Source organism: Syngnathus typhle, linkage group LG2, assembly GCF_033458585.1.
Source record: "Syngnathus typhle isolate RoL2023-S1 ecotype Sweden linkage group LG2, RoL_Styp_1.0, whole genome shotgun sequence".
NCBI classification, from domain to species: domain Eukaryota; kingdom Metazoa; phylum Chordata; class Actinopteri; order Syngnathiformes; family Syngnathidae; genus Syngnathus; species Syngnathus typhle.
This window is the reverse complement of record NC_083739.1, coordinates 23,246,106-23,366,966: the sequence shown is the minus strand read 5'-3', so window position 1 is coordinate 23,366,966 and position 120,861 is coordinate 23,246,106. Positions and strand designations below refer to the sequence as shown.

Here is a 120,861-nt window from a genome sequence, read left to right as displayed (position 1 = left end):
GGTCGCGCAACCGCAGCGCGCCGGGCGCTCACTGTCGCATTGCTTAAAGAGCGCCTTTGTGTTTTAGTCTTAACACCAAAGGAACAAGGCAAAGTGTTGTGAAATAAAATATTACCTGTAATACACATTTTGTTATTTGCTGATTGAAACTGCTAATTAAACTGTAAATTGAAACTAATAGGAAGAAAACAACTCTCGCTCTTTATATAGCTGACGTGTCTTGCGCATCCGTTCTGTGCATTTTATTTCACAACACTTTGCCTTGTTCCTTTCTTCTCTGCTGTTCACTTAAAACACGCTCCATGCGACCGCAATGCTCTCGTATCAGACAAGGCTTGCTCGATCACCTGCTCGTTTGCTGTCTCACAATGTACCCTACACAAATCCGAAACATTTGTTGCGGCTCCGAGTCACGACGAGGGGCAAGTTTTGGTTTCCAAGGGTGTTTTTATTCCTCTTCAACGTCTCTCCCATACAGAGCCGCCTCTTTCCCGTGCGCGGTGGTGCGTTTACGGGCAGTCGGAGAAATCAACGCCAACAAAAAAAATTACATCCAGCCTAGTTAAGACCATACCAAAGACTATAAAAATGGGACCCATTGCCTGCCTGCGTGTGTGACGATCATTGGGACTTAAAAAAAAAAAAAAAAAAAATTTTAAAAAAATTCATAAAAATTGGGTGCGTATTATACATGGGTACAAGCTTTTTTCCAGCATCAGCATGCCATTTTTAGGGGTGCGTACTATACATGGGGGCGCACTATACACGGAAAAAAACGGTAATAACTATATTCATTATTTTCTTAGTATGCATTATTGATTAGTTTGGGGTACCAGTCTTGTTCTGGTAAAACCATTTCTTTGTGAATTAAAAATGACAAGTTATTTTGTAATCTTGTCTCATGGCAATAGATATCTGCATGGATTATGAGCAGGGCTATGGACTCGGTCTGATTTTTGCACCGAGTCCGAGTCCGGCCTCTTGACCTCCGAGTCCGGCTGTCCATTTTTTCTGTTAATTCATGTGACTGCTTAGTCTTTATTCAAGGCTAATTTAGATCAAAATCTAAATAATTACAACAGTTTTGTGATGGCTTTGTCTTTATTAAACATATAAACGAATACAATTGTCAGGTCTAAATACCATCAGACATTTATTTACAAACTGGAAACAAAGAGGAGAAGACAACCAGTATTCTTTTGCTCGCGAGGAGAATTAGGTAGAGGGCCCAGTTCACAGTCCTCCACCAATTCTGACCTGCCCTACCGTCATCTCCTCTTTTTATATTGGGTTGCCCTGGTTACAAGAGGCGTTGCTACACTAAAGGGAGGGGAGAGTGTGACTGTAGCAACGCTGTTCAGCTAGCTAATAATGTTGTGTGGTGCGAGGCCGCATGGCCTTGGCCGATCCGTGACCCCAGGAATGCAGAGTCTGTTCTTAGATGGTTGGCAACCTCGTTCCCCGCTGCAATCTCCAAACCTGGATGCCGTGTCTCTGTAAAACAATGCTCTAGACTTTCTTGCTACATTTCATACAATAATAATAATGAGTAAATAATCAGATACCTCTCGTGCATACACTCCAACAAACGTTAAGTAGATGTGAGATAACTTGCATGAAGTCTACTTAAACAAACATTGAGTAAATATGGGATAACTAAAAACTGTCTCGGACAAAATCAATTAACAGAGAAAGGACTTCTCTTGAACTAACAAAGAACAAAGAACAAAGATGTTCTGTTCCTATAGTGAGGGCCTCTCACAGATAAGACAAGGAAGGGAGTATGAGGACTCCCCAAGGCTAGCTGGCACATATGTTGACTTGAGCGAAGATATGTGACCTCCGGTTTCAGGCCGACCAGCGCTTCAGCAAAACTAATTATTCTAACATTTCCCTCCTGTTTATCACATATTTGCTTAAATCCTCACATCACCGTAAACAACCACTTCTCTCGATTTTCAGTTGTCGGATCACATTTATGAAAACAAATATGTTTACACTCAAAGGATAAACGTCGCGTCGTCATCATTCAGAATCGCATGGATCGGGGAAAAAGTCCTCTAGCGTCTGTGTACAAATCCCGTCATCAACATCATTATCATCACCATCGTCATCATCTTGTCGCTCAGACATTAGACAGATCCGAGCCATCTTGTCCTCCATGGGCGATATTGCTGTAGTGATGAGACGGTTAAACAGAGCACGCAGGAAAGGAACACAACAACATCCACACAAGGTGAGTATAGCAGCAAATACTGCAACTGATATCAAAATTGAGGACACAAGGGCTTTATACTTCCCAAAAACATCCATCCATTTGTCCCACACTGATGTGTCCACACCAGAGTGCTCTTTCATTCTCGCATTGAGGGATGCAATAGCCCTCGTCAGGCTCCCATCAGGGGCGGTGTTGTTGGGGATGAAGGTGCAGCATTGTTCTCCGAACATTGCGCAGACCCCTCCTTTCTCAGACAACAACATATCAAGAGCAATACGGTTCTGGAATGCCATTAGGGAGGTTGTGGCTAGCTGTTCATGCAATGCCTCAAGCCCCGCTTGTGTCCAATTGCCCAATTTTTGCACATTGTAGTGGATGTAATTTATTCTGTCTACGTTCTTGTTCACCGTACACCACCAGTAAATGGAGGACTCCCATCCTGCCGCAATTTGGTCTACTAATTTGTATTCACTATAGGAACCCCTCTGGGCACTCCAATTGCATCTATGTAAGTTGGATCACTGTCGCCTTTCCAATTTAAAGATCTTTTGGTTCTACCGACTTTAACCCATCCCACCGGCAACACACTTTGTGCTCTATCCACAAGATCCATGGCAGTCACAGGATATATGGAGGTGGGCAAAATTAGGGTGACTAAAGCACAATTACCCGTTCGATTTCTTGGCAGACGATCAAAGATAGTACTATCGCCGCACCACCACCATATATCACTTCGTGACACAGGAACAAAGGATGCACCGGTGTCAATTTTTTCGCCGCACCAGTCATCTGACAGGTTTCCCAGCTTTTTTCCCGATCCAATCATGTTAATACATGTAAAATTTCCCTTGGCCACATTCTTTGAAAACAATGGCTTCTTTTTCTCAACAGTTGTCATAGGGAACACTTTATCCCATATTTCACAATCTGGGCTAGGGTTTGTAGTAGACATGACAGATTTCACACAATCTTTGGTCAATGGTGACGGTACAACATAAAGCAACGGTCGGGGGCCCATACAAACAACGCATTCCGTTTTTGCTGCCTGTGCAGCTTGTTTTACTAATAATAACCAATTGTTAGTTTTGCCAGTTACACCCGTAGTAACTTGAAACCAATTATCCACATTCATTCTTGACATATTTACTGCCACTACAGAAGGTACCTGTGGTAAAGCAATTTGAGCAGCAGTTCTCTGATCAGGTAAACTTTGATGGTGTATCTTTTGTGATTGTTTTTTATCAACCAATTTTATCTTTATCAGGCCCAAGGGGTATTTTCCTGATACATCCATGCCCAACACCAAATAAAAATCATTAATCGAGGACTCCCCCTTACAACCTGGTAATTGCAAAACAGAGGATCCCAGGTTCCCCGCTGTTCGAAATGAGTATGGGTTACTTTCAAGATTTGATATAGTCAATAAAATCGGATTGTACTGCCCTTCTTTCACTGGCAGCACTTGCCCTCTTGTCAAAGTAATTCCGTTCTTTAAAATCTTTTCCCATGATACAGTGTGAGTGGAAACGTGCCCCTTAGACCCAGTGTTCCACAGCACATTTGCCCACTCACTCCACGGTACTGCATCTACAGCAGTCGTTGTTAAAGTACACATATAAACATCATACTTCTTCCATGGCAGTCCAGATCCGCTACAGCGGATCACGCTGCAAAGGTCAAATTGATAGGTTACCGTGGTCCCCTTTTGGTGCAATATTTCTACACTACTGCCAGAAACTTTCACACATTTGTCTGTAGTTTGTCCTGCCGACTCAGTGTTTGGCTTGATAACAAGTCCGACATGTCTTTTAGGTCGGTACAATGCAGTATCAGTTTCAGAGGTGGTATGGTTGAATTGCTCACCCATCTCTCCCTCACTCATCATGACTGTGCGTGCTCCCACTGGTTTCCACAAATACCAAATTGCTAAAAATATCACAATGGCAACTATGGTAGCCACAAAGCATGCCACAGCCTCATTGATCCACCTCCTTGGCATCGGCATTTCACTGAGAGGTAAGGTCCCCTTAATCAGACTTTTGCTCACTTTTTCGGTCAGGCGTTACCTCAAAGGAAATGACCCTCTTACAATGTGTTAGGTGTATCCAAGTTGACCTCTCAGCTATTTTGAGCGCAGTTGGAGTGGTCAACAATACTTGGTACGGTCCTTCCCACTTGGGAGAATGCCAGTGTTTCTTTTTGATGCTCTTAATGAGAACCCAATCTCCTGGTTCCACTAATTCCAGTTCCTGTTGAGGGACAGAAACATCCTCATTAGTGGTCTGTGTTTTTTGTCTCTCAAACATTTTTCTCATATAATCTGCCAAATTTGAGTCCTCATCAGTTTCCCATTCGTTTTTAAAATATGGTAATCTATATTGTCGCCCGAACAATTTTTCATATGGGGTCAATCCCACAGTGCTTGTAATATCTATGTACAGTTTGACCAGGTCTAAACATTTTGTCCATGGTCTTCCAGTTTCTTCCATGCACTTTTTTAATCTGTTTTTTATTGTCCCGTTAACTCTTTCCACGACCCCAGCGCTTTGCGGGTGATAGGAACAATGATTTTTTAATTCTATGTGGAATATTGTACTTATTTTCTTTATCACTTGATTTACAAAGTGTGCCCCATTATCGCTATAAATTCTTTCTGGAATCCCGTATCTCGGTATTATTTCTCTACATAACGTTTTTGCCACTGTTATAGAATCCGGTGTTTTGGTTGGAGCCAATTCAATCCATTTTGAGAATGCATCTATTATGACCAGGCAATATTTTTTCCCTTCATCTCGGTTCAGTTCAATATAATCCATATGTATTGCTTGAAACGGATATTGTGGCTGGGGAAATTTTCCTCGCCTTGGTCTAAGATTGCCCTGTGGATTATGTTTAGCGCATGCGCTTTCTTTGTGGCGCCGTTGTGTGGCAGCCTGTGTCTTTTGTATACCCACTCTGTGGTATGAATACTGCTGGGGCCTGAATTTCCCCACCCCTGGGGATCAATAAATATTCAATCAATCACTCAAGCTCTACAAAAGTTTTTTGAATATGAATTAAATCCGTATGTTGTATAAACCTGGTTGACCTGGCCTACCATTCCCCCTGTTGATACATGCGTTGCGTCATGTGTCAATATTGCTGCCCATTTGAATAGATCCTTTGGCAAGACAGGTCTGCCTTCTGGTCATTTATAGATGTCATTCTCTATCTTTGCCCCTTTTTTTATCCAAAATTGAACTTCATTCTTTGGACTTTGCTGTTGCATATCTTTTAAAACGGTGTCAGTGATTTGATCTGTCTGTTGTGTGTATAAACGTGTCTGTGTCTTTTCTGCAGCAGCCTTTGCGGCCTTGTCTGCAAACTCATTTCCTCTTGACACCTCATCAGTCCCGTGTGTGTGTGCTGCACACTTGCATACCGCTACTTTCTGTGGTAATTGGACTGCTTCCAAAAGTTCTTTTAGTAACTTGCCGTGGGTCACCTTTTTGCCCGTAGAGGTTACCATTCCTCTATTTCTCCAATATTGTGCAAACACATGAACAGTAGCAAATGCATATTGACTATCTGTATAAATTGTTGCTACTTTATCTTTCATTAACTTACATGCTTCAGTTAAGGCGACCAATTCGGCCGCTTGCGCAGAGCAATTAGACGGTAAAGCTTCTGCTTTTAACACCTTATCTTTGGATACGACTGCATACCCAGTTAGCGTTTTTCCCTGTTCATTTTTTCTCGATGACCCATCTACATACAGTATTTCCCCCATTGCTAAAGATGTGTCCTGTAAATCTGTTCTACACTTGGCAGTTCTTTCGGCTAATTCTTGACAATCATGTTTTTCCCCATCCTCCTCACTTGGAATCAATGTGGCTGGATTTAATATTGTGCACCTTTCCAGGGTCAAATGTGGTTGCGACAGCAGGGTTGCCATCCATGACAAGTGCCTTGCTGGTGATAGGAATGTCATGTTGGTCTGTAACAGTAGGGCTGACACTGCGTGCGGTACCTTAAAGGTTAATGGATGAAACAGCACAATTCCTGCACTCGCTTCCACTGCCATGGATGCTGCAATTACTGCTCTTACACAATGTGGCAATGCACATGCTACATTGTCTAATTTAGCTGAGAAGTAAGCTATCGGTTGGTATTTATCTCCTGATTTCTGCATTAACAGTGACGTCATGAAATGACCCTTACAATCTACGGTTTGGATGAAATGTTTAGCATAATTTGGTAATGCTAAGGCTGAACTTGACACTAATGCTTGTTTTATCACACAGAATGCCTCATCCGCCTCTTTTGACCACTTGATTGGTGATGACATTTTTACATCTTCCTCATACATTAATCTCTGCAATGGTGCTGTAATTTCTGCATAATTTGGAATCCAATTTCTACAGTAATTTGTTAATCCTAAAAATGACATAATTTGCTTTTTTGTTATTGGTTTTGGCGCCTGCAGTATGGCCATTTTTCTGTCTGAAACAATAGTTCTTCCTCCTGCACTCAGGTTATGCCCCAAATATTTCACTTCTGACCTACATAACTGTAACTTGCTTTTGTTTACTTTGTGTCCTTCTTTTGCCAAATGCCTGAGCAATTCTATGGTATCTGTTTGACAACTTTCCTCATCGGGTGAGGCTAACAACACGTCATCTACATACAACAAAATCTGTCTTCCTCCCGTAGGTTGAAACGTGGACATGCTTGCATTCATGGCCTGCGAATAAATAGTAGGACTTTCGCAGTACCCCTGTGGTAATCTGGTGTGTGTATATCTCTGTCCTTCATATGTAAAGGCAAACCAAAATTGACTTCCTTTATCAATTGGTACAGAAAAGAATGCATTGCTAATGTCCACAACGGTGAAATACTTAGCGTCAGGCCTTAATGAGTTCAACAGCGTATGTGGGTCTGGTACGCATGGGGCTCTTTGGATGACAGCGTTATTTACTGCCTGCAAATCTTGCACCATCCTCCATCCTGTGGAAGGTGGCGCCTTTTTCACAGGAAAAATTGGAGTGTTGCAGGGCGAATCATTACATTTTACTATCACCCCTGCTTGGATCAACTCCTGTATTACAGGTTTTATGCCTTCCATTGCATCCGTTTTCAACGGGTACTGTCTAACACACGGCCTATATTCTGTTCTGGGTCTGACTATTACTGGCAAAACTCCTTTTATTAATCCAACATCAGTTGGTCCTTGGGACCACAACTGTGGAGGAATTTCTGTCAAGAATTCCTCTTCTTCTTGTGTTAAAAATACGGATCACATTTCTTCATCAGATCTCATGTGGACTTCCCCTTTAAAATGGGTGGTCCAATTTAGCGCTTTCCGTGTCATTCCGGTACGCTCACTTTTCCACGTGTTTATTGACGTTGCAACCCAATCTGTGACATTCTCTCCCTCTTCTACAAATTTCCTCATGTCTTTCCATTCCATATGCTTGCTTCGGAATAATGATACATGCAACGGATATCTCATCCGGTTTATTTTTTGGTCAACTCCTTTTGGTAATTTTATTGTTGCTGCCGCCATACTTTCAGTATCTGAGTACAGATATGTGATTGTGGCTCCAATTGGTGATACCTTCATAAGAGTGTCATAGTACAATTTGTCAGGTCCTGGAATGTTTTTGTACCAGGTGGTGACATGCAAGCCATCAGATTGCATTTTTTCTTCCGGTTTAGTCAGAGACATTTCTCCTTCATGGAGTAGTGCTTCTGCCACTCTCATCGGCTGTGTGTTTGGTACACTCAAAGCATAATAATAAAATGGTTGTCCCGTACCTTGGAGAACCATTGCATTGTTGTTCAACAATTCATTTCTTCTCTTCACCACTAACTTCCCACTCAAATCAGTTATTAATGCCAATTTCAATTGCGTCAAGCCATCTCTTCCCAACAAATTTACTGGACAATCAGGATACAGCAAAACTGGTAGTTTACATGTCTCTCCCTCAGGGTCTCTTATCCAAACTGGCTCAGACTCTTTGACTCGAGTCATTAGCCCATTTGCGGCCTTGACTCCCACCATGTTCCCTGATAAGTGCGAGCCTGGTATTGCTTCCCTACAGACTGATTTACATGCTCCTGAGTCACATAAGAAAATGATTGGCTTCCCATTTACCAGCAATTTTATCTGCGGCCCCTTTGTGTCTAAGGAAAAGATCTCCTGTATATTTAGGCTAATCTCCATTTCATCTTGGCAGTCAGATTCCCACTTTGTTACGTGGGGATCTGATTTATTCTGATCTTGGTCTAGTCATAACTGTTTTTGTTCATTTGTGCAGTCACGTGCCATGTGACCTTTTTCTCCGCAATTCCATCATTCTATTTGGCTGAGTTGTCCAAATCCTTTCCCGCGGCCCTTGGAGCCTCCTCTAATTTATCCTCCTCGTCCTCTTTTGCTTTTCCACCCTCTGCCCGTATTTTGGTAAAAAGTGTCACTATCCTGATCTATCAAAAAAGTGTCTTTTGTTGCCTTTACTTGTTTTTGTTTGTCTTTCACTACTTTTTTGGCATGGAGGGCATGATTTATGTATTCCTCCAAAGTTCCAGTGTTCATTCCAATATAATGTTTCGTCACCCAGCTATGTATTGCTGACTTGGACCCTGTGTGGATGGCATTTTTTAATTGTTGCTGATAAGCACCTTGAGGTGCATTATCGTTTACTAATCCACTGTGTATTTTAAACACTTTTGTCATGCGCACCCGGTATTCATCAAAAGTTTCATTATCATTTTGCTTTGTTCTCCCTATCTCTGTATAATTTGCTCTCATTCTATATCTGTTGCGTACCCGATTAATCAGCCCTTCCACTTGATTAATTAATTCTGGGCTGTTATAGGGCAAGGGTTGATCCTGGGCATTGATGGGTGCCCAGTCCCCTCTGACTAGGTGCCAGTCTGGACCCAAAGCAGTCATCCAAATTTGTTGGACTTCAGTCCCATTCAGATTGTAAGATCTCCTCAAGTCTTCCATACCTGCACAGAATTGTTCAACGTCCTCTTTACAAGGAACCACCCCTTCTAATGCTCTCCTTACATCCTCCATTGTCCACGTCCTGTAGACCATTACCACCCTGGGGTGAATATGTTCATTACCTGGATCATAATTTGGGTTGGCCACTTGTATCATTGGATACAATGGCATGTTTTGAGTTAATTCAGAATCTTCAACACTAGTTTCTTCAACTAATGGGGCTGAAGGCATAGCTTTGTTTTTAGGCGACAATGGATAATCTGCTCCCATTTTCTTTGACCAATTCATTTCTAGTGGGCTTTTCTGCCTAGTGGCCCTGTCTGTCGTCCCATAGGGAGGAGGTGATTCCTCATTTTTATGTATGTCATGTAATTGCGGATACAATTTCTCTATGATCTTTTGTTCTGAATTTGTAGCCTGTGTTTCCTCCTCCCGCTCTTGCACTTCTCTTAGTTCTCCCCCCTCCTCTTCAGCCCTCTGTGTTATCTATCGTTCTTGCCTGCCTGCTGCTAGGCCCCGTCTCATCATCTTCCTGCCTGCAATACAGCGCTTTCTGAGTTTTCTTTTTTTCTCCTTTCTCTCTCTCTCCTGCTACTTTCAACCAAAACACTACATCCTCATCCCCCTCCTTCTTCATCTTTTTGGGGTTTCTTTTTGTCTTTTCTTTTATGGCACCTCTAAGTTCGGTCAATTTGGTTGTTTTAAGTTGACCCTCAAATTTATATTTTTTAACCCATTTATCAAGATTTTTAAGTCGGTCAGGATCCTGCCTTTCAATTATTTTCCAATCCTTACATTTAAGTGCATCTCGGATCTTATTTTTCAAGTTCAAGTTCAAGAGTTCAAGAGTTTTTTTATTCGCCATGTTTGAGCGTGCCAAACAAGGAATTTGACTTCGGTAGAAACACACCCTCTGTTCAACATTTAGGTGACTAACAACATTCAGGACATGTGAATAATGCAAAAACAGTGTAGACAAATTCAAGAAGGTGTGAGGAGCAGGATGTTATTGCACAGTAATGTCTCTGAGACTCTATGAGTGGTGTGAGTTCATCAGAGCAACAGCCTGGGGGAAGAAGCTGTCTCTGTGTCTGCTGGTTTTGGCGTACCGAGCTCTATAACGCCGTCCGGAGGGGAGTAGTTCAAACAGACTGCAACCCGGGTGAGAAGGGTCTGTAGAGATGTTCCTTGCCCGATTCCTGGTCCTGGACAGGTACAAGTCTTGGATAGATGGGAGGTTGATTCCAATGATCTTTTCTGCAGTTCTGATTGTCCGTTGTAGTCTGTGCTTGTCTTGTTTGGAGGCCGATCCAAACCAGACAGTGATGGAGGTGCAGAGGACAGACTGGATGATGGCAGTGTAGAAGGTCTTCAGAAGCTCTCGCGGCAGGTTGAACTTCTTGAGCTGTCTCAGGAAGTTTTGGTCTGCAAGTTCCCCATTTTAATCAATTTGGTCCCAACTGTAAAACCATAGGGGTTTCTAAAGTCGGGTGTTCCCAGTGGGATAACGAAAAGATCCTGTGGTGATTCTCACTTCTACCAGCGTTCTGGTGGAGAATCCTCGCCCCACTATTTGAGAAGCACTGCTTTAGACGGACATCTCCGTTTTGTAACTTTTCTTGGACACCTCTGTCCTTTTATTTCAATGGACCTCTCCGTTTTGGTACCTTTAGAACGGACCTCTCCGTTCTGTCCTAGGACTTTTATAGGGCACGACGAGCCCTCGGCCGCACCACTCTTTTTTAAAAAAAAAACTAACTCACCCTCTGGTTCTCTTCACCTCTGCACCTCGGATTGCCTTCAACCTTTAGATGCCAGCTGACGAGCAGACAGCCAGCCTTTGAAAAGGATTCTAGGACCCCACCTAGGGAGGTCCTGCCGCGCGCGGTCTTTCTGGATCTCTGCTGACGCCCGCTGGAATCGTCAGGTGTATTGGCATCCGGCTCAAAGGACCAATAAAATGTCAGGTCTAAATACCATCAGACATTTATTTACAAACTGGAAACAAAGAGGAGAAGACAACCAGTATTCTTTTGCTCGCGAGGAGAATTAGGTAGAGGGCCCAGTTCACAGTCCTCCACCAATTCTGACCTGCCCTACCGTCATCTCCTCTTTTTATATTGGGTTGCCCTGGTTACAAGAGGCGTTGCTACACTAAAGGGAGGGGAGAGTGTGACTGTAGCAATGCTGTTCAGCTAGCTAATAATGTTGTGTTGTGCGAGGCCGCATGGCCTTGGCCGATCCGTGACCCCAGGAATGCAGAGTCTGTTCTTAGATGGTTGGCAACCTCGTTCCCGACTGCAATCTCCAAACCTGGATGCCGTGTCTCTGTAAAACAATGCTCTAGACTTTCTTGCTACATTTCATACAATAATAATAATGAGTAAATTATCAGATACCTCTCGTGCATACACTCCAACAAACGTTAAGTAGATGTGAGATAACTTGCATGAAGTCTACTTAAACAAACATTGAGTAAATATGGGATAACTAAAAACTGTCTCGGACAAAAGCAATTAACAGAGAAAGGACTTCTCTTGAACTAACAAAGAACAAAGAACAAAGATGTTCTGTTCCTATAGTGAGGGCCTCTCACAGGTAAGACAAGGAAGGGAGTATGAGGACTCCCCAAGGCTAGCTGGCACATATGTTGACTTGAGCAAAGATATGTGACTAGGGGTGTAAATCGCGGGTTTTGTCACGATACGATATAATATCGATACAAAGAACTACGATACGATATTTGCCGATATCTTAAAGCCTGCTGCGATTCATTCACGATATATCGCGATATAGTGCTCTACGATCGATTTTTTTTTAAAATAAAAAATATAGAACAATATCCTGATTTATAACGATTCATACGCAAAATCAACAAGGTACTGCAAACTCTTTATTTAGGAAATTACAAGAGTATTGCAGTATACAAAGTGCTTATTTTAACACTGAACTTTGATGTGTTTTTTCTTTAAATGTGCGGCGAGATTTGTGCTCCCTGAATATTTGATCACCGCATGGCAGGATTTACAAACTGCACGTGTCTTGTCCGTTGAGCCATCTTTTCTTTGGAATCCAAAGTGCTTCCAAACGAATGACTTGAAGCCTAAAGGGGAGCAAATTTCCTCGTCTTTTTGGACACTAGCCATAGCACCAGCCCAGGAGCAGCGTACTAGTTGTCGACTCCCCTTTCACGTGCCTGCTCTGCTCACAACACAACAACGCCGGGCGCACTGCTCCCGGAAAAAGGAAGCAAGCAACAATGAACTGGATTTCAAAATAATGTCGCGTCTAATGTCCGAGGTCAAACACGGCGATATAAATCGATGTTTACGTTTAGCATCGATGCCAATAAATCGTAGAGCATTATATCGATTAATCGATGTGTATCGATGTATCGTTACACCCCTACATGTGACCTCCGGTTTCAGGCCGACCAGCGCTTCAGCAAAACTAATTATTCTAACAACAATAAACAGATACTTTCAAGTTTCAATTCAACGACTTGAGTTTGTTCTTAGGAACAAAATCGCCTCAACCAAGTCAGCCTTCATCGCGCCGCGCTGATCAGACATGATAAACTTGAGCCCGGAAAACAGGCGCTCTACACTGACTTGGCTGATTGGCATTGCTGTTAGTGTCCGAGTCGCTGCCTTGAGGCCGGACGGATAACGATCAGCTGTAACAAATGGGCTCTCTTTCATTCGACCAAGTGCCAACATTGCCCCAATCTCTTCATCTATGTCGGTTGGCGAGGTGGCGGCCGACAAACGCCGGCGGCACTCAATGCTGTCAAGTTCTTTTTCAAACTCATCCTCCTCCGTCGATGTGGGGCCATCAACCTCGGCCTCCATCGACGGACCCTCCAGGGGCTGGTGGGTACGAGACCGGATTCGCCTCACAACAGCACGAAGGCCATTCTTGGCGCGCTCCATCTGCTCTTCGCTGAGGAGAATGCGGTAACGCACATCGACGAAGACGGCTGCCAGAAAAAAATCATTGTCGAAGAGCTTGTCCTCTCGTTGCTCCATTGAATTGGCGATTGGTGAAGCCAGAGGGGGCTGCTTGCGCAACGCTGCCTTCAAGGCCGACCACTCCTTGAGAAAGCTGCCGGGGGTGATTGAGGCCGACTTGAGCTTGGCCGTGACATCGTATGGCATCTTGAGGATCGTGGCCAAGGTCTCAAGCTTCTTCCATTCTGATTGTTAAGGAGAAGTTCCGGAGAAGCCGCCGCCAAGTCCTGGACATGCTCTCGTAGATGAAGGTACATAATGTAAACATTAGCCTAAGTGCAACTCAACGTGGCCGCATTGATCGTAAGCAGGGCTGTGGACAGTATTCCTACGCGCATTCTCAGCAGCATGATGAAAATAAAATTGAACGTATTTTTTTTATTGTCGGACTCGGTCAAAATCAGCACCGAATCAGAGTCCGGCAAAAATGTCTGAGTCCCCGAGTCCGAGTCCACAGCCCTAATTATGAGGATACTCCGGTGTCCTCCCACATCCCAAAAACATGCTTGGTAGGCCGATTGAGCACTCCAAATTGCCCCGAGGTGTGAGTGCGAGTGCAAATGGTTGTTTGTCTCTGTGTGCCCTGTGATTGGCTGGCAACCGGTTCAGGGTGTCTCCCGCCTACTGCCCGATGACGACTGGGATAGGCTCCAGCACACCCGCGACCCCCGTGGGGACTAAGCGGTTCAGAGAATGGATGGATGATGAATGTTTGAGATAAACATCAATATTGATATCTTTATTTTACATTGAGTAAACTAATTAGTAAACTTAACAGAATGAACCTACAATAACAACAACTAAAAACAATAAGTAAATAACACTAAATAAAATCAAACAAAGGAGAGGCTACATGGAAACACCAAGTACTAATAGTCACATTGACTAGCTGTACTACTGGTGACTATTAGTGTCAGTATTACTGTCAGAGGTCAGGATTGTACATTGCAGAGAGAAGGATCCCTTCTTACAATAACAACAACTAAAAACTAAGTAAATAACACTAAATAAAATCAAACAAAGGAGAGGCTACATGGAAACACCAAGTACTAATAGTCACATTGACTAGCTGTACTACTGGTGACTATTAGTGTCAGTATTACTGTCAGAGGTCAGGATTGTACATTGCAGAGAGAAGGATCCCTTTGTCTCTGATCTCGCTCATGAGCAAATCCATCTTCTTTTTCCTCAAAACTGAAAATGAAGGGAGCCTGGATTTCTTCCTCACCACCTTCATCGTCATCTTGGGTCAAGAACAATGTCTTGTAATGTTTGGGAGCCAGTGACCAACTCTGGGGGAGATTTTCCAGTACAGTCAAACCTCTACATATGAATTTAATTCGTTCCAGGACCTACTTTTTATGTTGAAATAGTCATATGTTGGATCAAATATTTCCATAAGAATACACTGTAAAATTCACTTTCCCTGATGGTCCAGTGGTTATGATGCGGAGCTTTCACTGCCGCGGCCTGGGTTTGATTCCCGGTCAGGGAACCATATGCAGCCTTAGGGGGACATATGTCAGTGTCTCCCCCTGTGCCTGTCCCAAGCCTGGGTAAATGCAGAGGGTTGCGTCAGGAAGGGCATCCGGCGTAAAAACTGTGCCAAACACTTCTCATGCAAATCATCCGGACAAAAATGATTAAAACTCTTACTGTAGTTATTTGTAAGAAAGAAACTTCTCTTTGTTAAACAAATGCTTGGGCCTGAAAACAGGTTTTGTTGTTTGGTTTCAATATTATACATGTATAATAATGGTAAAAAAAAAAGGTTTGTACTCCGTGGATTTTGCCTATCACGGGTTCTTTTCGGAACGTAACCCCAGCGAAAAATGAGGGATTACTTTATTACAATTATAACAACGATGTAGGAAGGAACTCCGGCTGAAGATCCGGAAGGGGAAGGAGAACTACGGGAGAGGAGGCTGGAGAAGCAAATGGGGCTTAACAACGGCAGAAACGTCTGGAGGGGTCTGTAATCCATCGCGGGCCATGGTAAAGGGGTTGATCGGAAACCAGCTGATGGGGACAAGGACTGCTCAGGGACTGTGCGGACCAGCTGAGTGGCGTGGTCATGTACCTGTTCAACCTGAACCTGAGCCTGAACAAAGTTCCAGCCCTGTGGAAGACCTCCTGCGTGGTCCCCGTATCAAAGGTGCCACGCCCCAAGGAGCCTAACCACTTCAGGCCTATTGCCTTGACTTCCCACCTGATGAAGACTATGGAGAAGATCATCCTGGGTCACCTGCGTTCCCTGGTGGGAGTGCAGCTGGACCCCCTGCAGTTTGCTTACAGGCCTGGTGTTGGGGTGGACGATGCAGTGATTTATTTGCTGCACAGAACACTGCTTCACCTGGAGGACATCGGGAGCACTGGAAAGATCATGTTCTTCGATTTCTCCAGCGCTTTTAACACCATCCGGCCATCACTGCTCAGGGTGAAGATGGAGAAGGCGGGTGTGGACCAGCGCCTGGCTGCATGGACGACAGACTTCCTCACCGACAGGCCGCAGTATGTGAGGTTACATCGCTGTGAGTCTGATGTGGTGCACTGCAGCACAGGTGTCCCCCAGGGTACAGTGCTCTCTCCTTTCCTTTTCACCCTGTACACTTCGAACTTTAGACTTAGACTTAGACAGACTTTATTGTCATTTTGTAAACACTCGGTGCCCACAAAACGAGATTTCGTTGCATACGGCTCTCAACAATGAAATGATATTTCGGCTGAATAAATAGTGACATTTCTATATAAATATGAAAAAAGATAAGTATGAGTGCAGCAGTGATAAAGTATGTAAACAGTGCAAGAAACAAAAACAGTATTCACAAAGTGCGCAGAGGAATGCTAAGTTGACTGTTCAACAGTCTGACGACAGTAGGGAAAAAACTGTTGCAGAACCTGGTGGACCTGCAGCGGATGCTGCGAAACCTCTTCCCAGAGAGTAGCAGGGAGAACAGACCTTGGTGGGGGTGTGATGGGTCACTGATAATATTACGGGCTCGGGACACGCAGGAGGGAAGAGGAGCCTCCTCTCTGCTGTCCTCACCACTCTCCTTACGCTCTTCCAATCGGAGGCGCTGCAACCCCCACACCACACCGAGAAACTCTCGGAAAGTCAGAATGCTCTCTATGGTGCTTCAGTAGAACGTCCTCATGATGGGTGGGGGCAGGTGGGCTCTTCTCATCCTCCGCAGGAAGTACAAGCGCTTCTGTGCCCTCTTGACCAGTGTTGTGGTGTTCCCAGTCCAGGTGAAGTCGTCTGTGATGTGGACCCCCAGGAATTTAGGGCTGCTGACCACCTCCACAGCTGAGCTGTTGATGATCAGTGGAGCGTGGTGAGGCTGGTTCTTCCTGAAGTCGACAATGATCTCCTTCGTCTTCTCCACATTCAGGATCAGGCCATTGTCTCTGCACCAGCCCACCAACTGCTCCACCTCCTCTCTGTAGTCCAGGTCGTCGTCACTGATGAGGCCCACCACCGTTGTGTCGTCTGCAAACTTCACGATGTGATTGGTAGTGAACCTGTGGACGCAGTCGTCTGTCATCAGGGTGAACAGCAGGGGGCTCAGGACGCAGCCCTGAGGGGAGCCTGTGCTGAGGGTGATGACATCTGAGGTGTTCTGTCCAACCCGGACTGACTGAGGTCTGTTGGTGAGGAAGTCTAGCAGCCAGTTCCGAAGGGGGGTGCTGAAGCCCAGGCGTTCCAGTTTACCCAGCAGATGCTGTGGAATGATGGTGTCAAACGCTGAACTGAAGTCCAGGAACAGCAACCGCACGTGGGTGTTCCTCTCCTCCGTGAGCCAGGCTCAGGTGAAGAACGGAGGAGATGCCAACCTCCGTAGAGCGGTTCTTCCGGTAGGCAATCTGGAACGGGTCGAATGTTGGGGGGAGTCTGGAGACGATGTTTTCTTTGAGCAGCCTTTCGAAGCACTTCATCATGATGGGAGTCAGTGCCACAGGTCTGTAGTCATTAAATTAGGTGATTTGAGGTTTCTTCGGCACCGGAATGATGGGGGCAGCCTTGAAGCATACAAGCACTGTGGCTTAGCCCAGCGAGATGTTAAAAATGTCTGTGATGACACCAGCCAGCTGACCTGCACATTCCTTGCACACCCGCCCAGGTATGTTATCAGGGCCTGGGGCCTTACGTGGGTTGACTCTTCTCAGAGTCTCCAACACGTCGGCTGAGTCAAGGCAGAGTGCCTTCTCTTCCTGATGGGGAACCGATTTAACTGCCGTAGTGCTGTTTAGTGCCTCAAACCGCCCAAAGAAGTTATTTAGACCATTCAGGAAGTCAGCATCAACCTCACCCACCGGGGAGGAGGATAAGTTGTAGTCAGTGATCGCCCGTATGCCTTGCCACATGCTCCTGGTGTTATTGGCGTCGTGGAAAAAATCCTGAATTTTTCGACTGTGGCTTCGCTTCGCTAACCTGATGGCACGGTTCAAGTTGGCTCTCGCTGTCCTCAGTGCCTCCTTGTCGCCAGACTTGAAGGCTGCGTCCCGTGCTCGCAGCGCATGACATACCTCCTCAGTCATCCAGGGTCGCTGCTTGGCTCGGGTGGTGCTGACGTCCTCGGTGCATTTGTTAATGTAGGCTGACACAGTCATGGCGTACTCATCAATGGCGATCTGATTGTCATATGTCGCAGCTGATCTGAACATGTCCCAGTCAGAGCACTCAAAGCAGTCCTGGAGCGCCTTACCCACGATACCGCACGCTGCCACATCCAGAAGTTCTCAGACGACACCGCCATTGTTGGATATGTTTCGGAGGAGAACGATCTGGAATACAGGACGGTCATCAAGGACTTTGTCAGCTGGTGTGAGCTCAGCCAGCTTCAGCTGAACACCAGCAAGCAGAACGAGTTGATTGTGCGCTTCGGGAGGACAGCACCCCACGTCACTCCGGTTAACATCCAGGGATCTGACATTGAGGAAGTAGAGAACTACAAATTCCTGGGTGTTCGCCCTAACAACAAACTGGAGTAGACTGATCACACCAACGCCATGTATAAGAAGGACCAGAGTCGCCTCCACCTGCTGCGGAGACTGAGGTCCTTCGGTATGTGCAGGGCTCTTCTATGACTCTGTGGTGGCCTCAGCCATCCTCTAAGCTGTGGTCTGCTGGGGTGGGGGCAGTACGGACCAGGACAGGGGGAGACTGAATAAGATGGTCAGGAGAGCGAGCTCTGTCGTGGGCTGTCCCCTGCACTCCATTGAGGTTGTGGGTGAGAGGAGGACTTGATTAAGATGAAATACATTATGGACTACACCTCTCACCCCCTCCATAACATTGTGCGGTCCTTGAGCAGCTCCTTTAGCAGCAGACTATTACACCCACGGTGTAGGAAGGAACGATTCTGCAGGTCCTTCCTTCCCTCTGCTGTCAGACTCTACAACATGCGTGGCACCTGATAGAATTGTGTTTCGTCTCTCCTAGCGGCACTTGTCTTTCTGTTTATCCTTTTTGAAATTTGTCACTTGTTTTTCTTGCACTCGTATGCGCTGCTGTGACAAGTAAATTTCCCCGCTGTGTGATGAATAAAGTTCTATCATCATCACATAGGACATTTCACATTTTCCTGATAAAAAAAATATATATAAACTGAGGTTGAAATGAAAATGGACCATCATCACCTTTGTATCCATTGAACTTGACTCACTCTGGGTGTGAATTCCCATGATATATTTTTGTATTTATTTACTTATGAGTTCCCTCAACACAATACCTGTTCTACCTAAACAAATCAATTGGATGCATTGAATTATGCATCTTTTACATACTTTTTGTGTGTTGATTTTCAGTCATTGTATTTACTATTTTTTTTTTATTTCTGGCATTCCGAGAAAAATAAAACAAATATGCCATCAGACTCTAGATATTTATTCAAGTGCTTTACAAGGCACCAACATCTTTAAAGCCATTGCTTACACAAGTCACACATTCACTATAGCCATCAATAGTGAAGGTTAAGCTGCAATGCATCTGGCAAATTGACAACTTTAGAAAGATAACGCAAGAGCTTGAGTTCACCATGTTTAATTCAGCACACCAGTTGGGAATCAGTAAAGTTACGAATCAAGCCCATCAAGTTTTCCATCCTTAAACATCAAATTGCCGTAATTCAACATGGAAAATGCCAGCCAAGTAAAGTCATGACATGATTTAACACATGGTATGTGCCGGAGATACAAGGTTTGGAATGTGTTGGGTTCCTTCTCAGCTCCAATTTGATCAACCTGGACTTTGGACTGGTTGACATTTTGTAAACGTTTTTTTGATAAACAATTCACTCAAAAACAGTGTTTAGCAAAGCAATATCTCACATATACAGTAATCGAATGTGAAGAGGAACAAGTAAGTTTCCATCAGCAAGTAGTAACCAGATCACACAATAGGTTCTGCTAACTATGCAATAAGAGTTAACTGAAACCTGCCTGACAAGTTGGGTAAAAAGATGAACAAACGTGATAACATCAAGCCAAAGTGTGCAGTCTTCTTCAGTTGGCAAATCTCTGGCGCACAGCATTGGCAATATTCTTTGCACTGATGTTATAGATGTCCAAAAGCTCTTGGGGCTTCCCGCTGCGAGGGACACCAGTGACTGCCAGACGGGTCACCACAATGCCCGGCTCATCGCCCACTGCTGACAACACTGCTTCTCCGAGACCACCTGTGCAAAAGTGTAGACTGTCAAAGACCCAAACAACACTCATGCAGACAATAGAAGGCAACACGCACTACTCACCCTCCTTGTAGTGGTCCTCTACTGTGATGATGTGTCCTCCTGTGGCTTTTGCATTTGCCAGAATTGTGTCCGCATCCAAAGGCTTGATAGTGAATGGATCAATCACACGAATGCTTTTCCCTAATCAAGAATTAAAAATCAATCCAGAGCTTTTTGTTTTTATATAAATTAACTTTGGCAACTGCAATCCCATTTACACAAAGAACCACAAGGGGGCAGTGCAGGATTACCTTCACTTTCTAGCATGTCAGCAGCAGACAGAGCCTCATGCAAAGTGACTCCAGCTCCAATCACAGTCACCAGATCATTGTCTGACTTGCGTACAACCTGGTGAGGATTACATTTCATTACTCAGTAACTCAGCACACACATTATGCCACATAAGGATAACTACTCACCTTGGCTTCACCGAGCTTAAAAGGCTCAGATGCAGAGTAGATGACAGGAGTATCAGGCCTGCTGGTACGGATGAAACACATACCCTGAAGGAAATAAATTAAATGTTAAAAGAAAAGTTGGCAATGCATTGCTAAATAAAATATTGAACAACCTTTGTGTTAGCTGCCAACTCCACAGCTCTCTCGGTGGCCACCGCATCACTGGGGTAAAACACTGTGCAGGTTGGGATGGCACGGAACATTGCCAGGTCCTCGAGTGCCATCTGAGAAGGACCATCCTCACCTAGGGTTATAGACACATCAGGACATTGTTTAGTGCCCGGTCAAGAAAGAAGAAAAAAAAAATATATCTCACCAATAGAGACGCCACAGTGGGAGCCGACAAAGTTGACATTGGACTGAGAGATGGCGCCCATCCTGATCTGGTCATAGGCTCTGGACAGGAAGGCAGCAAATGTGCTGACAAAAACCACAGCGCGGTCTCGAGCAGCGCAGCCAATGGCTACTCCCACCTGCAGCAGCAAACAAAGAAAATACAAGTTGAGGTCATATTGTTCAGTGTTCATCGCAGGGAACTTTTAATCTCTTTTACCATGTTCTGCTCAGCAATGAAACATTCAATGAAGCGGTCAGGGAAAGCTTTCTGGAAGGTTATTGAAAATGTGGAGTTTTTGGTGTCCCCATCGAGGGCCACCACTCTCTTGCTGGATCGACCCAGTTTAACCAGCGCATTGCCGTACGCACGTCTTGTTGCCATCTAACAAAGAAGGTCAAACAAATTAATGATCTAATAAATACAGAAAAGTCATCTTCGAATGACAAGCACTGAAATAAAGTTGAGACAAGTGTGAATGAACTAAAACTGTACCTTTTCGCCAGCCTTGTATGTTGGCGGTTCAGACAGGTAGATTGTGCTTAGGTCTGCGGGTGAGACGTCAGCTTTGGGAAGCTCAGGACACAAGGTCTTCTTGGGGTTTTGTATTTGCCCATTTAGATTATTCAAAAGTCCATCCACCATGTCCTTTGGAATGGGCTTTCCATGCCAGTTCAATTCATCCTCGATACCTTGCAAAAAAGGTATAAACAAAGCATTGAAAAAAATATATACTAAGTGGAAGGCAAAATAATGAATGTGCACGCTATGAAACCCCCTGCCTACCTTTGAGGCCTTTTCCCTTGTATGTCTTGGCAACAATGCAAGTGGGCCTGTCCCGAGTCTGCTGAGCGTCCGCGAACGCGCGACAAAGCGCTTCCACATCGTGCCCATCCACAACAATGGCATTCCACCTACAAAGAAAACGGAGAAAAACAAAAAGAGAAACATGGAGGAAAAAAAATTAAAATCAAAGCCTTAAATATGCCACAGCCCAGGTAAACAAAACTTACTACAAAAAGGCAACCTGAAGATTATGATATTCAATCCAAGAATCTAATGCTCTTACATTACATACATCCCCCACCGCCTGTTGTCTTCTGGGTTAGAGCAACGCTGGCGTCAGACCTGTTGACTGCCGCTTCTGTCCCGGACCGTGTCCGTTACTTGTTTTTCGTTTTCCCGTTTTAAGTGCACCCGTCTCTTATTTTTCTCGTGTTGTCTTCCGTCCACCTCGCATCCCCGCAGCTCTGCTCTCACCTATCTGTTTCATCTCCCTCGGACTACCAGCTACGTTAGCCAGCTAGCCAACAGCCAACTGGCCAAAACCACCACCAGACCCTCCTGCCTCCCGACTCGGAGCCTGTGGCCGCCTGCTGTGGACTCGACGGTAGCTCTGGCCCGGCTCTCTAGCCTTCCGTGCGGCGTCCTCGGGGGACGGTCTCCACTCCCTGCGGGCTCGCCAACCGTAGCTCTGCTGTGTGCCGCCATGCTGCGTTGGGGCCTGCCGTTCGAGCGGGTGCAGTCGAGGTCGACCGGCATCACCACCTGGTCCACTGCTGCTTCCACACGAGGCTGGGATCCTTCGCCGTCGCCGCTACATCTGGACCGGCACTTCCCCGATGGCTCACCCATGTCCTCTTTTTGGACTACCAACCCCCCGTCACCCCCACCTCCCGTACTGGCAACCTCAACAACCTCCACTCCCGCCCCTCCTGCTCCTCCATCCATCTCCTTCGCACTGCTGACCGATGTCCTGGTAACTATAACCTATTGTTTCTCCCCCCCCGCACCCTTTTTATTCCCTGTAAAGCGTCTTTGGGACATTGAAAAGCGCTATATAAATTGAATGAATTATTATTATTATTATTATAGTAGTTTAAATTCTATTTTGAGACTTTAGCGGCAACTAACCCAAAAGCTTCGCAGCGCTTTCGATAGATGTCCATTTCATGCTGAAGAGGCGCGGGATCGCTCTGACCCAGCCGGTTGACATCCATGATAGCCACCAGGTTGTCCAGCTTGTAGTAGGCGGCAAAGGCCATGGCCTCCCACACTGAGCCCTCTGAGCACTCTCCATCACCCATCATGCAGTACACGCGGTAACTTAAAAAAAAAAATTCGGAGAGTTAGCAATATACAAGCACACCATTAAAAAAATAATTATAATTTACACCTATTCACCTGGCCATGTCAAACATCTTTCCAGTGTATGCCATGCCACAGGCAGCGCTGAGACCCTGCCCTAGCGATCCCGTTGCCACGTCAACAAAGGGCAGTTTCTGGTTAAATTTAAACAATACACACAATGCACGTCTTTGTCACGTTCAATGAGCTCAAAATGAAATGATGTGCAAGGCAAGAGGCGCTTACTGGTGTGGGGTGCCCCTCCAGGTCGCTGTCAATCTTGCGCAGGTTGAGAAGGTCCGACTCCTTCACAAAGCCGGCCTCAGCCCAGGCAGCGTACAGGATTGGCGCGGCATGACCCTTAAGAAAGGAAGCGGGAGTTCTGTATGGCACTTCTAACACGCAACATGTAATGAATGCTCAGCGCTCAAAGATGTGCGCATAAAAACCTTGGAGAGAACAAAGCGGTCATTGCAAGGGTTGCCGGGGTCGTCGGTTTTGTAGCGCATGGTGTGGAAGAAGAGCACAGACATGAGCTCAGCGGCACTGCAACATGACGTGGGGTGGCTGAGGAGGAAGATAAAATGTGACAATCAATACACTTGTAAAAATGCAGCACAAAACATGCAAACTTTACAGATCATTAAAATGGTTCTGTTTAATCTGAACGTGTTAGATCACAGTTTTGATTTGCATTGTTTCACACGTGATAGAACATTCTTTGAAGTTTTGTGAGAACATCACCACCAAGTCAGAGCATTGTTACATTTTCCGTTTCCACTTTAGACTTTAAAAAGATGACCACATGCAAACTTGAGAAACTGTTAGATGCTGAAACAGTGGTCAAAGTATTGTAAGAATATTTTGAAATCCTCTGTACTCAACAGCATCTCAGCTTCCCTATGTGGCTTGCATTTCAAACGGCATCATTTCAACCAAACTTGCAACATGCCAAATTATCGGCCGTTATGGTTCGGCTCCTCCTTTACTACAGAATTCAAATTTACCCACTCTGGTTTTGCCAAGCGGTGACCTGGTGGGAAATAAGTGAAATTAAAAGACAGGAACATGATTTCAAAATTGTGGTCCACACTAAGCAAAAAAGCGCTAGAAATCAAGCACATGAAGTATTGTGCTTGACAAGGAAATACTGAATTGCCGACAAAACCTGTTTGAGGTGACTTCCAAGAAGGAAGTGTCACGGTTTGCATAGAGCAGCACTGCTTGTTGCATACACAAAGTAATGACGCACTACTAGTCAATCGCACTGCATACACTTACACAATTCGAACATCTCTGCCATTACAACCATTCAGATCTGTGTGAGTGCAAACTACAAACTACTCTGTCTACGACATTAATTGCTTTTACAGCATGAGATAATCAGGCACAAGTATTTTTGCTAAGTAACATTGTTATGCGCAATTAACTTCTGTATTCAGCAAAAAAAAGTCAAAGCACTGCCTTCCAGTTCAGATGTATATATTCCAATTTTGGGCAGAAAACAAAAAGACTATAAATGGGGCGATTTAATTAAAATACATGCACACGATGGTTAGAGTAAATAAAGACGAAAACAAATATTGGTCATTTGGCCGATGTCTGAATGGGCATATTCAGCCGGCCTCAGACATTTTTCGTTGAAAATTATGCGCAAAACTTGAATTGATCCGCGATAAATTTGTTATCATTATGTCATCAACCTGCACTCACGCTCGTTAACACCAAGTCCAATGTTGTCCGGGTTTGGTCACGTGACCGCAACACATGACGCTGATTGCTCGAAGATTCACTCCGGATTGTACTGACCCGAAAACGAAAATGCTAACCGCCTGGCATGCAGCTGTGGTTTTGAGACACCACGTGGTGTATCAGGAGATAGAAATACATTTAAAGAAACTTTGCCATACAAAAAAGAAAACTACTGCAATCCATTATAGTGCGTCATCACCGCCTGGGTCATTGTGGCGTAACGTAACTAACCGATAACACGGCCACTCAGAAGGATTGAACGCATGGCTAATGACCGTTTTTAATTTTTTTTTTTACACATTCTACTGAAATGCAACACGTGCTGCAAGGCCCACAAGGAGCCACGTGATCTTAAGCATGACAATGGCCGGCGATCAACTCGTACGTAGCGTCAAAATAGCTCAAAAAGCCTGTTTGATAAGTTTACCCGGAGTTGGAGGCACATGTCGCTTTGATGGAGTGAATTCGCAGCTTGTTGGCGACGTCCTTCAGCTCCTGCATAGTTGCTTTGTCGGGCATGGTTGGGTTTGTCTTCCTTGTGAGCGTCGGAGTTGCTTAATGAAATGTGTTACTGGTATTCAGTAATTTAACGCTTCGACTTCCCGGTGTCGTTGGTTCGGTGCTGACCCACGCCGAAAGCGTCCGTTCAAGAGGAGGACAGGGGTGTCGGAAGTGAGGGGATTTAACTGCACTCAAACCCCGCCCACCAAACGTCATCACTCAATAAGCGGAAGTAACTTCTGTAAACCATAAAGACACCAGAAATAGAAAAGTGGTAATACAAGTACTCACACGATGTACTTAGTGCACAAGTATAGATATTTAGGTGGGAAGAAAATGTTTTATTGTTTTTTTTTTTGGTTACTTAATTTTGGGGTCATTTCTCCGTAAGTTGCCTTTTAACGGACCAGAGGTCACTAACCTAAAAAAAAAAGTTTCTTGGCTACTGATTAATGAGAAATACTATTAGATTCTGAAATTAATAATACATCACCAAAAATAACCTTTAGTTATCATTAATTGTTTATATTTGCATGTAAGACTCTTATGTTAAATATTTCATATAATAAAGATTAATAATGAAACAAAAGAAATCAAGGTGCAACACTATGTTCCTGAACATCTCTTTCAAATGATCACTTAAACATGTATAGCCTAGGAAATCCCAATGTCCCTTCAACTGATGCTCTAATTTGATGACAGGCAAACAAGCTACGTTATTCCCAAAGGCATTGTGTTTGTGACCCCTTCCAACACAAACTGCACATTCTTCCTCTCTCAGAGAACCGGTTAAGTTGCATATGGTCAAATTACAAGTACAACTGCACCCACTTCCTTTAAGATGGAATTGGAAAATGAGCAACAACTCAATGATGAGGTATGCAAATGTAGTAACAACATTCATATTTTCCAGTCATCAGGAACACTCGAATGTCCATCTGTGTGTATGACCACTACTATGATACTACTGCATTGTCCCTTTAAAAATGCGGCTGGATAGCTGCCAACAGGGAAATGGTCCAAAAAATTGCTGAGTCATCATTACACAGAGACGTATAAATAAGTAACAATGAAGATTAACCCTTACAATTACTGCAGGATTCAAAGCATTTCTACATATACATCTATCCCCAACTAGTATTTTCCAGGAAGTGGAGCAACTATTACAAATGTTTGATTTAGGCTGTTTCCTCTTTGAGTTCCTGAAATGACACAACACATACCGTGAACAAACTTTCCCTGAAGATGCAATAGAGGAAGAAAGAGATTTATTTTAAATACCTTAATTGTCTTCCACGCCTCAGCCCTCTCCTCCAGGGAGACAGGCTCTTTATCAAGGCGCTCTAGTTTTGGAATGAGAGTTAGGACATATGGCCGGTAATCTGTGGTCCCGTCCAGCGGATTCTCTGAGAGAACCACCACTCGCAGGGTTGCAGACACCTGGCCAAGAGCCAGTAGACAGGTCTCATCAAGGAAGTCGTTGCTTCTGCGGGAGAGAGTGATAACCCGGCACAATGCTTTCTTTCACTTCTTCGTTTTGTAGCTTAACTGCATACCTGACGTTGAGATATTGGAGACATTTCATGTTGGCGCTGAGTCCATCTAGATTAGCAAGTTTGTTGTTGCGGAGATGGAGAGTGGTGAGGTTCTCTAACGTCTCTATACCCTCAAGAGTTGTAATAAGATTGTGGGCCTGGAATGCAGAGAAAACTCGATTACAAAAGCAAGGACTGTGTTTTCTAGACAAGCATTACAAACAGACTTTTTATTTTTTTACCAGATATAATCGCCGCAAATTGGGAAGGTTGATCCCACTAGTTGTAGTCAAGCGGTTTCCTCTCAGCTCCAAAGTAGCCAGTTTCGAAAAAAGGCAACTCTCAAGGCCATTTAATCGCTCAATACGATTCCCTGCAAGAAAGGGAAAGGACACACTTGACTCGCAGAAAATACTCAGCTCGTGTTTTGTCACTTAATCAGATGAAACCACCAGGCCAACCTGAAAGATTGAGACTTTCCAAAGCTAGTCCAACAAGACCTTGCACCTCAGTAAGCCGGTTTGCTGCCATACTCAGCCACTGCAGGTAGGCCAGTTGAGAAAAGGTTTCTCCTTGGAAGCATGTTACGTAATTCCTGTCAATCTAAGAAATAGTCCAGTTTGAGCTTCAGTTTGAGTAGAAGCATTAGAGTGGATGTTAGAATCGCATCTTTTCTTCTTGAGAAGAAAAAGATCTTGCCTTGAGCCAAAGAAGCTGAGTGAGGGATGATAGAGGTGAAAGGTCGGAAATACGGTTGTTGGACACATCCATGAAGCGAAGGTGAACATAATCGCTGATTGCAGCGATGTCGCTTAGTCTTCTACATGGAGTACAAGCAAAGAAGTGGAGGTTTAAAGCACAGAAATGGAAGTTGAGGACTGAAGAAATTTACTATTGTTGGGAATTTTGCCTTCTTACTTGTCCTTCAAGATGACTTTAATAAATGCGTGTCTCAATCCATTCCCTGTTCGGCACAGCAAAGACAGACCTGGGACTATAATATCGTGATCCAAAGGGCGAATCTGGTGATAAAACAAAGGAAACTTATGCTATACAGATTTCAGGGAGAAAGAGGGTACATGCTGAACAATTGTTTTGACAATTTGTAGGTTAGTCATGGGATTATATGCATGCAGTCAACAAAGACATTCTGAGAGGGCCCTTGATTAATTTTTGAGGAGGAAAGAAACTGATTAAACATTCAATATACATACAAATGCTAAAATAAAATATGGGGGGTGGGGGGTGGGGGTTCTGTACATTCCTATGCACTGAAAATGTATTATCGTGATTATTGAGGGTGTATTTTGGCCATTATTAAAAGAGCATTTTAGTTCATACATCTGGTTTGGAAGAGTGCGCTCCCAAACTACCGTATTGTCCGCCCTATAAGGCGCACCTAAAAACCTAAATTTTTATCAAAAGTCAACAGTGCGCCTTATAGCCCGGTGCGCCTTATATATGGATCAAGTGATGAATTTGTTGATCCATACTGGTTGTACACAGTGCTCTGCCAAAATGTTTTAGTACGTTTTAGTACGACTAGTAAATTACAAGGTCGCATCGCTTCCCAGCATTACGGTAACTGTAGTCCGGGGGCGTCACCGAATAGCTGTTGTACCCGCGAGGCTACTTCATTTCAAAATAGGCTGCTCCGTTAATGTTTCGAGTAAATCTACGGATCGATATGGAAGGGAAACATAGGTAAGTAGTACCAATGCGTTAGATCGAACTTTAGTCAGTTCTGATCATTTTATAGGAGATCGTTTGAGAGACGCGATTGTTTGTTTACACTTTGCTGAGGCTCATGGGAGATTGCGAGCTGAGGCTCTTAGGAAATTGCGGATGGCTAATGCTATAACGATAGCTGCTATACGCGCGAGGCTATTTCATGTCAAAATAGGCTGCTCTGTTCATGTTTCGAGTAATTCTACGGATCGATATGGAAGGGAAACATAGGTAAGTAGTACCAATGCGTTAGATCGAACTTTAGTCAGTTCTGATCATTTTATAGGAGCTCGTTTGAGAGACGCGATTGTTTACACTTTGCTGACGCTCATGGGAGATTGCGAGCTGAGGCTCATAGGAAATTGCGGATGGCTAATGCTATAACGATAGCTGCTATACGCGCGAGGCTATTTCATGTCAAAATAGGCCGCTCTGTTCATGTTTCGAGTAAATCTACGGATCGATATGGAAGGGAAACATAGGTAAGTTGTACCAATGCGTTAGATCGAACTTTAGTCAGTTCTGATCATTTTATAGGAGCTCGTTTGAGAGACGCGATTGTTTGTTTACACTTTGCTGAGGCTCATGAGAGATTGCCAGCTGAGGGTCATTGTTTTTTGCGGATGGCTAATGCTATAACGATAGCTGCTATACGCGCGAGGCTATTTCATGTCAAAATAGGCTGCTCTGTTCATGTTTCGAGTAATTCTACGGATTGATATGGAAGGGAATCGTAGGTAAGTAGTACCAATGCGTTAGATCGAACTTTGGTCAGTTCTGATCATTTTATAGGAGCTCGTTTGAGAGACGCGATTGTTTGTTTACACTTTGCTGAGGCTCATGGGAGATTGCAAGCTGAGGGTCATTGGTTTTTGCGGATGGCTAATGCTATAACGATAGCTGCTATACGCGCGAGGCTATTTCATGTCAAAATAGGCTGCTCTGTTCATGTTTCGAGTAATTCTACGGATTGATATGGAAGGGAATCATAGGTAAGTAGTACCAATGCGTTAGATCGAACTTTGGTCAGTTCTGATCATTTTATAGGCACTCGTTTGAGAGACGCGATTGTTTACACTTTGCTGAGGCTCATGGGAGATTGCGAGCTGAGGCTCTTAGGAAATTGCGGATGGCTAATGCTATAACGATAGCTGCTATACGCGCGAGGCTATTTCATGTCAAAATAGGCTGCTCTGTTAATGTTTCGAGTAATTCTACGGATCGATATGGAAGGGAAACATAGGTAAGTAGTACCAATATTTAGATCGAACTTTAGTCAGTTCTGATCATTTTATAGGAGCTCGTTTGAGAGACGCGATTGTTTACACTTTGCTGAGGCTCATGGGAGATTGCGAGCTGAGGCTCATAGGAAATCGCGGATGGCTAATGCTATAACGATAGCTGCTATACGCGCGAGGCTATTTCATGTCAAAATAGGCCGCGCTGTTAATGTTTCGAGTAAATCTACGGATCGATATGGAAGGGAAACATAGGTAAGTAGTACCAATGCGTTAGATTGAACTTTAGTCAGTTCCAATCATTTTATAGGAGATTGTTTGAGAAACGCGATTGTTTACAGAGGGCTCGTTGGTTATTGGCTAGTGGGTGCAGACCGCAACCTTAGTCTACCTCAGTTTGTTGCAGTAAAGCTTCTATTTTATGCGCCTTATAGGCCGGTGCGCCTTATATATGGACAAAGTTTTAAAATGGGCCGTTCATTGAAGGTGCGCCTTATACCCCGGTGCGCCTTATAGGGCGGAAAATACGGTAATTAGGGTGACCAGATTTGGGTTTCTGAAAGAGTGGACACCTTTTTTGGGAGGGGGCGAGGTCATTTTTAGGGGGCGGGGTCTTTTTTTGTTTGGAGGGGGTGTCATATGTTGCATTTATTAGCCCGTCACAGAAAGACCTGGAACTTTGTGGCAATTCTATTGACAATGTACTGTACATGTATTATGTTTGAGGCAGTCCAACAAAATCCCGGACGATTTTTGAAATTCCCCCCGGACGTCTTTTTAGGGCTCAAAAGTAGGACATGTCCGGGAAAAAGAGGAAGAAAGAGGACGTCTGGTCCCTACCTTAATAAAAAACTATAGCTATTGGGATTCTTTTTATTAAGCCAGGTGGAGTGACTGGTGAAAAAAAAGAAAACGAAAAAGTCGCCTATACGAACTCCAACGGACATGCGCATACACAGCAACATATGCTGATCGTTTCGCAAACTACATTTATTCTCCAATATAAATAGCCAATTAAAACTTATGATAGTAATGGTCACCTTGCGATTAGATTTTGGTTGTAGTTGGTTGATTTAAAATCTCAAGCAGTCGGTGGGATTATAACCGCTTTTACCTCTACAGCTTCTTCGTCCTCGTCTTGATTTTCTTCCGTGTTGTCCACATCCGACGACCCCGAGTCCTCGTCCATTAGGGTAATTCATGGGTAATATTGTCACAGCTCTAAAGGAAACGCTAACTCTTATAAATTAAATAATTGTCCGTTAAGGTCCCGTTTCAAAGATGGGACTCCCAGTGTTGTCCGTTGCCACGGAAACCGACGCCGCCGGTATATGCAAAGTGTGTGTAACGTAAGCGTAGGTATGTTTTCTGTCAACTTCACAGTATACAATAAGGAACGGCTTCACCTTTGGTGTGTGTGTGTGTGACGTTGAATGGCTAGCAGCAGTGTATAGTACATACTGTTTCAATACAACATCACTCCAAAGAATCTACATTTTTGGTGGTGTGACAACAGTCCCATTTTGTGTAAATACTTTAGCTCATACTTTCTTTAAAAAAAAAAAAAAAAAAACTGGTACTTTGTTTCTATTCCTGGATTTAGCCTTGAAGATAGGGCATAAACACCACAATAATTTGTTGACGTGGGTGTTCTATTAATTATGCAAGAAACTTGTAGGGACAGATTTACAAATATTTTTTTTTAGGTTCAGATTCCTCATAAACAACACTCACACACAAAAAGTAAATATATAGTCCTGTACAATAATTCATCCTAACAGACACTAAAAAGACAAACTTCTTGAGAAACAACTATGAATAACAGTTTGGATTCAGACGTGTACAATAACACTTAATCCTCTCAGTGGTAAAAATAATGTACACGCAATTAGTATTGGACAGCGTAATATTAGCAGTCATTCACTGAATGACAAAGCGTAAAGCATTAAAGGGTAAGTCAAGTCAAACATTTCCTTTCCAACACATTATTTATGCACCCACACAAGCATTCTGATTTATATTTTGTTTGTGTAATATAATTAAGCAGAAAAATCCAGAGTTTGATGAGCCAGGGGGGGGGGGGGGGGATTTCTTAAACGCTATCAACTGATAATGACATCACAGAGCCAGAGGGCGAAGCTTGTGAACGTCACACAACCAAACCCAGTAAACAGGCGAGTCCTAACAGCTCTTCGGCACTCTGAAGTCATTTTCAGTCGATAGCAAGTGACAAAATTGCCACATGAGGTTTATAAAGTGTTGCATCTTAATTCATATTACATAAACATCACATTAATCAGTCTACCATTTAGACTAGTGTAGATGCATAGAACATGTTAATTGTTAAAAAAAAATGCTGTCCCCTTTAAATTAAGCAACAAAAAAAAGGAAATCCATAGTGCATAGAATGTTATTAGAAAATGTCATCAAATGCAAATGAGAGCAAGCTTGTTTGTCAAGCAAGCAGGACTTGGCATCATCAGGAAGAGAGCGACAGAAAAAATATGCTATGTGCAATGTGTATCCTGTCATTAACTGCTTTGGGAAGATAGTAAATGGTGAAAACATTGTATGCACAGATGCTAGTACTAATGAAGTGCAAAGTGTCCCCCCTTGTTCCACCAGGGCCAAGTCGCCGTTGCAGTGTCGCAGCTCACTCACTCACTCCACTTGCATATTGCGCAACAAAAGACCTTTTTTCACACCTCCTTGGAGCATTCTGGCACCGAGGCTAGAGCCTGTGATCCCAGCACTGAAGAAAGGGGCAGAGTCAAAAGATAGACAAAAAGGTGACCGTATGATAAAACAGTCACACAAAATGTATGTATATGCCTGTAGTAATTCAATGAATATGAGGGTGAAAGCAGAAAAATAGTAAACAGCATTACTCAATAATTGTGATTCTGACTAAAAAAAACAAAAAAAAAAACCAACGCATGTTATGGCCTTTTGTGGAATTTTTTGCATAGGAATTTTGCTGTGGTATAACATGGCAAACATCCAAACAATGATTGAAAGAAAAATGTGGAAACGGCCTGCTTACATGGCACTTAACTTCCTCTTCTTGGAAGCGGGAGTTTGGAGGCCATCAGTTTGTCTCTGTAATAATGATAATAATATGTAATATTTACTACAGTTTCAATACTATGTTACTTTGTGAGAGATACTGGTGGTGGTACTATTATGCTAACCTCTTTTCCTGCAGCTTCCTGCATTCTTCTTTGCTCGAGATTTTGCTAAAGGGAAACAGGATAAAAAAATGCAAGTTTAAAAAAAAAATGCAATGATACAATATAAACATCTTTACCTTTTTTAGGAGCCCTAACTATATGCAGTGGTGCCTGGAGTAATGAGTTATATTTGTATCATGACCACCCTGGCAACTCAAAACATTAAACTTTCTTTTTTGGCAAGTCAAAGCAAAATAAAACGATCGGCTGATATCTCTTGTACCTTGAAAACTCGTGAGTCGAGTCACACATACGGCATGTGATGCAATTGGACTATCAGTTTTAGTGACAGTCTGCAAACCTTATGAAGTTCCGAGAGCTGCTGGTGGCGAATTAGGGCTTCTTTGCTGGGAAATTGTCTCCTACACAGCAGACAGGCCAGTTTCACCCAGTCGGTCATCCTCCCGTCCTTCTCATCTTTGTCGCCATCTTCTTCGCCGCTGTCACTTTCCCCACTGTAGGCTGGAACAAGACCCGGGTGCTGTAGAGGGGGTGACTAGATTGGGGGTGGGAGACTGGGTCATGCACTGAGAAGAAAAAAAAATCTGCGACAAAAGTTGACTTCGTAAACGACGAAGGGAACACACAACGTACTTCAGTTTGTCTGAGCTGGTCCAGAAACATTTGATGCCGTTCTGAAAGCGCCCCCTGTGGGACAAAGGAAAACATTTAATGGGATAGATGCAAGCAAAAAAAAAAAAAAAGATCCCAAACTACTTTCTTCATGAGTTATACTGAGAAACCATCCTTATTTTTTAAGCTTGGCTCAGTCTGAGTTATTTGTAAGCATGCAACACCTTTTTCTCTAGGACAGCATAACCTGCATCAGCGCTGGCTGATTCTCTGCGATCTGTGGAACCGGCTGCGGGGGAGGCAGCACGCACGTTCTCCTTGTGTCGGTTGAGAGACTTGGCCCAGCGCTCCATATCTTTGGCTATCTATTAAGGCAGGCCCAACAGGGGAATACATTTAGCTGTATGCAGTCAAGCTCGTCGTCCTCTTAACGCAAGTGATGAATCATGTGTGTTAATTAGTTATTAATACATTAATTATGCACAAAACAGTCAGTCATGCCATTAATTTATTTTTGTGTGCAAATGTACCTGCTGAGCAGTTTTACTCTTGGGTTTATCTTTTTTTTCCTTGCTGCCAGGATTAGCAAGCACCAAGTCTGCAGGGCCTGCGCGATCATCAGCGGGAGCTGCTTCTTCCTTTGACTGTCCAGAAGCTGCAGGAATGTACATGCGCTTCTCGCCCTCCCAGTACATGAACTGCTGTGTGAGATGGTTGTAATAATACTGCAAAAAGAGTCAAGGATGGTAATCAATGGGTCACAAGTAATTTACTAAATATCCATCTCTGTTATATTATCATATGTCACGTCGGCTTTACCTGGGAGTTTGGGTCATAATAGAGTCCCGTCAGTGGGTCGTAATAGTAGCCTGAGCTTTCATCATATTGATATGTGGTTACATCTGGCACAGCTTGAGTTAAAAAAAATTAAAAAAAAACAGTGGTAAACATATATTTGCAGACAAACCAAGTTGATTGGGTACCACATACGATATTGCTGGAGCTCATGTGCAGTGCCCGGTGTTGCCGGCTGGCTGGAAGAAGCTGGTTGCGGTTTCCCGACTATCTCAACCTTTAGAGACAACACGCATAATAGCGTGATGCAGCTCAAGCAATGCAATGTGATGGCATTGGCAAATCGGTAACCAGTACCTGGGTGGCGGAAGGCTGAGTTTGCGGCTGCGGCACGACAGCTATCCCGGGCGGCAACGCTTCACCTGGATTCACTACAGCTGCGAGATGTCAAGCAAGTACATTACACAATTGCGCAAACCCATACCGTAGAGTCAAATAACATGTGAGGAAATATCCTAGCATGAGATAGCAACCTGGTGTTACTGCTGCTGGGTAAGCCCCCCTCATTGTCGCACCTCCACTAGGCAAAGAAGCAACCATGGGGTCTGCCTGGACTTGAAAATGTTGGCTGTCGGGCAGAGCGTAATCATTCCCTTCTTGATTGTATGGTATTGTCGCTCCTGAACCATTTTGTGCAGCCTGAGGACAAAAAACAAAAACACACGAGTACAAAATGAAATATTGACACCGTCTAGATGTAGTACATAGGTATATGTAAATAAATACCATCAGCGTGGATAATCTCCCTCCCCCATAAGAGTTAAAAAGAAAAAAAAAAAAAACTTTTGACGTGTTGCCCTGCCAACTAGTCCAGTTACCTGTGTGACAGCCCACTGTGCTGCAGCAATGGCGGTGCTGGCCACCGTTGCAGCGCTCATTCGACTCACTTCTGTTGGAAATGTGTCACTGAAAAAAGAAAAAACACACAGCTTCACACTTCTGTGTCGACATCTATCCATTAGGGGTGTAAATCGCGGGTTTTGTCACGATACAATATCATATCAATACAAAGAATCACGATACGATATTTGCCGATATCTTAAAGCCTGCTGAGATTCATTCACGATACATCGCGATATAGTGCTCTACGATCGATATTTTTTTTTTTAAATAAAAAATATAGAACAATATCCTGATTTAGAACGCAAAATCAACAAGGTACTGCAAACTCTTTATTTAGGAAATTACAAGAGTATTGTAGTATACAAAGTGCTTATTTTAACACTGAACTTTGATGTCGTGTTTTTTCTTTAAATGTGCGGTGAGATTTGTGGTCCCTGAATATTTGATCACCGCATGGCAGCATTTACAAACTGCACGTGTCTTGTCCGTTGAGCCATCTTTTCTTTGCAATCCAGAGTGCTTCCAAACGAATGACTTGAAGCCTAAAGGGTAGCAAATTTCCTCGGCTTTTTGGACACCAGCCCAGGAGCCGCGTACTAGTTGTCGACTCCCCTTTCACGTGCCTGCTCTGCTCACAACGCAACACGCCGCGCACTGCGCCCGGAAAGAGGAAGCAAGCAACAATGAACTGGATTTCAAAATAATGTCGCGTCTAATGTCTGAGGTCAAACACGGCGATATAAATCGATGTTTACGTTTAGCATCGATGCCAATAAATCGTAGAGCATTATATCGATTAATCGATGTGTATCGATGAATCGTTACACCCCTACTATCCATCTATAGCAGTGGTCACCAAACTACGGCCCGCGGGCCCGATACGGCCCACGGGACCGTTTAATCCGGCCCGCCAACCCTGAACAAATTGTATTATTAAACTTTTTTTTTTTTGTCATTTTGCCTGCAATGACTGCATTTCCCCAGTAGATGGGGAAGCGCTCGCCTTCGCATTTACTACCGGAAGCCGTGTCAGAAAGCTCGGTGCACACTCACAAGTGCTTGTACGTACTCAGTAGTGCGGACATGGCGCACTCGCGCTCTATTTGTATCAGTCCCGAATTTAGAGTGTGGGCTGTGACGACAGCATTCTTGTAATTCGCGCGCTGAGCTTTCAGATGCAGTTTTGCGCTAAAGCCACCCACAAACCTTCCCCTGGAATTCTTCCATTAAAATGAGTCGTCCAAGGAAAAGCAAGGTGGACACAGTGCCGAGCGTTTAAAAGAGAGTGGCCAATTTGGCTCGACGTACGCGACGTGACGTTCAGCCACATGAACGTCAACCCGTCACAGATCGAGGTAAACGGACCAACACCTCGGATCTCGCCAAAGAATTGCCACAAAGAATTTTACTCCAGACTATGACGCACTAGCAAACTTTAACAAAAAATACAGCGGTATCTACAAGCCTACTGGAACCTACAAAAGGATTATAAGGAAGGAACACGAGAACTTTAAGAGACTGCTCATATGTGTCAGAGAGATTCTGCTCTGACAACTGAGCTGAGCTTTCATCTGTTAAGATTGTGCATGGCACAACAGAAAGTTAATGTTCCATGGCTTTTTTTTCTATGAAGAACCCAGAGAGAGTTATTTAGTAGGGGTGTAACGATTCATCGATACACATCGATTAATCGATATAATGCTCTACGATTTATTGGCATCGATGCTAAACGTAAACATCGATTTATATCGCCGTGTTTGACCTCGGACATTAGACGCGACTTTATTTTGAAATCCAGTTCATTGTTGCTCGCTTCCTCTTTCCGGGAGCAGTGCGCGCGGCGTTGTTGTGTTGTGAGCAGAGCAGGCACGTGAAAGGGGAGTCGACAACTAGTACGCGGCTCCTGGGCTGGTGCTATGTCTAGTGTCCAAAAAGACGAGGAAATTTGCTACCCTTTAGGCTTCAAGTCATTCATTTGGAAGCACTTTGGATTCCAAAGAAAAGATGGCTCAACGGACAAGACACGTGCAGTTTGTAAATCCTGCCATGCGGTGATCAAATATTCAGGGACCACAAATCTCGCCGCACATTTAAAGAAAAAACACGACATCAAAGTTCAGTGTTAAAATAAGCACTTTGTATACTACAATACTCCTGTAATTTCCTAAATTAAGAGTTTGCAGTACCTTGTTGATTTTGCATATGAATTGTTATAAATCAGGATATTGTTCTATATTTTTTCATTAAAAAAAAAAAAAAAAAAGAAAAAAAATCGATCGTAGAGCACTATATCGCGATATATCGTGAATGAATCGCAGCAGGCTTTACGATATCGGCAAATATCGTATCGTAGTTCTTTGTATCGATATATCGTATTGTGACAAAACCCGCGATTTACACCCTTATTTAGTTATTATTTATTTCCTGTTTTTTCTGTGAAGAACTCAGAGAGGGTTATTTAGTTATTATTTATTTCATTAATAGTGTTATTATTTGTTTCCTGACTTATTTTCTGTAAAGAACCTAGAAAGGGTTATTAAATAACCGTTATTTGGTTATGTGTGGCTTTCTGGAAAACAATAAATTTTTTAAGCTCCCCTACGATTGTCACACTTTTTCTGTTATAAACTGACACCGGCCCCCCATCAGAGAAGGGAAAAGTTATGTGGCCCTCACAGGAAAAGGTTTGGGGACCCCTGATCTATACTCAAGACCAAACCTCAAGTCTGCTTCCATTTTTGTTTTGCAATTTGAATTCCATTGGTTACATTGCTCACATGCGAACACGCTCTTACCGCTTGAAGCCTTTGGCAAACTCCACCACAATCACCTTTCCGTCGATAGAAAGAGGCTGCTTGAGAGCCTGCAAGATCTGGAGCAGTTGAGATGCCTCCTGATGACAAAGCCCAAAGGACATGGGTTTACGACAGCTCCACACAATCACAAACGTCCGCTTCCATGAAAACTGTATGATGCTGCTTACCACAATCGTGGAGAGTTGCAGAAAAGCAAAGCCTCTGTTGAGATTTGTGTGCTTGTCCTTGATGAGGCGAACGTTGGAGGATGAAAGTGTAGCAAATGAGGCCAAAGAAGATAAAATGGCTTCCACTGTTGTATGGGGTCCAAGGTTTCTGAGAATCAGCGCTTGTGATGAGACGGGAAGGACAGTGTTAATTAAGAAGGAACACTGAGGTGACTACTAGAATCACATCTTTCTTTGTGTTGGACACACAAATCGATTTGTGCCAACTTACAAATTTTCTCCGCGCCATTTAACTTACTGTCGTTGGCAAGGTCTGCCTGCTGTGCAACTTGAGCTGAATGGGCGGCAGAAACCGAATGAAAGGGTGGTGGCAGGGGCAGCAAGCCTTGGGCTCCCTCCTTTTGAAGACCAAGAGTTGAATCTTTGTGCATCTGGGGCAACTTCAGTTCAGCTTCTGAAAAGGGGAAAAGAACATGTCTTAACCTTGGGCGACAAAATTCCGTACGGGAGACCACACAGGTGGGTTTATTGTTACCTGATTTGGGCGCAGTGCATTTAAAGCACCTTTCCCTCCTTTTGAAGTTTTGTACTCCACACTGTTGAGATTTTTACAAGCCTTATTGTTAAATGAAAGAGGGGGGAAAATCTGTTATACATCATGCCTCCAAACACAACCTTGTTGCAAAGCCAGTCCTCATTGGCTCGTGGTTTTGGGTTGCTGTAGTGCATCGACACTCGATGTCCAAGAATCAGCAGCATGCCCTGAAAGAAGTAGAGAGAGGGAGGGGGGAGGGTGGACAGTGGATGACTATGAGCAAGAATGAGGCCACACGCATCAGAGTGAGGCCTCATCTCAGAGAAACCAATGAGAGGGACCAGAGAAGGAGAAAGTGAGAGCGAGACAAAGAAACCTGACTGAAAGACAGAATAGAGAATGGCAACCTTCAGCTTTAGGAAAAATTGTTTGATGCTGTCATTCTGTGTTCTATTCATTCTATTCACCACGCAGATCCAAATTAAGGTTTTTTTTGGGGGGTTTTTTTAAGACTGAGTTGTTCAGTTCAGAATAATGGCAGTTTGTAAAAAAACAGTACAGCTCAAAATCTTTTCCACACACCAGTCTCATTTAAACACTAAACCATGTAAAAAGTGTTCATATTTGGCTATTTGGTTGTTCAACACATTTCCATGTATGGAAATAAAAGTTAATGAGATGATTTTGAGCTTTCCACACTTTTTACTGACTGCTATCATTCTAAACAAAAAGGCACAAACAGTTCTCATTGACTGAATTTCAAATTGAGGAGAGAAAGTAAGAGCAATGGAATTTTTATTCTTTTTTGCCAAATGAGTTTTGCAAGTTTATCCTGTCTGAACAGTCTCAGACATGGTCCCCCCCCATGTATGACTCCAACGTATGAATTACCTACCTGTCTCACAAAAAGATTCTTTGTGAGCAAATGACATGCTTTTAATCTAAGGTGAAGCAGGCGTGATGTGACAGTACATTTGTCTTGCCCATTGCGTGTGTGTGCGCGTGTCATGTGTGTATGGGAGAGTGACCTGGTTGGTCTCCATCCAGCGGGTGGCCTCCTGTATGAGATTAAACTCGACGAAGGCGAATCCTCGGCTCTGACCTGGACACCGCCCAGCGCCATGGTTACCGAATAACAACAACAACATAACGCAGTGAGGGATTAGTGCCTTGTGTACAGAGGAGAGAGAGACCCTGTAGCAGCACTAACAAAATGAACAACCGCTCTCCCTTGGAATGAAGAGGCTTGACGGTGAGTTGGCGAGACACTCTTATGATTCTCTGCGAGGTGAGGAGGACGCGAGGTCCGGTAGCTCGGTGGGGTTCACAAAAACGAGGGAGAGGGAGGTCCCTACCCAATCCTCAGGTTATGTCTGACCCACGTGCCAATGCAAGTGACACACATGCACCATTGAGTTTCAGAGTGCAATAATGTGGGTGGGGGTTAAGGCATTCGTACTCGTCACTGCGGCCGATACCAGAACTTAGAAGACTAGAATATTGCCATTAATTCCATGCAAGTTAAAAAACAATAATATATCCGGATGTACATTTAAAAATATGATATTTTTTTTTAGTCAAATTTTGTGCGTCAAAAATACTTGGCAGTATCGACAAATTGTTCTGGTGAGTGCTCTAGGATTGACTTCCTGTACTGATATTGGTTTTATATATATTAAAAAAAAAAAGGGGTATCAAAGAGCCTGATTCAGTACCAAAACCTATAACAAAATTTTCAGATGCTAGTTATTCCCCTCACTTTGAACACAGCTTTAAAAGTGACTTGATTGATTTTTACTAAGGGGCTTCATGCTGCCAATGGATTTACCAACTGTCTGGTGACATACAACCAAAGAAATTACAAAATACATAAGTCACAGTGGAACATTGAAACAGTTAGATTCCGCGCTCATACTGAATCAACTCAACTCTCAGTAAGCACTCTCCCGTAACTCCCCTCATGACTTCAATACGGCATCACTGTTCAACGTTTACAAGAGAAACTATTGCTGAAGTTTGCCAAGGGCTTTACAAGACTTGGCCTGCTGCGTGATGACCAGCAAATTTGCCTTGTGCAACAAGGGCAGAAACAGAGAAAGACACGGAATAAAAGAGGGCTTTGTAATCAATGACTTACGGGCGGTTACAGGGTTACTCGCCCTTTTTGACATTGTTTGGACTGCAGTACTCAAAAACGCAACTCTGACAGCAAACACGGAGAAACTGCTTAACAGCTCACTTTTGTCAAGTGATCCAGGAGGTTTGTGAGCATTATTCGTATACTCATTCACACAGAGATGGCAGAAGAATGAACATGCATATACGTATTTGGGGGATGACCAAAGTAGGCACAATGAAGTGACAGCTTTGTAAATGCATAGTTCTTTAATGACCCCATAGGATTGGATTAGATTGGAAATGTTCCTTATTTAGGTGTCTGGTGAATGTAGCGTATGCTTTAAAAAAAAAAAAAAAAAAAAAAAAAATCAGCTTCATGATGTGTATGTATTTTTAAGGCATTGAAAACAAGGAATATGAGGAGGATTTCTTTGTTTGGTACTTAATATTATGACTAAAAAAACCTACGTTTAAAAAGTATTCTGGATAAGATGAAATGGCTGGCAAAAAGATATTGCAGGGAGAATTACACTGGTCAACATCAAATTTCAATCAGAGTTGGCTTTGTCTGTCCCTTAACGTATTTTCGATGCTGATCTTTTTGTACCCCGACTATTCTAGCACAAACAGTTTCTGAGATATAATTTTTGGTTTTAAGTTTGACAATACAATATGCAATACAGATTTTATTATGGATTGTAATTTTAAAAAAATCCACCTGTTACTGAACACCCTTCATTAATAAATATGAGTAAATAGCACATATGTTATTGCAACTATTATTATAAAAATCCTACGCGCTAGAGAAAGAAAACGAGGGCAGATTTGGAATCAGACCATTAAATTCATCTGGAAATGTTTAATTGCATCAGGCGTACTAAGATTTGTTGACCAGTGTTACAATAAAAAAATAAAAATAAAAAAACTGAAAAGGAGAAGTTTTCTCACCTGAAGATTTGTTCCTCATGAGTCGAACCTCTTTTGGCTGGATCCCCTGCTCTTGAAGTGTTGCCCAGATCTGTCGACACGTTTATGCCAACATCAAGGAGGGAAATCCAAAGCAAGCCCAGCAAGCAACATACACGTACTTCATTGGCAGTGGCGTTGGGTGGCAGCATGCGAAGCATGACAATGTTGCTAGGTCTCTGATTGTAGTCCAGATCAGCACGGTAATCCTGCTCCCTTTGCTCCATGTCCTCATGAGACAGCTCGGGCTCACAACTACTTCGGCCGTGCTCCTCTAGCTCGGCGGCAAACATCTGAATTATTCAGGACAAATGAGCAACCAAGAGTGGACTGTTGAACGTTTCAGCTGTGTTCAGGCTTACCCGTCTCATTCCCGCTCCTTGAGAGAATCTGCCCTCCTCTCGGTGCTCCATCTGATCAGGACAGGCACCGCCTCTGCGACCCCAGTTTCCTTCTCCACTGCCTAAATATAGGGTTGAGTTCTCAGCAAAATTTTTACCATGTTTCATCAATCCCCTTGCCTCCGACCCAGTCCGTAGCCGTTCAAAATCTCTCTTGGATTTCTTGTCATCAAAGCCATCAATTGAGGACTGCGGACAAAGAGGCCAGAGGACTCCTTTGATCTCCTGACCACGATCCCCTTTTTGATGAAATCCTTGGACATCTTGGAGGTGACCGGGTAAGAGTTCAGCGGCACACAGAGATGTTTCGTTGTGGACATTTTGCCCGTCCTCATTACGGACATCATATTCTGCTTCTTGCGCCTTGTCATCAAAACCACGGTAGTCCACGTCCTGAAAGTTGTAGTCGTCATGGCTGCTACCGTATCGCCCCATGCGATCACCTCGCCCACCCCTGAACACAGATGAAGGACTTGACAGCGCCATTCATTCACTCGCAAAGCGGTAGCCTAGAGCAGGGGTCCCCAACCACCGGGCCGCGGACCGGTACCGGTCCGTGGTTCACTTGGTACTGAAAGAAGAGGCTACAACTTCTAAGAAAAGGAAAACTGCATTTAAAATTTAATTTCTGGAGTCCTACTTAAAATATGGATTTATCGCCACAGGTGACTGACGCGCCAAGCCAACTCTGCATAATTGCTCTAGGCCAGTGGTCCCCAACCTTTTTCGCGCCACGGACCGGTTACATGTCAAAAATATTTTCGTGGACCAGCCTTTATATAAATAAATAATACGTTTATTAAATAATACATTTATAACAAATATATAAATACGATAAAATAAAATGATACGATTGCCCTAACAAGTATAGACGACATAAAAAAAAACCTCACCATTACGTTGAATTAGTGGTTACGTTGAATTAGTGGGAGCACTGAGCTTGTTTCTCAGAAACGAGCCGGTCCCATCTCTGCGTAATGCAGTGCTTCTCAAATAGTGGGGCGCGCCCCCCTGGGGGGGCGCGATGCTATACCAGGGGGGGCGCGTGTGACCCCGGGGAACAGGCTTTTTTTTTTTTTTTTTTTTTTTTTTTTTTTTTTTTTTTTGGCAGTACTAGAATAAAGTGTAATTGCGCATTTACTACATGAGGCGACAGTGGCGCTCTCATCGTGACTTCTGTCACGTTTGCGACAGTGCAACATTTTACGACTTACAAGACAACAGGTTTGCCTTGATTAGCAGTGTTGAAAGCTCCGACTGCGTCCCGCCTATAGCCTCCGTTATTCAACAAACACCAACATGAAAAAGTTTCTAACAGGGATGAAAAGAAAAGCGGAGGGAAACAAAGACAATGAAACAAAAGAAAGTCAGCTGAAAGCTAAGACGAGGAAATACGACGAAGCGTATTTAGCGCTTGGCTTCACTGTGAGTACAGTTGGAGAAGAGGAAAGACCGATATGTCTGCTGTGTCTAAAAATGCTCGCAGCGGACAGCATGAAGCCAAATAAATTGGCGCGTCACTTAAATACGTTACCCCCCGATCACGCCGATAAGCCACTTGAGTTTTTTCAGCGAAAACGTGCTGAATATGGCCAACAGTCATCCCGTTTTGTGAAGGCTTCTTCAGTAAACCATCGAGCGCTTTTAGCATCATATAAGGTGGCGTACCAAATTGCGCAGTGCAAAAAGCCCCACACCATAGCAGAGGAGCTAATACTGCCTGCAGCATTAGACATGGTTTCTGTCATGCTGGACGACGCCAGTGCAGCAAAACTAAAAACTATCCCTCTGTCCAATGACACTGTCGCCAGACGTATAGATGACATCGCTAACGATCTTCAAGAACAGCTGGTAGATAAACTCAAAGACAAACGTTTTGCCTTACAGTTTGATGAAGCAACTGACAGCAACAAAGACTGTCTGTTTATTGCTTATGTACGTTTTGACTTGTCAAACTCCCTGTGTGAGGATCTACTTTTTTGTAAATATGTCAGAGACAGAGCCACAGCTGAAGAGCTCTTCAAAATTCTGGACTCCTTTTTGACTGAGAATGGGCTAAAGTGGGAGAACTGCATTGGTGCCTGCAGTGATGGTGCACAAACCATGGCAGGGAAGAGAAAAGGACTTCGGGCACTCATCAAGACAGCCTCACCTCATGCTGAGTGGACACACTGTATTATACACAGAGAAGCACTTGCAACCAGGCGACTTTCCCCTGAATTAAGTGAGGTTATGACTGACATCATAGGTGTAGTCAATTTTATAAAGACCAGACCACTAAAAACAAGAGTCTTCTCTGCCATCTGTGAGGAGATGGGAGCTGAACATCAAGCTGTGCTCTATCACAGTGAAGCAAGGTGGTTGTCACGAGGAAAAGTCTTGTCCCGAGTTTTTGAGCTCAGAGAGCAAATAAGAGTGTTTTTGGAGCAGGAGCACAAGTATGAAGTGGCAGAAAAATTTTGTGATGGGAAGTTCCTGGGAAAACTGGCCTACCTGAGTGACATATTTGAAAAGCTAAATGAGCTGAATCTACAGCTTCAGGGGAAAGATAAACACCTCCCTCAGGTCACAGACAAGATTAGCGCTTTCACCCGAAAGCTTGCAATGTGGGGCAGGCAACTTGATGAAGGAAACATCGATTCATTTGAGAACCTGCATGAATTTGTGGACACCAATGACTATGATGCTACCTCAGTGATTCCACACATTAAGCAGCACATTTCTTCACTGATGGGATTCTTTAAAAAGTACTTCCCTGAAAACAGTTCCCAGTATGACTGGGTGAGAGACCCTTTCAGTGCACCAGCTCCAACTGGTTTCAGCTCTGCAGAAGAGGAGCAGTTCATTGACATGACGTCTGACTCCACATTGAGACTGAGGTTTACATCACAGACACTCAGTGCATTCTGGCTGAGTGTAGAGAGGCAGTATCCACTCTTAGGGGAGAAAGCTATGAGCATTCTGCTTCCTTTTGCAACATCTTACCTTTGTGAGATTGGCTTCTCTGCTGTTGCTGCACTGAAGACCAAGTACAGGTCCCAGCTAAACATTGAGCAGGAGCTGAGAGTTGCAGTATCATGCTTCGAACCTCGCTTCGAAAAGCTGTGCACTGCAAAACGTGCTCATTGTAGCCATTAAACCTGACTTCCTCCTCAATTTTGATGAAAAAAATAAAGAAAAAAAGAGCACAAATTGTTTAATTCACCTTGTTTTGTAGGTTCAAGTGTTTTATATATTGTGCTCCTGAGTTAATGTTGCTGAACTGAATATAAATAAGTTATTATTTTTTTAGTTTTTGCAGTTTATTAGTTATTATAATTATTAAATATTATTTATTGATTTGATTTAATTTTGCAATGGTGCAATTAGTTTGTCAAACATGTTTACAGTTTAAACAAGGATTTATTTATTCTTAATTTCAGGCATTGATGCACTTAAAATCTTTTCTGTTGCAGACTTAAAACACAATTTGATAAAGTTATTCTTTGTAAGTTTGACCATATGTCTTTCTTTTTTTCTTTAATGTTAATAAGGATAAAATGTTATGCAGAGATGGATAGTCACGGTGGGGAGTGGGGGGGCGCGAATAGTTTTCTTCTTGCTAGGGGGGGCGTAACAGAAAATAATTGAGAAGCACTGGCGTAATGGGAGACAATGGAACCCGAAGTGGTTAAGGTTTGTCTTTTAATGCAGAATGCTTGGTCTCCATGTGCCAAAGCAGTTTTGAAGGCTTCATTGCCTCGTTAGCCAGCCTGTCGCCACATTTTATGCAGAATGGGCTATTTTAAGTAGGACTCCAAAAATGTTCTTTTAAATGCAGCTTTCCTTTTCTTAGAAGTCTCAGCCTCTTCTTCTTCCGTCTCTGGCCTTTTTTCCCTTTCCAAACATCTCTGTTTCTTAACATTAAAAGTCCCAATGATCGTCACACACACATCTGGGTGTGGTGAAATTTGTCCTCTGCATTTAACCCATCCCCGTGTGATTTTAATCCATCCCCTGGGGGAGAGGGGAGCAGTGAGCAGCAGCGGTGCCGCGCTCGGGAATCATTTGGTGATCAACCCCCCAATTCCAACCCTTAATGCTGAGTGCCAAGCAGGGAGGCAATGGGTCCCATTTTTATAGTCTTTGGTATGACCCGGCCGGGGTTTGAACCCACAACCTTCCAGTCTCAGGGCGGACACTCTACCACTAGAGCCACTGAGCTGGTTCTTGCTCATTTTTGCTTGCTTCGCAGGCTCGACTGAGGTGACATGTCACGTGACCGAGACGAGCGTCTTGACCTGAACCGACAGATGTAATTGGGACAGAATCGCCAATTTTCTTTTATATTTTTCAAAATAAATCATTTATTTTTGCTAGCTTTGCAGGCTCGACTGGGGAAACATGTCACGTGACCGGGACGAGGGTCTTAACCTGAATTAATTGATCGTCGATTAATTTTTTTGTTTGTTTTCCTGTGCGGCTTGGTGGCCCGGCACCAAGTGACCCACGGACCGGTACCCGTCCGCAGACCGGTGGTTGGGGACCCCCGGCCTAGAGGACAACTCACCTCCGCTCAGTATCCATACCGTATTCACTGACGCTAATCTTTCTCTTTGTTCACCAGCATGAATAACCTGAAGGCACAACATTTGACTGATTTTGGATGGGAGGGAAGCAATGTGTTATACCACAAACTACCACTACTAATGTAGAACACATGTCCTACTTTAAATCACAAGTTTAACAAGAAGATAGGATAAAGAGTAAGACACTTAAGGTTTGAAACTCGGAATCAATCAAATCGGTCACAAAATCGTAACAATTCTTTTTTTCTTTTTGCTTTTATGCTTTAAAACATTGGCTAGAGATTGCCGCATATACACTACTTGTAAAGAGACGTAATTTTCTTACGTCTGTTAAAAAATGATACTTGTATCTCTCGCGTAAATCAACTCACCTTAGAAATTCTACACGCACCTACGTATGGTGTGCATGTATCTCTCGCGTAAATCAACTCACCTTAGAAATTCTACACGCACCTACGTATGGTGTGCACTCACGTAAGCTTACGTCTTGTGCATGTACAAGAAAAATAGACGGGGGTGGAATCCTTGACTGTGAGGAAAGCTAAAGGCGTACTGATAATACAAGAACAGAACCTTTCAAAAATATTCAACAATGACATACGGGCATCTTTTAGCCTACATGCTAACTACTATCTGGAACGCTAGCAAGTTGTCCTCAGTCTGTCAGTCGTCAAACACATGGCAACAGACAGAAGCAAATTGTGCGTAGACTTACCAACTTTCCATGAACGCGCCGATCACCAAATTAACACATCAGCAAACCAAGTAAACTGAATGTTTTTATTCGAGCGAAGACTAGAAAATGGCCACAGAGGTAACATTTTAGTAGGACGGAGCAATGTCCCATTCTGACCGGTGATTGGACAGTGGCGACACTAAGATGAATGGTAATTGGACGTAAAGAAATCGACTATGACCTGCCAGCTAATCACCGGCACACAGAAGTACTATGTGCGTGTTTTCTAAATGTCTTGATAACATGTTTGGTGATATGCTTCTGCCAAAATTATCTAAAGATTCCGAATCATATTGTCGTTCTCACTGTCTTTTTAAAGACCTCCGTTTTAATCATACTGTTTGGCGGGTGGTGGTTCTTTCTAACATAAATAAGACACTGCTCATGTCGCACGTGAAATAGTACATTATCATTTGTACAGTATAATGTTTGATATGTGAAATTTATTAATTTAAAAACAGGATGTGATATTGGACATCACAGCAGAGGGCAGTGTTGAGCTTTCTGTTAAGTGAGGGGGGGCAGTTAGCCAAGCGAATCGGAGGGCTAAAATCTCTCAGGAGACGTGCGATGCTGTGACGATGGCGATTAAATCTCACCCCCTCTGTCAAGTGAAATTGAAGTTTGAGCCACTGTGCCCGGTGAGGAAGTAGGTCCAGTCGCCCAATTTGTCACTTCTGGTGAGTTACCCCATAAGTCCCAGACGTTTGTGCTTGTAAAAAGGCTGCGCAGTAAAGATTTACTTGGTTGTGGAATTTCACACGTAATGGGTGGGCAAGCACTCCAGAGAGCCAACTAGCAGATAAAATGCCAAATTTCCATGTGCGCATTTTAAGAAAACCTGCACCTGTTATAGAGGAAACCCCAATACCAGCTTTATTTGAGGAAACAAAATATTGAAAGCAATCAGTCCAATAACAAATAATATATCTGATATCCCACCCTCCAAAAAAACCTTGCACCCCGAGCTTGACCCATTCAATGAATTACTTGACACTATGCTTATAACCGAGGATGATCTAAACAAATAATAGCTGGATTAATTGAGATAAAACAAAGAAAATTACAGTTAACATTGAAAAGTTAAAAAAGAATAGTGACAAAGGATTCCGATAGTCAAAAGTAGACGCATCATTAAAATGTCCTTACAAGGCCTTGGAAGGACATTGACAATACAGTACAGCTTAAAATTTATTGTATGAAAATGATCTTTATAAAATAATATTCCATTTATTAACCGCACCCACTCGTGATTTTAACCACTGACTAAAACAATCAAATCGTAAGTCTGGCGCACACACAAAGGTCCTAAAAGTCACAAGATAATTAACCTGATTGCACCTCTAGTTTATGTACTGTATACTGTCTTTCATCAAGTGGGGGGTTTGAATATCACTCTTAAGAGGCTGTTAATTGCTAGACCATCCGGCACCACAAAATATGGCTTTCAGGAGTAACTTTGGCATGGAAAGAAGGGCTTTAGGGTCAGTGTCACAAAATGCATTTCCACGCACTAGACAACAGAACAATGCACACATTCACTGCATGCAGACCTGCACTGGAGAAAATGATGCACCATATAGCCATAAACTCAATACACACTACTGTTTAGTTGCAGTTTTTTTCTTTCGCTGTCATCCAATTCGGTTTAAGCCTCCCCCTGAATAGCGCCCGAGTGAGAACAAAGGCTAACAATAACGGGTAAAACACGACACTACAAATCCAAGTTCTCTACGTTTTCCTCTCCTCTTACTCCTGCTCTCAAGGCACGATGTGTAGGTGACACTATCATTAAAAACAAGTTGACATTGTTTTTACTTAAAACATCACTTATTTACCTGTCAGATGTCTGTTAACTTTGGGCTGGTAGACCTCTTCAATTATGTCATGGCACATTTGAACCCCCGATTAATGTACTTAACCCCTCCGTCCCCATACGTCCATTTGACTCCTTAAAAGTTCTCATTAGACCCAAGATAATTAGTGTGTGTGTATATATATATATATATATATATATATATATATGTATATATGTATATATGTATATATATATATACACACACACACACACACACACACACACACACACACACACACACACACACACACACAGACCGGGGACTAAGGTTTCAATGTCTATCAATTTTCGGCAAATCTGCCTGAGCTTGCTGATGAGCGATGGGTGATCGGAAATTGAGCATCCGTACAAGTTTGTTTTGGGCCCTCCCCAAGATCAAATTCTCAACGCAAGCTCCGCATCTGTATTAAAAGGGTAACTTTCAGTTGCGGCGCGGTCTATAGCAGAATGCAGCCCGACTTCTTCTTCTTCTTGGCCTGCAACGCGGCTCGAGTTGCCATCTCAAAGACTTCCCGCACGCCATCTTTGGTTTTGGCAGAGCACTCCTGGTAGCCGTAGGCACAAATGCGGTTTGCCATTTCTTTGCCATCTTCATATCTAACTGGCTCCTGTAGAAGAATGTAGGGACGGTGATTACATTTTCACAACCGCAACAAAACAAAAATATACAACAATATATATCTTTCCACCTGTTTCATTTTTGCCAGCTCTCGTCTGGTGTGGTCGTCATTGCGCAGATCTTTTTTATTACCCACAAGGATGATGGGAACATTTGGGCAGAAATGTTTCACTTCTGGCGTCCACTTTTCTGGAATGTTCTCTGCCGGGAGACAAACAGGCATTAACAACTTACGTGACAATGTGGTGAAGGTTCAGGATCATGCATGTGCTGCACAAACAGTACCTAAACTGTCGGGACTGTCTACAGAGAAACACATAAGAATAACATCAGTGTCAGGGTAGGACAGAGGCCTCAGTCGGTCATAGTCTTCTTGACCGGCTGTGTCCCAAAGTGCTAGTTCGACCTGAAATAAGAATGAAAGAAGTTTTAGCATACAAAAATATAATTAGTTAGCAATAGCTAATACAACTTCTGGAAAGCTAGAACAGTCACAGTCGTGACTAACAGCTGCACACCAGTTGACTGACCCTCACACACATGACCAATTCACTGTATGGGGAAATCAGCATTCTTATTGGGATATGTTTTGAGCATCCACATATACCGTATTTTACGGACTATAAGTCGCAGTTTTTTTCATAGTTTGGCCGAGGGTGCGACTCATATGTGAAATTATTAACACATTATTACTTGATCATTAACATTACTTACTAGTATAGGTGATCACTTCACATGTTATTTTCACTTTAACCCGCATAAGGGCGCACTAGGCCTGTGGAATAATTGGAGCCCTCACTGACAATGAGTCTGAATCCATTTACTCACTTCCGGAGTTATTTATAAAACAGAGGACAGAGATTTTGACACAGAGGACGAAGATTTCAATGGATTTAATGATTTGGAGTGACACGGATGGTTCGATAAACGTATTAATGTTATAGTTATTTGATATAGTTTATATATAGTTACATAGACCTGTGGAATAATTGGAACTGCAACTGACGACGAGTCCGACCTCAGCGCTGCATGCAGAAGTGGCGTTGTTTACACAAAGGACAAAGATTTCGATGGATTTAATGATTTGGAATGACACTGATGGTTTGATAAATGTGTTATTTATGTTACAGTTATTTGAATAACTGTTAATGTTACGTCAGGCTCATTCCCAGCTCCTATCCGAGCCAACTGTGGATGGGAGGCAGCGTACATGCTGGACTGTCGTAGTCAAATGCAGGGCACATTCAGTATAAAAACAAACCACACTGCAGTCACGGACAATACAGGGTATTAAAAGATATGCTTTTGGAACTGGAGAAAACCCAAATAACCCAAAAATTTCAAAGCGGAACCTTAGAGCACAACGAACTGCCCAAAAAGTTTATCGATTAATGTTTTTTTAACCATGATAAAATACCGTATAGATTTGTAGCTCCAGGGCTATTTCACCTGTTTTCCATCTACTTCAATGTCGGCCACATAGTTCTCAAACACTGTGGGGACGTAGACCTCCGGGAACTGGTCCTTACTGAAGACGATCAGCAGACAGGTCTTTCCACATGCTCCATCTCCAACTATGACCAACTTTTTTCTAATAGCAGCCATCTAAAAAGAATATTTTTGAAACAACGTTAGGCTCATGGCACCATTATCCACAAAGAGTTTGTTGTCTGTTTCAAGCCTCTTTTGAGCCTCAGGAGCACTGCGGGTTCACAGTATGATGCAATCCAAGCCTCAAAAGTATTATTATTGTTGTTGTTGCTGAACGATAACACTGCTTTAAATACGACCCAGTTACACTGCGCAAGTGTAGTGTGTCACCCTGTGAGTGACGGAAGCTAAACGTGCCAAAGTAGAAGCAAAAATACGAAATATCTTCCGTGTCTTCGATCATGTTATCCGACCAAGCAACAAAGTGATCGTCACATCCGTTATCACGCCAAAATGTATGTTTTTAAATAGACGTCCAGCTTCTATCTGTTGCTTCTATCTGACGGTCGAGCAGAAATGACGGTCGGTTACACAAAAAGGTTCGACAATCAGTTCACGGAGAAGAGGAGACGCAGAAGTGAAAGCACTGCCGTACGGTGTCCCTGTCTGAAAGTATACTGTAGCCTGGGCCTGTCAATCCCGCTAACGTTAGCAAGCAAGCAGTGAGGCTAATGCTTGGATGGTGGATTGATTAGTTTAAAAAATCGGCAACCAGCGGATAAGTTCTGTTAAGAGAAAAGCATAAAACAAAAACGCCTCGTCGTACTTGTAGTCAGTACAAGAGACTCGTAAGTTCGAAAACGCTGAAAAGAGTTACCACTTGATGTTTCTGCGTCTGCCTTTCCTCCTCTTCCTGACCGATTGCTTGACTCCGCCCATCATTCAAGCGCATGCGCGTATGACGTCACCAAGCAAAACTCGTTTGGTCAGTATTATAAAATAATAAGTTTGCAAGTTCTCCCCGTGTCCGCTTGGGTTTTCTCCGGGCACGCTGGTTTCCTCCCACATCCCCAAAACATGCTTGGTAGACCGATTGAGCACTCCAAATTGTCCCTAGGTGTGAGTGCGAGTGCGGATGGTTGTTCGTCTCTGTGTGCCCTGCGATTGGCTGGCAACCGGTTCAGGGTGTCCCCCGCCTACTGCCCGATGACCGCTGGGATAGGCTCCAGCACGCCCGCGACCCCCGTGTGGACAAAGCGGTACAGAAAATGGATGGATGGAAGGAAATATTGTGTGATTCGTGAATAAAATAAGTTCAAAACCATATTTGCATAACTTTGGATGTAAAGTGATGGTAGCTTAAATGCTGTTTCATGTTGACAAAACAATAGTTAAAACGATCATGGTTGCTACAGTACCGTATTAGCACGAATATAAGACGGTGTTTTTTGCATTGAAATAAGACTGAAAAAGTGGGCGTCGTCTTACATTCGGGGTCCATACATTATACCCATTCACAACGCTAGATAGCGGCAGATATCTTTAAAGCGAATGCTGAACTTAATTCCCCAGGCCAAAGCGAACCGCTGTCATGAAGAATAAAAATAGCGGTAACGCGATGAAGAAAATAAAAAATAGCAGGAAGAAAGAAAAGAGAAGAAAATAAGAGAAGCGATAACAGAAAATGGAGAAAATGTTAGAAAGGTTCCTATGTTGATGTTAAAATGTTGGACAGTTACGTCACCGCGCCTTAAGTCTCGCGTGAGTTACCTTAGCTTATTGCGGTTGTTGGAGCTTGTGCGCAGCGGTAAAAAATAGCTGGTATCGAATGAGTCTGTTGCTGTGATTGTGTGCATCTTTGGCACAAAGTGAGTATGTCCATTTCATTGTCACTACTGTCTACTGTTGTGCCGTTTGTCTGATCGCGGTTTGTTTCGTGTGTGCGCCATTTGATTGATAGCTTCGGCGTGCTCCTTTAACTCTTCCTCGCATCGCACGAGTAGCCGTTACTCAGCGCCACGGCGACTAACGGTCGCCAGCAAATGTATTTTGTTGTCTCGATGACTTATGTTTGATGTGTTGCCAAGAGTATTTCATTTACGGTTATTTAGTATAGTGGAGCCGTTATGTCCAGTCAGTTATGTAATGTGTGCCGTCGTGTTGCGTGGCGTCAGAGGTTGAGAGTTGCCTTACAGTTGCCTTGTTGCAGAAGCTCCCACACCCCGCATACGCACACACACCCACGCACACACTTCATACAATAATCTCACACACAAGAATCACATTCACACACTCAAAGTCTTACCCATGTACCAGCTCAGTGGCCTAGTGGTAGTGTCTCCTCTGAGACTGAAAGGTTGTGGGTTCAAACCCCGGCCGGGTCATACCAAAGACTATAAAAATGGGACCCATTGGCTCCCTGCTTGGCACTCAGCATTAAGGGTTGGAATTGGGGGGTTAGATCACCAAATGATTCCCGGGCGTGGCACCGCTGCTACTCACTGCTCCCTTCGGGGATGTGGCTAAATGCAGAGACAAATTTCACCACAGCCAGATGTGTGTGTGACAATCATTGGGTCTTTACCTTTTTACACACACCTGCTCTCACATCCTTACCACCAAACATGTGCCTATGAGCGACAGTGCCTGTTACATTTTTTGCCAATAATTCAGTAAAGCAATCAAAACTGAACCACGTCTTCCCTCCTGTGTTCTGACCGACACCCGGCAAAAAGAGCATACCTTCCCCCAACAGAAACGTAGCGACAATCTGGAGAAAAGTGGGTCGAAGATCGGCCAGCTGAGGAGAAGTTATGATGCAATCTTCAAGATGATGGTAATAAATGAGGCAGAGTCTTCAAACAATTGCAAAGCGGCTGTGAAATATGGTGTCACAGAGTGTAATGTACAGAGATGGAGAGCTCAAAAAGATCACCTTAAAATGCTCACAATCAGAGAAAAGCTTTTCGTGGTCCTCAGAACAGCCGCTTTTAAGAGCTCGACAGGATCATTTGTTTCAGATGTACTGTCATTATTTTCTGTATAAAAATTAAATTTGGTGTTCAAAAAGTCTTTCTTCAAACTAGAGTCTTGAAAAAGAGGGGGTCGTCTTATAATCAGGGTCGTCTTATATTCGGGCCAATACGGTACTTTGAATTTCTGACATTGAAATCATTGGGCCTAAAGTAAAATTGTGTTCGTAGGATCCAAATCCCTGGCCAGTGCCCCGCGAGGTCTCAAGACTTCACATATAGCAAAAACATTTAGCTGCGTTCGGTTTCTGGGGAGCAATGACACTATGTAGAACAGGGGCCTCAAACTCCAGTCCTCGGGGGCCGCATTCCTACATGTTTTCCAAGTTTCCCTCGTTAAACACACCTGATTCAAATGATCAGTTCATCCTCACATTCTGCAGGAGCCTGATAATTGAATCAGGTGTGTTTAACAAGGGAAACTTGGAAAACATGTAGGAATGCGGCCCCCGAGGACTGGAGTTTGAGACCCCTCACGTAGAATAAGCAGAACAAAATACAATAGATGGGAATTCACTTTAAAACATCTATTTAAAAAAAAAATAATTAAAAAATACCTTTATTTCTATGGTCTATTTTTACCCCCTTCCACAAAATTGTGGCACAGAGATTGGAAACAAAATAAAACAAGTATTATACAACGATTGTCCGATAGTCCCGTGTCCTTGAGATCTTGAGTTAAGGTGGTTGATGTGGTCGTTTATCAAGCTTGAATCTCGTCAATCATGAAAGCTTAGCTTTAATGTTCACATGCAGGCCTTTCAATTTGGGCACAATTATTCTTAAGGCAGCTAAGCTGTCTTAGCCCTCTCTTCAGATTCTTCTCCTTGACAAAACCAACCCCCCCCCCCCCCCCTTTGTGGTTATCTAATCTGCTTTTTAGACCTTGTGATTGAAAAGTTTATAACTGCAAGCTTGGTTGCACTTAGTTGGTTTCTATGGTTATTGGTGATAAAAAAAAAGTCTGGTTTTCAGGGGTCTATTTCCTTGTAGTGATGTTGTTGCGCTGGTAGAACAACACATAGGCTTGATTGGTCTGAAGCTGGGTCTCAGAAACTGCTGACACACTGTGGGTAGAAAATAAATTAAGTATGAGAAGAGCGAAAGTTGCATCGATACAGATATTTTTAAGGCAGTCCCACCTGGAGTCATTGTAGTAACACCATCCGTTCTCATCGGAACAACAGGCTGTGTAGTGGCCCATGTTGACAGTCCCCACGTGGTTACATATTGCATATAAGTCATACAATACTGCTTCTTTAGGGACAGACAGAGATGCAAAGATGATTCTTTCAGCTCAGTCACTTTCTAATTCTTAGAGATAAAAGTTAAAAAAAAAAAACTCTGTTGGACTGCTTTATATTTCAGACAATGTAAACACTGGATGTGTACTTTTCTTTTGTTACACAAATTCAACTACAGTGACACAGGGTTGTCACTATCGAATATTTTAGAATCAATTAGGCTTTCGATTTTTCACCGACAGTCAGATAAAATTTCATTTGGCATGAACGTGTATTACAAAACCATTAAATCAGTGGTTCTTAACCTGGGGGTTTGGTGAGTCGGTCTCAAATTCTTTTTTTTTTCACGGGCCGCATTGTAGTCATAGCTTCTTTTGGAGGGCCATTATGACTGTCAACCTAAATAAATGTATGAGCACCTCATATTATATACAGTAAAAGCTACAAAACAAACTGACAAATAACTCGCTTTCAAATCAGACGAGTAAAAACTGGTCAAATATTTTAAAAAAAAGATATGATTAAAAGTGAAGACAATTTGCAATTCTAGTAATGACACACGAATTTGATGCACAATTTGTCTTTGCGAGCCACATAAAATGATGTGGCGGGTCGTATCTGGCCCCCGGGCCTTGAGTTTTACACCTGTGGTCTCAGGGGTTCGACAGAGCCTCCACTGAGGAGGTCCGAACAAACCTGATTTTTTGTGTGAATTCTGAATTGCCAGTATGTAATCTGTTGTGAGTTCATGCATTGTGTTGGTTTTGTTCATGCATGGCTCATTTTGTGCACCAGTAAAAAATATCTGTCTTGAATTTAAAAAGGATATTTTATCACTAATGAGGGGTTCGTTGAATGCGCATATGAAACTGGTAGGGTTCGGTACCTCCAACAAGGTTAAGAACCACTGCAATAAACAATATCAGACAAAAGGGATTAACATACTCACTAAATATTTTGAAACTGATTCAGCTACGGGTGCGATTATTGTTTTAAGCAGATTTAGTATGCAAATGTCTTGTTTTGATTAAACACAAAAGATAATTAGTTTTTTATGACAGCTTACAAAAAATAATGAATAATGAATAACTGCTGTTGAGAGGCTGACATTAGAAGATTTGGACCATACCCAGTTTAAAAAGTGGGGCTAAATGATTACTTGATTTTAAAAATAGCTGTCAATAAATTTGATCCTCAATTACTCGTCGATTAATCAATTAATTTCGACAGCTCTCCACATAGTTAACCCACACATAAACAGAAGTCTTACCACAGTCAACAGGACCGTAGGGCCCGAGGTCAAGGTTGGTGAGTGGGAAGGAGATGTAGGTGGTGCTTTTACTGATCGACCATCGTGTCGTTGTGAAACGGTTCAGATCTAATTGAGCGTGTTAAGTATGATAATGATATCATTCACGTAAGCCACAGCAGGTTGATTCATAAGATGTATGCTTGAGGATACGTATCACAATTATGTTGGGAAACCTCTGGATGGACAAGCGCTTGGTGCTCTCTGTATGCCTGTTACACCTCTCGCACATCTGAAACACACAACATTTGAAAATAAGTTACAAATTGGTTCAAAGTAAATTCCTCTATGCAGCTATGTATAACTCTTCACTTAATTTGCTTTGTTTTCATATTTTTTAGTGGGAAATAGGAGTGGGTTGCAGGTATGACAATTTCTGCCCGGTCTAGTCAACCCGACTTCTCTGAAAGGAGGCTGTAGTAACATGTGTGGAATGTAGGCTGGCATGGACTTTGTGAAATAAGCAGGAATGTGTGGCTGCCACATGTTATGTCAACACGTCTACATGCGCAATCACATTCAGTGGTGAGCTATAAAAGCCACCGTGGCATTTAGTTCATAGGGTGTTGTGAGTGGTCAAATGTCACAGTTGCAAGACTTCATTGTCAAGTGCGTAAAGTGACTCATCACACCGTACAAACTAGAAAATACATACAAGTTGGGGCAGTGCATGAAAAAAAAGTAATTCTAGCAAACCAACCTCATTCAAACTGAAGCGGTAACTGACATTTATATTCAGTATTTTTTTTAAATATTTCTACAGGAGAAATTCATTTACACACACACACACACACGCACACAGTGCAAACACGGCACAGCATTTTGTATGACATTTTGCTTCACAAATTTGGAGACTTTTTGTCTTCAAAAGCAAATCTTGAGTAGAATGTGAAGTGGTCGTCAGTGCGACCTCGAGTGGACAATATTAGCAACTACAGTTAATTTTGTTAAAAAGTATTAGTTATCTCTATCCCCACCCATGGTGTGGGTATATATTTTATTCATATTTAACTGGAAATTTGCAAAATACAGAACAAATCACGAGTCATTCCTGTTAGATTCTCCATAAACTCACAGGTGAATTCTCTTTGTTCAGTCTCTCCTCTTGCGAGAAGTAGTCCAGGCACTCCTTGAGCGTCACATTTCCGCTAGTGCTGTGTTTTGGGATGGGCAGCGACAGGTCGCAGAACACGTCGAACGTGTTGGAGTAGTGCGAGCACACGGAGCAGTGTAGCGAGCTGCGCAGCTGGCCTGAGAATAGATCTGTCAGGAGGGCAAAGGCAGTTCAGCTGTCAAGCAGGCAAAAGATGATGCCAGTGGGCTTCTTACCGACGATTTTGCTGTCGTCGTTCTCTAAGTGCTTCTTCCATGTTGCGGCTGCCTCCTCAGATATCCTAATGAGGGGTTTCAAATGAATGGACTCATACAAGAGTCCTGACTTTATGAAAAACTTTGCATTCTCACCTAAATCTGGCATATTTTTGCTCTGGGTCCTTTAGTGGTCTTTGAATGTAGGGCTTGCGGTTGATTTCACTGTGTAGCTTTTCCAGAAGGAACCTGAGAAACTCCTGAGCATCTTGCTGACTGGAGGAAAGTCAGAAATCAAACAGGCAAACAAATAAATAAACAAACAGACAGACAGACAAACAAACAGTCAAACAAACAAACAAACAAACAAATACATATTACCAAACATTTACTCACAAAATATATGACAAAATTATTTTGAATATTCACAAAATACCTGCTTACATGCAAATGCTCTTGATATACTTTGTTTTTGATAATACAGTTTTTAATGCATGTACGGGACATCCACTATCCTAACCCAATGTAATTGTTTTGCATCAAAAATTACCATTCAAGGACAGAACAACAGTGTTGAACCAACAATAAGTGCAAGAATTTCTTTTTTCAAATTACTTTCTCACAAAAATAAACTCACTATTTTATATATGCATATCCATCCATCCATCCATCCATCCATCCATCCATCCATCTTCTTCCGCTTATCCGGGGTCGACCGCGGGGGCAGCAGAATCCCAGACTTCCCTCTCCCCAGCCACTTCATCTAGCTCATCCCGGGGGATCCCAAGGCGTTCCCAGGCCAGCTGAGAGACATAGTCTCTCCAGCGCATCCTGGGTCGTCCCCGGGGTCTCCTACCGGTGGGACATGCCCGGAACACCTCCCCAGGGACGCGTCCAGGAGGCATCCTGATGAGATGCCCGAGCCACCTCATCTGGCTCCTCTCAACGTGGAGGAGCAGCGACTCTACTCCGAGTCTCTCCCGGATGACCGAACTTCTCACCCTATCTCTAAGGGAGAGCCCGGACATCCTGCGGAGAAAACTCATTTCGGCCGCTTGTATCCAGGATCTCGTTCTTTCGGTCACAACTCATAGCTCGTGACCATAGGTGAGGGTAGGAGCGTAAATCGACCGGTAAATTGAGAGCTTTGCCTTTTGGCTCAACTCTCTCTTTACCACGACGGACCGGTACAGAGTCCGCATTACTGCCGACGCTGCACCGATCCGCCTGTCGATCTCGCGCTCCATCCTCCCCTCACTCGTGAACAAGACCCCAAGATAGTTAAACTCCTCCACTTGGGGCAGGATCTCATCCCTGATCCGGAGAGGGCATTCCACCCTTTTCCGATCGAGGACCATGGACTCGGATTTGGAGGTGCTGACCCTCATCCCGACCGCTTCACACTCGGCTGCGAACCGCTCCAGCGAGAGCTGGAGATCACGGCCTGAAAAAGCCAACAGCACCATGACGTCTGCAAAAAGCAGAGACGCGATGCTGAGGTCCCCAAACCGGACACCCTCAACGCGCCTAGAAATTCTGTCCATAAAAATTATGAACAGAATCGGTGACAAAGGGCAGCCTTGGCGGAGTCCAACCCTCACTGGGAACGAATCCGACTTACTGCCGGAAATGCGGACCAAACTCTGGCATCGGTGATACAGGGACCGAACCGCCCTTATCAGTTGGCTCGGTACCCCGTACTCCCGAAGCACCCCCCACAGAACCTCCCGAGGGACACGGTCGAACGCCTTCTCCAAGTCCACAAAACACATGTGGACTGGTTGGGCGAACTCCCATGCAACCTCGCGGATCCTGCTGAGGGTGAAGAGCTGGTCCACTGTTCCACGGCCAGGACGAAAGCCACACTGTTCCTCCTGAATCCGAGGTTCGACCTCCCGACGGACCCTCCTCTCCAGCACCCCTGAATAGACCTTACCAGGGAGGCTGAAGAGTGTAAATCCCCTGTAATTGGAACACACCCTCCGGTCCCCCTTCTTAAAGAGGGGAACCACCACCCCAGTTTGCCAATCCAGAGGCATTGTCCCCGATGTCCACGCGATGTTGTAGAGACGTGTCAGTCATGAGAGCCCCACAACATCCAGAGCCCTTAAGAAATCCGGGCGGATCTCATCCACCCCCGGGGCCTTGCCACTGAGGAGTTTTTTAACTACCTCAGTGACTTCGACCCCAGAGATTGGAGAGTCCGCCTCAGAGTCCCCAGGCCCTGCTTTCACAATGGAAGGCGTGTTGGTGGAATTGAGGAGGTCTTCGAAGTATTCTCCCTACCGACACACGACGTCCCGAGTCGAGGTCAGCAGCACGCCATCTCCACTGTAAACAGTGTTGACGTTGCACTGCTTCCCCCTCCTGAGACGCCGGATGGTGGACCAGAATTTCCTCGAAGCCGTCCGGAAGTCATTCTCCATGGCTTCGCCAAACTCCTCCCACGTCCGGGTTTTTGCCTCAGCAACCGCCGAAGCCGCGTTCCGCTTGGCCAACCGGTACCTGTCAGCTGCCTCCGGAGTCCCGCAGGCCAAAACGGCCCGATAGGACTCCTTCTTCAGCTTGACGGCATCCCTTACCGCCGGTGTCCACCAGCGAGTTCGGGGATTGCCGCCACGACAGGCACCAATGACCTTACGGCCACAGCTCCGGTTGGCCGCCTCAACAATGGAGGCGCGGAACAAGGTCCACTCGGACTCAATGTCCCCCGCCTCCCCCGGGACGTGGGAAAAGCCAGAGAGGTGACATTCCATGTCCCAAGAGCCAGCTTCTGCAGCCGGGGATCAGACCGCCAAGGTGCCTGCCTTTGGCCGCCGCCCAGCTCGCACTGCACCCAACCCCTTTGGCCCCTCCCACAGGTGGTGAGCCCATGGGAAGGGGGACCCACGTTTCCTTTTTGGGCTGTGCCCGGCCGGGCCCCATGAGCGAAGGCCCGGCCACCAGACGCTCGCCTTTGAGCCCCGCCTCCAGGATATATATGCATATATTTTGATATATTTTATATGTTTGCCTGTTACCGTTCCAAGTCCGCAAAAAAATATTAGCTTATTGACATTGTAGTATACAGCAGTGCAAAACCCAATGTAAATGCACCTCAGACATGTTCACTGTTTAGTGGTGATTGGTGGTATTACAACTTAAAGCTACAGTCAATCCCTGCAAGTGGCCACTAGTTGCCCATCCCTGACCTAAACCTTATGACTAACATCAAAATGTACTTTTTTTTTTCCTGCTCAAATAAACAAACACAAAGAAAATATACCCCTCATGAGAGAAGTAAAGACATTTCTTACGGTGGTGAACAATAAAGTTTACTACATATTGATATCCGGTATTCCTACCTGTAACCACTGAAATAAGGCACAACATCTCGGAAAGTATTGTAAAACTGTCTTGGATTCACAACGGTGTCCTCTTCTTTTGAATCCCAAAGTCCAGACAATACCTGAGAGAAAGCTTGTTTTGGAGGAGAATAACAGTCAGCAAAAAGGACTGGATACAAAAGTAAACGTGGAATGATAGACTTACCTTCTGTGAGTCTTGGCTCCTCCTTGGAGAATTTGTCCTGTCTGTAGGACTTTAGGAGGCAGTAGTCCCGCAGGCCGCGAGTATGAGACAAACACTGGACTATTGCGTTCAAGAAACACTACAGCAAGAAAGCAGCTCAGTAAACATGTGGACCCCAAATCACGCTTTGGGAATAAAATGCTTTACTCACTGTGTTGCCGATGTTTCTAAGACCAAGCCTTCCGCTTCCTAATGCAAGGAGCTCCTTCTAAAAACAAAAATATCAGATGAGAATGATGAAACCAATCTGTGCGTCGCATCCTTTGACCCCCTTGCGTCTGCATTAACCCCAGCGTGTCAGAGGGTCTATTTATGTGCACGCTAGGACAGATTTAGCCATCTTATCTCATTAGCAAAACAAGAAAGTCCAAAAGGAGGTCAGCCACAAACATTCATCCTATTAGAGCCCATGGAGTGCTGACAGGTGCTTAAACACATGGCATGTCAATGTGTGTATTCTCTACAGCGGTGGTTGGCAACCTGCAGTTTGGGTGCCATATGGGGCTCTCTGTAACTCGGGAAGATGAATAACTAGTATTCAATTATAAATTGCTTTGTTTATTCTTCAATAAAATCCTAAACTTGAAGACTCTTGTAAAAATTATAAATATCGGGCAAAAGGCAGAAAACAACCTCAAGTGGTTGACAACCAGTCACAGTGCACAACCAAATTCAAATTGTTTTAGCAGTTCATTGAGTCACAAATGCAACACTGTAGTTTTATTTTTATACATACAAGTGGAAAACAAAATACATATGAAATGTGATTTTCGATGTAAAACTTACTCCTATCCAATTAATTCACTGCCAGCTCTGTTAAAATTCATCTTTGACGTCTACAGCCATCATTGGCAGTGAATGCGTTAAGGTTGCCAACCCTCATACAGTTTCTTATAATCCTCAAATAGACAAATTATGGATTAGTTCCATTATGTATGATTACGTTGCACACACCTCGTTGTCGGCGACCAGCAGAAGCCCCATTAGGGAGGTGTAGAGGACAGACTGCGAGATATCAGCTGTCTCTCTCTGCAGGCCGTTCTGGGACACCAGGTTTCGACACAAGGCCTTGCAAGAACCCTCCTGGCTGGCGGCATCGGCTCCGGGCATCCTGACGTGTCTACTAACAAGACTCTCAAGATGGGAGCTTGTTCTTTCACATGCGCGGTGAAGGTGATGGCAGGATGGTGGTCACTCATAAGCCTCACCGCAGATAGAAAGTCACCCCTTTTTAATGATTGAAGTACAGCGAGGTATTATCTCCTTTCTCGGCAAATGCAACTGAAAAACAAGATTAAGTATAAAATGAGCATCCTCCTTGAGGTAAGTCTTTATCTCAAATAAATCCAATTGATCCTTTATGAATGAAGGTTCTTTTTTGTTACCAAAGCAAATTGAATCACAGCCCGACTACTAAAATCAAACTAATCCTTTGACAAACGCGGAATATCAAACAATGCTCTTACACTATAGTTTTGAAAGAATCAAGCTTTACAAACACACACTAAATGTCATTAGCCTCGGTAAATAAACATTTTGGACTCACCTGATCACTTGGCCGAGCTTATCTGCGAACAAAGAGCCCCGACCTAAGTGTTCCCATCACCTGCTGAGCTTTTAAAAATGCATAGAGGGGATGTGTCTACTGTTTCACTGTGTGCGTGTGTGTGTGTGTGCGTGTGTGTGTGTGTGTGTGTGTGTGTAGGCTGGAAATGAAAGTCTACTTCTGTGTCGTGCCCCGTCACCAGTGTCAAAAGAAAGAAGCAGAGGGAGAGGGGGGGAAGAGGGGGGGAGAGAGGGAGAGAGGGAGAGAGCGAGAGAGAGACCGAGAGAAAGAGAGAGAGAGAGAAAGAAGAGAGAGAGAGAAGAGAGAGAGAGAGCGAGAGAGAGCGAGAGAGAGCGAGAGAGAGCAAGAGAGAGCGAGAGAGAGCGAGAGAGAGCGAGGGCGAGCGAGGGCGAGCGAGGGCGAGAGAGGGCGAGAGAGAGAGCGAGAGAGAGAGAGAGAGAATAATCAACTCTAATCTTTTCTCGGTCCGTGCTGTCGGCTATACTTGGACACCACATTTCCATCGTTGACAAACTTTTAAGTGCCTGTTTATTATCAAAGATTCACACATGATAAATGTTCATTCAGTAACATAGCTTCCAAAACTGTACAAAATAAATCCTTTTAGTGGAGTTTTCCCAAAAGAGAACAATAATCCCAACTGAGTACCCAAGAGACCGTGCAACGGCTACCGGTGTCATTCAACGTCTGGTGACGTCGGCCATGTCGGTGTCACAACTCAGGCTGAGATCAGCGATGTGACACAGAGTGGGGTCAGAGTGGGGCGGGAGCACCACCGACTGGGCCTTCCTGTCTCGAGACTGGACCATAGCCTGGCGGAGGCACGTGACCCACTGTTGCTTACTGAAGGAGTCGTTGGCCTGTAGGCTGTAGGAGTGGGCCTTAGAGCTCCCCCTGCTGCTCACACGAAAACAGTTTTTCACTAGGAGGGCAGAGGAGGACAAAGATAGTCAAATTAAAACATGTTAGAAAAAGATATGGATTTACATCAGGGACGTGCGGCGGGTATCGCATTGATTATGTTGCTTCAAACATTAGGTCAGAAAAATACCAGTTTACTGATCAGTAATCAGTGGCGTAGCCAAGCCGGGGCGAGCTGGGGCGGCGCCCTGGTTAGGACTCCCTGCGCCCCGGTTGAAAAAAAAAAAAATCGAGCTTTTTCGATTCTTCATTTTCATGCCGTTTTTTTCTTTCGGTCTTGCGCGAATGTGCTTGCGCTATTCTATGTGCGCGATGTTATCCATTCACCGTTTGCCTCCCGAACCCGGATGTTGTTTTAGCGATCAGCGAACGGCGTGGGTGATGTTCCATTTGCTTTCCTGTGGGCGCGCGCCCCTACTGGAAAAATTCCTGGCTACGCCACTGTCAGTAATTCACTGGCCAACTTGACATATTACTCAATTATTGCCATGCCTTACCTTTGTCGTTGCCCCCCGTGAAGGCTCCTCTGAAGGAACCTCCTCCACACGTTTCCCCATCTGGGATTACCTCCAGGTTTAAGGAGGCATTGGGAAGAGGTTGTCTGTAGACTTGGAAGACATGACCTCCTTCCCGGTCCTCTCCCGGTCTGGTTAGCACCAGGGCCAACTCAAACAGGAATACATGCAGCCGCTGATACATACACAACACAACACAACACAACACAACACAACACACAGTTGATAGTTCCATAATCTCCTTTGCAACGGGGTTGTGTGTACAATATTGTCAAAAGTCTTACAACACTCATTTTTTTCCAATATAGTACTAATGCAAAAGAAAATTTACTGAAGCACATTCCAGCTGCATTTGTGTCACTCCACCTTCAAGGAGTTGAAGAAGAAGCAAACAAGATGTTACCTGGCCCTTATTGTTCTTGAGCTCGCCATGGCAATAGAGGAAACGTGACTGTTGGACCTCTAGAAGCCGCTGGCAGTCTTCAAGGTAGGTGAGTCCCCGCCGATAGAATTTGCACTCGGCCTCCCCCGTCTTTTTGTTCACCTCCGCCACAATGCTCTGGATCATTTCCAACTACAAGCACAAACGAAGAAACATTTTTATTATTTCATGACAGGAACCGAAGAAACTGGGCTACTTCTTGGGAACTCTCACAATGGCTCTCGAATATTTCATATTTGTGTATATGATGTTATATATTATATATGTTATTTTTGTGGCTATTTTTCAATCCTGTGTGTTATTATTACTATTAATTATTAATATTGTAAATATCTGCAAGTGTCTAAAACTGCCCTAGGAAATCCCTATATCCTATCAGTTACCTTTTTTTTTAACATTGTTTGAAAATATTACACAAAAATGACAACTATCCACACCATCCAGAAAACAACCATGCAATGTCATACATTTGTATAATGTCTTTATATTGACTCACTGCATCAGGCAATGTGAACTCATCGGGGTGCTCAGCAGGCGTGCACTTCTGAATCTCTTTCAGCAAAAGAGGGTATTTCACCAGACGGCTTCGAGGGAGATCCAGGAAGTTCCAAAGGTCCAGTTTCCTGCTAAACGACGACTCCTGGCACAGACGCAAGAAGTGTTCCACCCGCTTCTCGTGCTTCTTTTGGTCCAGCAGGGCTTTGGCTTCCACCTGGTTGCAGCAGTATGTCACATAGGCCTCCAGGCAAGGAAACTGCGCAGTGCAAAGAGAAGTGGACGGAAATTCAGGAGCAGAGCTGTGCTCGTGGCTTTGAGAGGCTACATGTGAAGAACACATGGGAGGGATCGTAGAAAATATACCGACCCAATTCATTAGAGTGGGAGCCACTTCGCCCACGGTTTTCTTCGACCCTCTCAAACGCTCCAGACGGCTCAGAAGATCTTGGAGCAAAAGTGTTACTCGTAGGATATTAAAACTACCTCTCAGTGATATGCAGTGCATTTCAACATAGCAGAAATGAATTCCCTTCTGACCTGCAAAGCAGGAATGTTAAACGTACAGGCAGGCACCCATTTATTGTGAGAGGGATGTTCACCTTCATGGAGAGGAATGAGAGAGTCCAGAGTGCCAAAAATCTGCCTGAGTTCACTCTCGGTCATGATGTCCAATTTCAGCATGGGCTCGTAGTACACCTGGTGGCAAGCACAGAATAACTGGTGCTTTTAACACTTAAGATTTCAATTAACACAACAACAGATAATTGTGAACAAATGACTTCCTTTCTAATAAATCCTATTCAAGTTAAAGTTAAAGTATTTAAGACCGAGAGGAAAAATGCATGACAAGCATAAATATAAATCCGACAAACATAGTGTATAATACTGACAATCCTTCTTAGTGGGCCTATAATGGAGAACTAAGGCATTTGTATTATGTTTTTGTTGTTATTATTATTATTAGTATTATAAACTCAGTGGCGCACCGGGTAGCACGTCCGCCTCACAGTTAGGAGGGAGCAGGTTCAATTCCACCTCCGGCCCTCCCTGTGTGGAGTTTGCATGTTCTCCCTGGGCCCGCGTGGGTTTTCTCCGGCCACTCCGGTTTCCTCCCACGTCCCAAAAACATGCTTGGTAGGTCGATTGAACACTCCAAATTGTCCCTAAGTGTGAGTGCGAGTGCGGATGGTTGTTTGTCTCTGTGTGCCCTGCGATTGTCTGGCAACCGGTTCAGGGTGTCCCCCGCCTACTGCCCGTTGACGGCTGGGATAGGCTCCAGCACACCCGTGACCCCCGTGGGGACTAAGCGGTACATGAAATGGATGGTGAGGTAAATTTTAGATTATATGCGTCTCTGTATGTCACCTTAAATGGCGACCTAGCATCAGTGAGAAGACCATAAGCTATTTTTGCGGTACAGAGAAGCTCTAGTTTCAGTAATGTGTAGGTACTTAGAATATGGAAGGGCCATTCGTCCGTGACCAGGAAGACCTTTGTCCATGCCCTTTTAAGGGCATCGGAAGTAACCAGTAGAGTGCGACTCAAACCGCAGCTGTTGTCTTACGAGGTACAAATGATGGGGGAGAACAGATAGAGGGCGCGAGAACAAGAGCAAGAACCGCGAGGGCTTTTTTTGGGGCGAACATCTTGGCTGTCGAGAGCTGAAACCTCTTTGCTCTTGGGGCCACTCTAACTTTTGGAGAGACATCACTTTGACATGGGTTGAATAAAATCTTTTCCCAATCAGCCGTGTGTCAGCCATCGTCCACCGAGTGTTTTTTTGGAGACCAGTGAAACAACAAAGACCAGTCACCACAATGGATAGATATTATAAACAGTATTAGAAAGTGTATTGTGGTTGTGTACCTTCTTCACTAGACTGAGGTCCTCAATGAGTTGTCGCTCCCCCTCAGTCAGTTCATAGATCACCTGCACAGGAGCCGAGGACACACATCACACCCAACTTGCAAAAATCCTGCGTGAGCCCTCGCAGAGGACCGTTCAATAAAGGAAGTTGAGCTTGCTGCTCGAGCTCACATCCTCTTTCGCAATCCTTTACATAGCCATCAATAACACAACACGTACGTTCAGCTCTGTTTAGACCCGCTGAGCTCTCTCGTCTCCTCACTCACCTCTTGTCGTTTGATCTCCTTGCCAGTGAGGTTGTGACTTTCCACCGTGTCGCTCCAACACTGACTGTTGCGCCTCCGTGGAAAAGATGAGCCCTTGGTGCGAGAGCGCAGGGGCAGCGTAGGCAAAGGCCGCGCTTCTGTACGAAAACTTATGGAGCGCTGCGAGAACAAGGGGAAGAAGTGCATTTGGTCTACTGGACCAGTACACTGAGCGTGTTCAGCACTGTTACCGAAATGGACTGTCCAATTCGTTTGAGAGCAGGGGTCTTGGCTGGGGAGATGACCCCCGTTGAGCTGTTTGACTTGACCACCGGTTTGACCCGTTTGTTGCTCGGCTCCTGCAAGGTAAAAAACAAGAGTCCACGTTTGACGTGTGACAAAGCAGCGCTTCATCAGGGTGGCTCCGTAGTTCAACTTTTACCAACATGGAAAATTTACCTCTGAGTCATTTATGTGCTCAGGCAACATTTCAAACTCCTCTTGCTCCACCTCCTCCTCCTCGTCCTAGCAAAAGAGGAGACATCAAAAGTCTACACACCGCAAGCTCAAATGCCTGGTTTTGTGATAAAAAGAGACCTCTAGATAATTTTTTTCAAAATCTTGTTTTTCCCGCCATTGTAACCTAAAACCGATGCAACTCAATACATTAAAGAATTTTAATGTAAGCAAGAGGGGATGTAAACATAACTGATGTGTTTGCATAAGTGTACGAATGCACTTAAATGACAATTCAAATCCATCTCAGCACACACCTGCTACCATTTAAATTTCAGATGTTTAAGTAGGCTTTCCTGACATTTATTTCCAAGCAGAATCCTGAATATTTTGCACAAACACTGAGTTCATAATTCTTCCATCCCAGCAAATATATCAAAGGTCAAAGAACACAAGGTTGAACTTTTGTGTCATAATACCAAAAATTCTACTCTTCGTTATTTCAAGTTATCACCAGATAAGCAAACTTGTAAAATATTTATTTTTACATCCTCTCGGTTTTAAAAAACTGATTTGAGTTCTACACGTTAAAGGTCACACGAATGGCAGAAGTGTTTAAATCATTTACCTTGATCTTATTTTCTTAGATCACAAAAAACTTGTATTTGGTGTGCGTAGTCATTTTATATCCACAGTAAACATGAAAAATAAAAATGGCAAATTCCGTATAGTCATGAGAGCGTAGGAAAGTGGAACAAGAGACGCTGCTTGGCGTGGTCTTCTCATTTCCTGTGTGCCTCTTTCAAAGAGGAAGAGTGTTGCAAGTGTGCCTGTGTAGTATAGTACAAGAGGACGGCTTGCTTCTCTTGTAAATGCAGAAATTAGAGGTAGTTGTTGGCAATGATAGATGATTTGCCAAATAAAGACATGGAAAAGTGTTAGCGTACAATCACCATGGTAAGGCAATTAAAGAGGTGGGAGCTGGAGACAACTCACTTCTGGGATTCGAATCACCGGTTCAGGGGTTGAATCTTGTTTTCTCTTTTTCTAAAATGAGACATGTCAGTTTGATATTCATATTTAAATATGATACTTTGACACTTACTCTCGCATGGTCACAGGTGGTTGTAGACTGCATTTCACCTGTTCTGTGTAACCTCAAAAAATTTGTTCAAATTAATATTCATACAAAACAAACAAGTGCACATCCCAATAGTGAATGGATAAAAAAGACCAAAGTTTCACAGTGGGTTAATTTAGTTGAATTTTTTTTTTTTTATACCAAAGTAACAGTTATGGACATAAGGATGAAAGTCATACCAGAATTTACTCGTCTCGCAGCGCTCTTTCACTGCCACCGTCTGTCATTAAATCCTTGTCACAAATCCATTACATTCCCAAAAAACAAATGTTAAATAAAAATAAAAAAAGGCAACTCGTTTAGTAGTAGCACGAAACCGCGGCGTTCGGCAGCAGTGCAAACTCCTTCCACCTCGCTTGCTTCGTTATCGCACTTGACCACATCCTTTTGAGGTTGTAGCTAAGTGTATGTGTAAGGAGGCTAACTCCTTACCTACTTGAATCTGACATTACTTGCAGCTGACAAACAGATGAGTGAACTCAAGCTGCAATACTTTGTGAAGAGGAAGTGAGAGTACATTTTGTAAAGGCTTGATTTAGTGCTAGTTATTACAAAATGGAGTAGTGCTCTTGGAAAGAAAGAAAAAAACTCACAAGTGATGATTTGACATTTATTCACTATCAAGCTAAGTGCTCCCATATCAAGATACATGACCTTGCTTTTACACTGTAATGTCATTAAGAGTTTACACGGTAGAGAGAAGCGGTTATCATAATCTACAAGTGTGAGCCCTAATTAGCCCAGAAAAATAAAATAACCAAAACCAGGACATGAAACAAAAATAACTGAATCAATGTGCAAGAGTACTCAACACACTGCAATGAGTGCTAACTGAGGTGAGGTGTCATGAACTCCCCCCCCCGGCTATCAATTCAACTTGACGGGGAAGGCAGGGGTCACCTTTGTGTCCTTCGAGGCAATTGCAGCGCAATCTTTTAGCCATCCCACAATCCAAAATTAAGCATCATTGTAGAAGTGGTGGTAGTCTAATGGAACAAATTTATCATTTATTTATTTAGAGGTGGGGGTTAGTGGTTGGGGTACTTCTATGCGACATGAAAAAGGGAAACAGTCACGTGACATGTAATGGAGTTCGAAGTAACGTCACTCAGGCTGCGACTGAGCCCTGAGGCTTTGCAAAGTATCAGGCCGGCCGGCATATGTACAGGTTTCCTGCCCCCATGCGACCGCCGTGTCTCAAAGCACTGAGCACAAGTGGATCCCTCGTGCGCGCTACCAGCGAGTCAGCTCAATGGGGCTATGTACACAGAGGCACGGGTTCACACAAACGGCAGGCCTTGGAAACAAACAAAAAAAAAAAGATCAATTTGTCCTATGTAGAAGACCTGAATCACCCTCGTTCCCCGCCCGCAAAATGACCTCAACCCCTCATAAACGCCATCTCCCTCCAGTAACCCCCACCCTCCCTCAGGTGGGTCCAATGTGGAGCTCAGCGAATAGTGTATCTGACGTAGGGCACTTCCACGTCTTCGTCCGACACGTCGTTGCAGCACAACTCGAACACCAGTGCTTTGACGTGCTTGCCTAACTTCTTTTTCGACACCTTGGTCACAATCTCAGTCATCCTACGGGATACAGAAGAAAAGAACATTCTAGGACTTTAACGAGAAAAGGATAAGAGTCACTTATTCTTACTAGCGAATCGATGCTAGGCTATAGTCAATTAGCTAACCATGTTTACTGTTAGCACACATGCAGGCCAGTCACTTATGTACAGTAATTAAAAATCCACTATGCACTGAACCACAATATATCCTTAACTCTTCTCTCTCTGAAATGAGAGGTTGTACTCACGGCAGATCAAGTCTCTCTCTGAGTTTGGCAGCAGGCATGAAGAATGAGTAGAGCATGGACACTCCCTGAGAAAGCATGGTGATCTCCAACTTATGCTCATTCTTGAAAGTAAAAAAACAACAACACGCGTTTATTTTAGTACAGCAGAGGATGTGGGAAAACCAAGAGGGTTTCTTCAAGTAGCTGAAAGCATACCTTGAAGTAGTCCAGAAACTGCCGCAGTGTCATCTCCTCTCCACCGGGCTGCAAACCCGTCACCTCAAAACGATCCCATAACGTCCACTCCATTTCATAGTACTGTAAAGGAAAAAGGGAAAATAGGGATAAGTGAGTCATCAGGTTGTGCCTCGCAGCAGTTAGTAAGTGGGCAAGTTGTCTCCTCAGCACACGCTGAAACCATCAGCGTGAGAAGTTCAGGCGAACGCACTTGCAACCACACAGGTGAATTTCACCTGCCTGATGCATCAGTATTAGCATGGCTGGATCATCATGGGAGCTAATCAACAGTTGGAGTCTTCAATGTGCATGTGAAGTAAAAACACGTGGCAAGATCCTACCTTATGTCTGGGAGCGGCGATGGGGTCGGAGAAGCCAAAGAACGGCAGCGACAGATTCATGAACCCGTTCTTAAATGACTCCAACTTTTTATGCCCTTGGACGATCTTGATGAGCTCGAGACACACCAGTCCCACCACGGCAGCTGTGGTTGTGGCAATGGCGGGGATGATCTTGCCAGCTATAAGTTTGCTCTGGATGACGGGGAGGAATAAGGACAACAGTACATTCAGAGATCACTCATAACATTCGCAGGTCAAGAAATACAAAGACGTATGATGATTCCAAAGACGCAAGTACCCACATTGTGTCTGTCGGTTGGGGGGATGTCATAATTCTCAGCTCTCAGGTTGGAGGCTGCGACTATAAAGTCCATGTGGAAGTTCGTGTCATCATCCTATGGATAAAGAGGTACAAATTATTATCTTGAAAGACCAGCAGAAAGTCAACTGGAGAAGAAGGATGGCAGAACTCTACCTTTTCAAAGTCGATGGCGCAGAGTTTGAACTGAGAAGACTCAGGGGCAGGCAGCAAGACCTTCAGCTCCTCGAGTCTGGAGTCATCTGTTAAAGCAAAAGGACATTTTATTTTGAGAAAAAGTAAAAAAAAAAAAAAAAAAAAAAAAAAAAAAAGATATACTTGGGCTTCTTATTTTGAATCTCGCCTGCTTACCAACTGATGAATTGCTATTCTGCAGATCCTGATCAGAGACGTGGATTTTCACCCCCGAGCGTGGCGTGAACGTAGGCACCTTGACCTCTTGCGAGAGCTTGACCACAGTTGCACGATCTCTGCAGCTTTCTATGCCGTACGTCTGGGCAAACAAGTTGGCTGCGGCCATCACGTAGTCTATGTGCAGATCCTACGAGACAAACAAAACAAACCTCCAGCTATTATGAACAGGACATGTTGCTTGAGCACAATGCAAGCCGAGGGGCTGATAATGCATACTCACGTTGCTAGTGCTGAATTCTAGGGGGTGAGGACACCTCTTTGGACCGGACCAGAAGGGGGCGCCTGAGCTAGTTAGCTGAAACCCAGAAATACAAATCACATGGATGTGAAGGAGAAAATTCTCTTTAGACGTTTTATGTGGCCCCACTAGTCACAGTATTTTGATTAATTTTGAGTTTGTAGAATATGAATTCAACACAAGGTGAAAGGGGAAAGAAAGTTTCCCCCGAGATACAGTTAAATGGAATACCTGATCTGGGGGAAAGTTGTGCAATAGCTGGCGGATGTTGTTGCTGTATTGACACTGCCAGTGGTTGCGTGCCCATGCTACACAGTCGGCAAAATTGCGGGGGCAGTCCGTCACCAGACTCTTGTAAACGGCCTCCAGCAACTCGGCAGACTGACCTCCGGGAAGCTTCAGGGTGCGCTCCATGAACTTGGGATCACTGCAAGTCAACCCAGTATGTATTTATTTCAAATCATGCTAATATTAGTATTAGCAAAATCATACTCAAGTCTTATTTATGGATGTAATTTGATCTTCATTGTCGAAAAGAACTATGTGCTGATTGCTGCATTGACAAGTTGTCAGGTAAAGTTGCATCTCAATGATTAGAACACAATTGCAATCGCATCTAAATTAAATTACCGTATTTTCCACACTATTAGGCGCACCTAAAAACTTACATTTTACTGAAAAAAAAACAGTGCGCCTTATAATGCAGAGCGCCTTATATATGGATCAATTGATGAATTTGTTGATCCATACTGGTTGTACACAGTGCTCTGCCAAAACGTTTCAGTACGACTAGTAAATTCCAAGGTCGCATCGCTTCCCAACATTACGCCAACTGTAGTCAGGGGACGTCACCGAATAGCTGTTGTACCCGCGAGGCTATTTCATTTCAAAATAGGCTGCTCCGTTAATGTTTGAGTAAATTTACGGATCGATATGGAAGGGAAACATAGGTAAGCAGTACCAATGCGTTAGATCGAACTTTAGTCAGTTCCGATCATTTTATAGGAGATCGTTTGAGAAACGTGATTGTTTACACTTTGCTGAGGCTCATGGGAGATTGCGAGCTGAGGCTCATGGGATATGCGGATGGCTAATGCTATAACGATAGCTGCTATACGCACCAGGCTATTTCATGTCAAAATAGGCTGCTCTGTTAATGTTTCGAGTAAATCTACGGATCGATATGGAAGGGAAACATAGGTAAGTAGTACCAATGCGTTAGATCGAACTTTAGTCAGTTCCGATCATTTTATAGGAGATCGTTTGAGAAGCGCGATTGTTTACAGAGGGCTCGTTGGTTATTGGCTAGTAGATGCATACCGCAACCCTAGTCAACCTCAGTTTGTTGCAGTATAGCTTCTATTTTATGCGCCTTATATTCCGGTACGCCTTATATATGGACAAAGTTTTAAAATGGGCCGTTCATTGAAGGTGCGCCTTATAATTCGGTGCGCCTAATAGTGCGGAAAATACGGTAAATTAAAATAAACTAGAAGATTTTTCAACCGAGTATGTCCATTGCTGTGGAAAGTGTAATTTTAAAAGTCTCTTTATTTGGTTAATATACGAGCAACCACTTTTGTAGAAGCTTGAAACCGAAAAGTCTGCTTGCGGCCGTAGACTAGGAGGAAAAATAAAGTAACAAGAGCGATGCCTGTGAAGTCGACTTACGAGAGATACTGGATGGCGTTCTCTGGTGGCTGCTTGAAAAGCCCCTCAAACTCATCACGGGCCCACTGCAAGGAACAAGTGGAGCGCACACATCAATACTCCCCAAACGTTATTTACCCTCAAGTGCAGCTATTGCACAAGTTTACTCACTTGCAGTGTGTGCTCAATGGCATTTGGGAAATTCTTGAGGGTACAGATGGGAATGGACTTCTCGGGTGGATCCTGGCTTGAGCTATACGACTCCGTAAGGAAGGGGATAACGACCTGCACATTTCCTTTGGTCCCCAGAGTACCGGACTCCAGCAAAGGTTTACGGTAGTACACGCACCTCCGATCCATATACAAGCCTGCGCAATAAAAACCAAAACAAAAAAAAAACCTCAAATGAGAAATTGCGCGGCAGAGCGGAAGCCTGACAGACAAGCACGGTGACGTACGGGCATCGACGTTGTCCAGTGCGTTGGCTACGCCGTCAAGGCTCTCAAAGAAGTCATCGTCGTAGACTCTCTCTGTGTCGGGCCCCACCCTGTTCTGGTGACCCGTGATCTTGATGGATGGGTTCATCTGTTTAACTGCCGCCGCAGCCGTGTCGCTTTTCATTTTCTGTAGACCACACAAAGATGTGAGCAACTCAATTGCTTGCAGTCTTGACAGCGTACAAAGAAGGTGACACCTACCGTGACATCTGATTGTCTGAAGAGGAACTGCCTGTTGAGGTTGGACTTCTCAATGGTGTCCATATCTGTCACAATGACTTCCCCCTCGCCACCAGCCAGGCCAATCATGGCAAAGTTTTTTAAGAGCTCACATCCAATAGCACCAGCTCCAACCTGGAAGTCAGGTAAGAAAGAATTTGTCAGACCAAACAGCATAACGACATCAAGTCAAGAAGTCAAAGCATTTAGGACAATAGTAATGTCACTTGACTGAGAATTGTAGAATCTATCTAAAAGTATCTCATGCAAATCAATTGAACATTGTTAAAATTATATGTGAAGTGCACATATTTTTATAGCTGCATTGGCAATCACTAAAGTTGCCATTTCAATCTGCTTTTGACACAGACGGCCATTAAAGCCAGTGGGCGGAGTCACAAACTCACCAGGAAGTAGCGCTGCTTGGCAAGCAAATCCTGCAGCTTGGTGCCAAATACTGCAATCTGCCCATCGTAGCGACTATTCCTCTAGGGAAACAAATCATTTAAAAGAACACATCAGTGAGTGTTACACTACGGTCATGGTTCATATTTGTGAGGGATTTGAGAAACACCTACAGGAGCACATTCTTCCTCTGTCAGTACTACTCCTTCCTCTTCCGCCAGGCACTCCAATGCATCAAAGTACAACCACTGCATAACGGGCATAAATTTTCCCGTGCATGCCTGAAACAAAGCACATAGAAATCAATGAGACAAACGCAACTTACCTGTATAGTTCAAACGCAGGCTAAGTGACCTTCATAACTTCCTGTGCAGCCAGACCGCCAATGAAGGCGTTGACAGGAGCTAGGTCGCCGGCAGAGACGTAGCTCAGCTTTTTGATGAGCGCCTCATCGAGCTGCTCCACTTTAGCCGATCCAGACTGCGTGGCGTTCAGCTCCTTGGCCAACGTCAACATCTCTTCAGCATCAGCCTGAAAGGAAAAGCCGCAAAGTTAGTAGCGTACCCCGTAGGTTGTATTGCTACAATTGAAAAATTGCCCTAGAGACAAGATTACCTGGTTCCATGGTGCGGACAGGCGGTTGTTTTTCTTGTGGAAGGCATGGATGGCCTGAAAGCCCACGTGCAATTGGGCAGGACGCTCAAACTTGCCAAAGTCTGTCATTATGAACGTTGGCTCAGCCATGGAGGGGGAAAAGGATTTCTACAACCACCAAGATCAATACAGGATTTTTATTTTACTCAGAAACTCACAGTTGGCCACTATTCATTTCCTAGGTGAATTCCCCCCCCACCGCCCCGAGCAAATCATTTTTAAACGTCAAACTTCATTTTTGTACATTTATGACCAAGTCAACTTACAAAAGTGAATTTCTTGGGCATCTTGACCTGGCGCACAATTCCTCCCCGAACATAATCTGTAAATCCTGCTGTGTCACAAATACTGAAGGTGTAGGGACCTGGACAGAGATATACCATGTCAATCAAGTCATGTTTGTCTTAAGACCAACACGCAACATTGGTCGTAGGAACACGACTACCACCTACCCAGAACTTTGATCTCGACCGGCTGGCAGCCGTTTAACTCAGTCATTCCCTGAACCTCTGAGAAGGTTACAAAGTCTCCGTTTTCAAAACCATGCCGGGCCTCATCCAAGCAAGTCACAACACCGGGATTGTCCTGGAGGGAATATCGTTTTTGGTCAACATAACACCTAGGGTAATCCGAAACAAATTAGCATTTGGTAATCAAAGCAGTTAAAAAGAACAAACCTTTGTGATCATGGAAATCATGGCACTCAGTGGCTGTTCTCCATTGGTGTCATGCACAATCATCTCCTCACCAAAGTCACAAAATAGCTGGCTGCAAAAGGATCGCTGTGTCAGATAGCGTCAGACACAACATTAAAGTTAAACAGAGGATGTTTGTGATTTTACCCAAACAGGCCTCGAGTGTCCGCAACAATGATCTTGATGCCTTTGCTGTGGCAGAACTCTCCCACTTTCTGCTGCTCATCAAGCGTGGAGCAGGTCAGTACTACAACCTGGGTTGTATTTATAAAAAAAAAAAAAAAAAATCAATTAAAAAAAAAATAAATAATCAACATTCTTATTTTTCTGTACGATACCCTCCATTTTGCGCTTTTCTTTTAAAAACGGCTTTTACCTGAAACTTGGTCAGAAAGTCGTCTGTGAGCACACCCGTATATGCCGCTACGGGGACGTAGTTGTTGAGTTCAGCCAAACGGGGCTGACTGACTTCTGCTCTGTTCTTCCCCAGATCGGCCTCTCGAATATAAAACTACATGCAAGCCAAAAAATAAATAAATAAAAAATCTGAAATGCCATACCGCAGTCTCTTCTTGTTGGAACACTGAATAATGGCAATATCAATCTAACCAAAATTCTCAAGCCTCAACTTGAAGTGTGGTAATTTAATTTGTTTGATTTCAAAAGTAAGAAAACGCTCCATGCGCATCAGCTCACCTGAGAAGAAAGGTCTCTCCATTCCGCGACACCTTGGTCGTGCACGGTGACACTTCGAACTCCCCCAAGAATGACGTTCTTGGCAATCTCCACGCCAAGACCTCGCATACCGGAGATGAGGACATTGGAGTTTTGCATGCGCTTCATCGCAGCATGGCCCAACACGTAACTGAAGGGATAGGTTGGACAAATGTCACCATCAAGTGCAGAGAATAATGAAACTGAAGTCTTAAGTACTTACAGTTGTCTGGAGTACAGGCCTTCGTCAATCTCAGCATCATTGCCATTCTTAGCCATGCCCTGCCCAGACAGTAGCACATCAGTTAGTGAACACATTGAAATTATTTTTGACTTACTATCACCGGTAGGTGAGTGTGCTTACGTTGGCAGGGGTGTGGGACTGATCAGTTCTGACGGAGTTTGAGGATGAGCAGTGGGATCCCGTCTTCGTCTCTGTTCCTGACAAGCGACGTTTCTTGGACAGCGGCGAGTTGGACATCTGCGGAACACCAAAAATTGAATTGAGTCCATGCGGTAACTTGGCAACTAAGTCACAGATGATGAAGTGAATCAAAATCGCATGGAATCCTGTTCATTCTGGACACAAGACCAAACAACCAGAGAGAGCAGCTGCCTTCAAGCCAACCTAGAAGAGCTATGAATAGCAGCAGCAGCATTCATTGTGTGCCGCTTTCATGCAGGCACAGGTCTCCCTTGTTTATGGTACTCGTATGTACCGCCCAAGAAAAAAAACGCTGAATCATCCAAACTTGCCGTTGGGACTTGACAATGACTCGCAGGTGTAGCCATAAGAACGAACCTTCTAACCTTAAACAAATCGAATAGACGCGTCTCCACGGACTAGTGCAGTTTGACGCGGGGAAAAAAACGCCCCAGTACGCGAGGTGACAAACAGGCCGCAGCGTGTCGGAATCATCCACCGCCGTGTATCGACCGCCATCAGTGTCAGTTTACCTTGTACAGCAGTTTCTGAAACCCTCGAACGATCTGGAAAAGCAGCTGCCAATTGGCGTACAGGACAAAATTGACCGTTCGGTTGAGCATAACAGTGGATGTCGGCTGAAAACGAAAGTGTTCCTGGAAGGTCTACGACTGCACGCTCCCTGACGCTGGCTCATTTGCGCGACGCGATCAAAGCTAGCGAAGAAGCCACTTGAAGGGCTTTAATACAACGCCCCAAAAAGCGCGTCAGGACTTCGTGGAGGCCGGCGAGAGGCGACCGGCTGCGTGCCACTAAATCAGTTAAGTCTTTTGGCGAGCTAACGCGGGAGCAACATGAATAAGTTAAGAGGCAAAGCCCTACGCCATTAGCGCGACAGCCTGGGCCTATAGGCCTCGATCGGTCAGCTTGGCAGGCATCACAACTAATAAATGACCAGCAAGCGCAGATCTTTGCTGAAGCTTCCGATCACATCTTGACGAGCCGATTTGGATGATTGTTAAAGGGTAGACGACACAATACGGAGTCAAACATGCGCGAACACACACCGCCCGTTAACGCTAACTCGTCTCTTAGCCGCTTCTACTTGCGCCCCATTGATTCATTTTTTCTTACCAATAATCCTTCCCGGGGCCTTTCCAATGCGAACCCGCTGCCCTCCCGTTGCGTTCAGATGTCAGCGGTCGGTAATATGGCGACGGACGGAAAGAAGAGGGAAAAGGATAGGTAAAAAAAAAACGAAGCTAGCCCTGATCTCGCTATACTGTCGAGTCACTATGTGTTTGCAATGCGAGAGCTCGCCTATGCAATTGCTGCTTGCTCGCTGGCCGGCTTTACGACTGCAGACGGGAACAAAACCAAAATGGCAGATGGGAGAAAGGGGCGGTAGAGGCGTGACGCGCTGCCCGAAATATTCCACAGGAAAGGTTGGCTTGGGCCACGCTGCTCACGCACGCCGATGCGCCATTGGCTGCGCGCACTCACTCGCCCCGCCCCCTCATGACACGGGGCGCATGGAAATTTGTACTTAATGTGCAATCAACTGCAGCATCTGCTGGGCAAGCAAGGTACCCCTAAATGCTTTATATTTAGAAACGAGCAAAATAAAAGGAAACCGAGCCATTTAAAAACATCAGCAGATCACCTCACCGTGGACACTTAAAAAACGCACAAGACTCATTTCATTCACTGTGTTGCAAGACAGTCTGCATATTTAATCTGAGGACAAAAACTTGCAACGGGTTCAACCAAACAGGGCAAAACGAGTGTGATTGTGTAGCCACATACGAGTCTTATCGATGCTGAGCCTTCTGACTCATCGGCCAAATAGAGGTTCAGGGTAAGACCCGTTCATATCTAAAAAAGAGTATTGGGGGAGGGGGTGCCTGCTTGCTGAATGACAAAGGCTCACGAACGTGTGGGCCGCACATTCTCGGGTACACATGTCGACATGGGTCTCGTCTTTTCACCACAAACTAATGACAATTTCGGTGCATGGCGTCGCCGTGCAAAAAAACCCAAAAACAAACAATTAAATGTCACATCTCCCAGATTGCATAACTTGGCAAGCACCAGAAGATGCTTGGCATTCTAGAATCTATGGTCGGCAATGCCGATCGCGATTCGATTAACGGAACGTGCTAATCCAACGTTTACCTCGCAATCCAAGCCATTTCCATTAAATAGTTCCATCTGATTCTGGCCAATGTATCTTGATGCAAATGTCAATGAGCATATGCTTAACTTTTAGCACCTCTTAATGTCTCCACCAAAGTGTTTGCCCAGCTACATAGAAGATACCAAAGAATAAATAACTCCTGGGAACATCCAGATGCTAATTGAACACATTTGATCGTGATCATGCTGCAACGGAGAACTGAACGAGAGCAGCGTTCAACCAATAAAACGACTGCGTAGTTGTTAGCGTGTGTGCACCTAGCTAGCCATGGAGCCATCGAGCCAAGCAATGACTTTTCCTCATATCGTGCCGCTATCTTCGTTAGCTTGCTAACAGTAGCCATGTAGCTCGGGGTAGCATTGAAGAGAATCTTAAACAAGTGTGCACAACTTACCACATCCGATATTACTCTGCCTGGTCTGTAGTATTGAAAAAAAATCGGCCCGTAGAGAAGAAAACGTCCGAACAAACCGCGTGACAAATGAATGCCGCTGCTGATGGCGGTGAGGAAAGTGTGTCACTGTGGCGGGCTCTTGCGTGAGTTTTTCCGCTGAACTGCTGGCTGCCCGGCGCTTGCTTCCTCAAGCGATCCCCCCCTCCTCACTATTCCAGTAGAAAGCAAAGCAAAGCAGCAACATGTGCACGTTACAGACGCAACCATCTTACCCTTTTAGAAGCTTCAATGAAATACTTTTGTATCACTCATTAAAAGATTGAAATTCAATAGTCATCAAAATTCAATCAAAAGGATCATTTTGAATGGATCAAGTTGAATACTTGTCGGTTATTGCATCGTATTTGCATTGTTTACCGCCACGTATATTTTTCCCACACCCGTGCCCTCAAAAGGATGGTCTAATCCAAAATCCGCGCAATGCTTTTGGGGATTTGTAGGTTCGTCGACGGCCTGTGTGACGGTGTTGGTATTTAAGTCACATTCAGTCATGATATATTTTGATATATTTATTCATCGCCTTCTAATCCAAACACCAATAAATAAAATATACATGTATAGATTATATTTCCTTTTATTTTATTGAAAGGCTTACAGACACAATATATTTTACACTGGGGTAGGATGGCGGATTCATCTCGATCAGAGGAGAGCATAGAACATGGAGGTAACAGCCCCTCCACACAAAAAATAAAGCACGAATAAAATGTACAACGCTTTTACATTTGTGATAGTAAAATAAGTCGACTTCTGTCTTCTCAAAATATCTCTATGATTGTTGAATAACTTAGGTAGGGTATTCAGAACAAATCTCCATTGCAAGGTTTCATCATTCCACTTGGCTGCAACCTTGACCTCCATCTCAAATGAATTGCTACATTAAAAAGGATGGAAGTGCTTGATTAATGATGTTAAAAGATGTTTGGACATGAGGAAGTTTACAACACAGAGCATAACAAGAAAAGGGAAACCAGTTACAGTAAATGTATTTACAATTATCAGGACATCATTCAAATTGTAGTTTCTCATTTCTGTCATTCTACTTTTTTTCCCCATGCTGTGCATTTTCGTCAAACGACTCAAAGGGTCTGTTTCCAGAATGTGCAGTGAGCATATAATGCACATATTTATTTTTAGATCATGCTCCTTATAGCTTCCATACAATATTTTGCTTTTGTCATTCCCTTTTACTCAACTATAAGATCTTGGTGCTAAACATGTTTCAAGAGGTTATCTCCTTGTGGCCATAGAATAACATCTTTCAAAGGACAAGATGGATGTACTGTCTCTATGTGACAGTTATGATAAATCAAGATCTACAAGCGAGAATAAGTTCCATCCACCTATCCATCTTCAGGACTGGTCACCCGCCAATCCAGACTCAAATGGCATCTGTGACCTCTTTTGTATTGATGATTCTCACCTACTTTATAACTCTCTGCTCATCCCAGCTCTGGAGGAATGCCCAGAACATTCAGTCCCACTCTGTCCACACTCTTGGTCCTCTGCAGCCTGGACTGAGGCTTGAGACGGTGGTGAGGGTGGAGGATAGGAAGGAGGAGGGATAGTAAGGCGAGGGAGGGATGGTAGCGCAGGCCTGGGAGAGGTTGGAAGAGGCGGCGGTGTGGCCAAGGTTTCCAAAGAGGAGTGTTGTGCGGTGCGTGCCCTGGAGGTGGCAGGCGAGACGTGTGTGCTCCGAATGCGTCGTGTTTCAGGGGGGCAGTCGCTGATTTGCTCCAGCAACGAAGGCATGTCTCCTTCAATCTTCTCCAGCACTGCCACCATTTGTTTCTCTATCTGCTCAATCACACTGTCCATTTGCCAGTCGCTTTTGGCACCGCTGCCCACTCCTCCGTGATGTAACCCGGTCCCGTACATCCCCACGCTTCTTCCACTCGGATACAAGGTGCAATATGGACTCCCATAGGGCCCTGCCATCCCCATGGTGCCAATGTCTCTAGTGTAGGGTGTGGCGTGCCGGCCCAAACTAGCAGAGCTGCCAATTCCGTAGCAGCCCTGACCTGCAGTAGGGCTTTCTCTGGCGATATTATACTCTGCACTATATCGGTCTGTTTTCTTGGCGTCCCTCTCCCTCCTCAACACGGGACTTGCTTCAGCCCTTAACCGAACACCCGGACCTACATCTGCCCCAGCTCCCGCCGCAATTGCCGGAGTGGCTGCTGCACCCACCGAACTCTCCGCCATGGCCTCTGGCAGTTGTGTCTGACACCAGCTGCTGTCATTTCCATCCTTGCGTGTCATATTAGCGGAGGCTGGGGGGGCATGAAGTGTCGCAGTCATCTTACGATTGTTGCTGGGATCAGGTGAGGCGCATGATAGTTTCCTGTCAGGATGAGGGCCTAAATTGCTCTCTGCTAGCTTACTGTGTTCTGTGGTGGTAGTGGGCGCTTTTTTATATTTTTTGTTTTCATCCAAATTAGCGGCTGTTTGCTTGGTTTGACCGTCTGGCACTTCCTTTGTGCCAAGGGTATCGCAAGATGGGGACGCTCCAACTTCAATATGCACCTTTACCGCCTGCTGTTTTTCAACTTCCTGGTACATGTCAGGTGACCTGTTTTCAACCATGACCTCTAATGGCACGCCACTTGTGGTCACTCCGCGCTGTGTGACCCTGCCACCTTCCTTATCGCTTGTTAACTCGGTCACCTCTTTAACTTCCCCTGCATCTTCCCCACGCTGCGCCTCAGTTGAACTGTCAATAACTGACTCGGAATTCTTCAGTCGCTGCATAAATGTGGTGACACGGATCGCTTTCTGCAAGACAAGGAATAAAAAGGATAGAATTATAAAAAAAGTTATTTACATACAGTATGAACCCATGTCTGTCCTTACATTTAAACTTTGATGCTGTATTTATTGGTATTATATTGTAAAAAAAAAAAAAAAGCTTCTATGTTATGCATGTGACAAAGCTCATCGAGGCACAATAAAACTAAGCGCTCTGTGATTCGCTTCAAGTGAACTATTTACTTCCAGGCGGAATTCACACAATTCGCCCCGGTATGAATCAGCCTCAAGACTCCATCTTCCCATATTCCTTATTGCTTACTTGATACATTTGATGAATCTATCCGGTCCCCTGACAGTAAACACTGAAGGAATTTGGGAAAATTTGAGATCTTAAAAGATGTTTCCTAACCAGGGAACATTTTATCTGGAAGTCAAAAGAGAATTGATGACAAAGCAGCTTCTAGTTTATTAGCGCAAACGTAACATTGAGGTGCATTGTGGATTTTGATACGAGGAATGACAGGGGGGCCTTGTACATTGAATCATTACATTTAAATGGTACACAGTGGTTGACAGCCACCGCATCCTTTCCTTTTGACCCTCTCCTTATCCACACTAACAAAGCTCTGTAAACATGCCAACGTCCCTGGGACTGATCATTATCTTAGTATATGGACAACTAAACTGAGTGCAGATGAGGAGCAGGAAAGGAGCAGAGCCAGGCACTTGGAACATTTGACTGTGAAAAAGGAAAAGTGGGACAGTGGATCTCCTCTGGGACAGGCAGAGTGAAAGTGCATGGACAGAGCTCATGAGGAGACCTTCACCAGTCACGGTATGATCAACCCATCTCATGGTTGACTGCCTTTTTTTTCTCCCATGTCGGGTTCTTTTGGACTATTTATTCATGAAGTCAATTCAAATACAGTTCCAGCCACAGAGAGATGCTTTTTCACAGTATCATGCCAGACTGTGAATGTGCAGTTCCACCCACGCTCTGTCCTTCCATTCTCTATCGTAATGATCTACAATACCTTCAACTCCTGGGAATTATAGGGGGAAAGAAAGAAGAAGTTTATGGCTGTTACTTGTGCTTCTAGGTCAGCAATACCACCTTCATATTTACCCGCTCTCTCCTTGATAGCAACATTGACATGGTCACATTAGGATATACGATCCATGAATTATGATGTCCCACTTTCAGGAAATAAAAGTGGTATATTTGAGTGAAACGTATTCCAGGTTCAAGAAAATGTGTGTTTTGAGCAATATCCAATTAAATAAAAATAATATATATATATATATATATACATACATACGTATCTATATCTATATATATATATACGTATATATCACAACTGCAGGATATAAGATTATTATCGAATACCAGCGTGTACTCAAATGCACTTTTAAATAATAAGTGGTATCAGTACATTCCGTTTATTTTCAATTGTCACTATGACTAACTTAAATACTAGGCTACTACTTTTACAAATGATAGCACCGATCTTCCTTTTATACTAATTTCTGCATCTGTACAGTAACATATGTTTTCCTTTTAGTAAGGAGGTGGCGAGTGAGCTGGACTTCCTACCCGCCATTTGGCCTTTGCAAAGTTCTTCTCAAACTGGGCACAGACGCCATCCTTTAGGTTCTTCTCTGACGCGCCATTACCTGCAATCCTGACAAAAGCGTCACTTCAAACGTGAGTCCATATTGTGTCTAAATAACACATTTTTGTGAACAGTAATACCATTCATGCCAAAGTGCGTCTTGTGCCGTGATTCTCAGCATCTGGTCAACTTCCATGAGTCGACAGACGAGCTCCTTAGCTGAAAGAGTCAGTGCAACTAAGATCAACATATAGGAATGCATCTGATGCGCTTTTAAATAATTGAGCGAGCCATCTCCATCCAATCTCTATGAAGATATTTGTTGCCACCGTGTGGCGAAAACATGTACCTGCAGGGGAGATGTCATCCCAGTATGGAGAATCAAACTCAAAATCACCAGCAACAATTCGACAGAAAATGATGCGATTATGTAGATCAGTGTTTTCCTCTTCAGTCTCATCATAAAAAGGAGGGTTACCCGATAACCTGAGGGGAAAAAAATATTTGTCGCCTGATACAGATAAGGCCAAGTTGTAATTGGTTGTTTTGTACATATAATGAAGACTTACAGTATGAACATAATGACACCCACAGCCCAGCAGTCCACAGGTCGGCCATATCGGTGACGAGCCACTACTTCAGGTGCTGAGGCATGGCACAGAAGATGCACATCCGTATATAGCATCATATCTTGGTCAGAATTCTACCCAGTACATGGGTTCACTGTTCATGTTAATATACTTATAAATTAAAAATAAATTATACTATTATATCATAAGTTATAATGGTAGGGATGCTCTTCAGTCTTCTTTTTCATACAGGTCAAACACATCCTAACATTTGGGGAACTAGGAGTGTGAAGATGTGTGTAAAGTGTAAAAAAAAAAAAAATAGTGCTGTTAAAAATGCGAAAGAAACAACATAAGATAGGTAAATGTACGTGAGGACAGATCCAAATTATTACTTGGATTCAGTGATAAAATCTTACCCAAGTATTCTGGTGTGCCACAAGGTTCCGTAATGGTCCCATTCTCAAATCTAGACAGATAGAAATCTCGCAGAACGACTTTGTTGTGGTTGTTTTCAGTGTAGTACATGAGGTTTTCCAGCTATGCAAAGTAGAGGGGGACAAATCATTTCACACATTTAGAACAAAAAGAGCATTCTAACAATACAATGAAACACGCAGACTGAATCGGAAAATCGGAGAGTTTCTGAACCCTGAACTATGCACTACAACTGATTGATGTTTTAGAGGTCAGCTCATTTTCTCTGTCTATTTGAATGTCAAATACTTTGGTCTTTTTCAAAGGTCATCCTGTCGCTTTGTGCAGATGTAAATTGCACAAAAGTACTAATTGCTCACTGCCGCGACAATATGCACTGACAATCACTTTTACACATTCTATTGGAGGTGGCCACTAAAGAACTGTTTTAGTTTTAGTTGTTGCACATTAATGAGGGGTAAAAACTTTGGTATAGATCTTCATCTATTTAATTGACTTGAATTAAATAAGTCAATCCTACATATAGTGAATCCTAAAAAAATTCCACCTTCTACCACCAGAGGTCGTTTGAGGCCAAATGGGCACTGAAAGGTAAAGGTTCGACCCACTTTTTTCCAGATTGTCACTACGTTTCCGTTGGGGGAAGGTATGCTCTTTTCGCCGGGTGTCGGTCAGAACACAGGAGGGAAGACGTGGTTCAGTTTTGATTGCTTTACTGAATTATTGGCAAAAAGGTAACAGGCACTGTGGCTCATAGGGGAATACAGGCAAACTGGCAAAAGGGCATAGGCACATGTTTGGTGGTAAGGATGTGAGAGCAGGTGTGTGTAAAAAGGTAAAGACCCAATGATTGTCACACACACACATCTGGGTGTGGTGAAATTTGTCATTTAACCCATCCCCGAAGGGAGCGGTGAGCAGCAGTGGTGTTGATCACAAAGGTCAAAGTGACAAATGACAGGACACAAAAGTACCTTCAGATTCCTGTGGACAATGTTGAGAGAGTGCAAGTATGCCACAGCTTCCAGGACCTGTCTGATGACGTTGGAGGCATCTCTTTCTGTGTAGTTGCCTTGGTCTTGGATCCAGTCAAAAACATCTCCGCCCGTGGCCCTGTTGCGTAAACGCGCATGCACAAATATGAGCTGAGAGCAAAGTTGCTGCTGTCAGCCACATGTTGCAATGCCATGAATTGCTTTTAACGCAGTAAAAAAACTCTGCGTTTGCTCTATCTTGTCTATTAGTGAGACAATCTGCTTCCACCGACCCCAAGGTACAACTGTGAGCAATTAAAACAACACTAGCATGTCTCATTATTTATCTTTGAAAATAATAGAAATGATAGATGAGGCACTTATGTCTTCCCCAAAGCAGGCCCCGACCGAGTGCCTGCAAAAAAACGACGGCACGACTGCAATAACCCAATCTGTCCAGCCGAATTGCTTTTGCCACACATCTGCAGCTATTGCGTGACAAGGAGTTGCAAACATGCTTGACTGACTGCCCTCGACGTATCGATCCACTTAACATAAAGCCTCACTTCAGGGCCAATGAGTAGTGTAGAGTGGTGGAGAAAGCAAATATCTCATCAAACCACACACCTCCCGGACTGCACGAGAGCACAGTAACAACGGCACCTGCTCTGGTCGGCCCCTTGAGCAGATGGATTTCCGACTGTCCTTTCCGACTGTCATTTACATGCATGGAAAGATACTGTACCCCCCAAGAAAATAAAGATACTCACAGTTCCTGGATGATGTAGTATTCTTTCCTGGTCTCAAATGTGTCTATTAGCTGAAGGATGTTTGGGTGGTTGACCCTACAAAAGCATAAAATGAGAAAAGCGTAAAATTAGAAGGATGTCAACATGTCCCTTGTATGAATGCTGTATTGGTGTCGTTAGTAGATTTGTCAGTGTCGACTGCAGTGTTTCCCAACATTTATTAAACCAAGCAGCATATATTTTCAAACAAAAATCTCCTCCAAAATATTAATACTGACAGAGATGATTTCGTTTTAATTTGATCACAAATTGTCAGTGAGGAATCTGGGGCTGTTTAGTTAAACACACACTGATTAATTCATTAGACATCACTGCCATGCATAGTTAAACTAAGATAGAGTAACTTTTTTTTGTCATACAATATAAACACCACACAATTTTCTGGGGGAATTTATTCTATTTTATTTCATCAAGTAGTTGCACAAAATAAAAGCAACTGAATTCAGATGATTTTATTTTGTGTAGCGGCTACACAAAATAAAATCATCTGAATTCAGTTGCGTTTATTTTGTGCAACTACACTGTAGCCTCTTGGAAAAATGGAGTAAATTCAACACACTATTTTCTTAGTGTACTTTAGTTCTGACTTTATGACTTTATTAGTACATGATAAATATGAGTGAAAAAAAAATCAACTGCTTTTGTCCACCTCTTGTGCTTCTATTGTTTTTTTTATTATGCAAGAAACCACCACACCTGAGGAAAAACAACCAAATGAAAGATAGTAGGTCGAACTGTGGCCTTGCAAAAAACAACAACTTCGAGCCAATAACATTTCGCCTTATAGCAGCAGTCCATTGTGAATACGGAACTATTCTGATAACTGACTGACACATTGTGAGTGACACCTTCTGTCTTTTATTGTTTATTTTTTTTCTTGGTGCTATGGTTTCCTGTATATCAGGTGCAAGATCATATTTATATTGTGTACTACAGTTAGGCTACAACTACTGTTTTAACAAATTTGAATATATATATATTTTTTTTGAGGGGCGTATGTGGAAATTTCCAGCACTCATTTAAGTAAAATTAGACACCTGATGAGCTCTCATGACGCCTTAATAATATGCTTGAGCACAGTGGTTGGGAATCACGGATGTCGAGCACAATTTATAACTGGAGAAAATGATGGAAGATGTCAAATTCTCTCTTTTTATTCCATCTACTACTCAATTATACTTTCTTCTGTCCACAGATTGACTGCGTACAATTTAAGGATCATGATCTCATTCTTGGCGGCCTTGCGGACTTTCCTGCCATCTTTCTTGAGGAATTTCTTGCAGACAAACACTTTGTTTGTTTGTCTTTCCTTAGCCAGGCACAGCTCACAGAACTCTTTCCTATACGTCACAAGAACAAGACAGAAAGAGAAATAAGACATATATAAGAAAATAAATAAATAAGAAATAAATACGTTTATTAAACCCCAGTCTTATAATCTTACCGCATTTTGTTTCAGTGATACAAAATGATAACAAAAATGAAAGTTTGAAATAAATTGAGAAGCAGTGATATGCAAAATTAAAGATTTGTTTTTGTTATACCGTTTTTTTCCATGTATAATGCGCCCCCATGTATAATACGCACCCTAAAAATGGCATGTTGATGCTGGAAAAAAGCCTGTACCCATGTATAATACGCACCCAAATTTTGACTCCTACTTAAGTCTGAAAATTATTTCAGAAAAAAGATCATCTTTGGGAACAACCGGATGTTATTCTGCCGGTCAGTATCACTGCGCATAGGCTAGCAAACTCAATAGCGAAGAAATGTTTTGGATTTGTGTAGGGTACATTGTGACAGCAAACGAGCAGGTGATCGAGCAAGCGTCTGATACGAGAGCACTGTGTTCGTATAGAGCGTGTTTGAAGTGAACAGCAGAGAAGAAAGCGCATCTGTGATGGCGGCCTCCGTATCATATCCGGATTTAAAAAAAAAAAAAAAAAGAATTTTTTTTTTTTTGTACCCATGTATAATGCGCACCCCAGATTTTAGGACAATAAATTAGTTAAATTTTGCGCATTATACATGGAAAAAACGGTAGTTAAGAAAGACAGAACAGGAAATTGCGTTCATATAATTATTTGTTGAATATGAGGCTCATGACATGTGAATTAAATATTCTAAAAAAAGGCAGAACAATTAGAATTCTCATAGTCTCTTCACCCTGTGATGAAGTGCACTTAAATTTGGGCTTGTATGTGTTATATAAACGAGGCGCACAAATCTCTGAGGCCAGATGCCGACATTGCAATATGGCCATGTGTGTGTGTGTGTGTTACTACAATGTGTCAAGAAAACGTTTTCAGTAGGGCAAATTACAGCAGTGATTTTCACGCCGCAAAATCATACGGTTGGTTGGCCGACTTTGAAAAGTTAACACAAGTAAATCTCTTAATTCTGCCACTTACAAGCTTCATCTTACCAACTTCAGTCCGTCTGAATAAATCATCGCCATCTCAAGCCCTCCTAAAATTGGACTTACTGACAACAATTCCTTTTTATGCATCCAGCCTATTACGAATGGCACTGTCAATGAATTAAACATTGCAGGAGAGGAAAGAGAATAAAAACACATTACACCAAGATTTACGGTACTTACGCTCGGAGGACTTGCCCAATCTCATATTTGTCTGTCACATCGGATATACTGTCATAGGTCTGCCCATCTCGCAGAGCAAGGCACCCAAATGGCATGACGGCATTCACCTAATACACAAAGCACACACAAATACAGGAAGCAGAGCACAGACGTTATTCGGACGATAATATTGATAAAATATTTAAGGCCAACTCAGGAATGTATCTTTAATGCAAAAGTGCAACTCTAATTAAATGACGACAACTTCGAAACCAAATGCAAATGCTAAAGCTTCTGGTCGCATGCTACAGATACTCTGCGTGTCAAATAAACTTCTCTTCTTCACTCGGTTGGTTATTTGCGACATTTATCAAGTTCAAACGAAGCTTCATATAGGTCAAATGAGCAACGCCAACTGCAGATGAAAGAAAGTTTAAATCCACACGTTTATTCATGTGAGGAGATTTTTCACTTCTCCCTGGATATGCAGCGTACAGATAACCCACACGCATACACAAACACACTGCAATATGTCGTCCATTTTAAAATAAGTGTGCCTGAACATCCAGGTAAAAAAAAAAAAAAGTGATGAATCAGGAATCAATACGGTGCACCTTCTCCCACCCACGTCCGAGCCGCTCTGTGGAAGCTTAACGGCATCTCTTCAACTGCTTGTTCCTCCTTCTTGTGCAGCATTCCAACGGTTACAGTTAAGCCCATAAATATTGGGACAGTGACACAATGCTCGGGTTTTGGCCAGATCAAATGTTATCATCATTGGATGCTGCCCACTTTTTAACGGGATAAAAGTAATGGACAAATTCAGTTCGGCAACTGATTTGCATTCTAAAGGAGTTCAGAAATGAGTTCTCAAGCATCTGGCTGAATATGAGCAGAGAATATTGCCCGGTACACTTTAGAAATCATCCAGCTGATTTTGTCAGCAATTATCAATAAAAACAAAAGGAATGAGTAAGGACTTTGCTAGTTATAGTACACTTACATTTATGTATATATTTTCAACCGAGAGCACAGTTTTTGCCACCTCATCCGTCTTCATTTCTAAAAATGAATCCAGAAAGCCGACCAAGTCGAAGCGATGAGATCACTTTCGAAAGAGCACTGATCAACTGAGGTTATTAAGTGAACTAATAAAGCTGCAGCAACTTCAGAATTGGGTTTCTGAAGATAAACCGACAGAGGGAGACAAGAACGGATAACAAATGGAAAATGGTTAGAACAGAAAACAATGGAAATCCTCAGCGGTAATGACATTTGGAGAGTGCTAATTTAGAATTATGGAACAAATATCAATGTGATGATGTACCATCACTATTGCAGAGTCGGCGCTTCAGGATAGGCGGGATTTGTGAGAATTGTGTAATCTCGCTGCTGGCCCTAATCTCTAATCTGCATCTCTAATCCAGAGCACTGGGATACACGTATGTGTGTCGACATGTGCGTTCATAAATGTGTCGGTTTGAGCGAAGTGCAAAGGTCAACGCAAATATGTCACACACGCTTAAGAGTTTGACTTGATGATAAACATGCGCATGCGTGCCCATATGTGAGGAGGCAGAGGGGGAAATGAGCGGTGGATTTGACAAAAGGCCGAGCCCTGAGAGGAGATTATGTAAATGTAACATCATCCCCCGTGACAGTTTCCAGGATGGTGAAAGTGAGGTCTGATGTGAATGGAGTTTGACCAACGAGGCAAAAAGTGGCCCAAGTGAAATATGGCAACACTACTTGGGGGTCATATAGACACATGACACACTTGCGAACAAGATGTATGACAAAAATACCATTTCAAATATTGACAAAATATATGCATATGACTGTATTTTCTTTTGTTGTTGAGAATTGACAAATTAATGTTTATATACAAAATGTAACCCTTCCCTGTATATTTGTGCCCTGAGTTCTCGAGTACAGATGAAGAGCATTGGTGGAGAACAAGTCACTTTGCAGGCACAGAGACGATTACTGTCAAGAAATAGTACTGTTATCTTTATCTATCTATGCGAGGCAGTGTCAGTGAAACCATTTTTTAGACTTTTAGCCATTTTTTATTCCTGGTCAAACTTCCAAGTAGTTCTAAAATATGTCTCACCTCTTGAATGTTTTTCAATTGTAATCTAAAGCTATATTGTGTATTTTATTCATGGCTTATGGTTACCTCTTTTCTTTGGGTATATGGCTCTCCCGTGAGGTCACTGGACTTTTTTTTATTTGTCACAAGGAACAATGTAAAGATACTGTAGAAACACTTATATGCGTGCAGAATATTGAGTCAGAAGCAACCTTGAAGTCGAGGCCGAGTAGGAGGCAAAAAGGGAGGAAGGCTGATGAGAACAGAGTGGTGAGAAAGATGAAAGATGAGAAAAGAGGTGCGAAAGGATGGGGCTCTTCGACTTGGCTCAACATATAGAAAATAGTGCAGCAGTGCAAAAACACAAAACTGCAGAGGCAGATTTGAGACTTGCCTCTTCACAGCTTCGCAAGTGTGTGAGCGTGTGAACGTTTCCAACAGTGAAAGTGTGTGCCTTAGTGTGTGTGTCTCTTTATGAAGGGCTGTCCCAAATAGGCCATACTGACAAGAAAGCTGTTGAAAAATAAAACAAGAAAGAAAGAAAGAAAGAAAGAAAGAAAGAAAGAAAGAAAGAAAGAAAGAAAGAAAGAAAGAAAGAAAGAAAGAAAGAAAGAAAGAAAGAAAGAAAGAAAGAAAGTGGTGCCACAAATAAATGTTGCAATATGTTTGAGCATTTCTGCCAAGCAAAGTTTTTTGGCACAGGTTGCTGTGAAATATTTGAACAAATAAAGCCAATTATATATGAAAAATATCAAAATGGCACCTGAAATTTTTTTTTGAATGCTTTGAACCCCTCTATAATATGAATAATAGGAAATGTCAAGTTTGCACATTTCTTTTAAGACATGTTTACTCTACATTAAAGCTTTCTGGGAGTTGCTGGGAAATACAAAGAAACAAATGTCATTGTTCCATAAAATGCCGCTGGCTTGTGAGTTTCACGTGGCTCTGAAATGTTGAAGCCAAGCTAAAAAAAGAACTAATGAAAAAGCACTAATTTTGCATATGGCAAGGGGACACCTCTGCACGTGCAACAAAAACGTCGGGTGTGAATGCATAGAGCTTGGAGACTCATTTCAAATCGCTTGCGATGTTGTCGTCACGTTTGTTCACAAGTGCAGAGTTGAGGTTGCAGAGAAGCTCTAAAATGAATGGAACGGAACATCTTTTCATCAGCTTAGAGGGTGACAAGTCAAGGTTATTCTTAGAAAACTGAATTCAATGTGCTGGAACCTGCAGAAGTGCAATCGTTTTTCGATGCGGATTCCCAAATAATGTGTTTGCTTTACATTTATTAATCCTAACCGTGGATGGATAGACACATAGATGGACAGACAGACAGGCGCAGACAGACAGACAGACGCAGACAGACAGACAGACAGACAGACAGACAGATAGGCAGGCGGGCGGTCAGGCAGGGAGGCAGGCAGGCAGGGAGGCAGGCAGGCAGGCAGAGATAGATAGATAGATAGATAGATAGATAGATAGATAGATAGATAGATAGATAGATAGATAGATAGATAGATAGATAGATAGATAGATAGATAGATAGATAGATAGATAGATAGATAGATAGAGTATGATCTGTGGTTAATATCTCCAATGGTACATTTTGAAAATGTTCAAATGATGCATTGCATAGCATTGCATAACGCATGGTGAATCATCTCAAGCTGGGTTACAATATGGCGCCAGCACATGTCACTGTCCAGGCTTTATTTTCGACACCTTTAGGCCGCCACACTTTGAGAATAACTATGTTAGACACAAGCTTAATGTGAATTTGCTTTAATGTTGGAACTAAAGTTTAGGAAAACAATATAACCACGGCAAAATTCCATTGCTAACTTTGAGCAAAGTTCATTTATTTGGACACACCACTCGTAAAATTAGGAAACCTACGTTGAGTAGTTTGTGTGTATGTGTCTTCATAAAATGTTTAATTATTTATTTTTTCAAATCAATGTCCGCCTGGTTAATGGAGCCCGAGGAGCGGAGGGTATGTGGTTAGTTACTTCTGCCTCTGTGAACAAGAACTTACAGGTCTTGCATGTCAGATCTCATGTGAGCACGGTGCACCTGATACACAAGCATGCGTGAACACACACACTGTAGTGTACACGATCCTATAGATCATCGGTACATTCCTGCTGTGCAACTCTTCGGACGTGACAGCAACATACTCAATCCAGTAAATTGTCACGCTAACAACGCTTTTTGCTAAAGTCAGATTCTTTGCAGGAAATGCAGGTTAAGGAACCAATCAGATTGCGATTGCTGACATAACATAACGGCAAATATTATTTTAATGTTTAACATTCTGTGTCTGTAACTGTCACTCAGATTACATTTGGCAAATAAAAATTCATGATATTTACTATTTACTTATTTTGAAATGACTATTTCTGAAAAACAGAAAAAATATTTTGAGTTTTTTCTCCCCATATTGACGAAGCGAGTGTTGTACTATATACTTCAAGTAAAAAGAAAAAGCCATTATTATTCTGCATCCTGGAACTTTTCTGACACATCTCATAAAACCTGGTCTAATTGCATCTTCAGTAAATCCATCCATCCATCCATCCATCCATCCGTCCGTCCGTCCGTCCGTCCGTACCTCCCTCCCTCCCTCCCTCCCTCCCTCCCTCCCTCCCTCCCTCCCTCCCTCCCTCCCTCCCTCCCTCCCTCCCTCCATCCATCCATCCATCCATCCATCCATCCATCCATCCATCCATCCATCCATCCATCCATCATCCATCCATCGACGACGAACAATCATTTGCACTCGCACTCACACTTAGGGACAATTTGGAGTGCTCAATCGACCTACCAAGCATGTTTTTGGGATGTGGGAGGAAACCGGATTGCCTGGAGAAAACCCACGCGGACACGGGGAGAACATGCAAACTCCACACAGGGAGGGCCGAAGGTAGAATCAAATTCGCACCCTTCTAACTGTGAGGCGGTCGTTCAGTAAATGCAATGAAATGAAAATCATAACAATTGTAACTATTTAGATGTAATGGCCTCTAGCAGTTAAAAAAAATCATCAATAAACTAGCAGAGTTTGGAAAATGTTCTACGTCCTTCTAAGGCAGGGGTGGCCAACCAGTCAGAGACTAAGAGCCACATTTTTTTACTGTGTACCGCAAACCGCCACATCCCATCCCCCCCCCGAAGCGAACACGCAGCTAAGCGAACACGCAGCGTTTGACGTCCCATTACCCCAACCCCCCTCCCCCCCCGAAGCGAAGCGAACACGCAGCGTTTGACGTCCCATTAACCCCCCGAAGCGAAGCAAACGTAAAGGAGCCGCGTGAAACCCGGCAAAGAGCCGCATGCGGCTCGCGAGCTGCGGGTTGGCCACCCCTGTTCTAAGGGGTCCCTTACCCAGATAAATCCTCAGACATTAATCAAATATATGACAGCATTTACTCTGCTCAGAAAACCCCCACCCCCCCCACCAAAAAAAGAAAAACTACCAGTGACCCATTTTGTGTGCTGACTCCTGTTTGGGAAACATCACATCAAGCAGGCAGATGGGCGCTACTTCCTCCCCCCCTTTTCTTGTCTCTCACCGACTCGTTTCATGTTTTAGCATCCCTGAAGGCGTTGCACACACGCAGAAAACAACAGAACACTGAAGAACATCACAAGTTACAACAATCGTGGCAAACAAATGCTTGCTACACAAATGGAAATGACAACGGTGAAATGCGGCCGTCATTGCAGCGAGCGCTTTACGACCGTTGGTCTTGCCGGCCTGTGTGTTATAAAATTAAATAAATACATTTAAGAGCCACTCGGACACTTAAAAAATGCCTGCAGTCATTGAGCCTGTGATGATCACCACATATTTGATGATTCTTCCTTTTTTTTCTCCAGCTCAGTCTTTATCGATCGATACTTAATATCTTTCCGGATTTCCCCGACCGTGCAAGCAATAAAGAAAAACGTTGAAAACCTTGTTTCCGAGTCTCTCCGGTTTGTGATTCGTCAGAAGAAGCGTTATTAGATTCCCACACCCTTGTAAGAATTGCAATGGGTGTAATTAGGAAACAATAAGGCAATCAATATCCGAGACGCATCTGAAAGCGCGCAACATATTTTGCCATTAATATCACTTTGGCCTGCAAAACATGAAACAGGAATTGGTCTACTGATTGCTCCCAAGCTCATTGCCCCAGTTGACAAGCGTGCATTGGATATTGAGCCGAGCGCTCGGCCGCCTCAGGTTGCTCGCTGGCATTTATTACGATGTTGTTATGTGAAAGTGGAGCTGGAGCAAGAGTTGCTAGGGCAAAAGACACTACCCGGGAGAAATGAAGAGGCAGGCAAAGGGATAATTTGAAAATAAAGTATGTTGGGCACACAACAACTCACACGTTATGAGGTACAGATTAACATATAATAGCTAGCATGTGTGCGTGCGCGTGTGTGTGTTGGGCAATCAATTCAATTGCGTTTATTTCTTTCTCTGTGTTTCCACTGGGGTGCTTCTCCAGCTTGCACTAAACACTAATTCCCTTACTGCTCATAGCGCCACTCTCATCTCAGCTCTTTATTATGTGTGCTCGTGTGTAGTGCTGCTCTTTGCCTCTGTAAAGAAATGAGTAAACAGTAAAATAACCCTCACTCAGCCTGTAAATCCCGTGACAAATAATGGATGCATGTTGTTTTTTAATTGTTTATTTTTTGTTCTATTAGACACTTCCTGCTTTTCTCTAGCTATTGTCTATCGTCAGGTTTCAGTCCCCTCATTAGGTGAGTCAGCCGGCGCAGGGCTTAGACCACAGTAAATGCGTCCTTGGGGAGAAGAGTGCCTTTCTCATCCCGTGGACAAAAATAAATACAGAAATTGTAAGGCTGAACATGCCTGTCAAGAATTGATGTCCAACCGTGTGCAATACCTAGGAGTGCTCTTTTTGACAAAAAGAATTGAAGAGCCTAGACCAGAGTCACATGCGAGGTGTTGGCACCGGCAAAGTGATTCATTTTTTTAAGACACTATAAAAATAAGTCAGATTTGTTTCTAAATACATTATACTCAGAGATTTGTTTCTAAATACATTACACTGAAAACATATAAAAACTGAGAGCATTGTGGTATCCATTTGCGGCATTAGAGTATGGCATTAAATGGTTTTCATCATTTCAGTTTTCTCGTTTTTTTTGGGTTGTGACTAAAATGGCGCATGAAACACATTTGTGGTCGGACATGAGTCGCACGTTGCGCACTATATAAAAACTGGAGCGCCTTTGTTTACTTCATTGGTTAACTGGGGCATTTCGTATGATAAGTTAGCTAGCTAGCTAAAAAAAAGTTTACTAGTTAGCTAGCTAACTAAAGACACCTCAAAAATGCATTTTCCTTCGGGTAGTGCGTTAGCATAGCAGCTTTAGAGCGCAACGTTGTCGGTTGTGAGTGTGCGCCCAAATGCAGAGAAGGCAGGATATCAAGGGAGAATGAAAACTGCTTTGAGCGTCTCGTTGTTCCAACATGGAAAATCCCCGCAACTAGCCAGTGGGATACAAAAATCTTGGTGCCACTTTTTTTTTATACGTTGTGATTTTTTTTTCCAAACAATCAACATTCAATCTTTTCTGTGGTATAGCCAAGTTCAGAACACAGATGAAGATAGATCTCATTAGATTAGATTTAGGCGTTATGATGGCTATGCTTTGCTCTTTTTCTTTTTTTTTGTAAGACGTGTTGTTCTGCACTGGATGGATTTCTTTGTCCCAAAGGTGAGGACATGCCATTCAAAATTAATAGATTATTTGTCAATTAATTCCAAGTATCGGCGGGAGACGGCATTTCACATGGTCAGACATGCAAATCTTTTTTTCAACAGAATTTCTAAAGTACAACTACCTATATTAAAAAAAGAAAAAGAAAACAGTGAAATTAAACAATGATACATTTTATTTGCAATAGATTCATCAAAATATTATATATATGTAATAATTCGGTTGTCTGCACTATTTATCTGCTTTACTCTTTTCACATGTTGAATACATTATGAAAATGTAGATGTGTAATATTCTGCAGATACAATTTTTATGTTGTCAACATTGCAAGACTGAATTCAAACTAATGTTCTATGAAAAAAAAGTCAAAGCATGCACACCGCACTGCTGCTCAGCTAAACAGTGTAATTAGAATTAATTACCAATCATTAATCACTATTTGAAGGTTGTATGCGTACAGCTCTATTATGAGATAAATGTACAAAATCCTTCTTTTCTTCGTTTGCCAAGACTTTTATTTCGCAAAGAAGCTATGCCATAGTGTGATGATCTTAAACTGCATTCCCTCTACAGACAGCAAATACAACGTCATCTCTCAAATTCCTCCTTCAATAAAATGCAATGAGGCTGTTATTACTTTGAGCTCACTATTGCGTTCATATGTTCTTCACAGCTGATTAAAAAACATATATTTCACGCTCCATTCATGCATGCGACTGCTGAGAAATCAACCTACATATGCAAAGTTTGTGATGCAGAAGCAAAGCAGTCATAAGCATGAAAAATATAATACATCGGAATAAAACTCCTCCTGTCTATTCTGACACGAGCACATAGCGCAAAGAATGAGTGCTCCAGTTCTCAGTTAAAAATTCAGGGGATGATGTGGCGCTGAAATAAAGAAATGTGGAAAGTACAACGTTCTCACCATTATTGTGACGCACGAAGGCTCTGAAACATAGTCACTGTCATCTTGCCTGTGAGAAATTTGGAGAATAGAATAGAGAGCGCACATACCGTATGGACACACACAAAGCGACTCAGGAAACACAAAACATGGCCAGCAATCTTCTTCAAATTGCTTGATTGAGGCAATACTTGGAATTATTGACTGCAGTTTGAACAGTGTACAGTGAGGCTGCAGTATGTATACTGTATAAAGTATTATTATTGTATTTATTATGCGCCAATATATACTATACCTATGAAGGACTGTAAATAGAAGTGACAATAAAAACAAATATAAAAAAATAATTGAAAAACTGAATAAAATATCTATAAATTGATGTTTGATTGTATTCATCAATTCATTTTTGCATTTGTTTCCATATTTATCATTTCATTTACTTTTTATTTATTTAGTATTTTTTGCATTTTATTAATAAACATGATTTAAAAATGACTTCAAAATCAAAATAAATGCTTGAGTAGCACCCATTGTAATAGTTTACCAATAAATATATATTGTTTATAAGTAGTAATAATTTCCGGGAATATTTAAGGTGATATACGTATATATAAAAATAACAAGGCAGACAGTATAACAGTTTAAAATATTCTCATTATTATCACGACCTTCCTTTCCTACTGCGGTAATTAATGTGTTCAATGTTTTATTGTTACACATAGCTCGTACACGCAAAATACCTTGGAAAGGGTTTCAATTAATCTTTGTTGTAAAGTTGAGTGACTTGTTATTCTATCATTCTTTCAGTGAGTTTGTAAGTGTAATAGAACACAGCTGCACTCAGGCTTGACAACGTCTGACTGAGACAGTTGTTTGGGTCCCATCTGCACAAGCAAGATCAAGCATAATGTAGAAACCACCTTGGGCTCCTTATATGTGCACTTGTACTGTGCATTGCACTCTTTTGACTTGCATGGGTGATATTGCTCAAGTCTTAAGAAGTAAATTAGGACATCTGGTCTCGTGGGAAAGTTAGAGTGAGCAAAGCGGAGCATGGGAAGGTTAAGCGAAGACAAAAAAAACAGATCATAAGGAAAACGAAAGAAGCTGTAAGGAAGATGAGAACAAGGGAATAACAAATCCTCTGCACAAGAACACGCACAGGTCGCAATAATTACAGCAGTTTGTAAATACACATCATCCATCTGATGCCGAACCGCCAGGGACCAAATTAGGGCCCTAAGCAAATTTGTATTTGGAATCACTTGGAATGAAATCAATGCATGTTTAAAAACAAAAAACAAATAAATGAACAAATCTGAAGTAAATATTTGTGTGGGCCTTTTCCAGAAAACCATGTCTGCATTCCCAAAATGGAAAGTCATCCGTGAGGCCATTGTATGACAACGGCTGTGTGATGTCATAGTTGATGCTTTCGATCGCCAAACCACGTAAGCGCTCTTGTGCCTTTGATGAGCGCAACTAAGTCTTAATGAGCTTCACTTTTAAATAGAGTCAACCAGGGAGAATTACTGCAATGCAGAGGACAATAATGAAATAATATATAGGCAATACGATCATAAATAAATATAAAAAATGAAAAATGTTCCCATTTCACTTTTGTACATTTTTCATTTTTATCCTTTTTTTTATTCAAAGACTATGCTAATACTATGCAAATAAGTATTATTACCGTGCATAATGCGCCCCCGTGCATAATACGCACCCTAAAAATGGCATGTCGATGCTGGAAAAAAGCCTGTACCCATGTATAATACGCACCCAAATTTTGACTCTTACTTAAGGCCGTAAACGTAAAATTATTTCAGAAAAAAGATCATCTTTGGGAACAACCGGATGTTATTCTGCCGGTCAGTATCACTGCGCATGCGCTAGCAAACTCGATAGCGAAGAAATGTTTCGGATTTGTGTAGGGTACATTGTGACAGCAAACGAGCAGGTGATCTAGCAAGCGTCTGATACGAGAGCATTGTGTTCGTATGGAGCGTGTTTGAAGTGAACAGCAGAGACGAAAGGAACAAGGCAAAGTGTTCTGAAATAAAATATTACCTGTAATACGCATTTAGGTTTAGAACTGAACTCTCGCTCTTTAGTATATAGCTGACGTGTCTTGCGCATCCGTTCTGCGCATCTGTAATGGCGGCCTCCGTATGATATCCGGTTTGCGATGGAGATTAAAAAACAAACAATATTTGACAATAACACACCATCAAGGATTGCACCATCGCATCAACCGATGTGTCGTCAATTATGAATTCTACTGACTAAGTGTGTTGGGCAAGATGGCTGAATGCGATGCGCGATTGACAACAAACAAGAAGAAAGTTGATTTCAAGTTTTATTTCGAGGGAGATTTTCTTCAAAAATTGTTGTACCCATGCATAATGCGCACCCCAGATTTTAGGACAATAAATTAGTTAAATCTTGCGCATTATGCATGGAAAAACACGGTATTATTAAAAGTATCCATCCATCAGAATCGAACTCTGCACATCTAAACCAAATTTGTCTCAGCTTCAAAAATGTTTGGAGACTCGATCTGTCCACCTATTGGATGACAATCGCTAGTCTCCTGGATATGCTTTCTTTAATCAATGTATTGGCTGACGTTTCTACAACCACCATCACTTTGCTCATTTTATCATTGCTTTTTCGTTCCATTAATGCAGAGGCTGTAAATAAGATATTCATAAATAGTCATCAGTGCTGGTGAAGTATGATGGTGGCTGTTTTCAGAGATTCGATTCTAATGAGTTTCTGGTTTGTGCCACATATGCATTTATTTTATTGAATTTATGACAGCCACCTTCCAGTGACAGACCATCTTAGGCTTGTTTTGCTCCCCTGCCCCCCTAAGCTGACATGTCAACTCTTTGCTCTGCCAACTGATGGCCAGCGCATCCCTCTGTTGACAAAAACGTCAAGTACTGTCATTTCCGCACACCTCACAGAAGCTTCTATGTGTGCCAACTTAATACATATAAGCAGATGTGCCTCCTGGCGCTAAAAAAGTGTCCCACTGTGGAAGATGAGGACCTACGTACTTATGTTCTTGTGTTTAGCGAGGGTCGGCTCGGCTCGGCTCTGATTGTTGTATAGAGTGGATTATAAAATTTCTGTGAATCCATTGTGAACACACTCCTCTGTTAGTGGGAAGTACAAATTAATTTCAGTAGTACGCAGTGTGATCTGAGCGTTTTGTGCCATAAAACTCATTCACACAATAGACATGCAACAAATAAGACTTACATGTTCAGGAAGGACACTGCATGTCACCATGATGGAATTAGCCTTCAGGCACCAAGCTGGGCTCCTGAGTAGCATGCTGTTGAGTAGTATACTATGAAATATTAACTGTCAATGTCGTGCAACGGAAGCTCACTTCAAATGTCTCCACCTTGCATTGTATTCCAGATAACTTGGGCAGATCATTGCAAAGAGACGAAGAGAATAACGAGCTCAGATGAAGAACAATAGTCATAAAAAAAGACAGACGATCGCTCTTAATTTTTTTTGAATATTTCAGAGGAGATCTTACATATGGGCAATAATTATGATTTGTGATAAGATGAGGAATCATATTTCAGAGACGAAACCAACTGTAAGGTGCAAAATGATGCTGATGAAATAGAGCTCGCGCCCCATATAAATGATTCATAGGAAAGAGAAAATGCCTATGAGTCTAGAGTGATATGTGTGCTCATTTACTATTGGGTTGGCACCTTTATTGAATGCCGTGTTAACAAAGCACATTTCTTACATGTCTTGGTGGTCTTGATCATGATCAATTAGATCATTGAAATTTAGGATTAAATATACACTCATTAGCCACAACATTAGGAACACTTGCACAGTGTGAGATAGTCAGTTTTGAATTGGAGTGTCAAACTGGCCCGCGAGCCAAATTTAGCCCTCGGTGTAATTATATTTGGCCCGCGAAGACAAATTGTGCATCGACTTTGTGTCAATACCAATATTGAAAATTGTCCTAACTTTTAAAAAAAATAGAGCTGTTTCAAGCAATTTTCATTACCATTCATCTTTTTATAAATTTGAACAGTTCTTACTAGACTCTGTTTACATAACTAGTTGTTCATCAGTTTGTTGTGTAGCCTATACTGTATATGAGACGTTCATACATTTATTTGGGTTGTCAGTCATAATGACCCGCCGAAGGAATCTATGACTACGATGTGGCCCACGCCAAAAATTACTTTGACACCCCTGGTTAAGAAGCATGTTAAGAGTGCTACAGAACCACTGCACATTTCGTACTGGACCACACAAAGTGTCAGTAAAAAATAAGTTATTGAGTTCCCAAAAAGTTTTATTGCAAAACTCAAGGGCCTGTGTGAATCAATTCTCGCTATAATGCAGTTCAATTTTATGCTATACATTTGAATGCGTTCAATGAAAAACTGTATTCTTGATATTCTACTCCCCCTTCGGTCTGGTTCATCTCTTAAGTCAAAACTGAAAAAAATAAATAAAGTACAATACGCTACCTTCAACGATATTTCTGGCACAGGTGTGATGGAGCCAAATTTAAGCTGAGACCAAGTGAGAAGTCAAGGGAGAAGTAGTGCAGTAAAAAGCGATGACGAATGAGCTGCGGCGTCAGAAGATGAGCTGTGATCGGAGGGGAGCGTAAAATTGAGATGAAGATGACAAAGAAGAAGACCAATGACTGACGTAAAGGGCACGGAGGAATCAAAGCGAGAACTGCTCCATGGAAGTCCATCAGTCCAAGCCAGTAGAATTCTTTTTTTTCCTAAATATTCAGAAAGATTGAGAACTAATCTCCTTTGGTGATGGAAAGAAGAAAACTAAAGACAACAAGAAGGAGAAAGCAGCATTTATGGAAGTTTTGGACAGGAAAGAGCAGAAAGGTTGCTGCAGTGAAGCGGAGTGTCAGGGCCTTTTTCTATTTTTGGAAAGTTTCCAGTGTATACTGCTCCTGCCATATTGCATCCAGTATACCTCTGGAGCTCGAATTCACTGCGGGTTTGCCATCTTTGGGAGAGGCGAAGAATTCTGCTCATTAAATAAAGATGGCCTTCCATCTTGAAATGGAAATTTGCCGGAACCAATTCCCAGAATAGTACAATGTCCATATGCATTCACGGTGTATCTAGTTTTACCTTTGACCCATTAAATTATTATAAACTTACACTGTATATGAGGAGTTATTTTCCTTTGCAGATGTGTAAATGAGTGTCTTGTGGAAACTGTGCTATCAAATCTAATTTGTTAAATTTGATGATAACCTGCTTAACTTCCAGAGTTTCTGAAATATTTAAAACTACTATAAGAAACACTGTACATTGAAGCAGGCGTACACAGAAAAACTCACAGCAAATGTCCCTATAAATACAGTGTGGAGGTAATGTTCATCGTGTAAAGTGGGCGGATTAACTGGAACCAGGTCAGAGCAAAAAGCAGACCATCTCTAGTTTTTCTCCAATTTAGTTGCCTTTCTCAACATTTTTTTTAAAACTCCGACCTCCAGTAATCTGGTCCACTTTACAAAATATTAACAGAGCCGATTACCTATTAGGTGTTTGTTACTTGACATTGTTCATTTATCCAATTGGCTTAAAATAAATGAGAGAAAATAATAGCAGGTAGGCCACAAGGTACAAGATACATATTTTTTATTTTTGGAAAACGTGTTTTTTGTGGCGATAGTCAAGTCAACAAACACTGATGATCTATCCATCCATCCATTTTCTGAACCCCTTAGTCCCCACGGGGGTCGCAGGAGTGCTGGAGCCTATCCCAGCCGTCATCGGGCAGTAGGCGGGAGACACCCTGAACCGGTTGCCAGCCAATCGCAGAGCACACAGGGACAAACGACCATTTGCACTCGCACTCACACCTAGGGACAATTTGGAGTCTTCCATCGGCCAAACAAGCATGTTTTTGGGATGTGGGAGGAAACCGGAGTCCCCGGAGAAAACCCACGCGGGCCAGGGGAGAAAATGCAAACTCCACACAAGGAGGGCCGGAGGTGGAATTGAACCCGCACCCTCCTAACTGTGAGGCGGACGTGCTACCCAGTGCACCACCGAGCCGCCTGATGATCTATATATACTTTTATATTACATTTTTTTGGACCATTAGGCACCGTACTATTAGGCACGAGTCAATGAACGGGTCATTTTGAGCGCATCGGGGGCATTATCTTTGTGAAAATTATAGGTTAAATAGGTGATTGTAATTGTACCATACATTTAATTAATGGATTTAGCGCTTTTATGCTAAATTCAGACCAGACATGAACTTTCGCGCAGCGTGTTGGACAGTTCAATAGCTAGTTCAATAGCTGTATGCAAGTTCACACACTCACCATTATGCAACCCTTTTTGCTCGCTATCAGAAAATGCCTGTCGTTTACCTTGCTGTCCCACATTTTAGCATCTAAAACCCTCCGCCATCTAGCATTCGGTCTGACCGCAGAATTAGGCTAGCAGTGCTACATTTATGCTACATTGCTGATTCTTAGACACAGAAGCAAGAAGAAGTTCTAGTAGCGGTATGACAAAAACAATAGACGCCTGGTAGCGATTAAAGGTCCGCCACTACTTTGCTGCAACGAGTAGGATGGCTGCGTTCTTAATGCCAAAACACATAATTGACAATTAATTGTCTGCAAGCTATAATCATCGTTGTGTGTTGACTAGTCTGTTCGACCTCAATTCTCTGTGATTGCACATGCGATTATCTGGATTCAGTCAAATAGTGCTCTAAAGCGCATACATTCTTGTCAATACCTTTCCTTACGTTCTTGTTTCTTGTAGATGAGTCGATCCATTCACCCGTTAATGAGAAACTTCTCGGTGGCACAGCAAAGAGAGGGAGTTGAAAAGTAAGAATAAGCCAAAGGCCAAGTTGAGCAATTGGTTTAGAGGCGGACAAGGGCGCAAGAAGGCCTTGGTGTTATTTCTCGAGTTAGCCAGAGTGAAAAATGCACCATGGTGAGGAAAACTGTCTTTGTTGTGAAGCACTTTTGTATTAAAGTCATCCATCCTGAGAGTGAGAAAGGATGCGAAAGAGAACATCTGCAGAGCAGTCATCATTTACCTTTAGCATAGCATAGCTTGCTTTGCATAATGTGAGCACAGAAAGTCCTTACGACCAGCACAGCCAATAAATACAGACCAGCTCAGACCTATTGTTATTTTCTCCTCTCATCTAATCTTGAGATGATTTCAACGGACCCATTTTCAGCGTAGAATCTTAATGTTTCCGGTTTGCTCCTTGAAATAGAATAACTAAAGAGACTGTGACGCTGACCATTGACCATAAAGTGGAGGCGCTTGACACTTAGTATTACCTGATCAGACAAAAAAACCAAAACATTTACAGTTGGCCATATTTGTCAAAGTGAGGGGACAGACTTCTGAAGTTTTTTTTGGCATCCTTAATCATGATCGGATGGTGAGCCGCAATTGAGGGACTGATAAGCCAGTGCCACGTTGGAGCCATCATTACAACAGATTGTGGTGTTACGTAAGCGCTCATAGCTTGAGATGAGTTAATAATGATGATGAGCGGCTAAAGAAGAATTAAGGTACATTTTTATTTACCACAGCATTTTTTCTCCCATTTAGGTTATAATAAGTATACAGTAAACCTATACAGTAAAAGTTTGTTAAACTCCACTATTGACCGTTAGATGGCGATATTGAGTTTAAGATGGTGGATAATTGAGAGAAGAAGAATGAAACAGGAAGTGTTTCCGCTAATTTTCATTGAATATTATTGAATCTCTTTGGCAGCAATCATGTTTTTCAGGCATACAAAAAACGACAGCTGCAGTGTCGCTATATAATGTTGATTTTTGGGCTTCGTAAGTGTTGATGTATATTTTGTGATCATAAGTTTATGAGTTCAGAAAAAAGAAGGAGACGTGTTTACTGTAAATTCAGAAATGGATGGATAGACTGTTACATTGTTTGTACAATATATTGCTTATTTGTTTAAATGTGTTTTTATTATTTTCAAAGTATGTGTATAAAGCTTTAAAAAGGTAAAAAAAAATAATAATAAAAAAGTACCGCAAGAAAGACAAAAAAATAACTAAAAGTAGTCAGCAGAGAAATGATGGACTCCTCTCTTTGTTGCTCCTTTCTTTCTATCCAATCTATTTCTTCTACTGCACTTCTAATCGCTCCTCTTGCTCCTGTGGCACTACAGAGCAATAAAGGAATGGATAACTCATAACTAATTCATAGCTTCTCCCCATATATGTATTTACAAGGCCTTTTGAATTCCGGTTAATTCAGTATATTGCAAAGAAGTGTAGAACAGCACATCTTTTATGTGAATCATTTAGCTGCTTCCCACCCGCCACTTTGAATAAAGTTTTTTGTCAGTCTTTCTTTGTTTTTCTTAAAACAAACTGGCTTTTTAACTACAGCACTGCGGGAACATTTGAATTGAAGACAAGGATATGTTCAATGTGAATCAAATAATGTTTTAGTCTGTGTCTGAAAACAACAAATGAATAAATGCAGCCTTCCACGTGTAAATAAAATTAGATTTTGATTGTTTCATTGCTTGCCATATACTCTGAGAGAAAAAAAATGGTTTGCATAAAAACTGGATTGTTTGAAATGTGCAAGTACAGTACGAGCTTGAGTAAACTGTGGCTGCCTGGATGCAGCATGTATACAAATGTGCACCACAAAATTTCATGAAGAATTCATGAGTTTAACATCTTCTTTCCTATACTGTGGTGGTGTGTTTATGAGTGCCCGGTGGAAGGGTCGCATAGAGAGCTTTAAACACCAGCTTGCATTTTTCAGCTTTGACAAGCGTTTAGTTTTAGTTAATCCATCTATCCATCTTATATACTGCTTGTCCTCACTTGTGTATGAAGAAAAATGCATTCGTATTTGTGCTATTGTGTGAGAATGAATGACGCTAATGACATTGAACATTTTTGCCCACGCTTGTCTGTTTCAGCTGGTCATTGGTTCCTCCTGGTCTCATCAGTCTGCCAACTGGCTAGTTGTCAGCTCGCTCGTCTCAATGCTTTGTTTTTATTCTGAATTTAGGCCTGTCTGATCCTTGTTGTTCAAAATCTCCCTCTTCGACCTTGTTTACTTGAGTCGGCCAGCATCTTTAGTCCAGTGGAATGCATTTTCAGTCCCTTCATCAGTATTTGAGAGAGATCTCTCTCGGCAGTGTTCCATACCACTCACAGATAACAAATACCGATACCAAGTTACCACAGGTAAAATTTCCATTAAAGTTCCATTGGTTTAATGATTAAACCAATGAGGGATTATTTAATTATATATATTTATATAATATTATATAAATATTATATTATTTATGTATAATATAAATCAATAATATTTATGTATATGTGATATAAATACCGTATTTTGCGGACTAAAAGTTGCTCGGAGTAAAAGTCGCATCAGCCATAAAATGCACAATGAAGAGGAAAAAAACAAATATAAGTTGCACCGGAGTTTAAGTCGCATTTTGGGGGAAATTTATTTGACAAAATCCAACATCAAGAACAGACATGAACCAGCAACAACAGGCTAAATGATACGGTATGCTAACGTGACGTAAACACAAGCGAGGAGCTGAGAATGGGCCTGACGTAACATTAACAATTATCCAAATAACTACAGTGGAGCCTCGGTTTTCGACCACAATCCGTTCTAGAAGGCTGTTCGAGAAGTAAATCCTTCAAATCCCAAATCCTGTTTTCCCATTACAAATAATGGAAAAAAAAAAATCCGTTCCAAGCATTTTTGTTCGATCGCGCAACTGCAGCGCACCGGAAAATTCCCTCTGTTCCGAGCAAAAAAAACAACGCTTTTTTAAAGCATTTCTTTCATTATTTTACACCATAAACTGCATAAATAAGTGAGTAGGTAATGTATAAATAAATATTATAAATAATAAACTGAATTAATAGAGTAGGCTAGGCTGGGGAATGAATTGCCGTATCTGTAGCAACTCGCTTGTGTGTTTCATTCTAATAGTAAAAGATATCTTTTTAAATTGTGAGGTAAAAAAAAAGCACATCAAAACATTTTTTTTATTTTTACCAATGAAAGACAGCATTTCAAAGATCATGTGAAAGAAAACAGCAAAAACATTTCTTAATTTCAAAGTTTTTATATTTATCGAACCATCCTAGGGTCCTTTTTTCCAGGTCCTCAAAAAGATGTCTCGCTTTGGCACAAATAGTGCCCTCAGTAAGAGGATCCCCCACTAACTGTTGCTCATTAATGAAAATTAGCAAGTGCTTTTCAACTTCTTCCAGCACCTGTGGCCATTGTTTGGTAAGCACAGTTACCCCTCTCGCAACATCACTTCCTTGAAGGGCGTCTTTGTTTTTCAGGATCAAGCTTATTGTCGATTTTGCCATGCAAAACTCTCGCGCCAACTCCGACACATATTTTGCGATTAATTCTTTTTTCAATTCAACCGTTTTGCGCACTACTTTCCTCTTTTCGCCATGATCAGCTTTACTGCTCCCACTTGCTTCCTTTGGAGGCATGATTAGAGTTGATGCAATCCTCAGAGTAACGAGAATGTAATAACAAACGGAGTCAGTTGGCATGCGGGTCCTCTCGGCTCATCTCGCGAGGTTCGACAACCGAAATTTCGTCCGACATCCGAAGCAAAAGAAAATCTCGGATTTTTTGTTCGAATACGGATTTGTTTGAGGACTGGGACGTTCGAAAACCGAGGGTCCACTGTATAACATGAATAACACCTTTAGCAAACTATCTGTGTCACTCCAAATCATTAAATCCATCGATTGAATTCTTCGTCCTTTATGTAAACCAGTGCTTCTCAAATAGTGGGGCGCTTCCTGGGGGGGCGCGTGTGACCCTGGGGAACAGGCTTTTTTTTTGGCAGTACTAGAATAAAGTGTAATTGCGGGTTTACTACAGCAGGGGGCAGTGGCGCTCTCATTGTTACTTCTGTCACGTTTGCGACAGTGCAACATTTTACGACTTACAAGACAAGTTAGGATAGTCACGGTGGGGAGGGGGGGCGCGAATAGATTTCTTCTTGCTAGGGGGGGGCGTAACAGAAAATAATTGAGAAGCACTGATGTAAACAACGCCGCGTGTGCGCCGCGCCGCTAACGTTGGACTCATCGTCAGTTGCAGTTCAAATTATTCCACAGGTCCATATAACGATATATAAACTACCGTTTTTTTCCATGTATAATGCGCAAAATTTAACTAATTTATTGTCCTAAAATCTGGGGTGCGCATTATACATGGGTACAAAAAAAAAAAATTCTTTTTTTTTTTTTTTAAATCCGTATATCATACGGAGGCCGCCATTACAGATGCGCTTTCTTCTCTGCTGTTCACTTCAAACACGCTCCATACGAACACAATGCTCTCGCATGCGCAGTGATACTGACCGGCAGAATAACATCCGGTTGTTCCCAAAGATGATCTTTTTTCTGAAATAATTTTACGTTCACGGACTTAAGTAGGAGTCAAAATTTGGGTGCGTATTATACATGGGTACAGGCTTTTTTCCAGCATCGACATGCCATTTTTAGGGTGCGTATTATACATGGGGGCGCATTATACATGGAAAAAAACGGTATGTATCAAATAGCTATAATATAAACAACAATTTTATCAAACCATCTGTGTCACTCCAAATCATTAAATCCATCGATCGAATTCTTCGTCCTTTATGTAAACAACGCCGCGTGTTCCCCACGCCGCTGACGTCGTCAGTTGCAGTTCAAATTAGCGAGTAATCCCTCGCTACATCGTGGTTCGTTTATCGCGGTTTCACTACATTGCGGATTTTTTAACTTTGAAAATTTGTGAATAATTTCACATATAAGTCGTTCTTGAGTATAAATTGCCCCCCCACCCAAACTAAGAAAAAAAAGCGCGATTTATACTCCGAAAAATACGGTGTGTGTGTATATATGATATTGATATAAAGAAAGACGTATCATTTATTTCTCTCAAAAGGCAGAACAGTCACTGCCATACAAAATTTAGGTTAAAAAATCAAATCGATTCTGAATCCAACCAAAGCATCGCTCAGGCTTTGAATGGAAACAAACTGATGATTCAGAATCAGTTGGCCAGTGGGTGGATGTCATCTGCTAGCATTATAAACTGTGCCACAATCCACAACTCTTCCCAGGCATCTATAATAAAAACGTCCAGGTGGCATCATCGTGTGCCGGTTGTAACTGTTCATTTTGGTAAATGTTTAATCATGTTATTTTGCACAGCACAAAAAAAAAAAAAGATTGGGTAGTTTCAGAGAGAAAAAAAAAGACAAGCGGTGGGATTATGGATGAGGTACTCAGCTGGACGAGGATGTGCTGCAGATGAGAAGCAAGGAGGCATAAAACGAACATGGACAGAAGGAACCTCCGGCACCAAATGAAGTTTGGGGGAAACATATGCCGTGTTTCTATCATATCCTGAAGCTGACACTCATCTAACATGGATGTGTTTAAAAAAAAAAAAAAGTTGTTTGTTTACTGTTTGTTTATATTCGCTTGCCAGTATAAGCAGAAGATTCAACCAGGCCGAGATCTTCTCAATAGGAAAACACGAAGCATACGAAATCAGATGGCTTTTCTTCCTGCTTTTGTGCCGCAGTACAACATAATGAGATATTGATGTCTATGGAGCACCATGCACACATCTTGCTGTTAGATCTTCGATTGATGAAATCATAAATCTGTTCAAATGCTATTTATCTACTTGGACGCAACGACGTATGAGGCACTGTCCTGACCTAGCATTGAATAATTTAAGTGATAATAATGTTCATGTTTTCGACATGCTATTTTTAGGTTTAACATTTTTTGTAATACAGTATTGTTACTGGTTACACCATCTTTATGTTTCCCTGTTTGTCCTTTAACCAAGAAAAACAAATGGAATGAATAAAAACCTAAAAAAGCAGCAGCTCCTTTAATGGGCTCTTTAGCGACTTGCATGAAAAACTCGAGAAAGCTGTGAAAATATGTATCTGTGGGGAAATTGGAATGTGAATAGATGGCCATGAAATACTCGCTGAAGCTTTTTCTCATTCAGCAAGGCCACCGGTTCAAGACTGCGGAATAGGAAGCAAATAAAAAGCAAGCTTCACACCTGTTTGGCGATCTGCACCAAAATACAGACCTTGGACCTACGGCTTAAATTGCCTTAATTGAATTCTAATTGAAATGGATTTCTTTCACAGATTTGTAAAAAGTATGTGATTAAATCACAAAAGTATGTGTACAGTAATTGGACATTTTACTAGGTACACTTGGCCATTGTAATCCGATTATATTAACACATTTGACACAAGAAAATGAATTTTTTCATTTACCAATTTGTTTTCTGTTTATATCAACATACTTTGCATTGATTTGGAAAGTTTATGCTAATCATATATTTAAAGACCAAATACTCCCACATTTTTGAAAAACAATGCGTGGAACAACAGATGTTCCTCCGCCACTACTTTGACAACAAAGGACAACATAAACATACACTTGGCGCCCATTTCGTAAATAAACTCCGCATAACTCCAATCCCGTCTGCGAGCAGGTTGCACATCCTTTTTATTTTCTTTCAACCATTAAAAAGTGAACACACATACAAGAAAAGCCAGAACACTGCTTTGAAAGCCTTTCCCCCTTTGGGCTAAAACCTTTCTACCAACTCTAAATGAGATCTCTGGAGATAATTTCAAAGGTATAGTACTGCCCCTGCAAAACGGGGAATGGGGGGGGGGGGGGTGCAACAACTTGATAGATGAGATTAATAGGTGAACATCCGCACTCACTCCCCCCCCCTCGCCAATCCTTTTTGTCATCCTTTTACTTTCCTAGCTGTTGGCTCTGTCGCTCACACGCAATTGGGTTCATTTTGGACGACAAAATTATCATCAACAAATCAAGATGATTTGAATTGTTGAATTAGAAATATTGCCGATGGCAGCTAACGCACATATTGTACTTTAGCGGATGCAGATTAACTGCCCCCTCCCTCTCTTTCTCTCTCGCTTAGCTATCCAAGCTGGCTGCTTGCAGTTCTTCCCAATGTGCACTTAAAATCCCCGAGCATCTGCCTTGCTTCAACATAAGCCTTCAGTCAACATAATTCCAGGATGGAGCAAGTAAAGCGCTTGAAAGTGAACGCAATAATAAATGGGACTGTTTTTGTGTCCATCCGCCACAGAATAGAAAAGGTGTATTATAGTCAGTACAAGGTTAAAAAAAACTACAGTTACAGTTTTCCACGATATAAATGACATGCAAATCAACAAGTTTGTTTAAAACTGAGCACACTTTGATTTTGCCATGCGCATCTCATCATCATCACATGACAAAACCTTTTTTATCTCTCCTCTCACTTGGCGTGTCAGGCATGCGTACATCATGCACCAGTGAGTTCTCACCTTGACTTGTGGTGGCTCTGGAGAAGTGTGGGTGCAGCCAAACTATCCAAAATGAGACCCCGAGGATCTGTCTGGACTTGAGCAGGCAACAGAAGATGAGCGGAAAATGCCAGCGGTCTCAAGTGCAAAAAGAGAGAAGAGAGGATGTAACCGCTGCTCCTGCTCCAGCTCCAGCTTCGCCGTCTGCGCTTTGCTGGGAAGAATTACTTTGCTCCTTTCTGACTGCCAGCCCTCCCTGCTCCACTCACCAACTCACTCACTCACTTGAACAGAAATGGTCTATCATGAGATCTGGTTGAAGCGCAACACGCCCAAATGTGTACTATCTCCCTGTCTAAAACTTACACAGCCAAACAAATAGTCTCTCTGTGTAGGCACATCAGAGGAGTTAGGATTAAACTGTGGGATTATGCCTGAAAGGTTCATCATTTCATCTCATGCGCTGTTGGACAATGACATCAGCGTTTGGCAGATGAGCACCGCTATTGTGTGGCCAAAGATGGAGAGGGGGGAGGCAATGAATGACCTTCCATCATTGATCCTTGTGAATGTAAACCATCATGCGGGAACCCTGGTGACCTGCCGTTTGTTAGGTGGGGTCACGGGGGTTATGGGTGAGCTATTTGGCACGTGATGTGTGATGCGTGTGGGGGCATAAACAGAGCCAAGGCGCTGTGCCTGCTGACAGATGGCTACCGTAATGATACAGGAACTAACGCCTGGGTTCAAGCAAATGTATTCTTGGATTATGCAGAAAGTGGAGAGGCACTACTTGATTTTATTTATATTTGATAATGCTGTATCGCTCAATAATATTTTGGAAATGTTATGTTTATGATGGGATGTAAAGACGTTTGCTTGTCGAAATTGCTGGCAACAAAGGTGAGTAGACCCCAGAGTGAAAATGTTAAAACTTGACTTGTTTGTCTGCTGGTGTCATGTGACTAGTCAGTATGTGTTACAAGGTCGCAGGTGTGAGTGGGCTGCAGGTTTGAAAAGTTGGTGTGTCGCTCTTACGGCCTCTCAATATTAGGGCTTGATTGATTAATCAGCCAGCTTGATTAAATCGGTTGATTATTGCCTTTGAAACATCGGCCAAAATAATCAATTATATAACAAAACATAAATTGAATCTAAATGTGATAAATATTACACGTATTCAACTGCGTTTTTTTAAGCAAAATATTTACAGTTAACGCTTGCTACAGACCAGGCCGGCTCGCCAATTGCAAAAATTAGTGTATAATTGACACCCATTGAACTCCATTGGTGGGAAATTATTAACAAAATAACACATGCACAGTACAATTTTTTTTCTGCCAAAATTGGCATCAACCTAAAAAAAAAAATCCATATTATTTCATTCAATATGGCACATCATCAAATAGAAAAAAAAATAAAAATAAATTGTTGCTCAACATAAAGGTGGCCTCGCCTGTAATTGTTTTTTCCAAACACTCAATTTAAAACACAACGCGTTCTCCATCTAAAATTCAACATTTGATCTCACCAGGGACACAAATACCTCCAATTATATACACTGACCTCTTGATATAAGAAGTAATAAGTCGCACACACAAACGGTTTTCATTCCCACCGACGTTCACCTTGAGCTTGCAACGTTGCAACACCTTGCAGGCAACGTTCATTTCCTGAAATAAAACTTGTCTGTAAATGTGAGAGAACGATAGAGCGAAAAAACGGGTCGACTGAGAGAGAGCGAAGGGGTCACAACACGACAAATTGAAGGTTCCTAGTGGTGATGCACCGATAGCGACCATGTGAGAATCATCAAGTCAGTGAATTTGAAATCACCGTCCTAACGAGGAACACTGTCGGGACTTGCTTTATCCTTAATACATGCAAAACAACTAACATTACATGTCCCAGGTGGCATCTGCAAATGTTCTGCTCGGCTTTGACGTTTTTGAAACATGTTTCAGAGCGCTTGTCATCATTAAGGGATGCTGGTGAGTGGGAGGCGGAGCCTAGCTGAGTTGGCATCAGGAAAGAGCCATCATGAACCTAACGTGCAGACTCAACACAGGAGGACCAGACGTAAGGTTAAAAAAAAAAAAAAAAAACGGGACCCCTCGACTGTGTCTCAAACCAGACAACCACTACTTCACTATGTTGCCGACAGAAATGTACAAATCCATCCATCCATCCATCCATCCATCCATCCATCCATCCATCCATCCATCCATCCATCCATCCATCCATCCATCCATCCATCCATCCATCCATCCATCCATCCATCCATCCATCCATCCATCCATCCATCCATCCATCCATCCATCCATCCATCCATCCATTTTCTATATTGCATGTCCCCACGGGGGTCGCGGGCGTGCTGGGGCCTATCCCAGCAGTCATCGGGCAATACCCTGAACCGGTTGCCAGCCGATTGCAGGGCACACAGAGACGAACAACCATTTGCACTCGCACTCACACCGAGGGGCAATTTGGAGTGCTCAATTGGCCTACCAAGCATGTTTTTGGGATGTGGGAGGAAACCGGAGAGCCCAAAGAAAACTCAGGCGGGTACGGGGAGAACATGCAAACTCCACACAGGGAGGGTTGGAGGTGGAATCAAACCGACACCCTCCTAACTGTGAGGCAGACGTGCTAACCAGTGTGCCACAAGCCGCCCCAGAATCGTCCAAATAATATTTAAAAATACTGCAAGCATTTTGAGTTACGGAAGTTTATTGGTATTTTTCAATGTAGTAGATAAGAGTAATAAAAAATTAGACAAACTTTACTCTTAAAGATTATATTTAGAAATTATTGTGAGCCACTATAACGTGCACAACATTTTAAGAAATTTAAAGAAAAATTGTACCTGAATAGTTGTTTAAAAACAAATTTATTTATGGTTAAATGTTGTTATATATATATATAAAGATTAAATACGACCAAACCTCGCACTTAGGCATGATTCTTTTGGAAACCCACTCAGACAGTTTTACAAAATATAAATTAGTAGCTATCATAATTTCCTACAATTCCCTTTACTGTCTCTTTTTCCTCCTCAAAAAATGGCTTAGTTATTTCAGTAGTCTTTAATTTGCTTTTAAATTACAGTATTTCTGTTTATGAATACCTTTAAATGTTATCATTTTAATTATGTGGAGCACATTTGTGCTGTATAAATAAAGATGCCCTGCCTTAACTGTATCTAAACATTTTTTAGCAAATAAAAAAAATGTAAAAACATTTTCCTTAGGCGTGTATAAATCAGTGTAGATAGGACATTAAAGGAGAATCAAAATTGACTCCTATTATAGCCCTTCTTCACAGCAGCGTGATAAAGGTGGACAGTGTGGACTATATTATCTGTAAAGCGCGTCCACACAGTACATGTCGCAGAGCGAGTGCCAGCAAGACTCGTAAAAGGCAAACAGAGGTGTGAGAGAGCCATTATGTTTTGTAGTGAATGGCTGTATTCTTAATGAGAAGCACCTCTGTGGGTGCTGTGAAACCAGACTGAAAAACACACTTATCATTAAAATGCCTGTGCTACTTGGGGCGGAGGGGAGAAGAAGAAAAAAAGACGGAAATAATGTGGTCAACTAAATTGTGCCATTAAAGCAAAAGCACAGCTGTTTGGATAAAAGTGAACTGCATCATTGGTTTCAAGGACTCAGAGCAAACATGTCTTTATGCCAAATGTGTCACTCGAAGCTGCCAAGCAGGGTTCAAGGCCAAAAGCCATTGAAAGAGGACTAAGAATTTAGGCTTCACTCACTCACTCACTCACTCACTCACTCACTCACTCACTCACTCACTCACTCACTCACTCACTCACTCACTCACTCACTCACTCACTCACTCACTCACTCACTCACTCACTCACTCACTCACTCACTCACTCACTCACTCACTCACTCACTCACTCACTCACTCACTCACTCTCCCCATGCAGCATGTTTCTTATTTTGGCATAAAGCACTTGATCAGGGCATACGCACGCAAACACACACACACCCTTTGGTGTTTTTACTGGACAGTGTCCCACTTCCGCTCTCCTTTCATCTTGCCAGCCCTCTTCTCCCCTTCTGTCCCCCACCAGCATCCTTCCCTTCATTGGTTCACTGCTCCTGCACTCTGCTTTTCCTACTTTCCTGCTTCCACAAAATGTTTAAGTTGGCCTCCACACTCATGTTTCTTGGTCTGCCCTCGTGTCTTCCTGCCACAGTGTGGCCAGCGTTGCCCCACACTGATGGTTTTCTTTCTGATGGTTAATCAAAATCACTTGAGTTTCCTCAAAAAACACGTCTAATAATTTTTCTTCCCGACAACTTGCGTGCACCCGCTTCTATATTGAGTGATAAATAATAGGCGATATTGAATGCTTTGTCTGCCATGCTTAATGTAGCATAGGAGAGTTGGCCTTAATTGGCAAAGCTATATTTGAGTTGTAATGTAGGGCGACCAACGCCTCCATGACTTCAGTGCTGGTTTGGGACACATAAGAATATCGTTGAAATAAAATCACACAAAAGGTGGGAACAATCATGACTTTAGAATCTGTTAGTTGAAGTTTGTAACTACCACGACTGTTACAAGATGCTCGGCTAGACATCCTTTATCTTTAAGCAATGCTATTAATTACATTTATAAATGCGGAAAGAAGACTTTCGGTGCTGACAGCGTTTATTTTTATTCCTGTCTGATCAGAGATATTTCCCTCCATCTGTATGCAGTCACATCTTTTCCAGACAAGGTCCTCAATTACGAAGCACCTATAACCTTTTTTTTTTCCTTTGCCGTATTTTCCCTCGCTTGGCTCATCTTTCATCAGGTGCAGATGAATTGAACAAATGAATTATGTATGAATTTACAGTCGTGACGAAATAAGGCAACGACTTGCCGGTTTTCTGTTCTCAATTAAGTGTACGAAAGCATCTGAAATTTAGGGGCCATGTTTTTATGTCATATGACCTTATCAGGCAACGTAGCTGATTCTCAATGGTTGAATTCATTTGAATAGCAGATGAAGCCACTAGCTGTGTCCCAACTGAACTTTTGATGGAGCCACGCATTATAGAGACGTGCAGCGAGAATGCCGCGTTTGTGGAGAAGCCATTGAATTGGCATAACCTTGCCGCCATATTGTGACATACTCAGCCGTCAGTATACTCTTAGAATGATGGAAGTAGCGTGCTTTCACCTTGCAGGAATTGCTGGCGTCTGAGCCACATGGATCCACGTGTTAGCTTTCTGCAAAATCTATTGCCAAAAGAACAGCACACTATACTCTAAAATTATTAAAAAATACATATCTATATGTTTCCCCAACCGGCTGGATGAATTATTTGTGCAATAGAGAAACATATACTAATAGAGAATTTAAATCATTTATGAATCTAAAATGACACACAAACGCTTGCACAAATAAATGTGTTTCATTTTTATTTTGTACAGTTATGAACCATCTCCAAAAATAATTCCTAAGTATGAAGTAATCGAATACAATGAAAACTATTAGCTTTGAAACGACGTGTACGTAAAATGCTTTGTAATTTCATTTAAGATCATTATATTTGAGAAATAATGTCAATATAAACTACAAATACAGCTTTTACGGCAAAAACTGTCGACTGGTAAACGTTCTCCCCCAACTTGGCTTCTTGATTTGGAGCCCCTGTGGAGACCTTGAGTGTTTGTGTGAAGGAGGTGGATGATGTACACAGCCCAAAACTAGGTAAAAATGGTAATAAAAAATCTTTTGCAAAGAAACTTAAATTAAATGTGAGCAGGAAGGCGGGAGGAATGGTGTGCGATGGTCTCCAGATTCCTGAGGTTATTAATAAGACTCTCTTCAAGGACTGCGGCAATGATTTGGGTCAAACTATTTCCTCTGACTTTCTCATGAGAAGTTTCTCCCCGATAAAAAGACCCCCAAAAATCTCGGTGTGCTCAGCTCCGGTACAAAACTCAGGAATACATTTCTTTCCTTTTTAACTGGATTTTTCTTTCTAATAAGATGTACTTTTTTTTTTTTTTTTTTTTAAACTTTTGCACTTTTCTTTTTCAATGCCTCATTTATGCCACTATAGATCGACCAGAGCCTTCTGGTTTTGCGTTTAAAAACAATATACAAGTAATGCAATTCAGCTTGGATGCGCTCATTGAAAAGGAAAATAAAATATACCCATTAGGCATTATGTTTGATAGTACGCCAGGTGGCCATTCTCATCTACCACCTGTTCTTTTGAGTCTCGGCATCATGTTTATGCCATGCATTTAGTTTCAGGGGTTGTTTGGATAATATTGTTTCGGTTATAGCCACCGGAAAAACTGTTGGACTCAACCTCACTTAAATGCACTCGAGATTGTCCTTTGCTGCCTTCTGGTGGTTCAAATTGGCGAGCCGCTATGGATTTCTGTTCAGCTACACAATTTTCTAGGTGACTTCTCAAATTCACCATTCATCTGCATGTCTCACCATGTTCAACATTTTAAAACAAAATATTAATTTCCCTATATACATGAACATTCTCGCTGAATGTCTACTTAATCCCAGTGGGGTGCACAACAACAACCTAACTTTCTGTCACAAGTTTCACACACATGAGGGTTAACGCAGTTTCTTTAGCACTCAACCGATAGCCATACACTCAAATACAACATCATAAACAGAGGTATTTGCACTTTGTATACCATTTACTGACCTGTATGAACAGGTGGAAAGGAGAAAGAGATGGGAAGATGGGCACTGAATTTTCCCCAGATTGCGTCGAAGGAACTAATGTGATCTCTACCTCAGGGGTGTCACAAACGTATGGGCAAATATATATTTATATGACTGGTAAACAGTAAGCTGATAAAATTTCTGTTATGGGGTCAACGAGCTTGTAAAGATTTAATGTGCTCACAGTAATCTTTTATTGTAGAATCAATTTATAACGATTGAAAAACCCAATTGGTAGGTAATGAGCTAAGCTACATATGAAATGAAGGTTTGCTGCGCTGAAGCTGCTCACCACAGAAATCTAGCAAAATAAGTTAATTGCTCAACTACATCAAAGTAGTAATAAAAAAACAATTTTTGAAATGAAATGTATTTTCAATATTGCATCATGTTTGCTTCATCTTTCTTTCTTTCTTTCTTTCTTTCTTTCTTTCTTTCTTTCTTTCTTTCTTTCTTTCTTTCTTTCTTTCTTTCTTTCTTTCTTTCTTTCTTTCTTTCTTTCTTTCTTTCTTTCTTTCTT

General features: G+C 42.7%; 8 protein-coding genes, 1 long non-coding RNA gene and 1 other non-coding gene across 25 annotated transcripts; 1 reads left to right on the top strand and 9 right to left on the bottom strand.

Annotated features, from left to right (window-relative positions):
* Positions 1–19,090: 19,090 nt before the first annotated feature.
* tktb (transketolase b) lies at positions 19,091–25,281 on the bottom strand. Its single transcript, XM_061272711.1, has 14 exons — positions 25,049–25,281; positions 23,319–23,436; positions 23,116–23,229; positions 22,927–23,024; positions 22,657–22,848; positions 21,529–21,656; positions 21,238–21,434; positions 20,962–21,126; positions 20,725–20,881; positions 20,522–20,652; positions 20,370–20,453; positions 20,202–20,298; positions 19,972–20,091; positions 19,091–19,896 (listed from the first exon to the last, which is right to left on the bottom strand). Exons 1-14 carry the CDS (start codon positions 25,138–25,140, stop codon positions 19,724–19,726), a joined length of 1,866 nt encoding a protein of 621 aa, XP_061128695.1. The 5' UTR covers positions 25,141–25,281; the 3' UTR covers positions 19,091–19,723.
* lrrc23 (leucine rich repeat containing 23) lies at positions 25,121–31,169 on the bottom strand. 2 transcript variants are annotated; one of them, XR_009713747.1, is made up of 9 exons: positions 30,738–31,169; positions 27,576–27,679; positions 27,357–27,477; positions 27,119–27,260; positions 26,900–27,030; positions 26,679–26,815; positions 26,404–26,608; positions 26,210–26,324; positions 25,121–25,361 (listed from the first exon to the last, which is right to left on the bottom strand). XR_009713747.1 is itself a non-coding variant. In XM_061272721.1 (8 exons), exons 1-8 carry the CDS (start codon positions 30,810–30,812, stop codon positions 26,301–26,303), a joined length of 939 nt encoding a protein of 312 aa, XP_061128705.1. In that variant the 5' UTR covers positions 30,813–31,169; the 3' UTR covers positions 25,121–26,300. The 2 variants fall into 2 exon arrangements, 1 of the variants encoding a protein (XP_061128705.1); XM_061272721.1 differs by having other exon boundaries at positions 25,121–26,324.
* Positions 31,170–31,304: 135 nt separating this feature from the next.
* On the bottom strand, positions 31,305–47,569 carry rbm10 (RNA binding motif protein 10). 5 transcript variants are annotated; one of them, XM_061272700.1, is made up of 23 exons: positions 47,411–47,569; positions 46,677–46,743; positions 42,089–42,581; positions 41,849–42,019; positions 41,709–41,778; positions 39,671–39,744; positions 38,783–38,869; positions 38,643–38,703; positions 38,406–38,561; positions 38,108–38,268; positions 37,920–38,017; positions 35,100–35,187; positions 34,755–34,920; positions 34,579–34,658; positions 34,417–34,498; positions 34,246–34,337; positions 33,957–34,151; positions 33,651–33,791; positions 33,448–33,501; positions 33,155–33,349; positions 32,815–32,859; positions 32,667–32,722; positions 31,305–32,375 (listed from the first exon to the last, which is right to left on the bottom strand). In XM_061272700.1, exons 2-23 carry the CDS (start codon positions 46,691–46,693, stop codon positions 32,285–32,287), a joined length of 2,673 nt encoding a protein of 890 aa, XP_061128684.1. In that variant the 5' UTR covers positions 46,694–46,743; positions 47,411–47,569; the 3' UTR covers positions 31,305–32,284. The 5 variants fall into 5 exon arrangements, with proteins under 5 accessions (XP_061128684.1, XP_061128687.1, XP_061128689.1 ...); XM_061272703.1 differs by having other exon boundaries at positions 34,797–34,920; XM_061272705.1 differs by having other exon boundaries at positions 42,089–42,189; positions 47,411–47,482.
* Positions 47,570–48,281: 712 nt separating this feature from the next.
* Positions 48,282–52,349, bottom strand: LOC133150283 (transforming protein RhoA-like). Of its 2 annotated transcripts, none has more exons than XM_061272726.1 (5): positions 52,217–52,349; positions 51,358–51,513; positions 50,194–50,314; positions 49,979–50,109; positions 48,282–49,897 (listed from the first exon to the last, which is right to left on the bottom strand). In XM_061272726.1, exons 1-5 carry the CDS (start codon positions 52,289–52,291, stop codon positions 49,727–49,729), a joined length of 654 nt encoding a protein of 217 aa, XP_061128710.1. In that variant the 5' UTR covers positions 52,292–52,349; the 3' UTR covers positions 48,282–49,726. The 2 variants fall into 2 exon arrangements, with proteins under 2 accessions (XP_061128710.1, XP_061128711.1); XM_061272727.1 differs by having other exon boundaries at positions 52,166–52,250.
* Positions 52,350–54,914: 2,565 nt separating this feature from the next.
* Positions 54,915–63,731, bottom strand: usp21 (ubiquitin specific peptidase 21). Of its 2 annotated transcripts, none has more exons than XM_061272719.1 (12): positions 63,349–63,731; positions 62,757–63,083; positions 61,954–62,010; positions 61,764–61,881; positions 61,577–61,691; positions 58,389–58,508; positions 58,254–58,318; positions 58,000–58,187; positions 57,078–57,156; positions 56,886–56,993; positions 55,514–55,628; positions 54,915–55,438 (listed from the first exon to the last, which is right to left on the bottom strand). In XM_061272719.1, the coding sequence occupies exons 2-12, from the start codon at positions 62,910–62,912 to the stop codon at positions 55,351–55,353; spliced, it is 1,209 nt and encodes a 402-aa protein (XP_061128703.1). In that variant the 5' UTR covers positions 62,913–63,083; positions 63,349–63,731; the 3' UTR covers positions 54,915–55,350. The 2 variants fall into 2 exon arrangements, with proteins under 2 accessions (XP_061128703.1, XP_061128704.1); XM_061272720.1 differs by having other exon boundaries at positions 58,000–58,175.
* A 149-nt stretch (positions 63,732–63,880) lies between these two features.
* Positions 63,881–69,907, bottom strand: arhgef3l (Rho guanine nucleotide exchange factor (GEF) 3, like). 6 transcript variants are annotated; one of them, XM_061272713.1, is made up of 13 exons: positions 69,633–69,907; positions 69,418–69,469; positions 69,309–69,359; positions 68,316–68,381; positions 68,108–68,215; positions 67,878–68,036; positions 67,612–67,674; positions 66,345–66,441; positions 66,113–66,189; positions 65,744–66,001; positions 65,209–65,379; positions 64,788–64,980; positions 63,881–64,291 (listed from the first exon to the last, which is right to left on the bottom strand). In XM_061272713.1, the coding sequence occupies exons 2-13, from the start codon at positions 69,448–69,450 to the stop codon at positions 64,050–64,052; spliced, it is 1,518 nt and encodes a 505-aa protein (XP_061128697.1). In that variant the 5' UTR covers positions 69,451–69,469; positions 69,633–69,907; the 3' UTR covers positions 63,881–64,049. The 6 variants fall into 6 exon arrangements, with proteins under 6 accessions (XP_061128697.1, XP_061128696.1, XP_061128700.1 ...); XM_061272712.1 differs by having other exon boundaries at positions 69,418–69,460; XM_061272716.1 differs by lacking the exon at positions 69,309–69,359.
* A 142-nt stretch (positions 69,908–70,049) lies between these two features.
* Positions 70,050–80,871, bottom strand: uba1 (ubiquitin-like modifier activating enzyme 1). 3 transcript variants are annotated; one of them, XM_061272699.1, is made up of 26 exons: positions 80,646–80,871; positions 77,995–78,111; positions 77,854–77,912; positions 77,613–77,781; positions 77,293–77,427; positions 77,064–77,170; positions 76,899–76,989; positions 76,674–76,806; positions 76,488–76,585; positions 76,183–76,329; positions 75,922–76,098; positions 75,741–75,848; positions 75,570–75,650; positions 75,145–75,297; positions 74,905–75,070; positions 74,618–74,814; positions 74,468–74,532; positions 73,028–73,223; positions 72,779–72,853; positions 72,496–72,685; positions 72,301–72,386; positions 72,128–72,220; positions 71,826–72,017; positions 71,464–71,565; positions 71,269–71,369; positions 70,050–71,039 (listed from the first exon to the last, which is right to left on the bottom strand). In XM_061272699.1, exons 2-26 carry the CDS (start codon positions 78,109–78,111, stop codon positions 70,904–70,906), a joined length of 3,174 nt encoding a protein of 1,057 aa, XP_061128683.1. In that variant the 5' UTR covers positions 80,646–80,871; the 3' UTR covers positions 70,050–70,903. The 3 variants fall into 3 exon arrangements, with proteins under 3 accessions (XP_061128683.1, XP_061128682.1, XP_061128681.1); XM_061272698.1 differs by lacking the exon at positions 80,646–80,871 and adding an exon at positions 79,189–79,428; XM_061272697.1 differs by lacking the exon at positions 80,646–80,871 and adding an exon at positions 78,588–78,729.
* Positions 71,644–71,764, bottom strand: LOC133150589 (small nucleolar RNA U6-53/MBII-28). Its single transcript, XR_009713806.1, has one exon. It is a non-coding gene; the product is annotated as a small nucleolar RNA U6-53/MBII-28 (small nucleolar RNA).
* Positions 78,741–89,299, top strand: LOC133150285 (uncharacterized). Of its 2 annotated transcripts, none has more exons than XR_009713748.1 (3): positions 78,741–78,874; positions 85,019–85,161; positions 89,055–89,299. It is a non-coding gene; the product is annotated as an uncharacterized LOC133150285 (long non-coding RNA). The 2 variants fall into 2 exon arrangements; XR_009713749.1 differs by lacking the exon at positions 78,741–78,874 and adding an exon at positions 79,724–79,912.
* Positions 81,312–113,788, bottom strand: camkvl (CaM kinase-like vesicle-associated, like). Its single transcript, XM_061272710.1, has 12 exons — positions 113,642–113,788; positions 90,462–90,568; positions 89,068–89,199; positions 87,821–87,895; positions 87,051–87,189; positions 86,058–86,178; positions 85,639–85,714; positions 85,419–85,555; positions 85,210–85,288; positions 85,051–85,138; positions 84,491–84,499; positions 81,312–83,480 (listed from the first exon to the last, which is right to left on the bottom strand). Exons 2-12 carry the CDS (start codon positions 90,554–90,556, stop codon positions 82,134–82,136), a joined length of 2,298 nt encoding a protein of 765 aa, XP_061128694.1. The 5' UTR covers positions 90,557–90,568; positions 113,642–113,788; the 3' UTR covers positions 81,312–82,133.
* Between the last annotated feature and the right edge of the window lie 7,073 nt (positions 113,789–120,861).

Bases quoted from the DNA above. Each gene is read 5' to 3' on its own strand.
- tktb (XM_061272711.1), bottom strand. From the start codon at position 25,140: ATGCCCGACAAAGCAACTATGCAGGAGCTGAAGGACGTCGCCAACAAG. The intron at 21,435-21,528 runs GTAGGCAGGGGG...CTTTTTTGCAAG, and splicing joins CAAGGGAAAAGGCCTCAAAG to GTATCGAGGATGAATTGAAC. The intron at 20,653-20,724 runs GTGAGATATATT...CTATAACCCTAG, and splicing joins CCACTGTGGCGTCTCTATTG to GTGAGGATGGTCCTTCTCAG.
- lrrc23 (XM_061272721.1), bottom strand. From the start codon at position 30,812: ATGGACGAGGACTCGGGGTCGTCGGATGTGGACAACACGGAAGAAAAT. The intron at 27,680-30,737 runs GTAAAAGCGGTT...TTTTATCACCAG, and splicing joins AGGACGAAGAAGCTGTAGAG to ATTCGCCCTTTGGATCACGA. The intron at 27,478-27,575 runs GTAAGAAGGCAA...TACTCCATGTAG, and splicing joins AAAGTCATCTTGAAGGACAA to AAGACTAAGCGACATCGCTG.
- rbm10 (XM_061272700.1), bottom strand. The intron at 38,562-38,642 runs GTAACAATAAAC...TCCCCTTTTCAG, and splicing joins ATGCACTGCGCCCAAATCAG to AAGCTGAACTGAAGTTGCCC. The intron at 34,152-34,245 runs GTAAAGCCGACG...CTCTTTTTGCAG, and splicing joins ATTATGACCCAAACTCCCAG to TATTATTACAACCATCTCAC.
- LOC133150283 (XM_061272726.1), bottom strand. From the start codon at position 52,291: ATGCGCTTGAATGATGGGCGGAGTCAAGCAATCGGTCAGGAAGAGGAG. The intron at 50,315-51,357 runs GTGAAATAGCCC...TTCTTATTTCAG, and splicing joins TTGAAGTAGATGGAAAACAG to GTCGAACTAGCACTTTGGGA. The intron at 49,898-49,978 runs GTGGAAAGATAT...ATTCTTCTACAG, and splicing joins AGCTGGCAAAAATGAAACAG to GAGCCAGTTAGATATGAAGA.
- usp21 (XM_061272719.1), bottom strand. From the start codon at position 62,912: ATGCCCGGAGCCGATGCCGCCAGCCAGGAGGGTTCTTGCAAGGCCTTG. The intron at 61,882-61,953 runs GTGAGTAAAGCA...TTCTTGCTGTAG, and splicing joins TTAGAAACATCGGCAACACA to TGTTTCTTGAACGCAATAGT. The intron at 58,319-58,388 runs GTGAGAATGCAA...ACCCCTCATTAG, and splicing joins CAAAAATATGCCAGATTTAG to GATATCTGAGGAGGCAGCCG.
- arhgef3l (XM_061272713.1), bottom strand. From the start codon at position 69,450: ATGCAGTCTACAACCACCTGTGACCATGCGAGA. The intron at 69,360-69,417 runs GTAAGTGTCAAA...GTCTCATTTTAG, and splicing joins CCACCTGTGACCATGCGAGA to AAAAAGAGAAAACAAGATTC. The intron at 66,190-66,344 runs GTGAACATCCCT...TTTTGCTCCAAG, and splicing joins TCTCATTCCTCTCCATGAAG to ATCTTCTGAGCCGTCTGGAG.
- uba1 (XM_061272697.1), bottom strand. From the start codon at position 78,677: ATGCTCAACCGAACGGTCAATTTTGTCCTGTACGCCAATTGGCAGCTG. The intron at 78,112-78,587 runs GTAAACTGACAC...GGTGTTCCGCAG, and splicing joins TTCAGAAACTGCTGTACAAG to ATGTCCAACTCGCCGCTGTC. The intron at 71,566-71,825 runs GTAGGATCTTGC...TTTCCTTTACAG, and splicing joins TCGCCGCTCCCAGACATAAG to TACTATGAAATGGAGTGGAC.
- camkvl (XM_061272710.1), bottom strand. From the start codon at position 90,556: ATGCCATTTGGGTGCCTTGCTCTGCGAGATGGGCAGACCTATGACAGT. The intron at 87,896-89,067 runs GTACGCAGTCAA...ATGCTTTTGTAG, and splicing joins GAGATCATGATCCTTAAATT to GGTCAACCACCCAAACATCC. The intron at 86,179-87,050 runs GTACTTTTGTGT...TACTTTGCATAG, and splicing joins TTGTCCACAGGAATCTGAAG to CTGGAAAACCTCATGTACTA.